This window comes from Tiliqua scincoides, chromosome 5, assembly GCF_035046505.1.
Source record: "Tiliqua scincoides isolate rTilSci1 chromosome 5, rTilSci1.hap2, whole genome shotgun sequence".
NCBI lineage: Eukaryota > Metazoa > Chordata > Lepidosauria > Squamata > Scincidae > Tiliqua > Tiliqua scincoides.
The window spans coordinates 107,463,813-107,606,863 of NC_089825.1; the positions used below are offsets into that span (position 1 = coordinate 107,463,813).

General features: G+C 44.8%; 10 protein-coding genes and 1 pseudogene across 10 annotated transcripts in view; 3 read left to right on the forward strand and 8 right to left on the reverse strand.

Moving 5' to 3' along the window:
• Window positions 1-6,224, forward strand: part of LOC136653011 (vomeronasal type-2 receptor 26-like) — a 10,347-nt gene extending 4,123 nt beyond the window's left edge. The window contains exons 3-6 of the mRNA XM_066629936.1: window positions 1-853; window positions 1,774-2,001; window positions 2,557-2,683; window positions 5,326-6,224. The exon at window positions 1-853 is cut by the window's left edge and continues 41 nt beyond it. Coding sequence (XP_066486033.1) covers window positions 1-853; window positions 1,774-2,001; window positions 2,557-2,683; window positions 5,326-6,224 — 2,107 coding nt within the window. The remainder of the gene's footprint in view (window positions 854-1,773; window positions 2,002-2,556; window positions 2,684-5,325) is intronic.
• A 7,003-nt stretch (window positions 6,225-13,227) lies between these two features.
• On the reverse strand, window positions 13,228-23,965 carry LOC136653012 (vomeronasal type-2 receptor 26-like). Its single transcript, XM_066629937.1, has 6 exons — window positions 23,592-23,965; window positions 21,930-22,221; window positions 19,235-20,116; window positions 15,396-15,623; window positions 14,248-14,374; window positions 13,228-14,126 (listed from the first exon to the last, which is right to left on the reverse strand). Exons 1-6 carry the CDS (start codon window positions 23,963-23,965, stop codon window positions 13,228-13,230), a joined length of 2,802 nt encoding a protein of 933 aa, XP_066486034.1.
• Window positions 23,966-29,595: 5,630 nt separating this feature from the next.
• On the forward strand, window positions 29,596-30,603 carry LOC136653013 (olfactory receptor 14A16-like). The gene has a single exon (XM_066629938.1). The coding sequence runs from the start codon at window positions 29,596-29,598 to the stop codon at window positions 30,601-30,603; it is 1,008 nt and encodes a 335-aa protein (XP_066486035.1).
• Window positions 30,604-37,098: 6,495 nt separating this feature from the next.
• Window positions 37,099-48,961, reverse strand: LOC136653014 (vomeronasal type-2 receptor 26-like; annotated as a pseudogene).
• Window positions 48,962-51,173: 2,212 nt separating this feature from the next.
• LOC136653015 (olfactory receptor 14A16-like) lies at window positions 51,174-52,115 on the reverse strand. Its single transcript, XM_066629940.1, has one exon. The coding sequence runs from the start codon at window positions 52,113-52,115 to the stop codon at window positions 51,174-51,176; it is 942 nt and encodes a 313-aa protein (XP_066486037.1).
• Window positions 52,116-62,388: 10,273 nt separating this feature from the next.
• On the reverse strand, window positions 62,389-63,324 carry LOC136653016 (olfactory receptor 14A16-like). The gene has a single exon (XM_066629941.1). It carries the CDS (start codon window positions 63,322-63,324, stop codon window positions 62,389-62,391), a length of 936 nt encoding a protein of 311 aa, XP_066486038.1.
• Window positions 63,325-69,152: 5,828 nt separating this feature from the next.
• Window positions 69,153-70,124, reverse strand: LOC136653017 (olfactory receptor 14I1-like). The gene has a single exon (XM_066629943.1). It carries the CDS (start codon window positions 70,122-70,124, stop codon window positions 69,153-69,155), a length of 972 nt encoding a protein of 323 aa, XP_066486040.1.
• A 5,776-nt stretch (window positions 70,125-75,900) lies between these two features.
• Window positions 75,901-87,322, forward strand: LOC136653018 (vomeronasal type-2 receptor 26-like). Its single transcript, XM_066629944.1, has 7 exons — window positions 75,901-75,906; window positions 76,003-76,166; window positions 76,622-76,913; window positions 80,655-81,488; window positions 82,112-82,300; window positions 84,187-84,313; window positions 86,418-87,322. Exons 1-7 carry the CDS (start codon window positions 75,901-75,903, stop codon window positions 87,320-87,322), a joined length of 2,517 nt encoding a protein of 838 aa, XP_066486041.1.
• A 29,693-nt stretch (window positions 87,323-117,015) lies between these two features.
• Window positions 117,016-117,987, reverse strand: LOC136653019 (olfactory receptor 14I1-like). Its single transcript, XM_066629945.1, has one exon. The coding sequence runs from the start codon at window positions 117,985-117,987 to the stop codon at window positions 117,016-117,018; it is 972 nt and encodes a 323-aa protein (XP_066486042.1).
• An 11,932-nt stretch (window positions 117,988-129,919) lies between these two features.
• On the reverse strand, window positions 129,920-130,894 carry LOC136653020 (olfactory receptor 14I1-like). Its single transcript, XM_066629946.1, has one exon. The coding sequence runs from the start codon at window positions 130,892-130,894 to the stop codon at window positions 129,920-129,922; it is 975 nt and encodes a 324-aa protein (XP_066486043.1).
• A 7,866-nt stretch (window positions 130,895-138,760) lies between these two features.
• Window positions 138,761-139,732, reverse strand: LOC136653022 (olfactory receptor 14I1-like). Its single transcript, XM_066629947.1, has one exon. It carries the CDS (start codon window positions 139,730-139,732, stop codon window positions 138,761-138,763), a length of 972 nt encoding a protein of 323 aa, XP_066486044.1.
• Window positions 139,733-143,051: the final 3,319 nt, after the last annotated feature.

Below are 143,051 nucleotides of genomic sequence, written 5' to 3' on the forward strand. Positions count from 1 at the left end.
GCAGTTCCCTTCCTTTTACCGGATGATCCTCAAAGAGGCACATCAGTACAGAGGGATTGTCCATCTTCTTCAACGTTTCCAGTGGACGTGGGTTGGAATCCTTGCAGGGGATGATGATAATGGGGAAACCTTTGTGAGAACCATGACAAAAATGCTTTCGGAGCATGGAATCTGTACCGCCTTTAGTAAAAAAATAAAAACACTCTCAATGGGTTCAGTGATTGCAGCAGTTGCACAATTGCTGGAGACTAATAGCATTGCAGACAGTTCAGAGGCCGGGATTGTGGCTCTATTCCGTTCCAAAGTCAGTGTGTATGTCGTGAATGCACAAGTACAGGCCATGACAATTTTGAAATGGATGCTATGTCTTTATTCAATCATGGATGATTTTACAAAAACAAATACAGGTAAAGTATGGATTATGACAGCTCAGTGGGATTTCTCTACAATGACAATTCACAGGAATTTAGACATACATGTTTTCCATGGTGCCTTGTCTTTTGCAATTCACTCCAATGAAGTGCCGGGGCTTTCAGAATTCCTGAAGTTCCTACATCCCGAGTCACAAAGCGAAGATGATTTTATCCGGATCTTTTGGGAACAGGCATTTGACTGTTTTTTCCCTGACTCTACTAACAGCAAGGAGAGCAGCGATATTTGCACAGGCCAAGAGAGACTGGAGAATCTCCCAGGGACTCTTTTTGAAATGAGCATGACTGGCCAAAGCTACAGCATCTACAATGCGGTCCATGCTGTAGCACGTGCATTGCAAAAGATGTCTTCATTCTGGCCCAAGCTCAGAGTGACGGGCAACATATTCACACAGCATCTTCCAAATATGCAAAGTAATAAGGTAACATTTCACTTGTAAATCAGGTTCCTTGTTCATGGTGACTCTAGGAAAAATAGAGAATCCAATGGCGTAGCTACAGGTACAAAGCACTAAGTTTTGCAGGCACCTGAAAGTGCTGTGCAAGCGGCCTCCCCCTCTTCGGAGGAACGCCTCTGTTTTGCTCCCATCGCCCAGAATAACTCAGAAGGGGGGAGGGGCTGCTTGCACGGTGCATTCAGGCGCCTCCAAAACTTAGTACTTTGCACTCCCTCTAGCTATGCCACTGAGAGAACACACGTTTTTCACAACTTGTGGGGATTCGAGTCACACATGCCAAAAACTCAGGCACTGACTCAGGAGTTTTACCCTGAAAGGAGGAAGATCCAAATAGACTTGAGTCAAGACTCGCTTTTGTGGCTCTGTTTTGCATGCGTGCTTGGTTGCTTTCACCGCTTCTGCAAGTCAACTTACTTCTCAAAAAGACTCAAATTCAAACATGAGTGACTTGAAAAATGGCTCTGGACAAGTCACGAAGGCCACCCATCATGACTAGTTTGCAACTTGAGTCAGGGGGGAAGAAAACTTGGGACTTGCCTTAAGTCTAGGAGGAGTGGCTCTGGCACATCCCCCCCACTGACTACAACTACAATTTTAGTCAAGGAGAAAAGCCCCTTCCATGTGCAAGTGACCAGGGGAAGCTGAGCTAGTTCACATCTCAAGATGCTAGCAGATTCCACAGCCCACCTCCAACATATGCAAACTGCATTGTATTTGTCTTGTTTCAGCAGTTACAAAAAGTCAGTCTGATTACCTACCAAAGCTCAAGCCACTGTGAGCAGGGCTGTATTTGAATCACTTCAGCTCCCAACCATTTAAACAGTCCCCAACACCTTTAGAAACAACCTAACCCAAAATGTCATTGTTTTTCTCTATCAATCCAGCTCCACCCTTTCCTGAGGAGCATCTCATTCAACAACAGTGCTGGAGACTTGGTGTCCTTTGATGAGGAGGGTGAATCAGTAGCTGGATTTGATCTCATCAACTGGGTGACTTTCCCAAACCAGTCCTTCTTGAGAGTGAAAGTGGGAATGATGGACCCACGGGCTTTATCTGGCAAAGAGCTCACCATTAATGAGGAGGACATCACATGGCATAACATGTTTAATCAGGTGGGCTCAGATGATAATTTGTAAAATGGAAAGCTAAATGGGAAATATTCCAGTATCTCATGATCTCATATGAATGAGACACCAGATAAAATGTACTCTCCCCTTTCCCCAGTCAACTCCTTGTATGTCAAAATGCATAATATACATAACCATCTAACAAAGCCCAGAGTCTGCGGTGTGTGTTACTGCATCTGAATATAATTAATTCTAGATAAATAAGCATTGTGTAGAAGAAGAATATTTTATATCTGGAATTCTGGACACATTTAGGTTTAAGAACAATGAAGAGAGTGACACTTACTCCCAGGGAATATGTAAAATAGCACTAGGTTACAATAGCCCACCTCTCAAACAATGAAGAAAAAGATTCCTTGTTTTATACAGAATGAATTAATTCAGAATGATGATTGTCCCTAAATCTTAACGTACAAGCCTGTGCTATAGGTAGATCAGTTCAATCTCTTCTAAAGGGTGTTCAGTCTTAAATGCATAACCTCCTAGTCATTTGTTTACTTGGTGGAGGAGCAAAACATGTTCCTCTTGTTTTATACACAGGTATTGCCCATTGCTGTGTGTAATGATCCCTGCTATCCAGGTTCCAGAAGAAAAAAGAAGGAAGGGAAGCCATTTTGTTGCTATGACTGTGATCCATGCCCAGAAGGGAAGATTTCATATCAGAAGGGTGAGAGGCACACAGCATAATCCTATACATCAGTAGTTCAGCATGGTAGGTTGTAAAACTGACAAAGCAGTTGTCAGTTGGTATGACATACGTACATGTTGGTTTGTAAAACATACCATCAGCATGGTAGGTTGTAAAACTAACAAAGCAGATTAGGCCATGTGCATCAAGGGTTAAACAACCTGCTACTTGGGGGAAACACTGCTGCCCAATCACCATTATAGCCAGAGAGGCTTGAATGGCAAGTAAAGTGAAACTTTTTTTTTAGGTGGGTCCCAATGCAAAAAAGTTTGGGAACCATTGCTATACCTGTTTAATTAACAGTGAGTTCAATGGAACTTACTGCCATGTAAGCATGCATAGGAATACAAACATAATATGTTATAGGTGCACTGGATAATACAGTAGCTTTTTCCCATATCTGTGGGAAATTTGTTCCTACTGCTACCCTGAATACTCAAAATCATGGACAGTAGTGAACCCAATATTTATTGTGGTGCCGCAAGGCATTCTAGGGCACTACTCAGTGATATGTATATTATTTCATGTCACTTCTGACTAACTTTCCAAGACGTAAGGTTAAAAACACCATGCCAATTTGCTCTCGTCGCTTTCAACAAGTCACCATTGCTTTAGATTAGGGGTGCCCAAACCCCGGACTTGGGGCCGGGGGCGGCCCTTGAGGCCTCTCAATGCGGCCCTCAGGAGCCCCCAGTCTCCAATGAGCCTCTGGCCCTCCAGAGATTTGTTGGAGCCCACACTGGTCCGACACAACTGCTCTCAGCATGAGGGCGACTTTTGACCTCTCGTGTGAACTGTGGGATGAGGGCTTTCTCCACTGCTTGCTGTTTCACCTCTGTGATGCTTTGTGCAAGACCTTTTATAGGCCTTGAGCTATTGCAAGATCTTCATTCATTCATATAAGTTCCATCTCCAATATATTCATTTATGTAAACGTATTCAAATTTTAAATGTAAATTAATTCTTTTTCCCCCCGGCCCCCGACACAGTGTCAGAGAGAAGATGTGGCCCTCCTGCCAAAAACTTTGGACACCCCTGCTTTAGATTTATCAGAGCTCATATCACCATAGGTTGCATGGTTATTTAACAGATCTCAAATATGTTACACACAGTCTGCATCACATACATTATCTACTTGTAAACTTCAGTATGCAGAAGTCTGTACTTGGCAATTGAGTAAATCCCCTTCCCCTCACATTTTCCTCCCCTTACAAGTAAACAAACAACATCAACAAGTAGGTAAAACAGTGCATGTCCAATCACAGTTAATCCAAACTGCTTTGGATTACCTCATCATGACCTCTTGCCACCAGAAGCGAGGCTGGTGACTATCCTTGGAAAGAAAACAACTTCCAAGGGAACAAAATACCACCAGAGGTGCCTTTTAGAAGCTAGGTAGAGGCTCTTCAAAACCTTCCCTTGCTACAGGCCTGTATTGTAGCTCTAAGAGTTGCCAGGGCAAGAGGAGTAGCAAGTCCAAAGTCTGAGCAGTGGTACTATACATACTAGCAAGAAGGAACAGCCCAACTGGGGGCCCAATCCTATCCAACTTTCCAGCACCAGTGTAGCCACAAAGCAGCCCCAAGGTAAAGGAACAAATGTTCCCATACCTTGAGGGAGCCTCTGTGACTGCTTCCCCACCACAGGATGCAATGCACACTCCATTGGCACAGCACTGGAATATTAGATAGGATTTGGCCCTGGGTCTTCTGCACAATTCATGCCAGATCCACTGCCCCTGTACTTTACAGGCACTAACACACACCTTCCCCCCTCAAGAATCCCAGGAAGCAGAACAGCCTCTAACCTCGTTACTTTGCTCCTTCCTTGAATGGTTCTTTTCCAAAACCAGGAAACAGGGAACTCCCTGTTCCATTTAAAAGAACCACGTGAGGAACAAGTCAGGAGATGGAAGATTTTTCCTTGCACGGACCCTTTAAATAAAGCAGGAAGGCCTGCACTTCCTTGTTTGGATCAAAGCATTCAAGGAAGGAGCAAGGTAAGGAAAAGTATCTGTGTGGCTCAATCTAGTGTGGCCTGGAGGAAAGCAGCAGCAGACTCAAGTGGGACAAGAAAGCTGATGGGTACCTCATATCTCAAGCAGAAGGTCACCCCAAGTCTGCTGCTCCTTGCACCACTGAATGCTTACATGTGCCACAACATGTGCTTTATGGATGGCCTGGTCTTGTTCACAAGGTCCAGGAGTGTATAAAACCCCAGCTGTGGCCAGTGATGAGGCAAATACAGCAGGATGAAAAGCTGAGGGCCTGAAAAGCTGGCTAGGGAGAAACCTGAGACCCAAAGAGGCTGCCCTGCAGAGGAAGAAAAGATAACATGTGCTCTTCAGATGTTCTCCTCTTCTTTTTCAACTGAGGCACCAATGGGTGGGTCCTGGGCTGGTGAATGCTGGAGAAGAGATTACCCACTGGGATGCCAACATACTTATACAGGCCAAGTGGAAAAGCCTTGTTCGTTCAGAGGGAGATGTCTTGGTGGACCAGGAATTAGTTGTCTTGGGACGAGTGACTGATGTTGGTATGAGTAGAGGGAATCTACACCTCCAAATATGACTTTCACCGAAATTGCTGATACATTGACATTGAATTTCTATTTTTTTTCAGATGTGGATGACTGTAACAAATGTCCAGAAGGTCAATTTCCAAACAAGAACCGAGATCAATGCCTCCCCAAGGGCCTCAATTTCCTCTCTTTCATGGAACCCATGGGAATTACATTAAGTGTCTTGGCTTTGTCTTTTTCTCTGATCACAGTTTTGGTCCTCAGGATTTTCATCAAGAACCAGGACACTCCCATCATCAAAGCCAACAACAGAGACCTCACCTACTCTCTGCTTGTCTCTTTATTGCTGTGCTTTCTCTGCTCCTTGATGTTCATTGGCCAACCTCAGGAAGTGACTTGTTATTTACAACAAACATCTTTTGGCCTTGTCTTCTCAGTGGCTGTTTCTTGTGTCTTGGCTAAAACCATCACTGTAGTTCTGGCTTTCATGGCCACCAAGCCAGGATCCAGGGTGAGGAAATGGGTAGGGAAAAGGTTGGCCTACTCCATTATCCTTGGTTGCTCCCTGATTCAAGCCATTATCTGTGCAGTGTGGCTGTGCTCCACTCCTCCATTCCTGGATTTGGACATGGACTCTCTGACTGAAGAAATTGTAGTGGAGTGCAATGAAGGATCAATCACTATGTTTTATTGTGTTCTGGGATACCTGGGATTTCTGGCTACGGTCAGCTTCACTATGGCTTTCCAAGCCAGGAAGTTGCCAGACAGTTTCAATGAAGCCAAGTTCATCACCTTCAGCATGTTGGTGTTTTGCAGTGTTTGGTTGTCCTTTATTCCACCTTATCTGAGCACCAAGGGAAAATACACGGTGGCTGTGGAGATCTTCTCTATCTTGGCCTCTAGTGCTGGGGTGCTGGGCTGTATCTTTTTCCCCAAATGCTATGTAATTCTCCTGAGGCCTGAGCTGAACAGTAAGCATCAGCTGATAAGGAGGAATTAATAAAAATCTGTTCCATATCTTTTATTAAACTTGGAAGTAAACATGATTATAATATCTCCCGTCACCCCTCTCTTTCCCAGTCCTGGTAATAAATAGGAAACAAATGCAAAAAATACAGAATTGGTGTTTTCAGGGCCCAACCCTATCCAACTTTCCAGCACTAATGCAGTCACAACGCAACCTTGAGGTAAAGGAACCACATTCTCTTACCTTGAGGAGACCTCCCTTTATTCCCCCACCACCACAACATGCAGCGCATACCTCACTGGCACAGCTGCATCAGTGCTGGAAAGTTGGATAGGATTGGGCCCTTTGTTTCTCATGTCAGTTTCCTATAAGAGTAATAGCCGCTATCACATATACTCATCTCAGGGCCCAATCCTATCTAATTTACCCCTTACCCTTCATTAAGCCTCTCACTCTGCAATGGGTCTCCCCAGATCTGTGCCAGTTCATTAGTCCAAGGAGAGGAAGGGAGTGGGGAGGTTACAAAAAAGGATAGGATCTGGCAAGTGCAATCACTGCCATATCCACCCCTTCCCACAGCCTCCTTGTCCCTCCCCCTTCCACACCCATTTTGGCCCTGCCCTGTTTCAGCCACTCACGGTCTCTTCTGCAGCCTTACCTATTCTAGCAGCTGCGAACAGGTCCAGCAATGGATGGGGAGCATTGCTGCCTCTTGCGGAAACACTCCCAAAATGACCACCGATGGAGTGCTCTGCGCATGGTTGGTGACCATTTTACAGCAGCAGAAGTGTCTTCCACAGTTGCAAAGGGCTACAGCTGGCAGTGCAATCCTGGATTGGTCTGTAAATTAAGGGTTTGTAATTTGACTCTGGCTTTGAGCCATGTACTTTTCCTTATCTTGTAACTTGTGCCTTCTTTATACATCTGTGTAATTTTTATGTTGTGCCTATACCGAAAAGATTAATAGTTATTGCCATGTGAACGAATTTAGAGTAATGTATTGTGGAATGTAAGTTATAAAAATGAATGTCAATATCTGTATATATTAGGAAATAGGTACTTAGGTGAACTGTGATATATCTGCTTGTGGTGATTGTACATTCTTCACTAATATTAAATGCAGATTTTATTATTGGAGACAGCATTGACTTTGTGTGAATGAAAAAGACTTTGTGTTATTTTCTTTGTTTTACTCTTCTTCGTTCTGATCCCTCAGGCTCTCCCAATAAACTTTCATTATCAGAGATGAATTTCAGAGATGAATCAAGACGTTGCACACTCATTTAAATAGGGACTTAAAATGGGAAATTCAAAACCTAATAACTTGTTCCAGCTCTGCTCTCATACACACATACACACGTGTTTACCACAACATATAATCTTGGCCCCAGATATGCCTGGCCCAGAATTAAATCAATTTTGGGGAATTTATACGCAAGAGGTCAAAATGTAGTTTATGACTGGGGAATGTTGATTGGATAGCAGAATGACCAACCTCAAAGTGTCTTTCATTAGCCTAACAGTAACCACGAGATTCCCAAAATAATATCAGTTTTATTAAGAGATATAGACAAACAAGAAAAAGGGAATGTTGGCTTGCAAAATGATCTAAGTAGTTATGAATGAAAGCATGTTTATAAAGATGTTGCGTATTTGCATATACAAATATGTATATTGCATATATCTGTATATGCATGTTTGCATATTTGTAAATAGCAAGAATATTTGCAAAGTTTCTTTGAATATAGTTTCTTTGAATATATATAGATTAAGTGAAAGAGAGAAGGCAAAAGAGTGATTGCAGGGCTGCCAACAGGGTTTAATTTTCTCGGCCAAAGACTATCCAATAGGAGAGAAGAACATTAGTGGGAGGTTTTTAAAAAAACACTGGGGGCATGAATTATTTTCCTATCAGGCCAGTGCCAGTCCTCCATCAGCGCTGAGTGTTACAAACATGCCATATGGCACACCTGTGACACTCACTGCCGGCTCAGTGCGGGCACCGGCTCAATGCCAACTCTGCTCTGCCTGATCCAGAACCCTGTGTCAGGCTCCTGGCCTGACATGGGACCACTTTACTCTGAGCAGGCTATTTAGCTCCATTTTGGCACTGCCCTTACCTGGGGGAAGGGGACAAATATCTCCTTCCCCTGAGGAGATGGCAACAGCTGCCCAGTGAGCTCAGGATGCAGCCATTACCTGCTGGGGGTAATGTCTAGGAAGACGTGCATGCCAAAGTGTTGTGGCCACCCCCTCTCTTTTTATCGCCCCCCCTTCATCCCCCATTTCCTCAGCTGCTGGGGAGAATGAACTTAAGAGCCCAATCCTGTGCAGGTATTCTTGGAAGTAGGCTCTGTTTTGGTCTATGAAGTTTGCTCCCAGTAAAGGGTGTGATATTGGCAGCCTCAGGGCTTCGAGAGCCTTTCTTAGTTGTCCAGACATTTCCGGTATCATCCCCTCCTCCCCCTACAGATTTGGCTCAGATGGGTTAATGAGTGCTTAGGAGTAATTTCCTCCCTCAGGAAATACTGGGAACTTTGGTTTCCCATAATTCCCCAATTTGTGGGTTGACAATGCTCCCGCATTGCCCCTCCCATGGGGTGACAGTTGTTATGTGGGAGGACAGTTGTTATGTGTGTTGTCCCTACTCCTCATAAGTGGGGTGATGCCTTTAGTAACCTGCTTAACAAACATGGTGGTGCAGCTGCACAATTATCAGGTGCAGTAGCCCTGTGCAGATAGGCACAGATGTAATGGCCTTTGCCAAGGTTTGTGCCTTTGCAATTATTAATGCACCTAATGGGTGCCCTGCCTCTATTCCTTGAGAGTGGGGGGTTATGTTCTGTTACCAACCTAACGGGTGTGCTGTCCCTGCTCCTCATAAGTGGAGTGATGCCTTTAGTAACCTGCTTAACAGTCATGGCAGTGCTGCTGCACATTTACCAGGTGCAGTAACCCTATGCAGATAGGCACAGATGTGATGGCCTTTTGCCAAGGCTAGTGTCTTTGCAATTATTAACCCACCTAATGGGTGCCCTGCCTCTATTCCTTGAGAGTGGGGGGGGGATTTTGCCCCTTTATTTGAGGGTGTCCAAGACTGACCAGACAGGGCATGGACAGTGAATTCAGCTTAAACAGGATCCTATGTGGTACCTTTGCCCTGTATCTGCCATGGAACAATATTCCTTGTTGGCTCCTTCAGGAGTGGGCCTGCTATTTCGACATTTGGATCGTTCCCCCCTCACGATTTATTTTGTTTTGGGCAGCCTGCTCTTTACCGTGATGATGGAGTGCATCTTTCCCCTATGGGTTATGGGCTTTTTTTAACAGACTTGCAAAAGGGCTTGAGAACCTTTTTTGGTGCAGGGAAGACCAAGCGCTAGGTTGACCTCCCCTTGTGGTGGTAGAAGTGCGGGGTGGGTAGGCAATAGACCTTCTCAGTGTCCAATCTAAGTCAGCAATGGGCATGGGGTGAACCAGAACCGCTCCCATGATGCCTGACCAGCTCGAGGAGGCAGGCTGGCTAGCCCCTTGTCTGAACTTGGGGGCCTTGCAGGGGTGACCTGAAGGTATAGCAGTTCTGCTGACTTATCCTCTTGGGGCAACATTGAGAGGCAGGCTTAATAACAATTAAGTTACCTCATAGTGGACTCCCTATGAGACTGGGGGACTATGAGACTGGGGGACGTAGAGGGCTAAGGCCGTTTCCCCCACCTAGAACCCTGCACTTGGGATGGGTTTGTTTAATCCCTTTTGTTGCCCTGTTGCAATGTTTGGTATTTTAATAAAAGTGGCCCATTTCAATTCCATACCTGTTGTCAGCTGTATTTATTTGGGGAGTGCATGGTAATCAGGTCCATAGAAAAATGGCAAGTGAACAGTAAACCCATGGAAAGGAAGCAGGGCTGATGTACTGAGAAGCTGCATTGTATTGCATTGTTTCATGATTTCCCCTGCTTCCTCCATATCCTGTGGCAAAAAGAAAAAAAAATGATTACTGAAAATTGTTCTCCAAGGGTCTGTTCTTGCTTTAATGTTCAGAAGATTCCATTAACATAGAACCACCCTGTCTCCATTCTAGTTTGGTTCAAGTAATTTATGGCACAATCCTGTTCCCCAGATCTGGCTGAGCAGAGACCATTGCATCAGCATACAGTGTTGCAATCAGGCCATACAGCATGTTACAACAGCATGGAAGATAGGGGTGCTGGCAGGAAGGCCTCTGCCATCCCATCCAAGCAGCACAGGAGCAGGGGAAGGGTGAGGAGGGGTGTAACATGATGGGGAAGGGTAGGGAGCGGGCAGGAGATGGGCAGATTGGGTCCCAGGGATCAGCAGTAGCCATGCAGACCATATCCATTCCTCCTTCCCATGTCTGAAATTCTGACATGGTTCAACTCAGGTGTGCACTGACAAATTAGCAGGCACAGGTCCAAGTAGACACACTGTGTAGGCTGGAGCCTTCCCTGTGGCAAAGAGACAAATGTCCCCTTACCTGTAGACGACCTACAGCCTGTAGGTAGCCTAAATGTAGACGACCTACAGCCTGTTCAGTTCTAGCACTGGATACAGCGTGTCCGTGCTGGCTCTGCTGCATTGGCATTGGTTAGGATTGGACAGCCCGTGAAGAATAGGTGGATATACTTGTATGTTTATTCTAGTATGTCTCTTTTGTTGGAAGTACTGTGTATGGGTGTGCTCCTGTCTCCACAGAAGTTCCATTCTGGAACTCCCCCACCATGGAAACCTGAATCGGTGGATACGAGGGAATGCCTACCCGCTCACCCTCTGAAGGTGATGGGAGCCTCTTCTCCAGAGGGTCTTCTGAACCCAGCAAAGGCCACAGACAACCGTCTGTGGCCTCTGCTGGGCTCAGATTGAGCCCTTGAGGAGAAAAACATCACTACCGACTTTTTTCTTATAATACATTAGGAGGCCTGGTGAAGCCTCCAGAATTTCAGGGGGATGCAGTTACGCCATGGACGTGTGCCCTGTATCTGATATTGTGTGTGTGTGTGTGGGGGGGGAGGGTGAGTGATTAGGAGGTCTCCTCAAGATAAAGGAACTTGTGTTCCCTTACCTTTGTGTAGGGCTCCTGATGTTCCATGGGTCTTCTTGGACCTAAGCCAGATCTCTAGCAGAGTCCCATAGTCTGACTTTGCAATAAAGCAGCTGCAAATGTTCAAACTGCTATGACCATAGGGGTCATCAGAACTAGGCCTAGGTGGAATGTGCTTCTGTATGGCACCAATTTTCCCTGGGGGCTGGGGATAAGAATAGGTCCTCAGTTTGGCTGTACTTGTTGTAAGAGGCAACTAAACAGCCACCAGGTAGATGGGACTTGTCAGCCTGGGAAGGCAGCTCATCTGAGAGAAGGAAAACTCTGATCCCAAACCTCCACTGCCTTGTGGCTACATCCAGTTATGGAAAAGGCTTCAGGAGTCAACCTCGAGGCAAAATCCAGAGCCGGAGTCCCTGAGGCAGTTCATGACTGAACACAGTCATGTTCTGGCAACTCCTGCGATGCTGCTGGAACCAACCGTATTGGCCTCTGCCTTTCCGTTGGACCATTTCAGCGACATGGAGAGGGGGGATTTGCTGCATGGGAAACAGTCTATCCTCCGTATCTACTTTACCCAGGCGTCGTGCACTGGAGAGGGAACTCTGTTCCAGAACAACCATTCAGAGCGCGATACCATAGTCTTCTGAGACTGAAGGATGCTAAAAAGAGAATAAATGGCACCAATATTTGATTTTCATAATTGTGCAGCTGTCATTATCTCAGTGGATGTTGCACAGCCTAGACTTTGACTCCCACATCTTGTAGCCAAGGATGAAAACAATAAAGCAAGGTGACAGGACACAACCTGCAAACCTCTGTCCTTAAAGCTGTGAGGCCTTAAAGCTGTGAATGGGGGGAAGGAAAAATGGGGTACATGAATTATGGTTCAATAACTGCAATCCTCTCTCTTTGATTTTGATCTTACTATTGGAATGAAACATGACCAGCCTAATCAACATGCATGGTCTCAAATTACTTATATATATTTTTTTATATTTAGGCAACATGCAGCTTGTAAACTTAAGTTCAGTCTCTCTCTCTCTCTCTCTCTCTCTCTCTCTCTCTCTCTCTCTCTCTCTCTCTCTCTTCTGCAAAATTAGACCTATTGAAAGTCCAGCTAGAGGATTTCTAATCAATTATTTCTGTAATTTTGACTTATTTCTGCTTCCATATAGCCAGAATTCTTACTTTCTCTGGGCAGGTCAATCCTAACTTGTGCAGGGACAGGTCACAGTGGTCTGCGCTGTATCCAGCGCAGGTTAGGAGGCAGCTAGAGGGCAACTCAGGGAAAGGGGTTAATTTTCAAGTACCAGCTGTCCCTATGGGGCTATGAATCTGCACTAGCTATTTAGCTGGCGCAAATCCAAGAATCCCGTGGAAGGCTGCCAGAACCGGGAGTGGGGGATGGGATTTGGAGTGCACTGCCATCATCAATCCCACCCTCCTCCTGTGCATGAATGTACCTCCCCCTGTACCGCCCTCCCCCTACCCAAAAAAACCCTGCACCAAATGGCTCAATACCTATTGCAAGAGACCTAAAGGGCCTTGCGCTGCTGGGACACTCATTCCAGCAACATAAGACCCAAATAGATTTCAATATGAGTCTTTTATGATGTTTGGTGCTGTGCCAGCACTATGCTTGTTTTTTTTTTTTTTTATCTTCTTTCTTTTCTAAATTGTTCTCACCTAGACCTGGTAACTAGTACCTCTGTAACCTCTCAACTGTACTGTTTTCACACATATTCTATTGAGGTCATCCTTTGCAAAGTGTCCAAATATTATGATGGGAATAAAATATAGCAAGCTGTAACCATAGAGAAGTCTGCTATATAAGGAGTAAAAAACATCCATTTTGTACCTCTTCCATTGATTTCCTACTTGTTACCAATATTGAGAAGAGAAGGGTGACCACAGATATTTTGATGGTGTTTATTACCACATATTATAAATAACCAGGAATGAAATAGACGCTTATTAATTTCTCCTTAGTAACTGATCCTTACTGTTCAGCTCAGGTCTCAGGAGAACTATGTAACATTTGGGGATAAAGATACAGCCCAGCAAGCCAGCACTAGAGGCCAAGATGGAGAAGATCTCCACAGCCACCATGTACTTTCCCTTCGTGCTCAGGTAAGGTGGGATAAAGGACAACCAAACACTACAAAAAACCAACATGCTGAAAGTGATGAACTTGGCTTCATTGAAACTGTCTGGCAACTTCCTAGCTAGGAAAGCCACAATGAAGCTGACCATAGACAGAAATCCCAGGTATCCTAGAGCACAATAAAACATAGTGATGGAGCCTTCACTGCACTCCACTACAATTTCTTCAGCCAGAGAGTCCATGTCCAAATGTGGGAATGGAGGGGCAGTGCAGAGCCATACAGCACAAATACTGGCTTGAATCAGGGAGCAACCCAGGATAATGGTGTTTGCCAGCCTTTTCCCCACCCATTTCCTCAGGCTGGATCCTGGCTTGGTGGCCATGAAAGCCAGAACCACAGTGATGGTTTTTGCCAAGACACAAGAAATAGCCACTGAAAAGACCATACCAAAAAATGATTGCCGTAAGTAGCAGGTTGCTGCCTGAGGCTTGCCAATGAATAGTAAAGAACAGAGGAAGCAGAGCAATAAGGAGATAAGCAGGGAGTAGGTGAGGTCTCTGTTGTTGGCTTTGACAATGGGAGTGTCCTGGTTCTTGATGAAAATCCTGAGGACCAAAGCTGTGATCAAGGAAAAAGACAAAGCCAAGGCACTTAATACCATTCCCAAAGGTTCCGTGAAAGAGAGGAAATTGAGGCCCTTGGGGAGGCATTGATCTCTGTTCTTGTTTGGAAATTGACCTTCTGGACATTTGGAACAGTCATCCATGTCTGAAAAACATTGAAATGCAATTTTAATGAATCGCACATAAAAGTAAAAGCATTAATGTTGGGGGGAGTAAAAATTATTATATGTTTTGTGATTCATTACACTTCATGTTATTTCTCCTACCTTTCTGGTCTGAAATTTTCCCTGCTGAACAAGGATCACAGTCATAGCAACAAAATGGTTCCCCCTCCTTCTTCCTTCTGCTGTAACCTGGATGGCATTGGTCATTACACAGAGCAATGGGCAGGACCTGTATATTCAGAAACAAGAACATGAATTGCTCCACTACAATAAGTTTCATTCCCATGAAATATTTTTTTTTTCTCTTTAACAGAAGGATGGTTGGATTACAGCAGTTACAGCTGGTTTCACTGTTCTACGGAATATGTGAATTTTGACTTCAAAGAGAGGCCAGGAAGTGTTCAGTGTGCCTTTTGGGAAATATTATTTACATGCCAATCCTATGGGTTGTCTGCTTTGTGCAAAGTAGCAGTGTGAACTTTGGGCACAGTGGCTCCATGAGGATCTACCAGTGCCAGTATATTGGCAGTTGGAGAGGGCTGTAGGTGTGAAGATGTATAATGGGGCATTTCACGGGAACAAAAAGGGGCTGTGTCAGGGGAGGAAGGGAGGGGTTGAATCTGGCCCTTCCTACAAAAGAAAGGAATGTTTGTTAAGGTGAACTTTCTGAAGAAGAAGGTTGCTTAACAAGGTTGACTCCTATTTCAACACCAGGTCCTCATTGTTCTATCATTGCCATAGCATTTTTAGTGTCACAGGCATGTCATCTAAATGGGGTTTGGAATATGGCATATGCCAACCCCCCCCCCTTCATGCTGCACATCTCCTGACCAAATCCCTTTCACCTCCCTCCCATGTAACACCTTGATCTCTTTCCTGTTGTGACCTGTTGGCTGCAGGCAGAGTTGCCCTGATGCCCAAGCTATGCCCAACCTAAACTGGATCATGTTGCATCAGCATATGTGGAGATAGAGTGGAGTGTCTAAGGATAGGTTTAGGCTGTTAATATTCAATATATGAGCCTTTGTGGCAAATTTTGCATATTTCCTTCAAAAAAAGTGTCACTTTGTTAAACATGCCTCAAATTTAAGTACATCAAACCAAAAACTGCCAAAGGTTAACCCCACATGTAACATAATGGAATTCCTTGGAAGAATTAGAGGCATTATCAATGGTCAGAATAATCAAAATTTAATACTGGAAGATTCCCCAATTAGTTTTCCACCACGTAAACTATTTTCATATCCTACCTGATTGAACATTCTGTGCCATGAGATGGCCTCCTCAGTAATGCTGAACTCTTTGCCAGGGGAAGCCCATGGATCCATCATTCCTGCTTTCACTCTCAAGAAGGACTGGTTTGGGAAAGTCACCCAATTGATGAGATCAAATCCACCTGCTAATTCACCGTCCTCATCAAAATATATTGTGTCTCCAGCACTGTTGTTAAATGAGATGCTCCTCAGGAAAGGGTGAAGCTGGATTGAAAGAAGTAATGATAAACATTGCAGAGAGAGACTTTTGTTTTATGGGTTCACTCCAACGTAAAAGCATCAGTTCCTTCAAGTATTTTCTTATTCTAGAAAAACAGAAAACATGGGTTCTGTTGTATCTAGAAATGTTGCAAACATGAGAACAGAGATGCTCAGCACAGTTCACCTCTGATAGGTCACAGCCGGCAGGTTCTGTGTGGATGTAGGTTTAAGAGTAGATATTGTTGTGTACCATGAGGTCAGCTGATTCATTAAAGGCCACCCAAGAACAATTTTAGAGGTCTTCACGTGTTGGTATGCTGGATGTGCTCCATTTGGGCAAGAATAATTTCCTTCGTAACTTTCTTGACACCCTACCCTTGTCCTGGGGAGTAAGAACATAAGAACATAAGGACAGCCTCACTGGATCAGGCCATAGGCCTAACTAGTCCAGCTTCCTGTATCTCACAGCAGCCCACCAAATGTCCCAGGGAGCACACCAGATAACAAGAGACCTGCATCCTGGTGCCCTCCCTTGCATTGGCATTCTGACATAACCCATTTCTAAAATCAGGAGGTTGCACATACACATCATGGCTTGTAACCCATAATGGATTTTTCCTCCAGAAACTTGTCCAATCCCCTTTTAAAGGCATCCAGCCAGATGCCAACACCACATCCTGTGGCAAGGAGTTCCACACACTGAGTAAAGAAATATTTTTTTTGTCTGTCCTAACCCTCCCCACACTCAATTTTAGTGAATGTCCCCTGGCTCTGATGTTATGTGAGAGTTTATAGAGCATCTCTCTATCCACTTTATCCTTCCCATGCATAATTTTGTATGTCTCAATCATGCGTCTCAGGCGTCTCAGGCGTCTCTTTGCTAGGCTGAAGAGGCCCAAACACTGTAGCCTTTCCTCATAAGGAAGGTGCCCCAACCCAGTAATCATCTTAGTCACTCTCGTTTGCACCTTTTCCATTTCCACTATGTCCTTTTTGAGATGTGGCAACCAGAACTGGACACAATACTCCAGGTGTGGCCTTAACATAGATTTGTACAACAGCTTTATAATATTAGCCGTTTTGTTCTCAATACCTTTTCTAATGATCCCAAGGATAGAATTGGCCTTCTTTACTGCCACCGCACATTGGGTCATACCTTTCATCGACCACCACCCCAAGATCTCTCTCCTGATCTGTCACAGACAGCTCAGAACCCATTAGCCTATATGTGAAGTTTTGATTTTTTTGCCCCAATGTGCATGACTTTACACTTACTGACATTGAAACGCATCTGCCATTTTGCTGCCCATTCTGCCAGTTTGAAGAGATCCTTCTGGAGCTCCTCACAATCATGTCTGGTCTTCACCACTCGGAAAAGTTTGGTGTCACTGCTCAACCCTGCCTCCAGGTCATTTATGAAGAGGTTGAAGAGCACCAGTCCCAGGACAGATCCTTGGGACACACCGCTTTTCACCTCTCTCCATCGTGAAAATTGCCCATTGACACCCACTCTCCTGGTCTTCAACCAGGTCTCAATCCAGGAGAGGACCTGTCCTCTAATTCCCTGACTGTGGAGATTTTTTAGTAGCCTTTGGTGAGGGACCGTGTCAAACGCCTTCTGAAAGTCCAGATATATAATGTCCATGGGTTCTCCCGCATCCACATGCCTGTTGACCTTTTCAAAGAATTCTATAAGGTTTGTGAGGCAAGACTTACCCTTACAGAAGCCATGCTGATTCTCCCTCAGCAAGGCCTGTTTGTCTAAGTGTTTTGAGATTCTATCTTTGATGAGGCATTCCACCATCTTACCCGGTATAGATGTTAGGCTAACCAGTCTATAGTTTCCTGGGTCTCCCCTCTTTCCCTTTTTAAAGATTGGTATAACATTTGCTATTCTCCAATCCTCTGGCACCGTGGCCGTTTTGAGGGATAAGTTGCATATTTTAGTCAAGAGATCAGCAACTTCATTCTTTAATTCCTTAATAACTCTTGGGTGGATGCCATCAGGGCCTGGTGACTTATTGATCTTTAATTTATCAGTGAGGTCTGAAACATCTTCTCTTTCAACCTCTGTCTGACTTAATTCCTCGGTCAGGAGGGGCCGTTCGGGCAGCGGTATCTGCCCGAGGTCTTCTGCCGTGAAGACAGATGCAAAGAACTCATTTAATTTTTCTGCCATCTCTAAGTCTCCTTTTATCTCCCCTTTCCCTCCCTCACCATCCAGAGGGCCAACCACTTCTCTGGTGGGTTTCCTGCTTCTAACATATTGGAAGAAGCTTTTATTATTCCCCTTAATGTTGCTGGCCATGCGTTCCTCATAGTCTCTCTTGGCCTCCCATATCACCTTCTTACATTTCTTTTGCCACAGTTTATGTTCCTTTTTATTCTCTTCATTAGGGCAAGACTTGCCCTAATGAGAGTAGATAGTGAGAAGCTGGTTATAGCCATTAGGTTATCCTAGGCATTGAGTCAGTATGGGAAATCCATAAAGGGGGGTATAGCTAGTGGCTGTTGTCTCCCTCAGTGTAGGAGCCAACATTTAACAGTGAGTGGAGTTATTAGGTTTTACGCTTATGCTCCAGATTTGATTAATAAACTGTCACCAGTTCTAACGCTTCTTTTGTATTTTATTGGGTTATGCGGGCAAATGATGGATATAAAATTTGTTTCACAACAGGCATTCATGACATGAAACTACCATCACAGTCTCTAATGGAAAAGGATGCTATTGGGGCACTGGGATTGCCCCCTCCCACTACTTTCCACACTCTCCAAACGTAAGAAGTCTGCTTTATGGGAAGAACTGGAGAATGCCCCATTTGATTGTTCACAAATCCCTCAATTTTGGCGAGCACTTTCAAACTATGCAGATACTTGAATCATCCACTTTCAAAGACTTGACCTCTGTTTCAAAGACATAACCCCTGCTAACTGGTTAAGGGGCACTTTTTCAAGTTGGTGCTCCTCTTTTATTTAGCAGGGGGAGAGTAACTGGCCCATCTCACCCCAGCAGTGTCTTTTCTAGTGGCTGCCTGCTGGTGTTGCATCTTTTTAGATTGTGAGCCGTTTTGGGACAGGGAGCCATTGATATTTGATTTTCTCTGTGAACTTTTTGTTGAAAAGCAGTATATAAATACTGTTGTTGTTGTTGTTGTTGTTTCCATTTTTTGATCTAACCTTCTAAGGCAGTGTTTCTCAAACTGTGGGCTGGACCCACTAGGTGGGTCGTGAGCCAATTTCGGTGGGTTCCCATTCATTTCAATATTTCATTTTTAATAGATTAGACTTGATGCTCCCATATGGCATGTGACTGCATTGGGGAGATGTTATAGACCTGAACTTTTGATAGGCTACTGTGTATAAGTTTTTAACGACAGTCAATGAGGTTTACGCCTGGGTAAGTTTGGATAGGATTGCAGCCTAGGATTGTTAAAACTCTTCCTGCTTGATGATGTCACTTCTGGCCATGACATCACTTACAGGCTAATGGCATCACTTCTGGTGAGTCCCAACAGATTGTCATTCTAAAAAGTGGGCCCGGTGCTAAAAAGTTTGAGAACCACTGTTCTAAGGTTACCATGAACAAGGGAGATTATTTCTGAGTAGAACGTTACCTGAGAGCTTGATAGCTTTGGAGGAGAGAATCTACATTCGTCCACCGTTGCTCTGAGCTTGGATCTGATTGAGCACATTCTTTGCAATGCATGTGCTAAAGTATGGACTGCATTGTAGATGCTGTAGCTTTGTCCAGTCATGCTCAGTTCAAAAAGAGTCCCTGGGAGATTCTCCAATCTCTCTTGACCAGTGCACATAATACTGCTCGATTTCCCCTCAGAATTAGAAAAAATGCAACCAAATGCCTGTTCCCAGAAGATCCTGATGAAATCATCTCCTTTTTGTGAATCAGGATGTAGGGACTGAAGGAAGTCTGAAAAGCCCAACACTTCATTGGAGTGGATTGCAAAAGACAAGGCACCATGGAAGATTTGAATATTAAAATCTTTGTTAACTAGTGGTGTTGAGAAATCATTCTGGGCTGTCATAATCCACACTTTCCCTGTAAAAATCTCTGTAATACCTTCCATCATCATATAAAAATATATTGCCAATTTCAAACCTGACATGGTCAGAGCTTCTGCATTTATGACATATACATTGACTTTGGCATTGATTCGTGACATGGTCATGGATATCATGGAGTCTGTTACATCGATGGACTTTAGCATCTCCGCTATCTCTGTAAACTGAGATAGAAGTGGTATTTTTTGACTGAAGGCTGTACAAATTCCATGTTCAGAAAACATTGTCCTCATGGTCTTCACAAAATGTTCCCCACTATCATCATCCAAAGCAATGATCCCAACCCATGTCCATTGGAAATGCTGAAGTAGATGGACAATCCCTCTGTACTGATGTGCCTCATCGGGGACCATCCGATAAAAGGAAGGGAGCTGCACTTTCACATTCATCAGTGGAGCTAATGTACAGTAGGCAATCTAAGTAAAAATATAATACAAATTTTCAGATGGTAGGGTATAATTGATGTAAAATGAATGAATGATCTGAGAGCGCAAGTCCAAATTGTGCGCTTGGCCAGCGCAAGTGCGTTGAACTGGCTCAGAGGTGTCGTAAACATACAGCAAAGCTCTGAGTAGGCTCTGCTGTATGCAGGTGGCAATTGTCTATACTTTGGGTTCTTTTGAGCTTTTGCCAGGGATATTTACCTTAGTTTTTTGTTTCATGCATTAAAGCATGATATTCTTGCTCCTAGCAGGTTTCAGAATTTCCAGTGGCTTAGCTTAGTTGTATCTTTCTTTATTCCCTTGATAATACTCTAGTCCAGTGGTGCCCAAACCCCAGCCCTGGGGCCACTTGCAGCCATTGAGGCCTCCCAATCCGGCCCTCAGGGGTCCTCCAGTCTCTAATGAGCCTCTGGCCCTCTGGAGACTTGCTGGAGCCTGCACTGGCCTGATAAAGCTGCTCTCAGCTCTCAGCCAACTGTTCAACCTTTTGCATGAGCTGTGGGACAAGGGCTCCCTCCATGGCTTGCTGTTTCACATCTGTGATTCAGCAGTGGCAGTGAAGGAAAGGCCACCCTTGCGTTGTGCAAGGTCTTTTATAGGCCTTGAGCTATTGCAAGACCTTCATTTAGTCATATAAGTTCTATCTCTAATATATTCATTTATGTAAATTTATTAAAATTTACATAAATGGACCTCAACAGGTGGGAAACCCTGGCCTCTGAGCGGCCCGCTTGGAGGCAGGCTGTGCAGCATGGCCTTTCCCAGTCTGAAGAGACACTTGGCCAACAGTCTGAGGCAAAGAAGCAAAGAAGGAAGGCCCATAGCCAGGGAGACAGACCAGGGACAGACTGCACTTGCTCCCGGTGTGGAAGGGACTGTCACTCCCGAATCGGCCTTTTCAGCCACACTAGACGCTGTTCCAGAACCACCTTTCAGAGCGCGATACCATAGTCTTTCGAGACTGAAGGTTGCCAACAACAAATTTAAATTTGAAATGTAAATGAATTATTTTTTATTCCCAGTCCTGACAGTGTCAGAGAGATGATGTGGCCCTCCTGTCAAAAAGTTTGGACACCCCTGCTCTTGTCCATTGGTTCTCAAACTTTTAGCACAGGGACCCTCTTTTTAGATTAAGAATGTGTCAGGACCCACCGGAAGTGATGTCATGACTAGAAATGACATCATCAAGCAGGAAAAGTTTAAACAATACTAGGCTGCAATCTTACCCACACTTACACTGGAGTAAGTCCCATTTACTATCATTGTTAACAGCTTATACATAGTAGTCTGTTAAGGGTAGAGATTGTCACATTTCCACAAATGCCGTGGTATTTCCACATTTCCACATACCGTGGTAGCATCAAGTCTGATATATTAAAAATAAAATACTGAAATGAATGGTGACCCACCTGAAATTGGCTCATGACCCACCTAGTGGGTCCTGACCCACAGTTTGAGAAACACTGCTCTAGTCTACAGAGTTTAGGGCAAAACCTCAGGTTACTATCTAGACTTGGTGAACGTGGCCTTGAAACCCGGAAAATGAATTTCTTATTAGGTGACAACTCTGGTCACAGAAGCCTTAGTTCGAACTTTCTAAAACACTTCTGGAAAAAGTTCATATTCTCAGCAGTCTTTTCAACATAAATAGCCACCGCAATGCTAAGGAAATGTTAAACTTGGTTCCATAGATTCAATCGTTTTGGGAAGAACAAACGGGAAATACGCAAAGGGATTAATGCCCTCAGTGATTAAAAAAGCTTCCTGACTCACATGCTATTTGTACCTGTGGAATCTTGTAGATGCCCAGTTGCGTAGCCATGTAGAAGGAGATTTCAGGATCAAGTCCCCCAATAGCAGCTATGAGGTTTTTTTGCTTGACACACTTGAAATTGGGAACAATCGTCTCGTCAAGGGAAAGAAGTTTCAGGATGTTCTGATGAGTCAGCCTTGCATTTAAGTAGCTGTCGTAAATGTGGAAGCCCAGGCTGACATTTGGTAGGATCTTCTGGTTCTCATTTATCTCCTTCACAGCAAATACCAAGGAAAGGACATGCTGGTAGTTCTTCGGAGTTGGGCTAAAGGAAGTGTTAGGTTTTGTGTGAAACAGATACCCTTTCTGAAGTATCTATCTGAAAGCATTCCATTATACTGTATACATGATCAGAGACTAAAATATTATTAGTATCATATATTATAAATGTTCAAGCTTGTATAAGACAGTCAAAATGATGGTGACTTGTGAGTTATGCAGTTAAACAACATTCACGGACATGATACAGACAAGGTCAAGCCCTAATCAGTTCTGTTGATTTCAATGGGAAAAATTAAGGACAAACTTATCTCTTGTGACTCACGCCCCCACAATTGAAATCAGTGTTACCAAAAGAGTATTTAACTTGATCTGAATCATGCCATTGGTATTCTGAAGAATTATGGGGTTTCTAGAATCAGTATGTTCAGTTTCCACTGAGCCAAAAAAAAAAAGATTTTAAAATCCTAAAATCCTGAATACAGGCTCACAGGTTGCTGAAGAGTGCATGAAACGAATTCCTTCAAATTACTCCTACAGTTCTGACTCTTTCTCTGACAGGCGGCCCAGTTCTAAAGATGGCAGTGGGTGCAGAGGGGCTGCCCCAGGTGCAGCAGTGCCAAAGCGGCTGCTGATGTATCCTGCGGCAGCTGCCGGAGGTCTCCTCGGGGAAAGACCCAGGCCCTGTAGTGAGACTTCTCAAGTCTATGCTGGGTATTTTACTGGTGCGAACTTGAGAGACTCCATGTTGGGCCTTCTGACCCAACACAGAGTTCAGGATCCTGCAGAGCTCTGTCCCATCCCCCTCCTGCCCTGGTTCCTCCAGGTGTGCCTTATGGCACATTTGTGATACCCAGCACTGGCCCAGCCCAGGTCTGGGCTCTAGGTCACTCAAGATTTGTGATTTAAGGATATAAAATATCAGTGCCAGAAATATCAGTGCCAGAGTGAAGGTACAGGAGGAGTTCTGATGCTCTGGAGTTATTAAATTTTGTTAAAATGCTCTGGAGTTATTAAACTTGGGGAGGGTCATTCACAATGGTCAAGCATTACACTGCGGTAAAGTTAGATGCAGAGAGTCACTTGTTCAATCCCTGGCAGCTCTAGGAAGGCAGATAAAGATTCTCTTCTGACACCACGGAGACCTGCTTGCCAGTCAGTGTCATAAATTTAATTAGGAATACAGAATGGAGAAGAGAATGAAAGCAAGATACTAGACTCATCATATGGAAGAAAATATATTCATAAAATTTGTTTAAAGGATCCTAATAATAAAGCAAAATGCATCTTCAAGAAAAATACACAATCATACTGACACACACACACTGCTGGCTGTGCCCTGAACTTTCTGATCTTTATAAAATGGATATGATCTGGATTACTGGCTATTATGAAGAGCTTTCATTATTTCCTTACACAAGTTCATCCATCAACTTGGTTTTGGGGTGTTCACTGAAGGAAATGTCATCAAAAAGGCATCCAAACTGTGAAACAATTGCACCAATGATGAGATCCCCTCTCTGATGATACTTGTACGGGAGCAGGGAGGGATCAGAGATGGTGCACATGGCGGTCTGGGCCTTGCATGCAGCTGGAGGAAACTGCAGGCCCAGAATGAGCAGCAGCAGCAGTAACATAAATATTCTTGCCATCATGGCCCGATCTTGATTCTCAGTGTCCAGGTTCTTCCTGTTACACACCAGCAGCCAGACCGCAACTCCCTCATTTAGAAGTTCCCAAACTAATTTTGCTGATTTAGTTTCCGAATACAATGATGGAGTTACTTTCATCGATCCTCAGTTCAGCTCTGAGCAGGAACAGGCTGATCTATTATATCCACAATCCGTTTTGGTTACTGTTTGTTTTTGCATCCTTAGAAAATTCATATGAGATTTTCTGAGATGGAGACGGCGTCGTAGTAATTGAAGTTAATTGCACATCTCAAAATTATCGCTCCAGAATATTCTGCTGCATGAGATCATCTTTTGCATCAATTGAGAAGAAAATATTTGTTGGACAGAGTTTTTGTGGAGCATTGGGGATACCGTAGAGCAGGGTTGTCCAAACTTTTTGGCAGGAGGGCCACATCATCTCTCTGACACTGTGTCAGGGGCCAGGAATAAAAAAAGAATTCATTTACAGTTCAAATTTGAATAAATTTACATATATTTACATAAATGAATATATTATAGGTGGAACTTATATGAATGAATGAAGGTCTTGCAATAGCTCAAGGCCTATAAAAGGCCTTACACAAAGAAAGACCAGCCTTTCCTTCGCTGCTGCTGTTGCATCATAGGCGTGAAACAGCAAGAAGTGGAGGGAGCCCTTGTCCCACAGCTCATGCGAGAGGTCAAACAGTCATCCTCCCACTGAGAGTAGTTGCATCAGGCCAGCAAGGGCTCCAGCATGTCTCTGGAGGGCCAGAGGCTCATTGAAGACTGGGAGCTACCTGCGGGCCAGATTGGGAGTCGTCAAGGGCCGCAAGTGGCTGCTGGGCTGCGGTTTGGACACCCCTGCTGTAGAGTAAGATCCAGAGAAAAATGGCAAGTGAACAGTGAGCCCCTGGAAAGGAAGCAGGGCTGATGTACTGGGGGGAAAAAGTTGCATTATATCTCTTTGCTTGCTGGTTTGCCCTCTCCCCTTCAGAGATCCCTATGCAGGGATCCTGCATAGGCCTTTAGTGTCGCAGTCCAGTGAGACAATCTTCCACCTCTAGTGCTGCTTTGACCTCAGTGGTACTGGACAAAACCACACAGTCACTTTTGGCTAAACTGGCACTGCCCCAGGGTAGTGAGACAACAAAATAATGACAAAACATATGTAGACTTGATATAGTGCCATGTGTTGTAGGCACACTGTAAACCACAATAAGAGGTGGAGCATATTGGGGTCTAGGAATTATGTCAACTGAACTACTGTCTCCTAGCAGTATAGTTTGTTTTGCCATGACCCAGACCCCCTGGGCCCCAGGAATTTGCCCCCCCCCCCTCTCCTCAGGCCTACTTTCTCACTTCTTCATTAACAACCCTCTTTGGGGGAAGTCCTCTTTCTTCAAGTTTGCAAATCAAGACTGTCTCCAAGCTAACTTTCATTCCTCCGCCAAGTAGTCAGGATTCTTACAGCTGGCCAATTCATGAGGCCAACTGAAAGCAGGAATTGGGTTGCGGCCACCCCTCTTTCCACCTGCTTGTCTCTACAGTTTTTCCTTCTCCTTTTACTTATTCCCTGCTTTGGAAAGGAAGAGGGGTGTCAGAGAGGAAAAGAACTGTAGAAAGGAGGAGAGTGCGGAGCTAGCGCATGGGGGGGGTCAGAGGAGTGGGGGAGTCAGAGGCTCACACACCATCAGGCAAGGGGGAAAACATTTGCCCTGCCACATCAGGAGTCACGTAGTTGTTGGTCAACCCTGCTGTAACACAAATGCTTTGCCTTAGAACAGTATTTCTCAAAGTTTGTCCCCCACCGTACCACTTTGCATGGTCCACCTATTCAAAGTACCACTGGAAGTAACTGATGCTGATGGTCATTGTCGGTATTTACAGATTGGGAGGCCAGATGCAACTTGACCAGCTTAAATAAGAGGCTCAGGGCAGAAGGAGGGGAGGCTTTTTGCAGCAAGTGAAAAGCACGTGCTGGAGCTCTGCCCACTGAGCCGAGCCTCCTGGTGCTTGTTATGTTGCATTACTGGTCTTGCTGCCAGGCAGTGGGATTCTGGGGGTACCATGCGTACCACCAAACACCACCTCAAGTACCACCAGTGGCATGAGTACCACTGGTTGAGAAACACTGCCTTAGAATAACACTATTTCTTCTGAGCCCTAGAAACAACTCTCTTTCCTTCACAACAAAATAAACTTCAAATTTCATTTTGATTTAAATATCCTGCTGATGTTTTATACCAGGGGTGCCCAAACCCCGGCCCGGGGGCCACTTGTGGCCCTCAGGAGCTCCCAATCAGGCCGGCGGGGAGCCCCCAGTCTCCAATGAGCCTCTGGTCCTCCAGAGACTTGCTGGAGCCCGTGCTGGCCCAACGCAGCTGCTTTCAGCATGAGGACGACTGTTCGACCTTCCACCTGAGCTGTGGGTTGAGGGCTCCCTCCGCTACTTGCTGTTTCACATCCGTGATGCAGCAGTGGCAGCAAAGGAAAGGCTGGCCTTGCTTTGTGCAAGGCCTTGAACTATTGCAAGACCTTCATTCATTCATATAGGTTCCATCTCTAATATATTCATTTAGGTAAATTTATTCAAATTTGAAATGTAAATTAATTCTTTTTTTCCCGGCCCCCAACACAGTGTCAGAGAGATGATGTGGCCCTCCTGCCAAAATGTTTGGACAACCCTGTTTTATACCAATACTCATGGCACCCCGTTGCACAGACATCAATGACCATGATTGTAAAGCTAGTTTCAAGGGTAGGGATCCAAATGAATCATATTTGTTCTGGAGTAATCTGGACTGAAAACAATTCCAGTTTTCTGCTCCTGGTGTTTCTTCCTGTTTTTGACATTCAAATGCTGTTGTAGCAAGTCATAGGATGGAGCTCTATATCTTTTATTAAACCCTGGAGAAGAGCCATTTGTCCAGGAGAAGAAAACTATGAGGCAGTGATTGAGGAGCATGTTGCTGTCATGAGTGCTCTATCATGTTCATGTTCTCACACAAAGACAGCCTCTCCATTAATATCAGCAGAACTATAAGCTAATATTGGAAATACAGAGCAAAGTGTTAACATTTCTCTATATGCCTCTACTGGAGAGTTGTGTAAAGCCCATGAGACCAAGTCTCCAGGCTCAGAAATCTAATGAAATCTCTAAATTGCTATTAGGTAGACCATTTTACATCTCAAAGTAAGAAAAGAAAAAGGGAGGATGACTTCTATAAAGTTTCATGGAGAGCTGGGCAAATATACAGTGCTTGAAAGTGCCTGATGGAAGTGCTGCTGGTGATTCCAACTTTGATAAAGAATGAAAAGTAAGTCATTGATTTGCAACTAGTAGGGCATTTGGGGGGGGGGGCACTTCATGTTTCATAAGATGCCATGGAGCTGATATGCATACATACATAACCTCAATCCAGCCAAAGATTAATCATTTTAAAGTCCAGTTTCTTCCAGTAATAGCTATTCAGGTGCATGTTGAGAACTTTCATAGTAATCAGTAAAGTTTAATGAACCTGAATGCAGACTGGAATGAAGTTTATATTACATATATTACTAGATGTATATACTGAGTATATACTGCCAGCTACAATGGAGCACCACGTAGACAGTACTGTGGGTTCTGTTAGAGAATACGCTGTCTATGTTTGGACTGCACAAGCTGAAGGCCTCCCATTAGACAAGTGCGTGATCTGCCAAGAGCTTTTCCCCTTCCCTTCTCTCCAGTCTTGACCAGAAGCGTACAAGAGGATTATCGAGCTGCTTAAGGGGAACTGTCCCTGGTTTGTGAGATCCCTTCAGCTTGGTGGCTCATCTATTGTGCTGCTCCAGCTTGTGTATCTTGGATTCCCACACTGTTTTTATGATGACCAAAGCAGATTGCACCTTAAAATGTAATCCTACTTCTTTTTTTCTTTAGAAATAACCTAGGTGGGAAAGGGGCTCAAGTCATGGTGCATGAGGAGGGAGAATTCTCACACTTTCCCCAGTTCCATTTCCCCTCCTTATAAAGCTCTATTTGATGTCTGTGTTCATGTCTGAACATTTTATTCAGTCTTTGTGTTTTCTGTCACATGGCATTTCTTAATGGATGTGGGTTGTCTCATCTGTTTATTGTTAGGCATTAATGCCTTTCTTTCTCTCATTGTAATGAGACTTTATTTTTTTAAAACAAAAGAATTGCTTAAAGCTTCCCATGATGTTCAAAGTCTTTCAAGAGACAGTGGCAGACTTTCCCTTAAACACAGGAGAGTCTTAGCTTGCAACATTTCTACAGCATATGCCCAGCCAAGATCCTGGGACTACAGCCCCAATATAAACGCTTTTTGTAACGTGCAGCATTACATATGGGCTTAGCAATGGTCAGCATTTGTGATTATTGGCTAGGTAGGGCTGGGAAAGACCCTTCTCTCTCTGAAACCCTGAAAAGTGACTGTGAGGCCACGTAGGCAATATAGAGCCAGACAGCTCAATGTCCTGCTGCACATGTTCAAACTGCTGTCACTCTCCAAATTGCAGGGGGCAGAGGAACCAGGTTTAGATGGACCTAAGGTGGATGTAGACACAACTCTTTTCTAATTATGCAGTATTTATTATCTCAATGGATAATAAAGGTTGTAAGCCTAGTTTTCAACTCCCACAACTTCATAGAATCCTAGAATTGGAAGGTACATAAAAGGTCAACTAGTCCAACCCCCTACCTGTAGCAGGAACTCCTCCTAGAGCATCTCCAGCGGATGCTTGTCAAGTTTGAAGATCTCCAGCGAGGGTGAATCCACCACCTCCCTCAGCAATCTGTTCCACTCTCAGGAATTTTTTCTGATGTCCACTTGGAATCTCTTCTCTTGCGGTTTGTACCCTTTGGATCTAGTTCTACTTTCAGAGGCAGTTGAGAACAAATTTGTCCCTTCTTTCATATGACAGCCCTTCAGGTATCTGAAGAGCGCTCTCATATCCCCTCTCAGCCTTCTCTTCTCCAGGCTGAACATACCAAGTTCCCTCAACCTTTCTTATCCTCCAGCCCTCTGATCATCCTTGTTGCTCTCCTCTGTACCTGCTCCAGTTTGGCTGCATCTTTATTAAAATGAGATGCCCAGAATTGGACACTGTACTCCAGGCGAGGTCTGACCAATGCAGAGTAAAACAGAACAACAACTTCTCATAAATTGGTAGCTACAGTTCTACTGATGCAGGCCAAAATTGTATTCGCCCTCTTTGCAGCTGCATCACACTGCTGACTTTGTTAATCTTGTGATGCACTGCAACTCCAAGATCCCTCTCACATTGTAGCCTGGGTGGCCTGGGAGGAAGCAAGGTGACAGAATGTAAGATGCAGTCCTCTGTCCCCTGTAAGGACTTAAAGCTGTGGACCTCTGCAGCCCCGCACCCGGGGCAAAGCTCCGTGCTGGCACCCCACCCTGCAGGCTATCGTTGCCGCCCCCATGCAGATATCTGCTCCCCCTACTCACCAGAGGCTCACAGAGCCTCTCACGACCTCCTCCTGCGCTGGGGAAACCTCTGTGAGGTTCCCCAGCACTATAAACTGTGCTTGCGGCAAACCAGAAGCACAGTTTCCACCCCCGTCAGGAGCCTCAGAGAGGCTTCCACGGGGTCCCAGCAGCTGGCACCTGGGGCATTTGCCCCATCAAACCCTATGTCAGGCACACAACTGAGAACTTAAACTGTGAAAAGGAAGAGAAGGAAAAATGGGATACATTAATTGTGGTTGCTTCATTCTTTAATGGATGTTAGTGAATTGGAACATGTCCATTTTTTTGTTTCCTTCAGGCAACGTACAACTTGTAATCACGAACAATACAGACAATACAACTTCTGTGACTGACTTTCTACTGCTGGAGTTTTCTGACGTCCGAGAGCTGCAGTACTTGCAGTTCTTTGTCTTCCTAGTGCTGTACTTGGCAACAGTGACAGGGAATCTTCTCATCATCATTGCAATAGTCCTTGATCACCACCTGCACGCTCCCATGTACTTCTTCCTGATGAACTTGGCCATGGTGGATCTCGGAACAATTTCTGTCACCATACCCAAATCCATGGTGAATTCCCTCTTGAATTCCAGGCTGATTTCATATCCTGGATGCGTTGCACAGGTCTTCTTCCTCCTGTTTCTTATTGCATCGGATCTGGCCCTCCTCACAGTGATGGCGCATGATCGGTATGTTGCCATTTGCAACCCACTGCAGTATGAGGTGATAATGAACCAAGCGGCCTGTATGCAAATGGTTGCCATTGCATGGGCTAGTGGCCTTCTCTATGGAGTCATCCACACCAGTAGCACTTTTGCAAACTCCTTCTGCTCCAATGTTGTTGATCAGTTCTTTTGTGAAATCCCGCAACTGCTCAAGCTGACCTGCTCTGATTTATATCTAGTCGAAGTTGGGGTTCTGGCAGTCAGTGTTATAATAGTGCTGGGCTGCTTCATTTTCATTATCGTAACTTATGTGCACATTTTCACTGCTGTGCTGACCATGCCTTCTGTGCAGGGAAGGCAAAAGGCCTTCTCGACTTGCCTTCCCCACCTTACTGTGGTCTCCATGTTGGTATTCACAGGAGTCTTTGTCTACCTCAGACCTGCCTCTAAGTCATCACCAGTCCTGGATTTGATGTTTGCTGTCATATATTCTGTGGTGCCACCCCTGATGAATCCATTGATTTATAGCATGAGAAACAAGGAGATAAAGGTTGCTCTGTGGAAAATGCTGAATCCAAAGCATTGTTGTAAAAACATATTAGCTGAATTTATTCCATAATTATAACTTTTGCATGAGGTCCCCCCAATGGGAACAATTTTAACTCCTACATTTGATTTTTTTTTTTAAATGAAGGGAATATATCCAGTTTTTCCTTCAACATACAGTGTCCTGCAAGTGCTAAATGTCAAGTGGACGCTGGTAATTTAAATCTTATTTCAAAAATAAAGCCCTTCGAAAGGCCAGTTGGTGAACATCTAAGCAGTTATTTGATGAGACGTTGATTCCGACTATTAGCTGACCACTTTCTCCCAATTTGATTCATTCCTTACTTTCTCCAAACACAACTCTTGTTTATTTCCACAACTCAAGATAATTTAAAGTACTATGGAGTGATTATTTTTGTTTGTTTAAACTTTGGTTGCCATAGTGATAGACACCATATTGCATCTTTCAATTGTATGGTATGCCAGTAGTTACCCTATAGTGACACCCTGATTACATAGGCTTGAAAAACAATGATTATAAATATGGTTTTAAGGGCAATTATACCCCACCCATCACCTGCCTTTCCCCCACCTCCAACTACGCGGTGTAGAACCTACATTCCTTGGCGTATGCTGCCAGGGTTCCTGACCTTCATGCCAACCCCAGGAACTGCTAGGCCATTACAAAGTGCTTTATGGTACTTTTGGGAAAATGGGAGAAACTATGGACAAAGCAAATAAAATTTACTTTGAATGTCAGTATTGAGGAAAATGTTTACGAGATGATTTATAGATATTATATGACACCAAGCAAATTAGCAAAATTGTATGAAAATATGTCAGATAACAACAACAACAACAACAACAACAACAACAACTCGGTACAGTGGTACCTTGAATAACGAATGCCCCACACAGCGAAAAACTCGCATAACGAAAGCGTTTTGCGAAGTTTGGTAACTCGCACAACAAATTTTTATGACCCGTGCTTCGCAAGACGAATTTTTTTTTGTTTTGCTTTGGTTTGTTTTAAGGGGAAGATCTTCATGTCAGTTTATGATCCCGTTCACCCTAGTAAGGGGAGGATCTTCATGTCAGTTCATGATCCCTTTCACCCTAGTAAGGGGAGGATCTTCATTTCAGTTTATGTAAGTAAGTCCCATTGTGCTTGCTCCCAGGAAAGTGTGCACAGGATTACAGCCTTCAAGCTCCCCACTCAGCATCCCCCCCCCGTTTTTGAAATCCTCAGTACAGTATGTATGCCTTTAAAGAGCACTTAATAAACACTTTGTAAACCAAATTTGACTTTGTTCTGACTTTTCTTGCCCATAGGAAAGCATTAATTAAATTTCAATGCATTCCTATGGGAAAACGCGCTTCGCAAAACGAAAAACTCGCATAACGAAAGGACTTGCAGAACGGATTAATTTCGTTATGCGAGGCACCACTGTATTTATATACTGCCTTTCTGGTCATCAGATTACTCCTCTGACTTTATTCAAGACAGTTTACATAGGCAGGCGTTTCTAAATCCCTCAAAGGGATTTTTACAATCATAGCGGTTCTCTCTTTCAAGGACCAACAACATTTCAGAATGGATCTTCCTGGTTTGGTCTCCCTTCTGCCCTCCAGTTCTTCCACGCAGGCTGATAAGCAGCTCCATCTCTCACATGGAGGGCAGCCAAGATGCTTCTTGCTCACAGCAAGAGCAGGTGGAATCACTCAGCTGGGCTTGTCAGCTGCTTCAAGGTCTCACCATTCTCAGCCGTTCAGGAAGCTGCTGGTGTCCTCAAACTGTCGACCTTCTGATGTTATCTTTGGGCTAACGGAGGCTCTACCCTTTAGACCAGACCTCCTGTCTCGGATAGATAGGTGTTGGAAATGTAAAAAACAGGAGGGAACTTTTTACTATATGTGGTGGACATGTTCTAAAGCAAAAAAATATTGGTCACATATATAAGCACAGAAACAGTAGATTTTAAAAACAAATGTACAATTGAAACCTGAAGTATTTTTGTTGGGCATGACAGATGAATATGAGGGGAAAAGATATGACAAGCGCAGCTAGAACACTTTATGCACAATATTGGAAAACCATGGATATACCGTTGACAGAAGAATGGTGGATAAAAGTGATGGACTTTGCAGAAATGGATAAACTTACGACATTACTTAAAGAAAAGTCCTGTTCGGTCATTTGGAACTCGGCACTCTACACAATCTTTTGGCGATAAATTGAGTACCCCCATTGCTGGGCTACTTCCTTTACCTGGGAGAATGGGACAAAAGTCCCCTTCACCAAGGTGCCGCCCGTGGTAGCCCGTGGCATGCAGGATGCAGCGGCAGCCGTTTTTGGTGTCGCCGAAGCTGCATGCCATGGGAGCTCAGGATTGAACTGACCAAGCCCAATCCTATCCAATTGTCCTGTGCCGGTGCAGTTGTGCCAGTGGGGAATGTGCTGCGTCCTGTGGTGGAGGGGCAGTCATTGGGCCTCCTCAACATATGGGAACATGCATTCCCTTACCACTGGGCTGCATTATGCCTACACCGGAGCTGGACAGTTGGATAGGATTAGGCCCTTAATGAGTTCTGGATTTGAAGATTAGTCATAAGAGGAACTGTTGGAGATATTGCTTTTGTTAGGATAGAAATTTAGATCATTAATATAATGCAGTAAGCAACTGGAAATTTTTGACTTCACTCTTGCTACACTCTTAGAGATATTCTATGTAGTTTTTTTCTCTTTTTATTTTTCTTTTCTATTTTTGTCTTTTATGTATTTTACTTTATGTTGTTGCTGTTCATTGTTTTTCTTTTACTATTACTATAAATAAAATAAATATAAATAAATAAATATTTATTAAAATAAAAACAAAAAGCTCTAGAGGAAAAATTCAGCACAGCCTTCACACTGTGCTTTATGGTACTTTTGTATGGACCAGCACAGCACTTGCCACAGCAGTGTGAAGTCTGTGCTGAATATTTCCCCTAGAGCTTGTTATTTTCTCCTCTGTCTGTGAATGCCTTGTGTTTATTTGTGAGCGAGTTTGGTCTCTGCCAGTTTGGCTAGGTCTTGGTTTTGAGTTCTTTTTGTTTGGACCACTACAATAAATGCTTTTGTTGCACTTTACACCCTCAATTCAATTGCCCTTTTGTCACCAAATTGAACAGCTGTGCAACTGGCCACTATATAGGTTTTCTGTATATGATTGTTTCCTACCCCTGTTTTACACATGTTTTACACATAATTTAAAAAGCACATACTCACTAGTGTTCAATCATCCTCATACACTTATATAAAACCTAGGTAATGTAAGTAGAAGTTTGGTCCAAACAGCAACTTCCTTGAGAGCCCAATCCTTCTAAGCCTTTGCCAGCAGTGCACTCACACTGCCAGCGCTGAGTGTGATAAAAGTGCCATAAGGCACTTTCTCACTGATGGGAGACACTCTGCTTGCGCCGGTGAAGAGGCCAGCACCAGTTGGTGCTGAGCCTCAGCACTGGTAAGACATGTCACTGGAGCAGCCAGTGGTATGTGCTTCCTTTGGTTAGTGCTTTTCAGGGCAGGGGAGGGCAGTGGAAGCGGGGGAGGGTGGAACTGGGCGAAGAGAGGGCATACCAAAGGGAGGATCAGACCTGGTAGGGGGCGGGGGTGGTGGCAGAGTCTGCTGCTGACTCCTGTGCCCCCTCCCACATCCAAAAGCCCAACATGGGCCTCCTGAGTTCTGTGGCCGCTAAATAGTGAGCACAGAACTGAGAAGACCCATTGCCATGCACAGGGCTCAGCTTGGGGTAAGGGAACATTTCTTCCTTTACCTCAAGGAGACTCTGGTGGCTGCCCCGGCCCCACAAGTTACAGCAGAGGCCTTTTCGGCACTGTTTCTCCACGTGACACTGGGGCAGCTGAGGATTCTGTGCCACTGTTCTAGGGGTGGTTGTTGAGACCAGGTCACCAGGAACATAAGTAGATCAATCAATCAATCAATCAATCAATCAATCAATCAATGGGCAGGAGGTTTGGTCTAGAGGGTAGAGCCTCCATTAGCCTGAAGATGACATAAGAAGGTCACCAGTTCGAGGACACCAGCAGCTACCTAAATGGCTGAGAATGGCGAGAATTTGAAGCAGCTGACAAGCCCAGCTGAGTGATTCATGCAGTCATATTTCATCTGTCACCCTGAGACAATGCGTGCATCCTATGAGTATCAGCCTTTGAGCTTGTGGGGTTGTTACTCTCTGTGATTGTGGGGGGTTTACTTTCAAACATTTTTGGCCAGATGGATTACATGTAGAAGTGTTGGAAAAGGCCTGGGCAGTCTAAGGCCCATTGGATAGGTGGTTGAGATTTTATCCAGCTTGGTATGTTCAGATGTAGTGACAGTAGTTACTCTTGATTAACTAGTCATCTGTAAAAGGAAGGAATGTGGCATATGATGAACAGACCAAGGAAGGTGGTTGCCTTACGGTCCAGTCCTATTCAGATGCTGCATCAATGGCACCCTGATGCCAATGCCACATACATCATACCTTAAGCTCATCCAGGCAATGTTATGACAGAATGGGATGGAGACCAGGGAAGGCTGTGCATTGAGGCTGGGAAGGGGGCAGTAGCAGTGGTAGCAACTTCACTGATATCCTATCCTCCTTTCCTTGCTGCAATCTACCTTCTGGGTTCCCTTGAACCTGTGACAGTAAAGTAGCTGACACAAATCCTAGTAGACCCATCAGGACAGCAGAGGCTTTTACAAGGGCAAAAGAACAAATGTTCCCTTTCCTCAATGAAACTTTGGGGACTAGAATCAGCCCTGTGGGTTGTGTCCTGTTGGCACAGCGGTATCAATGAGGGTAATTTAACTTGGATCAGACTGAATTTGAGATTTGAGCTTTTGTAGTCTAAGGGTCCAATCCTATTCAATGTTCCAGCACTGATGCAACCACACCAACAGGGCATGTGATGCATCTTGCAGTGTAGCGGGGCAGTCACTGAGGCCTCCTCAAGGCAAGGGAATGTTTGTTCCCTTACCTTGGGACTGCATTGCAGCCTCATTGGCACTGGAAAGTTGGATAGGAATGGCACTAATGCTATTTGACAATGTCCTTGGAATAACTACCATGGTGTTTAAGGTGACTTAAACCTAAAAGTGTCAAACAAAAAATGAGTTAACCCTAGTTGGGGCGGAATTCCTCAGAAGGGTGAGAAGGATTATCAAAGCTAAAACTTTTCCTACCTAGCTTTCCATCTTACAATCTATAGTTAGTTTCCACCTGATTAAACCTGCTGTGCCATGTGATGGCCTCCTCAATAGTAGTGATCTCTTTGCCAGGGAGAGCCTGTGGATCTATCGTTCCTGCTTTCACCCTTAAGAAGGACTGGTTTGGGAAAGTCACCCAGTTGATCAGGTCAAATCCACCTGCTAATTCACCCTCCTCATTTAAAGACACCATGTCTCCTGCACTGTTGTTGAATGAGATGCTCTTCAGCTACATTGGGAGAAGTAGGAAGAGTACATTGGAAGAAAACATTTTCTTTTATTGGTTCAGTACATTTTAAAAGCATCACTGCCTTGGAGTTTTGAGAAATGGTAAATATTAATGTCTTTTCTAGGCTGAAGAGGCCCAAACGCCGTAGCCTTTCCTCATAAGGATGGTCCCCCAGCCCAGCAATCATCTTAGTTACCCTCTTTTGCACCTTTTCCATTTCCACTATGTCTTTTTTGAGATGTGGTGACCAGAACTGGACACAATACTCCAGGTGTGGCCTTACCATCTATTTGTACAACGGCATTATAATATTAGCCGTTTTGTTCTCAATACCTTTTCTAATGATTCCAAGCATAGAATTGGCCTTCTTTACTGCTGCCACACACTGGGTCGACACTTTCATCGACCTGTCCACCACCACCCCAAGATCTCTCTCCTGATCTGTCACAGATCTACAGCCAAACAAGGTGACAGCAAAAAATTCCTACCCAGCCCTGCAACAGCAACCAGCTAGTCTCAGACTGTGCCAAGGGAGTGCGGGTGGGGTCGCTGCTGCTCCCAGACTGAGCTCAAGCAGCCAGGAATTGCCCACGCAAGCTTAGTTCCCTACCTGCCAAATTGCGTGGGCCAATGGGAGCCTGCCCCATCAGCCTGCCTGCACAAAGCGGGGCGGAGCACTGTGCTAACGGCCTATTTGACTTTTTCGTAGCTCAGAACTTCAGGAGAAAACAATTGCTATGAACCTTTTACTATATTTAGTGCTGTGCTAGTGACATTATTTTTCTTTTTTTCTTGTTTTGAGGGATCTGATCAAGACCGGATAACTAGGACTTTGGTAAAATCTTGGTTGGTCTATTTGAAACATGTCTGAACTCCTTTGAAAAAAATGCTTAGACACTTTTACTAATGTAAAATACAGAAGTTTGTATTCCTACAGAAGCCTACTGTAGGGAGTGAACAACGTCTATTTTGTACCTCTGGAACTAGTTACCCATTTGGTAGCAGGACTCAGAGTGGGGTGAACATACATATTTTGACCATGTTTACTTCCAGATAATACCAAATGGGGAAGAAATGAAACGCATTCTTAGTAATTTCTCCTTATAAGTTGATCCTTGCTGTTCAGTTCAGGTCTTAGGAGAATTATGTAGCATTTGGGGAAAAAGATACAGCCCAGCAAGCCAGCACTAGAGGCCAAGATGGAGAAGATCTCCACAGCCACCATGGATTTCCCCTTGGTGCTCAGATAGGGGGGAATGAAGGACACCCACACACTGCAAAATACCAGCATGCTGAAGGTGATGAACTTGGCTTCATTGAAACTATTTGGCAATTTCCTAGCTAGGAAAGCCACAGTGAAGCTGACCGTAGCCAGAAATCCCAGGTAGCCCAGAACACAATAGAACATGGTGATGGAGCCTTCATTGCACTCCACTACAATCTCTTCAGCCAAAGAGTTCATGTCCAAATGAGGGAATGGAGGAGCAGTGCAGAGCCACACAGCACAGATCAGGGAGCAACCAAGAAGAATGGAGTTGGCCAGTCTTTTCCCCACCCACTTCCTCAGGCTAGAACCTGGCTTGGTGGCCATGAAAGCCAGAACCACAGTGATAGTTTTGGCCAAGACACAAGAAACAGCCACTGAGAAGATGAGACCAAAAAAAGATTGTCACAAATAGCAGGTCAGTTCATGAGGCTTCCCAATGAATAGAAAACTACAGAGGAAGCAGAGCAATAAGGAGATAAGCAGGGAGTAGGTGAGGTCTCTGTTGTTGGCTTTGACAATGGGAGTGTCCTGGTTCTTGAGGAAAATCCTGAGGACCAAAGCTGTGATCAAGGAAAAAGACAAAGCCAAGGCACTTAATACCATTCCCAAAGGTTCCAAGAAAGAGAGAAAATGCAGATCCTTAGGAAGACAGTCATTCCGGTTCTTGTTTGGAAACTGACCTTCTGGGCATTTGGAACAGTCGTCCACATCTGAAAAAAAAATTAGAACTGCAGTTTTAGAGCCCAGTCCTCAGCTCTTCAGCACTGACAGTATACAAGTGTACCACAGGCACTGGGTGTCACAAACATGCTGCAAGGCATGCCCACAAACCCCATGTCAAGACAGCACTGGCCCAGTGCCAGTTGGTGCTGGGTTCAGTGCAGCCAAATGCAGCCTGGAGCCAGGTATGAGCTAGGTAAGTTCTGTTCTGCTGGATCCTGAACTCTTGTGCCCAACACAGAGACTCTCAAGTCTGCGCCAGAAACATAGCTGGCACAGACTTGAGAAGCCCCATTGCAGGGATTGGGACCTTCCCCTTCCAGCGGCTGCTGCTGGGCTGAAGAATCCAACAATCGTTGCTTTGGTGCCACCAAATTCGGCGGTGACACTGCCTTTAGGACTGGGCTGTGAATGAATTAGCCATGCCATCTTTTCCTTCTATTGCCCTATATCTACTTAAGTGGATAGATCCATCCTTAAATTTTGGTATTTGTAACTCAATCTACTTTTCTTTGAAATGTTGCTTATGTAAAGCAACACAAAACATGGTAACTGCACACCAAGCATGGGCCTCTCTGGTCTCCATATGCAGGTATGTGGGAATGGTGGTGTCTGACATACAAGGGTGAGAATCCTGCTGCTCTACTGAAGGCATTTCATCATACCTCTCCTGTGTACAATGGCTGTGGGAGAGTACGTGCTGATGAATAAAGAAGCAATGCTCCAACAATAGCAATTCTGTTGAGTTACGGATTATGTTTGACTGAATTAGTACAACAGAAAAAGGGATTGGAAAGTGCATCATAGGATATGTGAGAGGACAGTCTGAAGAATAAAATAATTCTTGTACAAGTTGGCCATCCCTTATCTGAATTCTTGGGACCAGAAATGTTTTAGATTTCAGGTTTTTTCCATATTTCAAAATACTTGCATATACATAATGAGAGATCTTGGGGATGGGGCCCAAGTCTAAACACAAAATTCATTTATGTTTCAAATACCCCTTATACACATAGCCTGAAGGTAATTTTATACAATATTTTGTAATAATTATGTGCAGGAAACAGAGTTTGTGTTTTTATTTCTTTAGGCAAAAAAGTAAAACAAAAAGTTATGTTGGCGCCCAAAAATGTTCTGTATTTTGGAATATTCCGTATTTTGAAATTCCACATAAGGGGTGCTCAACCGGTAATGGTGGAGATGAAGATGTAATAGAAGGAGATCCTTTTGTTGTGAGAAGTGCCCTGAGAAGCACATGACAAAGAACAACAAGACAAGAGAACACCCGAATATTCCCCTCCCCCATAGCAGTGTTCCAATAAGTTGCAATAAGTTGCCAGTCCCACTGCTATTTAATTTCCGGAGAAGAGGCACATCACTGCTAAGCACTTATTAAATTGAATGTTTAGTAAGTGCTTGATAGTTTCTGAACTGAGGTGCATGGAAGCAGAGAGACCAAAAAAGAAAAAAAACAGTGCAATATCTATATTGTGGGATTATATGACACATTATTTTCCCTACCCTTCTGGTCTGAAATCTTCCCTGCTGGACATGGGTCACAGTCATAGCAACAAAATGGCTTCCCTTCCTTCTTCTTTCTGCTGTCACCTGGATAGCAGTGGTCATTGCACAGAGCAATAGGCAGAACCTGGATATAAAGAAAGGAGGACATGTATTGCTGCTGCTACTTTCCTACAGAACATGGAACATTTGACTTGAACCTTAAGGGGGCTTTTGCAAAATGTATTCAGTTTGATGACCTGTTGTCAACTGCACAGCAGCTGTGCAGGCACAACTGGGTCACCTGTCCACAGCTGTGCAGGCAACCAAACCACACATGAACATTGACCAACAACCGATGGCTGTGACTGGCTGTGTATGTGGTCATGACCCATGGCTCACTCTTCACTGCCTCCCCTCTCACTGGCCAGGGCTTGGGATATGCCAGATGATGGGCTGGCATGCATGTGATGTTGCTGCAGTGTTCAGATAGGTTTGGGCCTTTGGTGTTGGAGATGTGGGCCGTTGTAGCCTTTTGTCTTTGGAATCAGTGCCTCTGTTCAGTGTGCCCTAAATCTACAGGTGCCTAAGAATTGCCTAGAATTAAGCCCATTTGTGACTGAATGGAATTCCTTAGAAGGGTGAGAGTGACTATCAAGGATCATGAAAAAGTACAGGAACATTCCCCATTTCTCTTTCTATCTTATGCCTACAGACAGATCTCACCTGATTAAACATGTAGTGCCATGTGATGACCTCCTCAGTAATGGTGAACTCTTTGTCAGGAAAAGCCCATGGATCCATCATTCCCGTTTTCACTCTCAAGAAGGACTGGTTGGGGAAAGTCACCCAATTGATCAGGTCAAATCCACCTACTAACTCACCCTCCTCATCAAAAGACACTGTGTCTCCAGCACTGTTGTTAAATGAAATGTTTCTCAGGAAAGGAAGAAACTAGGGTGAAAGAAGTAAAGACACTTTTCAAGAACTTTTGTTTCAATGGTCCCCTACCATTTATAAGCATCTGTACTTTGATGTAGATCCTTATTCTAGAGAAGTAGAAAATATTGGTGTGTTTAATCTAGAAAAATGGTTCCCAAACTATGGGTTGGGACCCCCCAGTGGGTCATGGTCTAATTTTAGTGGGACACAAAACTGAAAAGTTGATAGTTGATAAGGAAAAAAAGTCCTAAGGAAACCAAAACAGAGCAGCATATACATGTTTGCTCATGAGTAGGTGACCATGCCTTGGTCCACTTTGAAGGGCAGGTGGGGAAGGATGCAAGGCCATCAGAATGGTCCCTATTTGATAAACATGGAGCTCAGCAAACACTCCAGGTGCCCCTCTCCCAAATAGTTAAAAAGATAACAGCTTGACCAGCTGGTACTTTTTTTTAGCCTCATAAATCTGGTTGGGTTCCAATAGAGTGTCATTTTGAAAAGTAAGGTAGCCTATTTGTGAATGTAAGAAACTGGGGAGTGGCAACAGGATATAGGCATTGTGTTGTCTTGTACACTCCGTGAGGCATCTAGTGGGTCACCATGTAATACAGGAAGTTGACCTAAATGGGGTTCTCATTGAGCTGCCTGGACCTTGCCTAATTTGACTGCACACAAATGACTCATAGTTCTGACAATACTTCCAAACGTTTGCAGACTTTTGATTGATCCACTTTCAAAGACTACCATTCTGGACTGGTTTTAATTCTCTACTCTTCTAATATCATCATGAACATGAGAGCTGAGTTACAATTGAGATATTACCTGATTACATTGCAGATTCAGAGGAAACAATTTACATTTGTCCCAAGTTGCTCTGGGTTTGGTTTTCAATGAAGACATATTTTGCAATGCATGTGCTACAGCATAGACTGCACTGTAAATGCTATAGCTGTGGCCAGTCGTGCTAATTTCAAAAAGAGTACTTGGGAGACTCTCCAACCTCTCTTGGCCAGTACAAGCATCGCTGCTGTCTTCACCCTCTTCAGAATCAGAAAAAAAGCAGCCAAACGTCTGTTCCCAGAAGGTCCTAATAAAATCATCTCCGTTTTGTGTGTCAGGATGCAGGGACTGAAGGAATTCCGTAAAGCCCAACACTTCATTAGAGTGAACTGCAAAAGACAAGGCACCATGGAAGACTTGTATGTTGAAATCCCTGTTAATTTGTGGTGTCAAGAAACCAAACTGAGCTGTCATAATCCACACATTCCCTCTCAAAAACTCTGTAATACCTTCCATCATCATATAAAAATATATCACCCATTTCAAAGTTGACATCGTCTCAATCTCTGCATTTACTATATATACGTTGATTTCAGATTTGATTCGTGACATGAGTGTGGACACAGCTGAGTCTGTTTCATCAATGGCATGTAACATTTGTGCTGCTTCTGTCAGTTGAGATAGAACTCACATTTTTTCACTGAAGGCTGTACAGATTCCATGTTCAGAAAGCATTTACGTCATGATGCTCACAAAGTTTTCCCCATTGTCATCATCTGATGCAAGGATTGCAACCCACTTCCATTGGAAATGTTGAAGTAGACGAACAATCCCTCTGTACTGATGTGCTTCATTGGGGACCATCCGGTAAAAGGAAGGAAGCTGCAGTTTAACATTCACCACTGGAGCTAATGTACAGTATGCAATCTAAGGAATAAAAAAGTAAAGCATTTCAAAAGAGACTAATGAATCTGACCAAACAGCTACTGTGATGAAACCCAGTTCTGAAGCAGAAGAAAGCTTCCATGGAAGTAATACAAATTATTGGAAAATGTGTGAACATTTCAATGTTTTTTAAATGTCCCAACTTTCAAAGCTGAATGGAAAGCTCAGCACAGTTTAGAAATATGAATGATGGCCCAATCTTTCCCTTGCTGCCCAAATGCAGCGAGGCTCCTCTTGACGGTGACGACTGTTGTAAAGCAGCCAGTGCCTGTTCCAAAAGATGCTCCCATGGCACACAAGTTAGCATGCTGTGGGGAGCACCGGTGGGGAGGCCTTCCCACCCCCACTAGTGAGGGAATCGCTGCTCGCTGGAGGAGGCATGGTGATGGGGGAGGCAGGAGGGCGGAATGGAAGCAGGGAGGGGTGGAACCAGGGAGGGAGGGAGGCACAATGGGGGAGGGGAGGCCACGGAGAGGGAGGATCAGTCATGGGAGACCACGATGGATCTTATCCCTTCCGATAGCAGCTTCCCTGAGCTATTTCTCTCCTCGAACTTGAAGGTCTGAGGAGACCCATTGTGGATTGGGAGGCTTATACAGGGGGAAGGAAAGTTTACAATCCCCTTTCCCTGCTGAAGCCTCCTCTCCTCCCCCCCCCCCACCATGGATGCAGCATTCGCCAGTTTGGCAACACGGCGATGATGGGGGGAGGGAAGGATAAGATTGGGCTCTGAATCAGTCAGCCAAAATCATCATTGCAGTAAAATCAGCCAAAGCAACATTACAGAGAAACACCAAAGCTACAAAAGCAATGAACAGAGGCTGGTAAAATATTTCGGGTGAAACTAAAACAATGGAAGGCTTGCACTAGCAATCACAGCCCTTCACAAGGAGGGGGCTGTCCTGATCTCAGTGGGGATATGCCATTGCCACCAGACCCATTCCCTCCTGCCTCCTGTTCCTCTACACTTCCCACAAAGAAACAACTGCAATCCTTCCCCATCCTTCCATTGCTCTTTCCCACTGCCAACTCACCTCATGCCAGTGGACAGAGATTCACTGTTGCAAGAGGCAAGAGGCAGAGGTCTCGCCACTGGTCCACATGCACGGCTGCCGGGAACAATGCTGGGGGCTTTGTTGCGCTCTCTGGGGGTGCCAGAGTGCAAAGCACCATTGCACAACTTCTGTCAGGATCCAGGCAAGTCCACTTGGATCCTGCCAGCTTCAATGGTGGAACAAGTGTTCTGCTGGCAGTGCCCCACATATAGGATTTGGCTGTAAATTCATGAAATATCTCTTTTGCTGCATCTTTATGCACTTGAAAAATGTATGATGGTGACATTTTCTGTCCTTAATTCCTTTTTTCTGTACTTATCAGTGTGTTACACCTATAGCTTTTGAACTAACAACTTCTAAAACTTTTCCAGAGAGAGTCCAAATGATTCTGAGCTGTGTGGTAAACGGTAACAGCCATCAGAGTGCTAAGGAACTCAGTGGTGTCCAAACTGTGGTTCGCAACCTGATTTTTGGTGGGTCGCCAAAGGCTGATAGAAAGCTCAGATAACTGATTGCCTCAAGCCCTGAGGCTATTCAAAAATCAGATTGTGTAGCTACTAATTACCCTGCAAAGAGCTCTGCTCCTGCAGTTTGCAAGATAGCTGCTAATTGGGGCAAGGGGTTGAGCTCCTGAAGTTTGCAAGTATGTGTAAATATAGGAAGATGAATATTTGAGGGTCTTTTTTCTGAGGGTCTTTCTAGATGTCCTTTTTAAAAAGTCTGGAAAACCTAGGTAGGTCCCAATAGAGTGTTGTTTAAAAAAGTGGGTCCTGGTGCTAAAAAGTTTGGAAACCACTGGTCTAACCATTCATCTGGGGAAGAATAAATGAGAAATACCCCCTAAGAGCCAATGTTTTCATGAAGAATATTTCATTTTTGCCAAATCCACATCAGCCATATAAATTCATGAATATCACTGAGCAGAGGTGAAAGGATAAATGCGCTCAGTGATTCAAAGCCTTCCTGGCTCACATGCAGCTGTACCTGTGGAATCTAGTAGATGCCTAATTGGGTAGCCATGTGAAGGGAGATTTGAGAATCATGTCCCCCAATGACAGCGATCAGATGCTGGTGCTTGTCACATTTGAAGTTGGGGACAATCCTTTCTTGAGTGGAAAGAAGTTTTAGGGTGTTCTGGTGTGTCATCCTTGCATTCGCATAACTGTCATAAATGTGGAAGCCCAGGCTGACGTTGGGCAGGATCTTCGGGTTCTCATTGATCTCCTTCACAGCAAATACCAAGGACAGGACAAGTTGATAATTCTTTGGAACTGAACTAAAGGAGATTTTGCATGAAACAGATTATCCTTTCTAACTTCTAAGTATATCATAAAATTCTTCAGTGTTTTCCCAGGATTTTCTTTGTCCTACATGCTCTACACATAATACGGAAAAAGAAATATAAAATAAAATATAAAATAAAATATAAAATAAAATTACCCTCCATGGATATTCTTTAAAGTATAACAAGGAACATATATCACAAAATTGAAAATGTACTCGGCGTATTCTGATAGGACCTCATTTACAGCAAGACTCACAGATATACTATGATTTAAGAACACGCTCAGAAAATAGTGGGAAAAGGAGAGCATTCATGTGATTTGAAATCCAGCCCTATTACCCACAGAATATAAGTAGCTCACAATATTTGATATTTGATTAAAGGATAGACAATGACAGTGCCTGAGATCTGCAGAGGTACCGAGGAAGCCCTGAAATTACCTGGTGTTAATTATCAGAAGGGATTTCAGTGGTACAGCACATAAGTTACATGCACAAAGTACCTGGCTCAGCCCCTGGATGCTCCAGGTAGGGCAGAGAAAGAAAACATGGAGTTCTGCTAGCAGATGTGGTTGACAGAGTTGAAATATGTGGGCCAGTGGCTTGGCTTGTTAGAAGGCACTTAACTATGTGCCACAGAAGTCAGTTCTGCCTGAAGGACACATGAATCTATGTCATAAATACAACAACATAGAGCAGGGGTGCCCAAACCCCAGCCCTGGGGCCACATGCGGCCCTCGAGGCCTCTCAATGCGGCCCTCAGGAAGCCCCCAGTTTCCAATGACCCTCTGGCCCTCCAGAGTTTTGTTGGAGCCCACACTGGCCCGACGCAACTGCTCGCAGCATGTGGGCGACTGTTAGACCTCTCACATGAGCTGTGGGATGAGGGCTCCCTCCACTTCTTGCTGTTTCATGTCTGTGATGCTGTAGTGGCAGCAAAGGAAAGACCAGCCTTGCTTTGTACAAGGCCTTTTATAGGCCTTGAGCTATTGCAAGACCTTGATTCATTCATATAAGTTCGTCTTTAATATATTCATTTATGCTAACTTATGTAAATTTATTCAAATTTACACTTTATTACACAAAGTGGCACATGGCACACACACAAAAAATCCAATAGTGCCCCCATTAAGTGATCTCATACAGGGCTAAGCTTCCAGTCTCATTTCCCACATACTTATGACTGTGGCGACAAAGCATGAGATGTTGATAAGAGTTTCCCCCTCCTCTACCTACAAAAGTGCTTGTAGCACATCTGCCTCTGCCCATCCTTGGAAGCGTGCTAGGGTGGGCATAAGATGTTTCTGACACTGGGTCTTATGCAAGGGACAGAACAAAAGGATGTGTTCAACTGACTCCACATGGTTCAGATCACAAGGACAGAGCCTTGTGGAAAGAGGTATCCCTTTAAACTGGCCCCATAGAAGGGCTGAAGGAAGGGCATTACATCTTACCAACATGGAGGCTCTTCTTAACTGCGGATTATACAGCTGGGATAAATAAAATGGCATACTGCCTAACTGAACGGGTACATGAAAGTACTAATTAATGACCCTTCCCTCAAATTCCCGTGGCACACCTGTGGACCATTTGTGCCACACTGAATGAAAATCGCTGGAATAGTGCATAGAGGACACAAGCAAGATTCCAGGCACATCATCTAAAAGCAAATATATTCCTTTCTCCCCCCCCCCCCCCACAAGAATCATGCTAATAAAGCTCAAGGCATATTCCAAACAAAGCAAAACCCCACACAAAGACCATAAGCTGATTCTGAAGATCCTGAACATTCTGGAATGATGAAGATTTCCTTACACAAGTTCCTCCATCAGCTTGTTTTTGGGGTTTTCCTTGAAAGAAATGTCATCAAATAGGCAGGCTGACTGTGAAATAATTGCACCAATGATGACACCTCCTCTCTGATGATACTTATAAGGCAATTGGGAGGGATCGGTGATGGTGCACATGACAGGCTGTGCTTTGCAATCAGCTGAAGGAAACGGAAGGCCCAGAATTGGCAGCAGCAGAAACATCAATATTCCTGCCATGTTGGCCCAGTCTTGCTTCTGAATGTTTTTCGTGTCTCCCATGAGCAGTTGGGCTGCAATTCCCTCATTCAGTGGCTCCCAAGTCTTTTGTTAAATCAGTTAGCGATGACGATGAGACTGCCGCAGCCCTCCATAGTCGTAGTGCCTCAGTCCAGCTTTGAACAGACCCAGGTGGTATATTATATGTACATTCAGATTCTTTCATTGATTGTGTGGTTATGGACAATCCACATGAGATTTCCATGTGAGATTTGCCTAGATGGAGGACGATTCCTAGTAATTGAAGTAAATTATACATTTTCAAAATTAGTGCTCCAGATTATTTTGTTGCGTTGAGATTATTTTTTGAATCCATTGAGGGGAAAAATATTTGTTGGATCTGACAGTGATTTTGTGGAGTATGTGAGATACTGCAGACAAAAAGATCTACAGAACTATTGCAAGTGAACAGTAAGCCCCTTGGATGGAAGCAAGGCTGATGCACCAGGGACACAAGCCATGTTGTTTTTGCATTGCTTGTTCATTTTTCCTCTCCTCTGCCTACAACTTATGTCAAAAAAATTAAATGATTGTTTTAATCATTTAAAATATTGTTTTCCATGGGGCTGCTCTTGCTTCATGTATAAGATTAAAACAATTTTAAATGCGACCGTAGAAGATCCAGCTAGTATAGAACAATTTTCCTCTATTTTAGTTTGACTGAGGTTTGACTGAAGTACCTTAGGCTGCAATCCTGTCCACACTTACCTGGGAGCAAGCTTTACTAAAATAAATGTTTACTTATTTACACTGGTGGTGTGGTTGGTCTGTGGAACTCCTTGCCACAGGATGTGGTGACGGCATCTGGCCTGAATGCCTTTATAAGGTGAAAGTGATAGAGCCCGTGGGGGCTGGAAGTGGGGCGCCTTCCTAGTAGCCGCCGCCCAGCAAGCCCAGCCCTGAGGATTTCCATGTCAGGGAGAACACCGCCACCCCCAGGGCACCCACCTGGGTGCTGGTGCTGGTGAGTGCAGGGCCGGGCCAGGGTGGGCGCCCCTGCATGGCTCTCTGCACATGCGCAGAGGTGCGCCAGTCCCGGACCAGCAGCGCCAGCCCCGGATGGCAGCGGCACAGGTGGGTGCCCTGGGGGCAGCGGTGCTCTCCCGGACCTTCCCTCTGCACCCCACTGTGAGCAGGCGCCCTGCTGGGCAAGGGGGCGGGCCCCTCCCATAGGGGGCAGCCAGACACCTCTTCCCCACGGGCACGGCTCCTTCACCCTGCAGGGCGCCTGCTCGCAGTGGGGTGTGGAGGGCAGGTCCAGGAGTGTGCCACCGCCCCCAGGGCACCCACCTGCAGCACTGCCATCTGGGGCGGGCGCACCTCTGAGTGCGTGCAGAGAGCCGTGCAGGGGCACTCACCCCGGCCTGGCCCCCAACTCACCAGCACCCAGGTGGGTGCCCTGGTGGTGGTGGTGCTCTCCCGGACCTGCCCTCTGTGCTCCACTGCAAGCAGGCACCCTGCTGTGCAAGGGGCAGGGCCCCTCCCGTGGGGGGCAGCAGGGCACCTCTTCCCCACAGGCACGGCCCCTTCGCCCTGTAGCGGGCAGGGGGCTGAACTGTGTGACAGGGCCGGGGAGGGTGGGGGCCCGAGGGGCTTCCTGGTTCAGTGTCTGGCAGGGAGGCTCCCGCCACCCACAGCCCCTGCCACCTTCTGTTGCAGCCCTGGCCCGGACCCACTGCTGGTAGAGACGCCCAACGCCATGCTCCAGTACATGGCTGCCCCCCGCTGGTGGTGGGCATGGGGGCGCTTCGCAGGGACCCCTGTGGCCAGGCAGGGAGAGCTGGCGGCACTGCCTGGCGGGCTGCAGCCCTCTGGCTCTGGGCGAGATCTTTTCTCCAGAAAATGGGTCCAAATGACTCTTTGAGTGTTTAAGGTTGCCTATCCCTGTCCTAGGCTTTCTCCATATTTTGATAAAAATTGTTGAGCTTTCATCGTTGAATTTATATTAAATCTTTTCTCTTTATAAACAAACAGAAGGCCTTCCGGAATTTGCCAATGTTATTTCACACTATTTCTTCTTAGTATTGCAGCAAAATTTCTATAAGGTGTTCTTTTTTGGCAAACTTTCCAGGGAACTTCTCTCAAAACACTCACTTGCACTCCCCCCACTACTCTTTGTTTTTTCTCCAATCTTTTTAATATATTATCCCTTGAAGTTCTTTTCGTAAACTTTATCACTATTTCTCTTGGCTTGTTATTCAATCTTACATATCTAGAATTGACTCTGTATGCAGTATCTATTATCTCTTTAATCTGATCCTCCTCCAGTTCCAACTCCATCGTCAACCATTCTTCTATTCGACTTCTGGTGTCTTCTGAAGATTTTTCTTTAAGGTTCTGTATTCTGATAATAAATGCTGCTTTTTCCATCCCCTGTCTCATTACAGAAGTCTCTAGTTCTTTGTTTTCATCTTGCATTTGATCCATTCTCTTTTCTATCTCCTCCATACTTTTATTTGTTTTCTTATCTCTCTTTAAATTCTTGACATACTGTTTATTTTTTGTAATTTGATCCTGCATACTTATCAGAGAGGAGTTTATTTACTTCATTTGTTCAGAGAGTTTGCCTATCTCTTCTTTCATATCATTTCTAAAATCTTTCAACAGATCCAGTAATGAAGTCTGGCTTTCCCTCCTGTGCTCCATAGCTGCATATGTAGCAATTAGTGATCCAACTAATGGTGATGTCTTAGGTGTAGTTTTACTAACTTTCTTTTTTGATGTCATTCTTTCCTTTTTACTATTCTTCTCATTCTTAATAAAAAAGTGGTTCTTTTAATCCATCTAGTCCCTTAAAATGACCATCTCAGTATCTAGAAACATATCAATTCAGAAACCACAATAGTCACAATTCAATAAGCACAAACACTTATAGACACAAAAATTACATTAATCTAGCAATTAAAAAATCTATCAAGTCTGATTTTCTTACTTCACCTTTTTATAAGGCTAATTCCTAAGTTTTATAACCAAAAAGGATATCTTGCTCCATCTTCTTGTAAGGCTATTCCCCAAATTTTATATCCGAAGAGGGTATCTTGCTTCACCTTCTTGTAAGGCTAATCCCCACATTTAATATCCAAAAAATGTGGATCAATAATCCAATTCAAATCAATGCCAATATCAATTCAAATCAATGTGCCTTTAAAAGCTCTGTCTCAGGTCTCTAGCTATAATAACAAAAATGAATTGTTCCAGCAGTTAAAAAATCCACCAAGTCATATTTTCTTGCTTCACCTTCTTATAAGGCTAATCCCCAAGTTTTATAATCCAAGTCATCCAAGTCTTATATCCCAAAAGGGTGGATCAGTAGTCCAGTTCAAGTCAATCTTGTAGGCATCCTTCAGTCTTGGAAGACTATGGTATCGTGCTCTGAATAGTGTTCTGGAACAGAGTGCCCTCTCCAGTGCGCGAAGCCTGGGTAAAGTAGATATGGAAGATAGACTGTTTCCCATGCAGTAAATCCCCCCTCTCCACATCGCTGAAATGGTCCAATGGAAAGGCAGAGGCCAATATGGTTGGTTCCAGTGGCGTCGCAGGAGTTGCCAGAACGTGATTGTGTTCAGCCATTAACTGCCTTAGAGACTCCGGCTCCGGATTTGGCCTTGAGGTTGACTCCTGAAGCCTTTTCCATAACTGGATGTAGCCACAAGGCAGTGGAGGTTTGGGATCAGAGTTTTCCTTCTCTCAGATGAGTTGCCTTCCCAGGCTAACAAGTCCCATCTACCCGGTGGCTGTTTAGTCACCTCTTACAACAAGTACAGCCAAAACTGAGGGCCTATTCTTATCCCCAGCCCCCAGGGGAAATCAAGTCAATAACACTGTCAAATCAATATCTCTTTAAATACTCAGTCCTGAATCCAACTTCAAACCTCTTGCAACAACAGGTCTAAATCCAGTTCCAAGCCTTTTGCAATGAAAATGAAAGTAGAATTATTTCAACTGTTAAAAGTTAGTTGTTTATTCTTTTTCTATGCATACCATTACAACAGGTTGATCTTTTATCTTCCCTTATTTATTTAGTCTTATCTTTCGTCTTTTCTTCCAATCACCCTTATTACAAAAAGAAGAAAAAAAATGTTTCAGCAGGGGCTTCTTTACATCCGAGTTCACCGCTTTCCCCTCTGGGTGGCTGCCAGCCAACATAAATAATCTTAAATTCATCTTTCCCTCCTTCCAACCTCTTGATTGCAATTCTTTTATAGCCTTTTAATGAACTGATTACTCACAGTTTAGAACCTTTGTTCGCTCTCATGTTGTATCTAGTGGACCATGGGGGGGGGGGAGTCACCAACTATCCAAATCTCTCCAAGATGGTGACCGGGATGTGATGTGATCCAGCATAGAGCAAAATTGGGATATATCTGAAACTGCCGTCTCTAGAGATAGTCCCAATTCACGCTCTCAGCCTTCATTCCTTCTTGGCAATGAAGAGTTCCTCATTATTGAGGTCCTCTGGAAAACACATCTATTTAGCAGTTCTCTGCTACTGCACTGAGTGTTAACTCAGCCTCTAAAGTGACCCAATTTTAAACCCAAGCCTCCGTCTAGTGTCTTTATTGGGGGGGGGGGCGTGGGTAAACTACTTATGACATAGTAACTTCCTTAAGGCTGTCTGAATTTCTTTATTTCTCATGCTGTAGATGAATGGATTCAGCATAGGAGGGAATATGATATATGCGAAAGCAAAACCAACTTCTAGATCAGGTGAAGTATTCCTGGGAGGTTTTGTATAGGCAAAAACTCCAGTGAACGTAAGCACAGAGACAACGATGACATGGGGGAGGCAAGTGGAGAGGGCTTTCCGACGCCCCTGAACGGAAGGGATTCGGAGCACAGCACTGAAGATTGACACATAAGTTGTAATGATGAAGACAAAACATCCAGATGCTGCACTACAACTAAGCACAAGAAGCCCAACTTCAACTAGGTACAAATCAGTACAAGAGAGTCTTATTAACTTTGGGATTTCACAGAAGAACTGATCAACAATGTTGGAGCAAAAAGTAATTGTAAAGGTGCCGCTTGTGTGCATAACAGCATAGAGAACACTACAAATCCATGCACTCACTGCCATCCGAACGCAAGCTCCTTTGTTCATAATAGCTTCATACTGTAGTGGATTGCAGATGGCAACATAACGGTCATATGCCATGATGGTCAGGAGAGCAAAATCTGATCCTCCAAAGAGGAAAAAAAGGAACGTTTGAGCGACACACCCAGAATAAGAAATGGTTCTGCTGCTCATGAGTGAATTAGCCATAGATTTGGGTATAATTACTGAAACGGTACCCATGTCCATCAGGGCTAAGTTCATCAGGAAGAAGTACATGGGGGTGTGCAGGTGATGATCAAGGACTACTATGGTAATGATGAGAAGATTTCCAATCATGGTCGTCAAGTACAAAGTTAGAAACACAAAGAAATGCAATATCTGTAGTTCTCGGTTCTCTGACCATTCCAGAAGCAGAAAGTCAGTGGTGGATGTAAGGTTGGGTATTGTATCCCCAATCAGGAATTTCATGCTGCCTGTAGGAGGAATCATAAATTTTATTTAATGAAGGGCCCAATCCTAGCCAACTTTTCCAGCATTGATGCAGCCACAAAGCAGCCCCAAGATAAGGAAACAAGCATTCCCACTACGTTACTACACTACATTATTGATGGAAAGTTCTTTTTCCCTGTGGAAAATAGGGCAAGGTATTTCTCTCCTGTTGTGAAGCAAACTTCACAGCCTGCACATTCTTATTCAAAAGTAGCCACAACTAAGGTATACTTTCTTTCTCCCACATAAGCATGCATCTTACACTCTTTGAAGTGAAGAGTGGTGAGGCGTCGAAAAAAAGCTTTGAGGTCGAAAAAGGTTGGTAGTTAGGAAGCGTAATATATACCAAATATTTCTCCCTCCTGTTTGGCAGACCAGTATTATTTTTCTGACTGGGACAACAGGCCCATTTTGAAAGCCCTAAATAAGTGGTCTTTCATACCATGAGAGAAATAGATGAAAGAATGGGAATGAGAAGAAGGGGGAAATTGAAAAAATTATATACGTACTTTTGTCCTGAGGGTGTGTTTTCAAAGATAGATACAATTCCTCTTCCTGCAGTCAGCAGGACGTTCCCCTTCCCCTTGAAGCATTTTCATCTCTCCTTTGAAATGTGGCACTCCTTGTCTAGGGCTTCCCACAACATTGGCAATAAACAGGTTTTCTGCAGATGCAAAACATTTTATTCACCTGTCTCTTGCCCTCCTAGAGGTTTGCTCCCAGGAGTCTCAGTGGAGCTGATCAGGGGGAGAGAGAGAGAGAAAACCACTGTGATTGTTGAGATTATTTTGTCCCATAACAAACCAATCTGATTGTAACCTACACAAATTAAGTGATAGCCTATAAGACCTTTCTTTCAATATGATTGGTTAGTTGCTACTGTTTGGGGAATGACAGGGTTTTTCATTGCTTTATGTATAATACTGATGTCTTTAACAGCTCAAGTAACAAAGTGGTTAATAGCCCAATCCTATCCTCTGTTGCACTGTAGTATGCACCTGTGCCAATGAATGCTCACTGCATAGCATCCTAAGGTGGAGGGGGGGCAATTGGACATCCTGCATAAAGTCCTGGTAAGCTGCCCAAGCATCAATGGGAGCCATTTTTGCTTGTGCAAGTTTGAGGAGAGCTGAGTGGGGGAGGGGGGCAGGTCTGGAAAATGGCAGATAGGATCTGGCAAATCTCTCCCCCCTTGATACAGATCCAGTTCTCCTCCCCTCCCTGTTACACCCATTTTCCTCCTCCTCCCTGCCTACAAACCGCCTTCCCTGGCACCAGCTTACCTGCTCTGGAGCCATCCAGGGTCAGCAGCTATTGGGATCTGCTGCTTCAGCCTGTAGCTGATTGGTTCAGCAGCAGCACAACCTTCATGCCCTTGCAGGGCCTGTGCATCAGTCCAGCTGTCATAAAAGGCCAATAGGATTAGGCTGAAAGAGGCTGAGCTGTGAATCAGGACTTTTTTACTTTGACTTTCATCCCTACCATTTGCTCAGGCAATCCTCTTAGTTCCATTTGCAATCTGGGGATAATAATATTTCCCTTTGGACTGCACTGACGACTACCCCAGTATATGTGAAGTCTATGTTCAGAATGCACTATAGAAATGCTAAGTATTCTTACATTTAGATGCCACATTTCTCCCATCATGGAACTTGAGGCAGTGTCCATAGTCAGTGGCAACATTAGGGAGTGTAGGGGGTGCAGACAAAGGTGACACCTGTGTGTGTGTGTGGGCAGGAGGTCTGATCTAGAGGGTAGAGCCTCCATTTGCCTGAAGATAACATCCACAGGTCCCCAGTTCGAGGCCACCGGCACCTTGCGACCTTGAAGCAGCTGACAAGCTGAGCTGAGTTATTCCTTCTGCTCTGAGCGTGGGAGGATGGAGGCCAGAATGTGACACCAGATCAGAAAGAAACATCTGAATGTTGTGGTTCTTGGAAGATAGAACCTGTCAATTCTTTTGTATTGTAAAAATCAATTCAGTCTACCCCTCTGCTCCAGATAAAAGTGCATAAGAATTCAGCCTTATTCCAAACATGGCTAAATGTGTGCAATTGCTTTTGTATGCGTAGATCCTGAGCAGCAATGTTTCTATAATTCTTTCTGTGCTGCCAATTGAAAGTGACATTGAATGAAATGCGATCACTTCCTGAATCAGAACAATAAAAACAGAGATTTCCCATCTGCCTAAATTTGGCATGGGCAGGTGGAGATGATGGAATGTCCTAAAGATGGTATCTCCTACATTTGCACGAAACTGGGCTGGGGGCTCGGGGGGGGGGGGAAGAGAATTAACCTTTCATCTGGAGTTACTTAACACTAGTGAGATAAGCAATTATGTGCAACAATCCCCTTTTATATAAGTGTACCACGACTATTTGGTACTGGAGACTTGTGGAATCAGCTTTTGTGTCAAGCAGAATCAAAATAAGCTGGGACTGACTTTAATGGTTGAGAGTATGGAAGGATGCACAATACAGTATTAAGAGAAGAATATGGAAGGAGACAAGGAAGCATAGGCCAACAGACAGATGAGAATGTAGAAAATATTTACTTACATTTTTGCCACTGGTGTATCTTAACAGTATTTGAATCTCTGGTTCCAGAAGCCTTCAGGAGATTATCTATCAGCATCATATGCCAGGCTTTTCTGTTCTTTGAAAATTGGCACTATTTGTGTGGTTCTTTCTATCTCATTTTTTTTTTTCATTTACCTTTATTGGCATATGGGTTCTTTCTATCCTCATGGGAATTAAAAGGTTTTCTGCATGTGAAGGAGATTTTATTAATATCTCCTGGGGCACCTTCAGGCCCTTGTCCCAGGAGTCCAGCTACACAATTATGGGTGGTTGTTGAGAGTTTTTATCTTCTGAGTGTGATTTTTTTTTCTCTTTTCCTAAAGAAATCAGTGAGAAAAATAATAATCATGGGTGGTAAATCTGTCATGCTATAAGTTTCCCCCCCTTCTGAGTTGGATGCAGCCAGGGTGACCAGATGTCATAACTGCAGAAAAAGGACAAGACACCCCAAAATGTAGGACATTCAAGAAAAATGTAGCACAGGACTAAATAAAAGCTAAGAACACTTGTATATTGATTTTGGGGATAATCCTAACCCCTTATGTCAGTGCTTTCCAGCACTGGGACATGTGCTTTCCAATGGGACATGTGCTGCACCCTGCAGTTGGGTGTCACTCACGGAGGCCTCCTCAAAGTAAGGGAATGTTTGTTCCCTTACCACAGAACTGCATTGCCCTTATGTCAGTGCTGGAAAGCACTGACATAAGGGGTTAGGATTGCACCCTTCATGTACAGTGGTGCCTTGCATAACGAAATTAATCCGTTCCGTGAGTCCTTTCGTTATGCGAATTTTTCGTTCTGCGAATCGCGTTTTCCCATAGGAATGCATTGAAATTTAATTAATGCATTCCTATGGGCAAGAAAAGTCAGAACAAAGTCAAATTTGTTTTACAAAGTGTTTATTAAGTGCTCTTTAAAGGCATACATACTGTACAGAGGATTTCAAAAATTTCAAGCACAAAACTTCAACTTTTTAAACATGACAGAAAAACATTTAAAAATCAGCAAACATGAGGCAGGACCATCTGACTTGAGGCTCAACACTGAAACTGAACAGAAACAGTCACAAACAGTCCTTGGACTGTGCAAAACTCTTCAGAAAGTACATTTTTAAGGCATGTAAGCAGGGACATCATACAGAAACCAATACAGAAACTTTTTAAAATCGCCAAAGGACTCTCTAAGGCTCTAGGGGACCCTTGTACACAAACATTTTAAGGTGACCAAGTCAGGCTGAAGTGTCTCAACCTACAGGACCAGTCTTTTAAGTCCGGAAACTGGAGGCAGACAGAACTGTCTCCACATCACAGCAGCAGTCATTTACGTTCCCAGAGCTGCGGAGGGTCTCTCTGGGGATGGCATGAACGCTGGTCAACTGGGAAGGTGCAGTAGAGTAGGCAGGGACACTGGCAAACGTGGAGAAGGCGCAGTAGAGTAGGCAGGGACACTGGCAAACGTGGAGAAGATGCATGCAGGAACGGTCTCAGGCTGTCTAGCTAGGACAGAAGCAGTTTACAGTTAGCCAAAGACAACCTGGAGACAGACCCCTCTGTCCCCCAAGTCTCAGCATCACTGCTCTAACTTACCAGACAACTTGGACAATGCTGGCAAACTGGGAGAAGGCGCAGTAAAGTAGGCAGGGACACTGGCAAACTGGGAATGGTCTCAGGCTGGCTAGCTAGGACAGAAGCAGTTTGCAGTTAGCCAAAGACAACCTGGAGACAGACCCCTCTGTCCCCCAAGTCTCAGCATCACTGCTCTAACTTACCTTAACTTAACAACTTGGACAACTGGGAGAAGGCTTCAAGGCTTGACTTCAAGGCTTCTAGGAGGACGAGGAGGAGGAGGAGGAAGGCAACTGGGCACCACTGGTAGAAGCAGCAGGTTCCTCTTCCACTCTTTGCTTCTTCATGAAGAACCTGTCCATGGTCTGCTGCTTCAGCCGCCTTTTCAACACCCCTCTGAAAGAGAACATGATCCTTCTATCAAACATGTTCGCAAGGTCATGTGCCAGAGCCTTGTCTGGGTGGTGCCGCTGTGCCTAAGTCTGCACGTTTTGCCACTGTTGGCAGATGTCCTTCAGTTCCATGAAGGACAGCTGTTCCTCACTTGTCGCTTCTTCCTCTTTCAAAGAGGCCTGCTCCTGCGTAGCCTCTGCCTGCAGTTCGACCAGCTCCTGGGTGAACAGCTCCCGGTCGTGGTCCTCCACCAGCTCGCAGATGTCCTCCTCTGTGACCTCGAGGCCCATGGTCCTCCCCAAGGAAACAATGTCCTCCAGCACTGTTGACTCTGGTGCAGGTGCAGAAGCATCAGAGTCACTTGTTGCCACACACTCTGGCCACAGGTTGCGCCAAGCGGAATTCAGATTTCTCTGGCTGATCCTGTCCCAGGCCTTGGTGATCATCTTCAGCAGCTGACGATGTCAAAGTGGTCTCTCCAGAATTCACGCAGGGTGAGGTTGGTGCAATTGGTCACCTCGAAGCAGTGCCTGAAAAGCTCCTTGGTGTAGAGTTTTTTGAAATTGGCGATGACCTGCTGATCCATTGGCTGGAGTAGTGGGGTGGTGTTAGGCGGCAGGAACATGATGTTTATGAAGCAGAAGTCCTCTAACAAGTCTTCTTCAAGGCCTAGAGGATGAGCAGGAACATTGTCCATTGGAAGCACGGCCTTCAGCGGCAGGTCGTTGTCCAGCAGGTACTGCTTGACAGCAGGGCCAAAAGCCAGATTGACCCAGTCCACAAACAGGACGCGTGTGACCCAAGCCTTAGTGTTGGATCGCCACAACATGCTTAGCCGGTCTTTGTTGACTTTGTGCTTCCTGAAGGCCCGTGGGTTCTCGGAGTGGTACACCAGCAGGGGCTTTATCTTCAGGTCCCCACTGGTGTTGGCACAGAAGAGGAGGGTCAGACGGTCCTTCATGGGCTTGTGGCCAGGCAGCTTGGTCTCCTCTTGAGTGAGGAAGGTCCTTTTGGGCATCCTCTTCCAAAACAGCCCGGTCTCATCGCAGTTGAAGACCTGCTGTGGAAGGTAGCCCTGTGTAGTCACAACCTCCAGGAACTCTGAGGCAAAGTCCTCAGCCGCAGGAACATCGGAACTGGCAGCCTCTCCATGCCTGACCACGCTGTGGATTCCAGATCTGGTTTTGAATCTTTCAAACCAGCCTCTGCTTGCCTTGAAGACTTCTGGCTCGGCTGAGGTTCCTGGCTCTTGCTGTACGAGGTCAGTGTGCAAGGCCTTGGCCTTCTCACAAATGACAGCCTCAGTCACTGTGTCCCCTGCACGCTGCTTCTCTTCCATCCAGATGAGCAGCAACTTCTCCACCTCCTCCAGAACAGCTGGCCGGTTCCTCACAATCCTGGTGACACCCTTGGCTGCATCTGTCACAAGGATCTTCTCCCTCATCTTCAGGATGGTCCCGATGGTGGATGGATTCCTCCTGTACTCCCTGGCGAGGTCTGTCACTCTCATGCCTCCGTCGTGCTTCTGGATGATCTCCTTCTTCATTTCTAGTGTCATCTTTGTCCTCTTCCCGGCCTCTGCAGGAGCAGCCTTCTTGGGACCCATGTCAGCAGTTGCTACGTTCGCAAAAACAAAAGGCAGTGCTTCACATCCGCTTCATGCACACCTTCCCACCCCTGGCCAAACCTGCCTGGGACCAAAAAGTGGCATAACACCCACCCCCACCCCCAACACAGGAGAACAAATGCACATGTTGAAGCTACACTCCCTACCTGGCCAAACCTGCCTGGGACAAAAAAGTGGCATAACACTCACCCCCACCCCCCAACACAGGAGAACAAATGCACATGGTGAAGCTACGCTCCCTACCTGGCCAAACCTGCCTGGGACAAAAAAGTGGCATAACACTCACCCCCACCCCCCAACACAGGAGAACAAATGCACATGGTGAAGCTACGCTCCCTACCTGGCCAAACCTGCCTGGGACAAAAAAGTGGCATAACACCCACCCCCACCCCCCAACACAGGAGAACACATGCACATGGTGAAGCTACGCTCCCTATCTGGCCAAACCTGCCTGGGACAAAAAAGTGGCATAACACCCACCCACCCCAACACAGGAGAACAAATGCACATGGTGAAACTACGCTCCCTACCTTTCCACTGCTTGAGATGTCCCTGTGAAGAAGCTCCTTAAATCCTGGTCTGGAAAAACGGTTGCAAATGAGTTCCACAGATTCCCCAAACTGCTGGAAAAACTCCCCTAACCTCCCCAAAACAGCAGGCCAAAACTGGCCAACTGGCCAGCTGGCCCCCCAAAACGTACCTCAAATGCTGGCCACCACTTCCCAAAAGTTATGAAAAGTTCAAAGAAACTTACCTTAACTGCTGGTAGTAGGTTCCCCAAGGAGTTGGTGAACTGCTCAGAACTGCTCAGAACAGTTGACCAAATACAGGGTTCGCCCACAGCACAGGCTCCTGGAAGTCAACCCTGGAACTGCATGTGGAGAAGTGAGCCCAGGCTGCATTGGGGAGGCTTTTTAAACTTCCAGGCACAATGCATCCTGGGTATTAACGGGTGTGTGATTTAAAACAAACCAGGACAATAAAAAAAAATTCGTTATGCGAAGCATAAGTCACAAAAATTTGTTATGCGAGTTACCAAACTTCGCGAACCACTTTCGTTATGCGGGTTTTTTGGTGCGCAGGGCATTCGTTATGCAAGGCACCACTGTACTTAATTTACACTCTATACTACTTTTTATTAAATTTAAAACTATGTTATATATAATTTATTAATTGCAAGAAGGTTATGCAGGAGTTATGGAGTGCCTGCAGGGGCCCGCTCACAGGGAAAAGGAGGCCATTAAAGTTCTTTTCCAGGACACAAGGCAAAAAAGAGGACATGTCCTGGAAAAAGAGGATGTCTGGTCACCCTGGATGCAGCACTCTAGTAGAAGTCAGCCTGATGTGTCTGGGACCAGGGAAACAAGTTCCTCATGACATGAGGAAAAGGCACCAGTTGCAGACAATGACAGACATCTCCTAACCGTAAAATGTGGAGGTGGGTAACAGAAACAGTCTCTCGTAATGTGTCCACTATGCTAGCACAATACTTGGAAAACCATTTAGAGCACAATCCTGCTCTTCACTTGAACTGACGCAAGTCCCTTGTGCCGGCCCAAGAGGGTTGCAAATGTGCTATAAAGCACGTTTGCGTCTCCTCGGGAGTAAGCTGCGCTGGCTCATGAAGGCACGCCAGCACACATAGGCTGAATCCAGCCTCTGTGGTGGCTTCTGCGGCGAGTTACAATTTGGTTATGCTACATGGTTATAATTCAGACATGCTTTATTGCTGATGCAGTTAATATTTTGCTTTGAAATATGCTATTTTCTCTGATACATTAATATTTTCTTTCCTAGGAACCTCCTGTGACTGTAAAGAAGTTTTGCTTTAAGAAGTCAGGTTAAGGTTGCCCCCCAATACATGACCTAGAGGGGGAATGTGATGAATGCCTGAATCCCCTTCCATTACACTGAAGGTTGGTTCCGCCTTTTGAGAAGCTTCTTGACTGACGGCCCAATCCTTTGTGGGCCATACATTGCCAGAACTAGTGTTCCAGCAGCATAACATCCTTTATGAATGTCACAAAATGGGACATGCTGTTCCATGGAGTCAGGATGCCACTGCTCACTGTGATTGCCCATGGTGCCATGCCAATGGATTCTCCATGTCCCATAACACTGGTAAGTCAGCTTGGAGGATGGGAGGGAGGTGAGGAGGGGGCAGAAAAGGGTGAATCGCAACCAGGAAGGGGGCAATATCAACACCACCAATATGCTATTCCCCTTCCTGGCCCCAATCCACCTTCCCAAGTCCGCTTGAACTTGCAATAGACAGGGGAGTGAAAGGAGAGGATTAGGCTGTGGCCATGGAGATGGTGAGGCCAAGTGAGATTGGAGACTTCTTTTGTGTGTTGTTAACAAATTGTTTGTTCCAAATCAGTCAGCTTCTAGATGGTGGCTCTTCTTACCAGAGCTAAACATGTTATGCAAGAAAGCTGTGGTCACTCATGGAATTTCCCAAAGAGCAGACAAGGCTCCATCCAAGACACCATGAATGGTCACCACCAAATACCTGATACATTACCGAAAGCATTCTTTTTTTTGGAACTTGGGACTTTAGATATTATAGACAACATGTTTTTAAAATCTTGGTATGGTGATACATCATTTATCCTTTGATATGGAACTTGATATAGATTTTAAGGATTAACCTAACTTCTCTTCAAATAAGAAAAACATGTGAAATTAGGAGCCAAAATTGTGACTGGTTTTCTGTTAAAACCAGGATAGGAAAAGTCATTATGTCAAGATGACCTGCAGAGAGAGAGAAAAACATGTGCGTCATAGCTTTCCCAAATGGAACATTCCAGGGTCTTGTGAAATCAAAGTTGCAGGCCAGAACTTCTCCATACATGGCTAACAGACTTCCCAGTTAGGACTGGAACCATGCACCAGTATGCCAAATAAGGAGAGGGAAATGACATGTATATCACGTGGGTCAGTTGTTTGTGACAAAGTATAAGTAAAGGAGTTTTGGGTGTGGTTCGGAGAGAAATCAATGGTCCACCATGGTGTAACTTCGAACCTGTATCCATCCTAAATATATTAAATAGCATGTAAATAAACTTTCTATATGCTTTTAAATGAGTCTGTGTCTGCTTAGCATTTTACCCAGAGACCAAGTCCCAGAAATCTCTCTATCAAACTTCAGCATCGACATCATAAAACGCTCTGGAGTCATTTAGCTAGTTTGTGCCCTATACCAATAAAACTAAAAAGGAACAACCCAACCCATTAATAATATAAAGACAGAATCAAAATGCGTATCCAGCGCAAGTAAGGGCCCCAAAGTGACTCAACTGAAGGTAAGGGGAAACTCTTCCCCTTACCCCTGTGTAAGCCACTGCAGACCCAATGGGTCTCCTCATACTTGTGCCACCTCCAGAGGTGACATAAGTCCAAGACGAGTGGAGCGACTTGCAGCCTCTCCACACTGCTTGGGAATGGGGGTTGAGGTCTGGGCCCTAATTGCTGGGTCCCAGTCCTGCATCCCCCTCCCCACCTATCTGCCCCCAGGACCACCCTCTCCCTGCCCTCCCCCTGCCCCAGAACGCCTCCCTCCCACCTCTTCCCTGCCCTCCCCAGAGCCTTGCATCAACCGAGCTTGGCCAAAGCAAAGCTCCCCATCAAGGTTGGCGTGGAGGCTGGATTCAGCTTCTGTGGAGCAGCGTGCATCCCTGCACTGCTCCAGCTGACACTCGAGGAGGTGCAAACATGCCCTATGGCATGTTTGCAACCCTCCTGGGCCAGCGCAAGGGACTTGCATAGGCCCAAGGCACAATTTGGATTGCACCTTAAGTTACACAAACAAATGGTTTAATAAGAACAATATAGACATTTGTGGGTTAACATATGTGTGAACTGCACAAGGAATGTCCAACAAGAATGTATACTTCCTTGTCAGGAATCTGACTGTGCTCTGTAATTGCTGAAGAGTGAGAGGAAATTCAGGTGAAGAATGAGGACAACCTAAGTATATGTGGCAGACTAACATTTTCATATAATAAGGGCTAATAATTTCTTCCTCACTATTCCATTAAAGAAGGTTAAAGTCACAAAAATCTTGGGATCCTGTTAGGAAAACAACTCTAATGTAGTAACTTCCACAATGCAGTCCGGATCTCTTTATTTCTCATGCTATAAATGAATGGATTCAGCATATAAGGAAAAGTGGTATATATGACAGAAATACCAAGACCCAGATCAGATGAAATATTAGTGGGAGGCTTTGTGTAGACAAAGAGTCCAGCGAACACAAGCAAAGAGACAACAGTGAGGTGCGGGATGCAAGTGGAGAGGGCTTTCTGACGTCCCTGTGCTGAAGGGATTCTGAACACTGCAGTGAAGATTGACACATAAGTTGTAACAATGAAGACAAAACATCCAAACATTGCACTACAACTAAACACAATAAGCCCAACTTCAACTAGGTACAAATTATCACAAGAGAGTCTCATTAACTTTGGGACTTCACAGAAGAACTGATCAATGTCATGAGAGCAAAAGTTCATGCTAAAAGTGCCACTTATGTGTATAATACCATTGATAATGCCACAAATCCATGCACCTGTTGCCATCTGAATGCAAGCTCCTTTGTTCATAATAGCTTCATACTGCAGTGGATTGCAGATGGCGACATACCGGTCGTGTGCCATTACGGTCAGGAGGGCTAAATCTGATCCTCCAAAGAAGAAAAAAAAGAACACTTGAGCAATACATCCTGAATAGGAAATGGTTCTGCTATTTGTGAGTAAATTAGCCATAGATTTGGGAATGGGGACAGAAATGGTGCCCATGTCAATCAGGGCTAGGTTCATGAGGAAGAAATACATGGGGGTCTGCAGGTGATGATCCAGGACTACTATAGTAATGATGAGAAGATTCCCAATGATTGCTGTCAAGTACAAAACTAGGAAGAGAAAGAAGTATAATATCTGTAGTTCTCTGTCCTCAGAAAAGTCCAGGAGCAGAAAATCAGAGGTGGAGGTAAGATTGGGTCTTCTGTCTGCCACAAGAAATGTCATGCTACCTGCAGGAGTATAAACCAAATTCTATTAAAACCAATTTCTCCATGTATTGAAATAGAATTGCTTGAGTTTAGACCACTTTGGTCCATAGTCAATGGAATGACTAAGGACCCAATCCTATCCAATTTTCCAGTGCTGATGCAATTGTGCCAGTGAACTGCACACTGCATCCTGTGGTGGAGGGGCAGACACCGGGGCCTTCAAAAGGAATGGGAATATGTGTTCCCTTACTATGGGGCTACATTGTGGCTATACCGGAGCTAGAAAGTTGGATAGGATTGGGCCCTAAGGCTACAATCCTAACCAACTTTCCAGCACTGACATAAGAGCAATGCAACTTCGAGGGAACAAACATTGCCTTACCATGAGGAGGCCTCCATGACTGCCCCCCAACTGCAGGATGTAGCACATGCCCCACTGGCACAGCTATGCCAGTGCTGGAAAGTTGGTTAGGATTGTGCCCTGATAGAATGAAGTCTGCAAGGAAATATCTGGGAGAAGGTGTGAGATATCCCTAGTCATCATCAATCTAGTTTTCATGGTACAATGTGCTGGTCAGTAATACTCACTGAAATAAGTCCTTTCTATCAGGAGTATTCTGTTACAGAATTTGCAAAAGCCAATGGTTTGTCAAGAATAGGATGAAAGCAGCTTAAGAAAGGCTGTGTATGCATTTCTTCTCCCCAGTATCTTCCCGTACTACCATGCTACTGTTAGTGGTGGCATGTGAGCTGAGCCACCAGGTGTACATAGTGAGAAAACATGCAAATGCTAGCCTTCACCAATAGATGTTGCTTGTTTAAAAACCTGTGAGTTACTTCTCTCCCTACATCTGATGGGTCACTGGGGATTTCCTGTGTTTTCTGCCTGTGAGTAAGAATAGCTGCAGTTCATTCATATCATTCTGCCTATACTGACCATGGTTTGGTTTGGTCTTAAATTCCTGGGAACAGTGTGATCTGAATGACCCCATAACCATTTGTTTTCAGTGTAGCTCATACCAATTTAAAGAGTGAATCATTAGATACTCCTTTCCCCCCAAAGACATCCAAACAGCCACTCAGTCTAGTTGCAAAGCAGACCCATCTCTTACAACATTATAAGTCAGAACTTTGATGCAGAACACAGCTTTTCCATCCCTTATGCACTTATCTTACAATCTTCAGCTGACACATCCTTACGTGGAGCTCTTCAGTCACTTCTCGTGAAGTGTAGGGTGAATGGAATACAGGCTGAGTCTCGTTATTCATGAGGGTTCCGTTCCCAGAACTCATGTGGATGGCAAAAATCACATTAAAGCAAATCCATTTAAAAAACAATGTCGCTTTGTTAGGCGATTTAAAAACAGCCTTGCTGACTTTTGCGATGTAAGACAGAATCATTACAGTCTCTCTCCAGGCGCTTAGAAAGGCTTTACTTGAGTTCTGGGAATGGAACCCTTACGAGTAACAAGCCTCAACCTGTGCTGCTTTAGAAGCAGTTTAACCCCTCCAGACCTCATTCAGGGACAAGTTCAACTGGCCTGATAGTTGGGCCTTCCTGGGCTACATGTGAAGAATTGTTTCCTAGGTGCAGCCTAGAAATAGTTTATACTACTGTATTGTTGAGCTTTCAGTCTAAAGTGAAATATATAATGCAATCACTTTCCAAATCATAGAAAAAAGGATACTCATGTGACCAAATTGGGTGAGAGCAAAAGAGGGGGGGGGACTTCTACTCATGGTGGAGACTTCTACACTTGCAGAAGCAACAATGAGTGAAATTGCACTTCAACTGATGTGTAGTCACATAGCAACTGTGAGGTCTGGTGGACCCAACTCTTTCCCTTTGGTACAGGCAGCGGCGGACCTCCCCAGCCCCACACCTGGGGCAAAGGTCTGTAATGATGCCCCCATGGGCTGTCGCCAACCCCCTTACTCGAAAAGCCACCCCCCCACTCACCTGAGGCTCACGGAGCCTCGCACAACCTCCAGCTGTGTCAGAAAAACCTCTGTGAGGTTCCCTGATGCTATAAAACCAGAAACAGTTTCCACCCCCGTCAGGAACCTCAGAGAGGCTTCCGCAGGGTCCTAGAGGCTGGCTCCTGGGGCTTTTGCCCCATCTCATCTATGATAGGTCCGCAACTGGACACAGGTTCACAACTACAAAGTAGTGCTTTAGTCTTGTGGAATCAGTGTTGTACCGGCTGTCACAGAAATGTGACATTATATGAACTGAAGCTAAGCTCTGGAAGGTACAATGCAAAATGGTATGCGGGGGGGGGGGAGCTGTTTGGATGGAGGGGCAATAGATAGCTAAGAAAAAGAAAAGTGGGAGAAAAATGTACTTACTTTTCCCCATTGGCATCTTTCAAAAGCAGGTATAATCCCTTTTCGAAAGCTGTTTGGTCATTGTTCATCAGCATATATCAATTGCATAACAATATCTTTAATTTCTTCTGTTGATATCTTTCAATAGCATTATTGTTATTATTAACAGTATTTACAGGATAGTAGATATAATCCTTTTCTAAATGCATTTAGGCCATTTTGTGTCAGCAGTTCTCTATTCATTGAAATAGAGATCATTTTGTGTCCTTTGAAATTTGGCACTGTGTGTGTAGTTCTTTCTGTTATTGCAATAAAGGGCTTTCTGCATGGAAAACAAATGTTATTAATATCTCCTTTGACTGCTTTGAGACCTACTCCCAGGAGTCCAGCACATCTGATTAAAAATAAAAATAAAAATAATTGAGGAGACTTTTGTGTCCTGATTTATTTCTCTGTGTCTAACGAGCCTAAAGAATCCTTGTCATCATCAAGCTGCATCTGAGTAAAGAAAACTCTAAAGATAAGATCAGACTACCTATCTACCTTAAACAAGTTTAAACACAATCTTTATTTTTATAATTGTGATTTTTTTTTTTTACAATTGTAACGCTGAAGAAAAAGTCATACCTTGCAAGCAGCCTTTTTCCTATGTTTGAAAATCCATAACCTAGCCTCACATATGTTTGTAGATTGGGGAAATTCCTCCATTTCTGGAGTACTGATATTGGTAGGCTAGAGTTCTTCCCGGGATAAGGGAATATTTATTCTCTAATCCAATGTCAAGCCTCAGCCTGCCCAATGAGACTGCTTGAATTTGCAGCAGCAAAATCACTGGCAGGAGGTCTGACTCAGTTGATAGAGCTGCCACCTTGTATGCCTGAAGATCTGAGGCTGCCAGTTCGAGACAACCAGAAGTACTCAAGAACTGATGACATGCTGATATGAGCTGAATCTCGGTGGCAGAGAGGAGTTGCTGTCAAGTGGAGCGTGGGAGGCGAAGGGCCAGAGAGAGGCCAGACTGGGAAGGAATCCAGCTGGAACGAGGAGTTCTATGAAAGACTAGAACTATTCAATTGTAAAAATCCCTACAGGGTTTTAGAACAGCCTGCCTATGTAAACCGCCTTGGATTAAAGTCTGAGGAGAAATCTGATGACCAAAGAAAGGCGGTATATAAATACCTGCATAAATAAATAAATAAATCCAAGGAACACCATGTTGGGCTTTTAGGTCTGGGATGGGGATTAGGATACAATGGCCTCTTCCATTCTCCCTGACCCCCTCCCTGGCCTAATCCTCTTCCCTGCCCTAAAACACCCCTTCCTGCCTCAGTTCCACCCTTCTACCACCCTTTCCTACTGTCTGCCCCTCAGTGCAGCATTTACCTGCTCTGGCAGTCATCTTATCGGGCTGGATTCAGCACCACTGGGATGGCACAGGCCTTCCTGTCGGCACTGCCCACTCATAAATGCTTTGTGTTGTCAAAGTGCAAAACAAATTGTGTTGGTAACAAATTGCTTGCTTCAAGTCAGGAAGCTATTAGAAGGTGGCTCTTCTTACCAGGGCCAAACATGGTGTACAAGAAAAGTGGGGTTACTCACGGAATTTCCTAAAGAGCAGGCAAGGCTCCATCCAAGACACCCTGAATGATCACCACCAAATACTTGACAAATTCCTGAAAGTCTTCTTTTCTTTGGGACATAGGGCTTTAGATATTACAGAACAACATGTTTTAATATTATGGATATGGTGTTACACCGTTTATCCTTTGACACAGAACAAATGACATTATGAAAAGCTCTAACATCATTCAGCCAGCTGGCACCCTATACCAACAAATCGGAAAAAAACAACCCCAGACAATTAATAACATAAAGTTTGGAAATTATGACCGATTAATAGCCAAATCCCATCTTCCATTGGTACATAGGAGGCATGGCCATTGCCACCGTGTCTTCTGCATCCTCTTTACTTAACTGAGGAAGACAACAGTTGAGAGGGGTTGGAAGGGGACAAACTTCCAATTGTGTGATCCTCAATGTGACTCCTCAGAGCTGTGCCAGCTCTCTTACTGGCATAACTCCAAGGAGCTCCAAGGGGCATGTCAGGCTAAGGATGGGGGTTCAGGATGTGACTTTCGCCAGTTCTGCTTTATCCCACCTCAGGGTGAAGTTCTGCTGGTGGCATGTGACACGGCTCATACTGCATGGCTTTCTGGCAGATACATCATTTGAGAAGAACAGGCCTCATACCTTTCAAGCTATAGACAATATGTGAGTAATTCTCAGAGGTACCAAATCTCTCGTTATAATAGGGTATGACATATGCTCTATACCTGCAGTTCTCAAAATGTGGGTCCAGGACTCATCAGTGTGTCATGACTCAATTTTTGGTGGTTTGTGAAACTGACAGGGCAGATTAGGCTTTGTGCATCAAGGGTTAAACAAGCTGCTCTTTGGGGGGAGTACTACTGATGAATCATCATTATAGTCACACCCCTCAGCATTTATAAATCAGGAAGTAGCCTCTAGGTCAGGGGTGTCAAACCCGTTTCACACCAAGGGCCAAACAGCATTCATGGTGCATGCTAAGGGCCAGAAGGAACTCGTTAACTGCAAATGACAGAAGAGAAAATACAAAATCTTGAAGCCTTTTTATAATTGGATAGATAATTCTAGATAAAGAATATTGTTTAGTTAAATTATTAATTTAGTATGATATGATAACTTTTTTATTGATTAATAACTGTTTTTAGACATTATAATTTTTTTCTCTTTTGGGCTAATGTGTGTTGTAATTGATGGCCAATACCCTCATGTGCAACCTGTGTAGTCTCAGCCCTAAGTCTAACCTATTTACCTTACCCGTATCTGTAATAAATAAATGAACTCCGTTGGAGAGAGAGAGAGAGAGAGAGAGAGAGAGAGAATACAAAATCTTGATCATATTTCAAGATATGGGAGAGCCCAATTTTCATGTGGGCTGTCCTTATAGCAGTAACACCTCGGCACTGCTCTGCAGCTGAGAGCCTGAGGGTCAGATAAAAAGCTTCTGCAAGCTGTATCTGGCCCCCAGGTCTTATGCTTGACATCCCTGCTCTAGGTCTTCTAAGTCGTCTGAGAACCACTGCACTATAGATTCACAATACAGATTCACTATATTTCACAAGTGAATCTCCACTATATCAAAGAGCAAGTAATTCATTATTCTTGAGAATCTTCCTTCCCAACTAAATAATAGATTTCCCAAACATTGGAGGATATTGTTATGCTACTCAGTGAAAAACAAGTTCAAAGATTATATAAATAAATTGTGTAATAACAACAATAATGATGCACGTGTGGAGAGCATAAGGAAAGTCCAACAAGAATGTCTGCTTCTTTCTCAGGAATCCTGGCTGATCTCTGCAATAGAGTGAGGCAAATTCAGGTAAAGAGAGAGGACAACCTGCATATATTTGGCGACCATCATTTTCATATAACCTTTTCCCACTATTCCATTAAAGAAGAAGATTACACTCACAACAATCTTGAGATCCTGTTAGGAAAACTACTCTGATGTAGAAACTTCCACAATGCAGTCTGGATCTCTTTATTTCTCATGCTGTAAATGAATGGGTTCAGCATAGAAGGTAAAGTGGTATATATGACAGAAATAACAAGATTCAGGCCAGATGAATTATTACTGGAAGGCATTGCATAGACAAAGAGTCCAAGGAATACAAGCAAAGAGACAACAGTGAGGTGAGGAAGGCAAGTGGAAAGGGCTTTCTGACGTCCCTGTGCAGAAGGAATTCTCAGCACTGCAGTGAAGATCGACACATATGATGTCACTATGAAAAAAAAGCATCCCAACATTCCACTGCAACTAAGCACAAGAAGCCCAACTTCAACTAGGTACAAGTCAGTGCAAGAGAGTCTTATTAACTTTGGGACTTCACAGAAGAACTGATCAACAACGTTCGAGCAAAAAGTAATTGTAAAGGTGCCGCTTGTGTGCGTAACAGCATAGAGAACACCACAAATCCATGCACTCATTGCCATCTGAATGCAAGCTCCTTTGGTCATAATAGCTTCATATTGTAGTGGATTGCAGATGGCAACATAGCGGTCATGCGCCATGATGGTCAACAGTGCAAAGTCGGAGCCTCCAAAGAAGAAAAGAAAGAACGTTTGAGCGACACACCCAGAATAAGAAATGGTTCTGCTGTTCATGAGTGAATTAGTCATGGATTTGGGTACCATGACTGAAATGGTGCCCATGTCCATCAGGGCTAAGTTCATCAGGAAGAAGTACATGGGGGTGTGCAAGTGATGATCAAGGCGTACTAAAATAATGATGAGAAGATTTCCAATCATGGCTGTCAAGTACAAAGCTAGGAACACAAAGAAATGCAAGATCTGTAGTTCTCGGACCTCTGCAAATTCCAGGAGCAGAAAATCAGAGATGGAGGTAAGATTGGGTCTTCCATCTGTAACAGGAAACTCCATGCTGTCTGTGGGAGGATAAACCAAATTCTATTAAAGCCAAATTCCAGGAGCAGAAACTCAGAAATGGAGGTAAGATTGGGTCTTCAGTCTGCATCAGGAAATATCATGCTACCTGTGGGAGGATAAACTGAATTCCATTAAAGACACTTTCCTCATGAAATGAAGCAGAGTTGCTTGAACTTAGACAGTTTAAGGCCATGGATCATGCAATGAGTAGAATGATCCACTCTGCAAAGAAATGTCTGTTGCATATGGAGTAATGCTATGAAATAATCCTAGACCTCCTCATATGCATCTTCATGGTACAAAGTTTTGGTCTATTCTCAGAACTAAGTCCTTTCTATCAGGATCTTGGAATGGGTTCCCCCACAGATAACAAGAGTAATTGGATAAGTTAGGGGCTTATTGAGACTAGTATTAAAGTAGGTTACGAAAGGCTGTGGATGTATTTCTTCTCTCCAAAACTGCAATATTGCTCCCTTCCACACCTCTATATAGATGTGTTTGAAAATGGTGTTTTTAGTTTAGTTTTTGTTTTTACTACTTTGTTTTGTTTTTGTTTTTGCTCAACCATTATGCTCAGTTAGACTTTTGGACTTATCACAGAAACATATAATCATAGAATCATGAGTTGGAAGGCTCCTAATAGGTAATCTAGTCCAACCCCCTGCCTGTAGCAGGAAATCCTTCTACGGCATCTCCAACAGATGCTTGTCAAGCCTCTGCTTGAAAATCTGCAGTGAGGGAGTCCACCCCCTCCCTCAGCAATCTGTTCCACTACTGAACCACCCTTACCATCAGGAATCTTTTCTTAGGTTCAATCAGAATTTCTTCTCTTGCAGTTTGTACCCATGGAGTCTAGTTCTACTTTCAGCAGCAGTTGAGAACAAATTTGTGCCTTCTTCCTTATGACAGTCCTTCAGGTATTTGAAGAGCGCTATCCTATCCGCCTCAGCCTTCTCTTCTCTGGGCTGAACATGTCAAGTTCCCTCAACCTTTCCTCGCAGGGCTTGTTCTCCAGCCCTCTGATCATCCTCGTTGCTCTCTTCTGAATCCACTCCAGTTTGGCTGCATCTTTCTTAGGGCACAATATTAACCCCTTTTGTCAGTGCTTTCCAGCACTGGCATAGCAGTACCAATGGGATGTGTGCTGCATCCTGCAGTTGAGTGTCACTCACGGAGGTCTCCTCAAAGTAAGGGAATATTTTTTCCCTTACCTCGGAGCTGCATTGCTCTTAGGTTAGTGCTGGAAAGCACTGACATAAGGGGTTAGGATTGCACCCTTAAAGTAAGGCACCCAGATTTAGGCTACAATTCCATTGCACTCAGTGGAAACAACATGTCTGTCTATATAGATAGATGCACAGGCTGACACACAGTTGACGGTTAGAAGAGTGGCAGCATGTGAGATGAGCCACTAAGTGTATATCATCAGAAACCTTGTAATTATTGGCCATCATCAGTCAAGCTTGTTACTTTAAAACATTGTTGGTTCCTTCTCTCCCACAATCTGATGGACCACTCCTGGGTTTCTTTTTCTGCCTACATGTAACAACAGCTGCAGTGCTTTCATTTCAGTCTGCCCCAAGATGGATCATGGTCTGGTCTTAAATTCCTGCGAATAACATCATCTGAATGATCCGATAACATGGGTTTGCTGTAGCTCATATGAATTAAACAAAACAAAACAAAAAACCTGAATCATTAAATACATCATCCTGCCCCAGGACTTCCACACAGCAACTATGTCAAGCTGCAAAGCAGATCTGTCATTCAGTCAAAGCCCTCTTAGAACATTATAAGTCCAGCCTTTGGGGATGAAACACAACTTTCTTCTAATACCAAAATCAGATTTTTTTTTCAACCATTCACTTTTTAAAAACCTGGAACGTGATCTTTCCCAGGACAGATAAGGTGCAGAAGCAGAAGCAGCGGGGCCAAACACATGGCCAAAAGAAATCTAGTTTCCACTCATCCCCCAGGAAAGGTTTTGGTGGAAGCCTCAGCTCCTAAGATCAATCAGCAGGAATTCAGCGTTCTAAAAATACAATGAATGCCTCAGTCCTAGGCAACTTTCAGTGCCAATGCAGCCCTACCATTAGGGTGTGCACTGCACTCTGTTATGCAGAGGCCTCCTCTGAGTAAGGCAATGTTTGTTCACTTACCTCAGAGCTGCATTTCGGTTGCATCGGCATTGAAAAAGTGGTTAGGATTGGGCTCTTACACCATATTTCTATAGAAAATGATCTGCAAGTAAACCTCAACACAGTAGGACATACTTCTGTTTTGAGTCAACATGTCCTCTTAGCTGATTCATCATTGCATGGAGCCTGTTGCCCCTCAGTCACTTCTTGTAAAGCAGTGGCTGGACAGAATACTGTGTGTATGTATGGTGTGCCTTGTCAATTGTCAAAAACCTGATGGAGTGCCTTGACAATTTTAGTGCCTTGTCAGTGTGCCATGAGATGTAAAAGATTGAAAATTGCTGCAGTAGAGAGTCTGATGTGTTAGGAGAGAGCATAGCTTTTACATCAAAGGTGAAATCCTTTCTTCCCCCTCAATTCCTTAAAAACGGGAGGGGGGACGGACCCATAAAGCATCACCCTTCCCTGGATTGATGACTGAAGAAGCAGCAGCAATTTCATTCAAATAGTCCAAGAGAAGAAGAAATAAAATTCCTGATTTCCATCCACCAGTCATGAAGGGATGGAATGGGAGGCTGGCTCAGTCCACCCCTCTGCTCCGGATACAAGTCAATAAGAATTGTATCCTTTTTCCGAACATGGCTAAATGTGTGCAATTGCTTCTGTATGTGTAGATCCTCAGCGGCAATGTTTCTATAATTCTTTCTGTGCTACCAATTGAAAGTGACATTGAACGAAATGTGATCACTTCCTGAATCATAACAATAAAAACAGAGATTTTCCATCTGCCCAAAGTTGGCATGAGCAGATGGAGATGATGGAATGTCCTAAAGATGGTGTCTCCTACATTTGCAGGAAACTGGGCTGGGGGCTCGGGGGGGGGGAAGAGAATTAACCTTTCATCTGGAGTTAACACTAGTGAGATAAGCAATTATGAGCAACAATCCCCTTTTATATAAGTGTACCATGACTATGTGGTGCTTGAGACTTGTGGAATCAGCTTTTGTGTCAAGTAGAATCAAAATAAGCTTGGACTGACTTTAATGGTTGAGAGTATGGAAGGATACACAATACAGTATTAAGAGAAGCTTATGGAAGGAGGCAAGGAAGCATAGACCAACAGACAGATGAGAATGTGGAAAACGTAGAAAAGATTTACTTACATTTTTGCAACTGGTGTATCTTAACAGTATTTGAATCTCTGGTTCCAGAAGCCTTCAGGAGATTATCAATCAGCATCATATGCCAGGCTTTTCTGTTCTTTGAAAATTGGCACTATTTGTGTGGTTCTTTCTATCTCTTTTTTTTTTTTCATTTACCTTTATTGGCATATGGGTTCTTTCTATTCTCATGGGAATTAAAAGGTTTTCTGCATGTGAAGGAGATTTTATTAATATCTCCTGGGGCACCTTCAGGCCCTTGTCCCAGGAGTCCAGCTACACAATTATGGGTGGTTGTTGAGAGTTTTTATCTTCTGAGTGTGATTTTTTTTCTTTTCCTAAAGAAATCAGTGAGAAAAATAATAATCATGGGTGGTAAATCTGTCATGCTATAAGTCCCCCCCCCTTCTGAGTTGGATGCAGCCAGGGTGACCAGATGTCATAACTGCTGAAAAAGGACAAGGCACCCCAAAATGTAGGACATCCAAGAAAAATGTAGGATAGGACTAAATAAAAGCTAAAAACCCTTGTATATTGATTTCAGGCATAATCCTAACCCCTTATATCAGTGCTTACCAGCACTGGCATAGCCGTGCCAATTGGACATGTACTGCATCCTGCAGTTGGGTGTCACTCATAGAGGCCTCTTCAAAGTAAGGGAATGTTTGTTCCCTTACCACAGAACGGCATTGCCCTTATGTCAGTGCTAGAACACGGAGTAGAACACGGTGATAGAGCCTTCGTTACATTCCACAATGATCTGCCCAGTCTGGGAGTGCATGTCAACATTTGGAAATGGAGGCAAGGTTGCCAGCCAGAGCGGGATACTCCAACCACGCCACTGAGGCTACAACAATGTATTCTTCCAGTCAAGGGAATGCAAGGCCCTTTGCTTTCCACCACTGTGATCAAGGAACAATGATTCAGCCTACAATCCACATGAGCAAGAGCCATTTTTCAGGAGTATGGTGATCCAGCACCACACACGATAAATGTTCGTATCCTCACAGACATGCAATGTGAGTCAGCTTTTCTTATTCAAGCTTCGTGAATAAGGTTTTCACTGAAGAAAAAGATTTGGATTTTGAGAAATTTAAGAACCAACTCACACATTATGCTCAATGCAAACATAGAACAGTTGTGTGTGTGTGTGTGTGTGTGTGTGTGTGTTTTGTTGGGTTTGTTTAAATGGTGGGGGAAATCTGAAATGGAACAGAACTGTGGAAAATGGGCTAGGAGATTTGGAGAGAATAGTTCCCACCTTGGTTCTGCTTCCAATCATGCCCTCAATGCCAATGGAGCCAATTAAAGCTTTGACTATATTTAGAGCAGTGGTTCCCAAAGTGCACCTTAGTAGGAGTGAATCTCGTAAGTGGGTGGAAGAATTTCAGCAACGCAATCCCCAGGATAGCACTGCTGCTGGGAAAAGGGGGGTTCATGGTTTACCTGAAGCCAGCAGTATGGTCAGGGTGGTGCAGGGAGCCGCACAGACACCTCCACAGGGCTCTCCAAGACTGGAAAATTAAAAATCACCATGATTGGAAGTCACTTCCAGTTTCATGATCGGAAATTGGAAGTGGCTTCTGATAACGTTTTATAAAAGTTTTCCAGGCTTGGGGAGCCCTGTGGAGGTGTCACTGCGCCTCCCAGACCCCATTGCTGCCTTCAGGTAAGCCAGAAATGCCCCCTCTTTCCCCAGCAGCTGTGCTATCCTGGGGATCACATTGCTACAATCCCCCTGCCCCAGTCCCTTAAGGGGCCAGAACTAAGTGCTTCCCTGGTTGGTTTGGGAACCACTGATTTAGAGGGTGAGAACTTAAGCCAAACTATGGTGAAAACAAACTCCTAAGAAATACCCCTACAGCTCCCTGCTGCATACCTGCTTTGTTTTATGCCCCTGTCTGTTTTTCCACTGGGTCACATTCTGAATTTAGAGTAATGTGATTTGGCCTTTAGGGTGAAACTAGATGAGATGCTGTAGCACTTCTTTGATAGGTTTGTCTGAGCTATACAAACTGAGTTGGGGGGGGCAATACGGATTGAGATGATGACAAAGCACTCTGCCACCTGTCATGATCCCAATTCAGATCAACCCCCACTCTTTGTCTCATTCTGTCCTCAAAAACATGTATGTTTTTCATGTGGTATAGAGAATCTTGACCATCAGGGAGCTATTTACGTACTCCGTAATTATCCAAACCACTGTTATTTTTCTCCTTATACAGTCAGTGACAACAAACTAATCTGCATGAAAAATGTAGGTGGTTTTACTCTGAACTGCCACATAGTACTGAATTGCTGCTCCATGGAGATGCAGAGATTCATCAGGCATCTCCCCAGTTGTTCATCACATAGACCAGAGTCTTTGAGCTGAATCCCTCCGAACACAGCTCTGTTTCTGTGTTGCTCCTGAGTGACATTCTTGCAAGGATCCTACCAGAGAGGTAATTCAAGTAGGAAGCGGAGTTCAGGATGCAGGTGAGCAGCTGTGACTTGCTCATGAGTAGGTTTAGGCTTGCATTTGCAGTCCAGTGGTTGTTCCTGCTCCTGTGGTTTCTCCTTCTCCCTTCTCAGGCCTGCTGGGAAGTTATTACTGAATGTAGTTTTGAAAGACGCCATGAAAAGAATCTGTATAGGCCAGGAGATACTGTCATTGCTGGGGTCCTGTCTCTTATACGTCCTCTAAAGAATGCAGTCAACTTTCAGAAACTTCCAAATATGGAGGTACAAAGTTTTATGTAAGTTGTTTATTGTTTGGTACCCATTATGCTGGGGGATGAACACCTATGACACCTTTGTTGAAAGAATTGTCACACACAAATCTACCCTGGATCTACTGTTCAGATGGCAAAGGAATGTACCCAATTGCATGTGCGATAAGGCAATGTCATGTCTGTTATTGGTGGACTCACTATAGAATATGGTATCCAAATGTCCTCCACCTTGACACACCCCAGATGTGCAAGCAAAGGTGTAGTACTTCCAATCTCTCCCTTTTCTCCTTCTCAAATGAACATGTTCACTAAACATGCAGAGTAAAGATTCATTTGCCTCTACCTTGTCACTCTTTTTTCCTTTGCCTGCTTTTTCATTTTGTTGGGGGAGGTCTTCTGTGCACTAGTACATGTGGTAATAGTGACAACGTACTAGACATTCTCTGGATATCTAAGTCTCAGTTTTGATCTCGTTGCAGGCTAGAGCCTAAAGATTATCAGCATGTCCTGTCCTTCATGTTTGCCATTCAGGAGATCAATGGGAATCCCCATCTCCTGCCCAACGTCACCTTGGGGATGAACATCTATGACAACCTTTTTGATGGAATGATCACATATGAGTCAATCATGGATCTACTCTTCAAACTGCAAAGGAATGTACCCAACTACAAGTGTGATAATCAAGAGAATGTCTTGTCTGTCATTGGTGGACTCACTGTAGAATATATCATCCAAATGTACTCCATCTTGAGCCTCTACAAGATCCCCCAGGTATATTAACATGTATTTAGGCAGGGCTGAAGAACTGCTGCTGTTCATTTATCATTTTCATTCTCCTTATGTCTGGTCAGGGGAGCATGAGGGTTTTGCCAGGTTGGGCATTGACCAAGACCTCACGACGATCAGAAGGCCCATGTTGAAGGGCAGTTCCTGAAGCAATGGCAATGGTAATTTTCAAAATGCCAGTAGTGGGTTGGGGGATGCCAGTGTGAGGATTTTGCTCCACAAGCCCCAGCAACCAGGTACTGATACTGTGTCCCTTAGCTGAACTTGTTAAGGTACAGATGTGCCCCGGACTCAGCAGGGGATCTGTTCCAGAACCCCCCCCCCATGGATACCTGGGATTCACAGATATAGCAGAAAGCCCCCACCCCATGGAAGCTCCACTGCATGCCCTTTACACCTTTCAAACACTTACTAGGGAGAAAATCAAGTCGATTTTCAGTCCAGTAATTTTTTTAAATAATGTAATGGGCACACTGGAAGGCACATGGGGGGTGGGGACCATTAAATGTTCCCCCCGTGCACCATTAAACTATTTTAAAAACTGACTGAACGCATGTTCTTGCTTAAATGTCTCTTGAGACTTTTTGGCGAGGCCTGAAGACCCTTCTGTTTAAACAAGCCTTCTGAGTTCTCGGCCTTTTTAATATCTTTTCAACAACTTTTAATATTTTTTACAGACCTGATTCTTTTGTGATTTGCTGCTCTATGCTCTCTTTGCCTGACTATTTTTTATCTGACTGCTGTTTTTATGATATGTGTTAATATGCTTTTATCTATTTAAAATTATGTTTTTAATCTGTTTTAACCTGTTGTAAGCCGCCTTGAGTCCCTTCGGGGAGAAAGGTGGGGTAAAAATAAAGTTGTTGTTGTTGTTGTTATTGTTGTTGTTGTTGTTGTTGTTGTTGTTGTTGTTATTATTAAATGTGCTTGCTTTGCAGCCAGCAGGAAGGAAGGAACTGCAGTGAAGTCTATCGATTGACCTCACTGGTGTTCTCTTAGCGTATACAAAGCAGTTGAAATGGTTAAAGGGAACACCACTAAGGTCAGTAGAAAGACCTCACTGCAGTGCCTTCCTTCCTGCTGGCTGCCAATGCACCTGTTTAAGCAAGAATGTGCACCCGATAAGTTTTTGAAACTTTCTGCCCTCCCACCGCTTGTCCCCCACACCACAAGCAGGCACTGGGGCTTCCACAGAGGGCACTGTTTCCCAGCCACTGCCCCTCACTGTTTGCAGTGGTGACTAACCTGTTACACTGCACTCTTACACAGTTGCACTGCACTAACCTGCACTGTAACGGCACCACTGAGAGCTGTCATTGAGCCTAGAGCAAGACGCTTGATTGCCCCCTTCCTAAAATTTCCTACAAAGCAGATGTTACTACATTTTTAAAATAAGTTTTAAATTGAGAGTTTTAACTTATCATGAGCAAGATTTAATCTAAATGAAAACTTTTATCAGAATGTGATAATTTTTTTACTTTGAGTAGTGTTACTGCATGTCTTTTCTTCCACCTCAGCAAGGTCCTCATTTGCTTTTTCTTCTCACAATGCAAGGGCATTCAAGGACAGGCTTTCACTCTCTCCCTCAATGCTGTGAGGAACTTTTTTGGTTTCAGAACGCATTGGGGAAATAGAAGTGCATTGATAGTGCTTTAAAACTGTGGTGGAAATGCACCCCTGAATAAATGTGTTTTGTACTTTATGTCTAGTTATAGCCTAGTCCCTGGAAGCCCAGGCCTGACACTGGGATCCCCCCCCCCCCGGCCTCACACTGCGGTGCATCAAATTTTGCAATGGCCATAAGGTCCTGGGCCTTTTGTTTGGCCTGCAATGTGACAGGTCCATAGGATGGGCTATGAGTGGCTTTTCTGCCCAACCCTCCCACTTCCTTCATGCTGCCTTTCTTCACAGTTTACATCTTTCACAGCCCAATCCTGAGCTGCCCGGGGTGCCCAGGCTCGGCAGCACCGAGAAGGGCTGCCGCCAGATCCTGCGCCTCCCGAGCTACTGCGGGAAGCGCCTCGGGAGAAGGGGACTTTCATCCCCTTCCCCCAATTAAGGTAAGCAGACCCGCAATGGGACTACTCACTTTACTGCCAACAAAAAGGTCGGCGGTAAGATAAAGGCACTCGTGTAGGATTCCGCATCCTACACAAGCGCCTTGAATCCTGTGGAGCAGAGCTCCGTGGACCCGCCTTCCTCCCTCCCCCTTCACGACTCCTATCTGCCCCCCAGCACGTTTCACCCACCCTCTCTCAGCCCCCTGACGGCCTCCCCCTCCCCAGTATGCCTCCTCCCTGCCCCCGTCCCAGCTCCCACTTACCGTGCCATGGCTTGGCGGTCCCGAAGACAGCCAAGCCACGGAAACTGGGTGACTGCCCCGTGCTAGCCCAACACCGGCCTGGTGGCCTTACGAGCCGGGCCACCGAGCACAAGATTGGGCTCTCAGTCCGCTATGTATTCTAGATACTATGGATAAAAATGAGGAGTGGGGAACCTGAAAATTAAGAATTCTATATATTCTTTAAAAAGAAGCTGGAATGTTTTAAAAATTCATGACGTGAGTATTTTCTCAAAGCAAAGCTTTGGTCTGTAGCATCTACCATGAGTCACATGACATGATAACACCACTAACTAGTCATTGATTTAAATCATGCCTATTTTTTTTTGGATACAACTCATGGAGGGCAAGTGTTTTGTTTTTTAAAAATGGATATATGAACTACGGCAGTGAATAAAGCAACAGCTGAGTCAAGTACCATAGTTACTAACATTTTTAGGTGAGAATATCTTCAGTTAAACAGACACAGAGTTCATATTCAAATATAACCCAAAAACAAAAGTCTGCATCTTAACTTTGGAGGGAATCACATTGGTTTGGAGCAGGGGTGTCCTAAGTTTTTGGTAGGAGAGCCACATCATCTCTCTGACACTGTGTTGGGGCCAGGGGAAAAAAGCATTAATTTACATTTAAAATTTGAATATAAACATTTATATGTTAATATAAACATATATTAAAGATGAACTTATATGAATGAATGAAGGTCTTGCAATAGCTCAGGGCTTATAATAGGCCTTGCACAAAGCAAGGCTGGCCTTTCCTTTGCTGCCACAACTGCATCACAGATGTGAAACAGCAAGCAGTGGAAGGAGCCCTCATCCCACAGCTCATGTAAGGGGTCAAACAGTTGCCCTCATGCTGAGAGCAGTTGCCTTGGGCCAGTGTGGGCTCCAGCAAATCTCCGAAGGGCCAGAGGCTCATTGGATACTGGGGGTTCCCTGAGGGCCGCAAATGGCCCCAAGGCTGGGGTTTGGGCATCCCTGGTTTGGAGCAATGCAGTTAATTCTCAAAGCTCTAATGAGTAGAGGTGGGTGAAAACGGTTTTATTTTTTTGCAGATTTTAGTGTTTTCCAAAGTTAGAAATGCAGAAAGCGGTGTTATGTGTTTTTTATTCAAAATTTACATGATGAATTATAATCAACTTAAAAGTGTATTAGGAATGTGATATTGGTGGTATCGTGGCAGTAGATGCAGTCATTACCCATGCACCCCCCATTAAATAATAAATAAAAACCAAATAAGGAGGGTTTTTTTTTTTTTTTTTTGCAGATTTCTCTCTCTGTGTGTGTTGCAAAAATGAGGTGCAGAAAGCAATATTATGTATTTTTATTTTGCTCTCCCTCTTTTCACCCACCTCTACTAATGAGTCATATTTTCCCTATTAGCTCACCTATGGTGCATATGAAACTCCACCCACTGGACACCATTTCCCCTCTGTGTACTGGAATGCACCAAGGGAAGGGACTCTCCACACAGGGATAGTCCAGCTACTTCTGCATTTCAAATGGACCTGGATCGGCCTCATTGTGTCAGGTGATGAGAGCGGAGAAAGCTTTCTGAAGATCCTGACCCCTTTGTTTGCTCAGAATAGCATTTGTGTTGCCTTCCAGGAAAGGACTGGTGGACACAGGAATGCTAATATGGATCGTTACTTTGACAGTATCCGTAAAGTACACTCAACACTTCTATCGACTGAAGTCAGTGTGGTTATTGTCAGTGGGAATGCTCAGTCTCTGCATGTTTTGGCAATGGCTTTATATTATGCTGAATTAATACAGAGGCACCACATAGGGAAGGTTTGGATCACACCCCCTCAATGGGATTTTATCACCGAATTTGAAGCTAAGGGTTTCTGTACAGAAACTTTCCATGGCACATTGTCTTTCTCAGATTCCACAGAAGTCGTGCCAGGATTCAAGGACTTCCTCCAGAACTTAAAGCTTGATAAATCCCTGTCACGTTTCCTTTGTTTTTTCTTGCAATACGCTTTCAAATGTTGCCTTAATAAAAAAATAAAAGTTTGTGAACGCTGTACAGGAGAGGAGAAGCTGGAGAATTTGCCTGGGTCTCGGTTTGAGATGGAGATGAGTGGTCAGAGCTACCATATTTACAATGCTCTCTATGCTGTAGCACATGCTTTGCATGCCATAGGTGCATCCAGGAAAAGTGCAGTGCCCGACAGAAGCAAATACAAGCATTTGAATATTGAACCCTGGCAGGTACATTTCTAATATTATTGAATGACTTATAGGGCAATCTTGAGCATTTATCTGGGAGAAAGCTGCTACTGGGGTCAGTGAGATGCATTTCTGAAGAATGGTGCTTAGAAGTTCCTTGTTGTTGCGGATGAAATCATGTCCCCAGTCTCTAAAGCACATGAAACAGCTGCTATGTGGAAGTTAAGCACATTTGCAGTTGTGACGTTACCTCTTAGAAACTCCATCTATGCCACCTTGAGCTCCATAATAGGGAAGAAAAGGTAGGATATAAATGTCTGATGGCTGAAACCACATACAGAAACTTTCCATTGTACGTTGAAAACACGGTACATTGAAGCTGTGTGAAACCACATAGTGAAGCTGTTACCATGAATCTAGTGGAAAACCAGGAAAAGGTCAGGAACCTAAGAACAGAGAACCAAATAAAAAGAGTTGCACAGTTTTGGAAATATTAGGTGATGATAAAGTGAGAAGGAAGATGAGCAAAAATTGCCAAACTGATTTTCATAAACTTCATGTCTAAAGTATATTTTGGAGGAAAGAAGTGCACTCAGTGGCAATGGACACACTGAGAGAAAGGTCTATAGTATAAATTGTTATACATCTATTCCCTCCCAACCTAGCTGCACTCTCTCCTGAAAGACATCCACTTTAACAATGGTGCTGGGCATGAAGTTTGGTTTGCCAATGAGAAATTATCGTCTGGACTCAATATCATCAACTGGGTGACTTTCCCCAATCAGTCCTTTCTTAAGGTCCGAATTGGAATGATTTCTCCAAGTCAGGAGTTCAGCATCACTGATGATACCACTGTATGGAACAGCAAATTTAAGCAGGTGGAAATAAAACTAATTACTTAATGCACAGTGCTATCTGGGAGGCGGGGGGGGCATATCAGTGAATTCACTTATCTGAGGATTGAGTATCTATCTCCCCCACGCCCACATCCCCCAGGCCTCCCAATTCCTTATAAGGCATTAAAAATTATCTCTTCCAGTTTCACACAGAAACCAGAAGCCACATTTTTTTTAACTGTCGGGCTCGGTCTGACAGTTGTGGCTGTGGATGGACATCTGCGGACTCTGCTGGGCTCAGAGGACACTCCAGAGGCAAGGGGAGCTCCATGTCCCTCAGCTCCAGAAGGTGGGGGGCATTCCATGGTATCTGCAGTTTCGGTTAACCATAGGGGGTTCTGGAACGGAACCTTGCAGATACCAGTGCACATCTGTACATGTTTACTTGGGAATATATTCTCACTATGTTCAGTCGTGCTTAATTTCATGTAAAAATATCGAATTGCAACCTTAAACTTGCAAGGGCTACTGTCTAGGTGTTGTCGTATCACTGTTTGAGTGTCTTCTGTTCATTGTCTGACTACCCTTATCCCCTATAGCTGGCATTATATGGGGTAATTTGAGTCCTCTCACAGCACAGGACTAGGTAGTAACCTTGGTCAACAGACAGTTTTCATTGAAAGGGACATAGAATGGAATTGAAGGTAATGAACAGCCCAATCCTAACTAAATCCTCCCCTTGCCAATGCAGCCGTGCCAATGGAGCGCATGTGCTGTATGATGGGGGGGGGGAGTCCAGAGACCTCCACGAAGTAATGGAACTTTCATTCCTTTACCCCAGGGCAAACATCTGCTGTACCATTGGGTATCCTCAGACCTGCACCACCTATTTCGTTGGTGCAAGTCCAAGGAGAGTACAGGAGAGAAGGGGATACAGATTGGGGTTAGGATTCCAGTGCATCAGTGCTGTTGGGACCCACCCCTATTCCTGCACCTCCCTGCCCCCTCCCTGCCCAGAAACTTTCCCATTCCTCCCCCTCCTGTTCCATTCTGCCCACTGCCCACCCCACTGCCAGCTTCCCTTCACTGCCAGAGGTCAACAGTAATGCCCCCCAAAAGAAGTATAGACCTTACAATAAATAAATACAAATAAGAGTTCTAAGATAGCATCCAGACAATAAAAGCTTGAAGTTTCTCCAGAAAGAATAGATATATCATGAAATGGTAGCAACTGGATAAAGACTTAGATCAAAAGAATTATGTACAGAAGAATAAAATATTTTAACATGAGTGTAAAACAGGGATTCTCAATCGGTGGTACGCATCCCACCAGTGGTACACTGGGCTGTGTTGGGTGGTACGCGCAGCACCATAATGGGAACTTCAAATGGTGGTAGGCGGCTCAGCCTACTTCAGCTGGAGGTAGAGCTCCAGCACACTGTTTTCACGTGCTTGAAAAAGCCCTCCCATCCATCCTGATCCTCTTACTGCCATTGGAAGCTCTTGTTGCGGTCTCCAAACCCAGAAGTAACGGGCAATGTTGTCATCTGATGGTACTTCTGCAGAGAGCGTTGGAGCAAGTGTTACGTCTGGGGAGCAGCACTGAGTAACACTGGTCTAAAACATGGACAAGCACGGTCAGAAGATTTGTCATAGTGCAGGATCAAAATATATTGGGGTTGCATTGCATGATATGATGTCAGATCCAGAAAGATCTCCCATTTGCACAAGCTCATTGTCATTTCCTTTTGCAGCCAACTAAAGTTTATACTTTACATTGTGATCTTCCTTTTTCACAATGTTTGCTTGCTTACAGTCACACATTTCCTTAATATTAAATAGGATGACTGTAACAATCAGAATCAAAGGTTTGCTTCAACCTGTCTGCTCCTTTTTATTGTTAGATGCTGCCCCGTTCAACGTGTGTTGAGAGCTGCCATGTTGGACATAGCAGGACAGTTCAAGAGGGGAAACCTGTTTGTTGCTATGACTGTACTCCATGCCCAGAAGGCACAATTTCTAATCAAATCGGTGAGTAAGGCTGCACAGATGTGTCTGGAGATATTTTTAAATATTTATTTACTCTTCACTTGATATTACTTTTTTCTATACACAGAACACTTGAACCAATTATGGGAAATAATCTTTAAGAGAGTCAATACTTCAGAAGGATGTTTTTGAAATCAACATGCCATATTTCTATTTAGCTGACATATGGAATTATATATTTCATTGGGCAAATGGCCAAATGTTATCCTTGGCTGGCCTACAGGGTGCGTCCACTGCGCCATTGTCCTTAGCAGGCCTACTTTGATCTATGCCAGGCTATTTGGCTTCAAGTGGGCCCGAGGGAGCATGTCATGGCCAAAAGAGGGCATAAGATATATGTGGCACTGCTACTGTAGGTATCTGCCCTTAGCCCAGCCTCAGAATGTCCTGGCTCAGCTCTGATCCCCATCAATATCCTCCCCAGCATGCCCCAGAACCAACCCTGAGCAATGTACTGGCTTTGATGTGGGCAATCCATTGGTGCATGCCCAGGGCTGCCAGCCATTCACACTGGTGGCCCTGGCCCATGTGCTTATGAAGACTGAGCCATAAATCACAATTTCAAATGTCAGTTTCCTTTCGGGGATGCTAACCCAGTCCCATTGGGCCATTACACTGCCGGGATACGTGCTACGGTAGAGTGATGTACTTTCTGGTTATTGCAAACACCACACACTGGAGGGCAAGGCCTGGCTAGGTCCATGCAGCAACAGCCTAGGTGTGCCTACTGCCTGAGGTTAGGCTGCACAGGAGGTGAGAGGGAGGCAGGGAGGGGTTGGAATAGGGCAGGGGGAGGGAAGAATGGGAAGGTGACACGGAGGGGAGGAGGGCGGATTGCAGCTGGAAAAGGGGTTGATTCAGTGGCAGTCAAATCCAAAACCTCTTCCCAGGGGCAATCTGCCTGCACTGGTCCATGTGGACTTGCAACAGCACTTGGTAGAGCCAAATAGACCAGGCAACTAGGCACAAGCATACCCCAGGGCAAGGAAACAAATGCCCCCTTATCCCACGCCAAGTGTCCCCTCCCCACAGGAGGCTAAAACTCCCTCACGGGATGCAGCGGGCACAGCATTGACACTGCTGCTTCGCCATGCAGGGAGTTAAGATAGAATTGGGCTGTAAACTCACATGTGGGGTGCTGGCTTGAGGGGGACCCTCATATTAGCAAGAGGCAGCGGCAGGGCACTGCAGGTTCTGTCTCCCAGAGCAACGGCACAGCCACCAGGGCCTCAGCAAAGAGTGTGGGGGGAAGGGGGTTGCGCCAGCCAGGCCTGTCTCCCCCAGCTGCTAGGGCTTTTTAGCTCCTAGCCAGCCTTTGGTTCATGGGCAGGCTGGGTTCTGCTCCCTCCAGCTGCCTGCCCCAGAATGACTTAATCCTTGTCCCAGCTGAGCTTTAGGCTCATGACCAGCCCCTCCAGGCCCCGCCCCTTCCTCCATGGGAGGGTTAAAAGACTGACTGGCCTCTCCTAGCCCCTCTCCTCACTGCTTGTGAGAGCCAAAAGGCTGGAGCCTGGTGTTTCTCCTCCCTCCTCCCTCTCCTGGCTCTCCAGACCGGTACTCCACCTGCTGCTGGCTTTGGAGCCTGTCTCCTCCTTGCCTTGCAAGCCTGTTCCCTCCAGGTTTCCTCCAGGTAAGATAGGGGGACCCTGACATCATATAATCCTTAATGATGGAATACGTCCTTAAATAAATAAAAGAAGCATGTATAAATCAGTCAATTCAGCAGTGATGAATTCTGTGTAGGTTTGTGACCATTGCCAGTACTATATACATTTGAACTCCTCTTCCCCAGAGTTAGATACTATGCTATTTAATAAATTTTATTATCAGTCACCAAGCACCACATGAATGGAGCTCTAGCGTAGTATATTGCAGGTATTCATGCCCTGCCCTTCCTCTCCCCATCAGAAGGTAGTCAAGGTGGCTAACAGTGTTTCTTTCCCCCTGTTTAGTAGTAGAATCCAAACATTAAGGTGGGGATTATGCCTCTCTGGCAGCTTCACCTCTTCACAGGAGAGTTGGTGTTTCACTACAAGAGGAAAGGGCACTGTTCAGTTTCAAATGATATTCTGCTTGTCCCTTACAGATGCAATTCATTGCATCAGATGCCCAGAAGAGGACTATCCAAACAAGAAGCAAGACCAGTGCATTCCCAAAGACATCACCTTCCTTTCCTACCAAGAGCCATTAGGGATGATTTTGGTTTCCCTGGTTATTTTCTTTGCTGTGGTCACAAGCCTGGTGATACTAACCTTTAGGAAGAACTGGAACACTCCCATTGTCAAAGCCAACAACAGGCAGCTCACCTGTGTTCTTCTTGGCTCCATCCTGTTTTGCTACCTTTCTTCCCTGCTCTTCATTGGCAAGCCTGGGAAGGTTTCCTGCCTTCTCCGGCAATCAGCTTTTGGCATTATTTTCTCTGTGGCTGTTTCTTGTGTGTTGGCAAAAACCATCACAGTGGTCCTGGCCTTCATGGCCACTCAGCCAGATAACAGGATGAGGAAATGGCTAGGGAAAAAAGTGGCTCACTCCATTGTTCTTTCCTGCTGCCTTATTCAAATGGGTATTTGCATTGCATGGCTGTCAACCTCACCTCCATTTCCAGATGTTGACATGCACTCCCAGATTGGGCAGATCATTGTGCAATGTAATGAAGTTTCGATCACCATGTTTTACTCCGTACTGGGCTACATTGGCATCCTGGCTACTGTCAGTTTTATTGTTGCTTTCTTAGCCAGAAAACTGCCTGACACTTTCAATGAAGCCAAACTGATCACCTTCAGCATGTTGGTCTTTTGCAGTGTCTGGATCTCTTTTATTCCTGCCTACCTGAGCACCAAGGGGAAATATGTAGTGGCCGTGGAGGTCTTTGCCATCTTGGCCTCCAACACTGCATTGCTTGCCTGTATCTTTCTCCCCAAATGTTACATTATTGCCCTTGGAACCAAATACAACTCCAAGAAGCTGTTAACAGAAGGAAGAAAGCATTAAATTGAATTGGGAGTTTGTAGGTGTTGTATGATTTTTCTATATGTCAGTTGTGCACCAAACAGCGCACAACCATTTTAAAAAAAACATAACCTTAAAGGTATGCTTTGCAAGTTGCATGGTGGAACTATTTCAGAAGCAACAGTTGTATCTCATGTACTCCTATCCAGAGATAGTTTTGATAATAGATTATAGCAGTGGGTCAGTGGTCCCAAACTGGTGCGTTGCAACCTGATTTTTGGCCTGTGATGATCAGATAACTAATTGCCTCAAACCCTGAGTCTGTTCAAAAATCAGACTCTAACTGTAGCTGCTAATTACCCTGTAAAGCGCTCAGCTCTTGTAGTTTGTAAGCATGTTTAAATATAAGGAGATAAGTGTCTGAGGATCTTTTTTCCTAATTATTATTAATAATTAAAATATTATTTCTTACTAAATCTCCTTTTTCAAAGTCTGGTAAACCTAAGTGGGTCCCCAGAGAGGGTTATATTAAAAAGTGAGTCCCAGTGCTAAAAGGTTTGTGGAACCACTAGATTATAGAATTGGAACATAGAAGTCCAAATGTTGTAACCACAGGAATCACATTTGAAATTCCGTCACATAATACGAACCAGCAAAATGTTTCCAGAGCTGCATCAACTAACTTCATGGATGGCCCACTCCAGGTCATGGTATTGAATAGCATTGTCTCTTACGTCTCAATTCCCATCATGGGAGTTTGGGTGGCTCCTTTTCTTTGTTTCTGTTTTTTCTCTGAGAATGCCCTAACCTTGTCTTTAAACATTTGGATCCATGGTGATGAGAAGGGATGGGAAAACCCAGTGGGACTTGACTCAAGTTGAGTTGCCGAGTGACCCCCCCACAACTCGACTCAAAATTGAGTCATAATGGGGGCACTGTCCGAGTTTCTGAATAACCCTTTAGTGACCCTGAGGGACAAGTCAAGTCACCCCCCCCCTTTAAAAAAAAACCTAAAGCAGAAAAACAGGGCTGCTGCAAGGGAGTGAGAGTGTGTGTGTGTTGGAGCTCTCTTTGAACATTCCCCTGTCATCCACGCCCATCTGTAAACAGGACAAAAGGAATGGTAGGAAGTGAATGAGAGCTGGGACAGAAGCAGCGAGACGGAGGAGGTTCACAAGCAGCAGCTGGGAGGCTTACCTGGATGACCTAATCCTTGGCAGCCCTACTGACAATTAGTCCCATTTGCGCCAGCCATTCAATGAGGATTGCTCCTCCTCTGCTCCTCCTCCAGCATTCCCTCAGACAATGGAAATATAAGAATGCCCAGCTTCGTCCAATGATCATCCATTCCTTCCTTCCTATCAGAGATGGGAAAATAGAGTCCCTCCTCCCCCTCCTGCTTGCATTAACCCTTTCCTGGCTCCCAGCTGGAACTCTCTGCTGCACGCCCATTGGAATGCTTGCCCTACAAGGTTTTCCACGCAGCAAAAACAGTAGGAAAGCACCCCCAGACACAGACCGACTCGAGTCAGCAAGTGTGGGGACAAGTGTCGAGTCAGGGGGCCTCAGACCCAAGTTTTTTCAGTCTTCCATACACATGACTCACAAGTTGTGGAGTCAGCAAAAATCACGCATTTTTGCTACTCAGGTCGAGTCACTGACTCAAGTTCCCAACACTGGTGATGAGGAAGAGAACTTTCTTCAGTCACATAAATCGACAAAGGAAGCAGCATAACTATTAAAGGATAAATCTTCGGAGATCCTTGGAAGATGAAGCCAAGGGGGGATTTGGTCATCCATAAACCAGTTCATATGTTGGACTAGTGCAGAATTACTGGGGCCAATTCTAGTATTAAGGTCCCCTATTATTATCAGCAAAGCAGAAGGAAAAGCTTTTAAATTTTCTTCTATACGTTTTTCAAGAGATTCCCATAGATTGGAAGGAGTAATAGCAGCAGGGGGGATATACACATTAAACAGCAAAATCTTAAAAAAAATTATCTGTAAAAGAAAAATTTGACAATACAAAGATTGAATTGGTATATGAGAAAAGGAAAAAGGTGATGATAACTTTACAAGACAACAAAGTCCAACACGTGGACGTCCCAAAATATTATTTTTGAAAGCGGGTAAATGGTAGGGAGTATAACCAGGAATGGACGGGGAAGACAAAGACCATGTCTCCTGAAATAAAATTACATCAAAAGTTTTCAGAAAATTGATGAAGTCTTTATCTGAAGCTTTTCTGGACTACCCCGAAATGTTCCATGAAATTATAGTAATAGTCATAACGTTATGCAAGGAAGGAGAACAACAATCAGTTAGTCAACGGGGAGAGGGGAAAGCAGAATGACTTTTAGGGGAAGCTTGAGGATCGTGTGAAACCTCTAGCTGAGTTATAATTGAGTTAGGAGGGGTGATCTGAGTATCTAAAGGAGGGCCAGATGTAAATTTATTAATCTCATTGTTTTTTAACGTACTGGAACCAATAAAATCAAAATTTAAAGGCGGGGGATATTGAGAGGAAGCATCAATTAAACGAAAAGAGTCAGATAAAGAACTTTTCTTGATATTACAAGTAGGAAAAAGGGATGTATGTGAAAGGGGCATCGGATTCAGGTTAGAAGAAGAGATAAAACATCATTTGGAATCAAAGCATCAGTAGAGATTTCTAAATTCGACATAATAGGCATTGGAGAAGGCTGGCTAAAACAAGGATCATCCGGTCCTACAGAAGAATTAAGCAACAGGTTTGTTTTGGAAAATGCAATTTCTGGTTTATCAGCCTCCAAAGGGCAAGAAAGGGGAAATAATTTGGAAGCAGACAAAGAGCAATCCAAAAGGGGTATAGTAGAGGAACCATTCTTTGCCGAACAGGGAGACTGTGCTGACGCAGGAACGTCCATATTTCCTCCTTGGAGAGAAATTTTAGATGGGACCAGTTTGGTTATGGAGGTATCACGAAAATAACGGTGGACAGATATACCTACTTCCTGGAGAAATCTGGAGGTGGCAAATAAGAGTCTCGGAATATATGAGGAACGAAATTCCAGGAGGAGACGAAGAGGGCGACGAACAGAAGGTAGATGGACTGAATTCCGTAAATCCACCTTAGAAACAGGAACATTCAGCAAGGAGGCTAAATGTCTTCTGGCCAAATGGATTGTAGACCAGGCTGGGTGTCTCCTGGGTGCACAGCTGCAGAAGCTTGATAAACCAGTTGGCTTGAACGTTCCAGCGAAGTTGCAGAGACAAACTTAGAGTGAGATGTTGAGGCTAAAGTAGAATGTCTCATCTCCAATGCAGATTGAGAAAAATTTTTGAAAAAAAGTTTGATAGCTTAGAAATCATTTGGTGTTGCTCCTTTAAAAGGCTCAATATATGGGAGATCTGAGAAAATATAGAAGATACCATCTGGGCCGTCAATTGAAAATATTTCTTAAGCTTCGTAGATAATTCACAAGGATCTCCATTAATCATTTGCGCACTCCCCTCCAACTGAGAAGACTGCTGAGTTTCCAGCAGAGGTTGTTCTTTCGAAAGGGGAGACACAGGCTGGAAAAACTCTTCCAAAGACGGCTGACTCTCTTTGGAATTAGAGTTGTAGGAGGGCATAAGCTTCTCTAATTTAGTTTGTTTCAGAGAAGGTAATGATGGCTCAAAGTCAGGACCAGACGGAGACAAAGCTCTTTTACGCCTCATTTGGAAAGACTGATTAGCCGTAGTTTTACAAACAATTGAACTCTGCACAAGGAAATGGCGGCCAAATAACGACAGGCTGACGATAAACTCAAGGGCAAGGCTTATCAAACTCAAGCACTTGAAGTCTGTAAAAGCAAAAACATGCTGGGAAGAAGTTCCTTAGTTCACGAGCAAGCAAAAATAAGACAAAAACTCTCCAAATTGGCAGGGAAAATTAAAACAAAGTACAGTTACCGGAGCTCCGAATTCCAACGTCCTGTGGCTTGGACTCTCCCACATGACCCCCGTTAGGTCAATCTTTCTTCAGTCCTTACATTTTCGAGACTGATTTCACCTTGATCACAAAGTTAAATTCCAAAGGAAGAAATGCTTGGAAGGCAGTTTTCCAGGGTTTGAAGTATTTGAAAAGTTTGGAAGAAGTATAAAGGAGAATACCATGAAGTTCAAACCTGAACTGAATTAGGTTGCAGTGTCATGTAGGCCAGGTGTCTCCAAACTATGGTCTTAGGACCACTTCAAGATTTTATCTGACCTGCAGCAACTTAAAACATTTTCCCCCAACCATGCAATTGGTCAGTTAACATGTGCAGTTCTGTCCACCGCTCTCCATTCCATATAGCCAAAGTGGTGTGACCCTGGCTGAACTCATTTACAGTCACCTGGGATGTATGCTTGAAGACCCTCAAACCATAATTATTCATTAACTGCACCCCTGCCAAGAAAACAAATCAGATTTCCAAATACTGACTTTCAATAGTGCAGTAAAGCAACTGAAGGAAGGAAATAGCATCATTTCTGCACATGCCTAAACAAATCATCACAAAATGGGTTTCTGCAATAGATCAGGCAGAGATGATGTGCTGTACCCTTTCTGTTTTCCTCAGTAATATTTATTTTGTTTTGAATCCTATCCTGCTGGTTACAGAACAGATTCAAATAAAACATATTCATTCATTTAAATTTCATTCATTCATTTATAAAATTGATTTTTTTTGTGGCCCGCAAAAATGTGTGAAACACTATATAAAATGTGGCCTTCCTACAGATAAGTTTGGAGACTGAGGTTGGCAGCAGGCAGCATCTCCACCTTCCTGGCAACGCCACCTTGAGCAACACCTGCCCCACAAGTGACTCCAACAAGCCCAAAATCTTTGTTTTCTGGCTGAGAAGAAAACTTCCATCTTGCTCTCTGTCCACTTGCATACCCAAGTAATAAGTGACATCTCCTAGCTCCTTAATTTCCACCTCTTTCTTGAGGTGATTTACTATGTCTCTGCAGTCTTTTTCCCTCTCCTAAAAACATAGCAAGTCATCTACATAAAACAAGAGATATGTCCATTTTCCATCCTTTTGTTTTGTGTACAGACACTGGTCTGCTGCACCTTGTGTGAAGTATTGTTGTGTTAACATCTGGTCCAGTTTTTCATTCCAGGCTTTGGCTTATTGCCTTAAGCCATACAGCCCCTTCTGAAGCTTGCATACAGGGTGAGCTTCCTTGCTGTCTGTAAAACCTAGTGGTTGTTTCATATAAAGCAACTCTTTAATTTCTCCGTGGAGAAGCAGTTTTAACATCCAAATGGCATACACGCATTTTCTTCTTTGCACACTGGTGATGAGCTTAGCTTTTGTTAGTGGATGTACGTTTGCTTTTGAATGAAGAAACATACCTGTGGGATCTTGTAGGTGTATAGAATGTTGGGCATATGGATTGTGTTTTGGGGGATGAGCCCTCCAATGATGGCCATGAGCTTTTTCTTCTGGCCACAGTGATAATTAAAGTGACACCTTCTGAAAAGGAGATACATAGTACCATATGATATTCATGCTGTATTGAACCTGTCTCCTTGGATCTCGAATTCTAGTGTCTTGTTGGGTAAAAGGTTTACTTTCTTGTTGATCTCATTCACGGCAAACTCACAAGCAAGGACCTGGTGATAGTTTCTTGTCAAAAAGCTGCAATGATAATGTCACTTGATTATGATTTAAGTGTTGCTTCTTTTGCCATTACAAGTTGAGACATTCATGTGTAAAAGCTCTAACCTTCATTATATAATTTTGTTCTCTAAAAGATGATGACAGCTAGCATTGTTCTGTTTTGCAAATGTATTAAGATGTTTAATGGCATCCTGATTTCTTTGCAAACTGGGATTAACTTGTCCAACGTGTCTGAAATTTTTGAAAACCTTTTTGCGTCCTCGGCGGGAGCAGCTAGGAGAGCTCGCATCCCCTCCCCTCTTCCTCCACAATTAGTGCTGGTGGCTGTGAAGGTGAGGAGGATCATCGGGGCGGCAGCGTGGGAGTCTCTGCCCCCCCCCCCGGTGACCAGAAAAGTGGGCTGTGGGGAGCCCGGGCAGCGAGGCGGTGGCGCGTGGAGGAAGGCAGCCCTGAGGACTGTAGAGCTAGCATGTGGAGCGCTCAGGCGTTGAAGGGACGATTCAGCGGGGTGGTGGCTCCGTACCCCACTGGGGTTTGGGCACTGCTGTGCCTGGCTTCTCATCTTTGGGAGTGAAGGAGTGCACCTTCTCCCATTACTGTGTTGGTGTAGCACTGGTATCCTTCTGTGAATTTAGTACACGGGGGAGGTGGTTTGTTCACAGGGTTCTTGCAATGGGTAAGCAGAATCAAAAGAGAGGGGGAAAAGCCCCTAGGTGTCCTGCAACCCCTCCTTCTCCTTCTCCCCCTCCTTCTCCCCCTCCAGTTTCTTCCTCTGATGGGGAGGAAGATTTCAATGAGCTACGGGCTATGCTGGCTCGTTTTGATGCAAGGGAAAAGGAAAAAGCCCTGAGAAGAGCAGGGAGGGGTGATGGTGGTGGGGTATCAGGTACAGTCACCCCATTGCGCAGATCGACTAGGAAGGGGCATGGGGCCAAGCTTAGCGAGATCTTGTCTTCTAGGAAGTGTGCGAGGGGCTCAGGAGAGGTGAGCGATGTATCCACCTTCCACCTTCCACCTTCCACCCAGTGGAAGCACCTTCCACCCAGGTGGTTCATTCGCCAGAGGTGGAGATTGCAGGCGCCTCGCAGATTATTCAGAGAGGAGGGCAGTCGGCAGTCAGAGCTTCAGGTGAGCAGGCATAGGAGTTGGGTTATGGTGTAAGTGCTGTATGGGATGAGAGGGAGGGCTTTGCTGTACCTTCAGCGGCCCTCAATCCCCAATGGTTTCCTTGGTCTCATTGGGGGTCAGCTCCTCCTTATTATCAATGGGGCCCTTATCAGCAGGTAGGTGGTAGGTGGTGGGGCGCAGGCTCCAGTGGCTCCAGCCAGGCCTGGCACCCTCCCACCTCCAGTTTGGGTGCCTGGCACACCTGGTGTGCCTGCCTTTCCCCCTCAGGGGCAGTTGATGTGTCCCTTGGCCACTCCTGGGACTCAGCTAGGGGGCGACTTTGAGTCTGGGGACTGCCCCCGGGTATCTTATGGAGACATCGCTCTCCCTCTCAGCGGGCATCTGGCTTTATCAGTGAAAAAGAAAATCTGGAGAGGCCAATATGTGGATATGTTTAGCCTTCTGCAGATTGAGCAGGAGCCCATGCCGAAAGTGGGGGAGCCTGTCAGGGATCGGAGTTGGTCAGGAGGCAGAAAATCGATAAGAATTGGGCTAATTGGCTGAATGGCTACGTCATTTATGCCTCTGTTTTGCTCCAAATGTATCCCAACCGCACCCAGGCTTTGTTCAAGTATCTGGACATTGTGCACAGGGTGTTTAGGGATTACACAGGTACAGCTTGGGTGGCTTATGACCACCATTTTAGGCTACACGCAGCTCATGATCCTGTTCTGGATTGGCGCTTTCCGCAATGGGAATTGTGGAGCTAGTCCTTCTGTCCAGGCCGGCGTGGGGTGACCATTCGGATAGCGGTCATCTTATTGCTAGAAACAAAGCAGAACCCAGCAAGGCACCTGGCAGTGCTCAATGGGTTCAAAAACCCCGGACTTGCTTTGAGTATAATGCATCAGGAAAGTGCAGAAGAAATAACTGCACTTTCTTGCACGCCTGTGGCTTGTGTGGGGCGAAGCACCTGGTTTCCCGTGTCCAAAATTGGGCGGACCAAGGCAAGCCTCTGGGTAACAGGCAGGCCGCGGTCACAGGGGCGGCACTCCCCCCTTCCCCGCGGTCGCAGGGAAGGCACTCCTTCCCTCCCCCCAATGCAAAGGGGGCCAACACCGATTAGGTGGCCGCAGTTGTGTTCCTGGTTACAAGTTTATCCTGACAGGGTTGCTGCAGGTCATTTGGTGGAGGGGTTCTTAAAAGGTTTTAGAATTCTGGCGGCATGGCCCATTGAACCTGTGCTGTCTGAGAATTTGCGTTCTGTTAGGGGGTTAGAGCATGTGGTTAGGAAGAAGATCGGCAAGGAGATAGACGCGGGCAGGGTGGCAGGACCGTTTTCGGCCCCACCTATTCCCAACTTAAGGATCTCTCCTCTGGGATTAGTCCCCAAGAAGGCGCCTGGGGAATTTCGGTTAATTCACCACCTGTCTTTCCCAGAGGGTAAGTCCGTGAACGATGGTATTCCTAGTGAGCTGTGCTCGGTCAGGTACACTTCATTGGACCAGGCTGTGGGGAGGCTGAGGTCATGCGATGTGGGCGCTTTGATGGCAAAGGCGGACATTGAGTCAGCATTTCGCCTGTTGCCTGTCCACCCTGATGATTTCTGCCACCTAGGCTTTTGCTTCGAGGATGCCTACTACATTGATAGGGCATTGCCGATGGGATGTGCGATATCTTGTGCCCATTTTGAATGTTTCAATACCTTCCTGGAGTGGGCGGTCCAATTTCGGACTGGTCACGTGACCACCGCTCATTATCTTGATGATTTTTTATTTATGGGATCAGGAGGTACTGGGACATGTGAAATGCTGCTTGCGTCATTCATGGCACTGTGTGAGCAGTTGGGACAAGACAAGTCCCTGGCACATGACAAGACCGAGGGCCCAAGTACTCAGTTGACTTACCTCGGCATAGAGTTGGACACCATTAATCAATGTAGTAGGCTCCCGGAAGCTAAGCTTCTCAAGCTGTCTGGCTTGCTTTGGCAGGCATTTAAAGCCAAAAAACTGACCCTCAGGGAGTTGCAGGTGCTCATAGGGCACCTCAACTTCACCTGTCGGGTGGTGGCCCCGGGTAGGGTCTTTTTGAGGTGAATGTGTGAGGCGATGGCAGGGTTGCGTAGGCCATCCCACTGCCTGAGGGTCACGTCAGTCCTTCAGGAGGACATGACTGTGTGGCTCAGGTTCCTTGACCAGTTTAACGGGGTGTTGTTTTGGAGGACAGGGTGTCAGGTAGAGGCTGAGTTGCAGGTGCAATTCAATGCGGCAGGGGGCCACTGGTTCAAAATTTATTTTAGAGGCAGGTGGTGTGCCGCTCGCTGGCCCAGCAAATGGGTCCTGGAGGGCATCACTTGAGTCCTAACATTCCTCAAGTTCTTTCCCATCTTAGTGGCAGTGCATGTATGGGCTGGGGAGTTCGCTAATTCTTCTGTCCGCTTCTGGTGTGACAACCAGGCTTTGGTCAGGATTATTAATAGTCAAACTTCCAAGTCTCCCAGGGTCATGCGCTTGGTGAGAGCGTTTGTTCTCCAGTGCTTGTCCATTAATGCTCTTTTTTCAGCAAGGCATGTGCCCGGAGTGCAAAACAGCATTGCTGACGCTCTCGCTCGTTTTCAGGCAGAGCGTTTACGGCAGCTGGCACCAGAGGTGCAGCTGGACCTGGAACCCATGCCCCTATGGCTGTGGAACCTTGGCTCAGCGCCACCCAGGACATGATCTGGGCTTCTCTAGCAGCCGCCACCAGGGTCAGTTATGCGAGGAAGATTCATGACTTTTTGGCTTTTCGTAGGCAGCAGCGTCTTGAGGACGCGTGGCCTCTGCCAGTGCAACACCTGATAAGGTTTATCATTGTTCTTCGGGATAGAGACTTGTCCGTGTGTTCGATCGCTATTTATTTAGCTGCCCTTTCATTTCAGTCCATGGCACTGGGTTGGGCTGATAGTACTTCTGATTTCCGAGTCAGGAGGATGCTGGAGGGGCTGAGACGGAGCTGCCCCAGACCCCCTGATGCCCATAAGCCAGTCACTCCTACTATGTTGCAGGATCTTTGCGCTGATTTTGAGCTACTCTGCATGTCCCGTTATGAGTCGCTGTTGTTCAGGGCCTGTTGCCTGATTTTTTGGGGGGGGCTTTCCACCCTAGCTAGGTGTTGTCCGTTTCCAAGTTTAACCCCGGGGACAGAGACTTGCGGTGGGGAGACTGTCAGTTGGAAGTTAATCATGTTTCCTTATTTTTAAGGCATTCTAAGACCGATCAATGAGGTAAGGGCCAGTGGGTCCATCTGAAGAGGGTGGCCACTGTTGAGATCTGCCCTCTGCGGGCAGTTGTGGCCTACTGCCAGGCGCCGCTGTAGGGAGCAGTTCGCCTTTTTCATCATCAGGTTGCATCCCCCCTGACTGTTTATCAGTTCAGGGCTGTGTTTCATGCCGCCTTGAAGAGGCATGGCATGTCACCCGGCCTGTTCAGCCTGCACTTCTTTCGGATTGGTGCCTCATCCATGGTGGCCAGGCTTGGTTTCCAGGTGGGAGCCATTCGAAAGATCGGTCGCTGGTGCTCTGGTGCCTTTAAGTATTATGTTCGTTAGCATGGCATTCTCCATGTCCCATAACCCATGCCCCCGACTCTCCGGGGGTCGGACCTGCGGGCTCTGCACGCCGTGCTCCCAGCACTGCATCAGGGAGCTGCGGGCTCCAAGCGCCTTATGGGTGGCAGCAGTGGGGGTCCCCATGGGTCTGCGCCTGGTGGCTGGCGCCCGTGGTGGGTGACCGACCTGTGGAGTTGGCCAGGAGACCGCGGTGGCTGCTTTTGGCCATGCTTGATGGGGAGCCCGGTGGGGTGATCGACCTGTGGGCGGTGGCCATTTTGGGGTGGCCTCGTGATGCAGAGGGCTAGTAGAGCCCGGTGCCATTTTGTCCACATCCACCCCCACAGCGCTAGAGCAGCACCCTCCTTTTATGGTCAAGGTCTGCTGAGGGGGGGTTACTGGGGGGAAGTACAAAGTTTTCCTCCCCATTGCCCACTGGGCTCAATTGCCTGCCTCCAGCTTGTTTTCTTCAGGGCTTTAGTACCTACTGGCAGCCCGCCCCCTTTTTCCCCTCTGACGCTGGGAAGAATTTTCGGGGGCATCTTTGGCAGAGGCAGGGCTATCTTGCATTGGTGACGGAATTCTACAGCGAGGTGATCGTGCCCTTCTGAAGGGCCACTGTATCCTACTGTGAAAGCAAGAACACGGGGAGTGGTGGGCCCCTTGTTTCACATATTACTTGGGGGCTGTAGACATGGGGAATAAGTGCAAAAGTCAGGCGGTAAGGCCTCCAAAAGACCAGTTCTGGTGCGGCCCCCCTTCCCCCTCTCTTCATCGGACAAGGAGGATCAGATGGTGGAGTTGCGTGCCTTTATGGCCTGTTACAATACCAGACAAAAAGAAAAAGTTCTCAGGAAGGCTGGTCAGGGTGATGGGGGCTCTAGTTCGGGTCTGGTCCCTGTTCCTCGCAGGTCCACCAGGAAAAAATAAAGGTGCATTGATGGGTGCTTCTCTCCATCCTAAGCAGGTCGCCGCCTCAGCTGGTGTGCAGGTCACTGCCGAGGAGGGTGTCCCACAGGACAACAGCTCCCCTGAGGTTGAGGCAGTCCGTCCAATTAAGAAGCCTTGGCCACAGCCTATAGAGGCAGCGGTGGGCAAGGTGAGCCAGTGTGTTACTTTGCTCAGAACCTGGAAATGGTGTGGGATGAGCAGGAGGGCCACCTTTGGTCTCCTGGCCAGGCTGTCCCAGAGCAGCCTTGATCCCTATGGGGGCTGCCTAGCTTCTGGCAGTGTCCTAGCTACCCACAGTACCCTTGGGCACTTGGTTGGGCATATCTATACCCCAAATCTAGACCCAAGACCTGTAGAGCCCCTCCACCTTGCCCACTGCGCCCGAACCTGATTCGGAATGGCAGGATTTGGACTGAGGGGTTGATTCCCTGGGTTTAGTAGAGGAGAAGGAGAAGCCTAAGGTTTCATATGGAATTATAGCCATCCCTCTGGGTTCTCACCTCGCCTTGTCAGTCAAAGAGAAGATATGGTGAGGTGACTTAATAGACAGTCTTTTACACTTCGAGCCCGAGCCTACCCCCAAAGTGGGTGACCCTTTGCAAGATGTTGAAACTGTTAGGCAAAGAAAAATTGACAAAATTTGTACCAATTGGCTTAACGGTTTCATTGTCTGTTCTGGGGTCACTGTCCAGTTGCACCCAAAAAAGGCGGGGAAGCTTTTTAAATACCTGGACATCATTCATAGCACTTTTCGCGACCATGGGGGGGGGCAGCTTGGATGGCTTATGACCATCATTTCCACATCAGAGCTTCGCAGGACCCAGCTCTGGACTGAAATGTACCCCAGTGGGAACTCTGGGTGCAGTTGGTTTTGCCTGCCAGGGTGACATTGGGTGATAGGGCGGACAGTGGGCATTTGATTGCACGTTCCAAAGCCGAACAGCCTAAAGCACCAGGTAGTGCGCAGTAGGTTCAAAATCATTGTGCTTGCTTCTAGTTTAATGCCACAGGGAAATGTAATAGGCAAGGATGCTTCTATTCCCATGGCTGCGGCATGTGCGGTGCTAAACACCCAGTCACAAAATGCCCTAAGATCAGTGGTCCCCGGTCAGGTTTGCGATCCTTCCAGAGTAAAAAGTCTGGCAGGTCTTAATAAGGGGCCCAACACCGATTAATATTTCCTCCTTGGTTTACTGGCTGCAATTTTATAACGATCATTCTGCAGCTAAATTGTTGTTGGAAGGTTGTAGGCACTGAGTTGGACTCTGTGACACAGACCAGTTGCCTGCCAAGGGATAAATTGGACAAATTGACTGGGATGTTAACTAATCCCCTGGGGTCCCGTAAGTTAAAGTTAAGAGAATTACAAAGGCTGGTGGGCACCTTAATTTTGCCTGTAAGGTCATTGCCCCGGCAGGGCCTTTGTGCATCATTTATGCGACGCTATGGCTGGGCTTAGGTGCCCGTCCCACAGACTTCAGGTGTCATTGGGTATGAGGGAGGATTTGGAACTGTGGCTGGAGTTTTTGAAAGATTTCAATGGGATCTCATTTTGGAGATCCTTGCAATTGATTGAAGCTGAACTCCAAGTTCACTCCAATGCTACGGGAGGTTTGGGATTTAGAGTGTTCTTCAGAGGACGTTGGTGTGCAGCTCCCTGGCCACAGGTTTGGGTTCAGGATGGGATCACCAGGGACTTAACATTTTTAGAGCTATTTCCAATTGTTGTGGCAGTTCATTTATGGGCGGGGGAGTTCGCCAACTCTTCAGTTTGCTTTTGGTGCGATAATCAGGCCGTGGTCCACATAATAAACATGCAGACCCCCAAATCCCCCTGGGTTATGAATTTGGTTAGAGTCTTTGTCAAGCAGTGCCTGGCTATCAACACTGTTTTCTTAGGCAGGCATGTACCTGGGATTGAAAATAGCATAGCCTATGCTCTCTCTCGATTTCAGGAGGAGCGTTTTCAGCAGCTAGCCCCAGAGGCCAGGCAGGGGGCCGACCCCATACCCCAATGGCTGTGGGAACTTGGTACGATGAGGCCAAGGAAGCCATCTGGGCATCGTTGGCTTCATCTACCCCAGCCAGCTACCTGAATAAGATCTGTGGGTTTTGTGATTTCTGTAAGTTGGCTTCGGCGCCAGAACAGGGACCATTCACGCCCCATACTCTTATGCAGTTCCTTTTGGGACTGCGCAATAGGGGAATGCCCAGTAAGTCTATGTCCATTAATCTGGCAGCCATTTCTTTGCAGTCAAGGGCCTGGGGAATTCAGGATTTCACCAAAGAGTTCAGGGTGCAGAAAATGGTTGCAGGGCTTAGAAGGAAATTCCCAGCAGGCCCAGATAAGCGTCGACCTATTACACCTACCATTTTGCATGGGCTGAGCATGCAGTTTCGTGCCATGTGTTCCTCAGCCTTTGTGTCTCTGTTGTTTAGAGCAGTGACTCTGGTAATGTTCTATGGGGCTTTTCGCCTGGGCGAGGTGTTGGTTAAGTCAGAGCTTGCCTCCCCTGACACAGTACTTCAGTGGAGTGACTGTGTTTTAAAGCCCGGGAGTTTGTCCCTCCACTTGCGGGTGTCCAAGACGGACCAGTTGGGGCGTGGGCAGTGGATTCAGCTAAAACAGGCTCCAATGTGGCACCTTTGCCCAGTATCTGTCATGGAACAGTACTTCCTGTTGGCTCCTGCAGGAGCGGGCCCGCTTTTTCGCCATTTGGATCATTCCCCCCTCACAATTTACCAGTTTTGGGTCATTTTTTAAAGGGCATTAGCTCACCTGGGTTTGAGGCCAGAACTTTTCGGGATTCATTCATTTAGATTGGGGCGGCATCCATGGCAGCTCACATTGGTTTCTCCCCCAGGACATCAGGCGCATCGGTAGATGGTGCTCTGGTGCTTTTAAATACTACATTCGTTAATTCTAGTGCCAGTTGCTCTCCTCCCAAGGTGCTGCACCATGTTGGCGCGATGTGCAGGTGCCGTGTTTTTGGTCTATAAGGACCACGATTCAGCAGGCTCCGGCCTGTAGGGTGTTTGCCATAGTCCTGTTTCGGAAGGAGCGATGTGTTGGGATGACCAGGTCACTGGCCGTTCAGTGTTTGCTCTGACCCATTGTGTGTGGGCGATGTGTATTCCTCACAAGGTTGGAGGAATTTGTTATACCTCTTTAATCTTGATTTATTCTTAGTTGGTCAAGTGAGTTTCCATCATGATGTGCTTTTCTTCCAACAGGTCCGCGAGGGAGGTGCCCAGCCAGGGTCCTGATCTGCAGAAACTCCATAGTTCTTTGGGCCCGGAAGCACGCCATGTCATCCAGTTTCAGCTCGCAGCTGGAGCAATGTGGCCAGTTGTTCACATTGACTGGCTGGCCAAGAGGGGTATGGTTTGGGGTCCTTTTTTCCCAGCCTTTTTGGATTTTATTGCTCTCAATCCCCTGCCCCAGGTAATTATAGTCACTTTAGGTGAGAATGACTTGGGTCAGAGGATGTCTATGTCCTTGAGGCTCCAGGCCCTCAGGGACTTTACAATGCTAGTTAGTCAGTTCCCCGGGATCACTATCCTGTGGTCTGATATGCTGCCTAGGAATGTTTGGAGGTGAGTGCGCAGTATGAGAAGAATAGACATTACCCGCAAAAGGGTTAATGCTTACCTGGGCGGGTCATCAAGGAGCTCGGGAGAGCAGCTATCCATCATCCTGGAATTTGTTTTGGGCAGTCTGCTCTTTACCGTGGCGATGGAGTGCATCTTTCCCCTATGGGTTATAGCCTCTTTTTAACGGATTTGCAACAGGGCTTGAGAATCTTTTTGGTTGCAGGGAAGGCCAAGCGCTAGGCTGACCTCCCCTTGTGGCGGTAGAAGTGTGGGGAGGGTAGGCAGAAGACCTTCTCCGGTGTCAATTCTAAGTCAGCAAGGACAGGGGGTGAACCAGAACAGCTCCCATGATGCCTGACCGGCTCGAGGAAGCAGGCTGGCTAGCCCCTTGTCCAAACTTGGGGGCCTTGCAGGGGTGACCTGAAAGCATAGCAGTTCAGCTGACTTACCCTCTTTGGGTGACGTTGAAAGGCAGGCTTAATAACAATTGAGCTACGCCTGGAGTCGGGTGGACGCCCTATGAGGTTGGGGGACATAGACGGCTAGGGCCATTTCCCCCAGGTAGAACCCCGCACTTGAAATGGGTATTGTTTACCCTGTTGTTGCTTTGTTGTAATCTTGTATTCAATAAAGTGGCCCATTTTAATTCCAAACCTGTTGTCGGCTGTATTTATTTGGGGAATGCACGGTAAGTAAGTCCCTTTTATTTAAGTAAGGCTTGCTCCCAGGTAAGTGTGAACAGGATTGCAGCCTAAGGTACTTCAGTCAAACCTTCAGTCAAACTAAAATAGAGGAAAATTGTTCTATACTAGCTGGATTTTCTATAGTCGCATTTAAAATTGTTTCAATCTTGTACATTAAGCAAGAGCAGCCCCATTGAAAACAATATTTTAAATGATTAAAACAATCATTTAATTTTTTTGACAAAAGTTGTAGGCAGAGGAGAGGAAAATGAACAAGCAATGCAAAAACAACACAACTTGGGTCCCTGGTGCATCAGCCTTGCTTCCATCCCAGGGGCTTACTGTTCACTTGCAATATTTCTGTAGATCTTTTTGTCTGCAGTATCTCACATACTCCACAAAATCACTGTCAGATCCAACAAATATTTTTTTCCCCTCAATGGTTGCGAAAAATCATCTCAACGCAACAAAATAATCTGGAGCACTAATTTTGAAAATGTATAATTTACTTCAATTACTAGGAATCGTCCTCCATCTAGGCAAATCTCACATGGAAATCTCATGTGGATTGTCCATAACCACACAATCAATAACAGAATCTGAATGTACATATAATATACCACCTGGGTCTGTTCAAAGCTGGACTGAGGCACTGTGACTATGGAGGGCTGCGGCAGTCTCATCGCCATTGCTAACTGATTTAGCAAAAGACTTGGGAGCCACTGAACGAGGGAATTGCAGCCCAACTGCTAATGGGTGGCAGGAAAAAACATTCAGAGGCAAGACTGGGCCAACATGGCAGGAATATTGATGTTTCTGCTGCTGCCAATTCTGGGTCTTCCGTTTCCTTCAGCTGATTGCAAAGCACAGCCTGTCATGTGCACCATCACCGATCCATCCCAATTGCCTTATAAGTATCATCAGAGAGGAGGTGTCATCATTGGTGCAATTATTTCACAGTCAGCCTGCCTATTTGATAACATTTCTTTCAAGGAAAACCCCAAAACCAAGCTGATAGAGGAACTTATGTAAGGAAATCTTCATCATTCAAGAATGTTCAGGATCTGCAGAATCAGCTTATGGTCTTTGTGTGGGGTTTTGCTTTGTTTGGAATATGCCTTGAGCTTTATTAGCATGATTCTTGTGGGGGGGGGGGAGAAACTTAGGAATATATTTGCTTTTAGATGACGTGCCTGGAATCTTGCTTGTGTCCTCTATGCACTATTCCAGCGATTTTCAATCAGTGTGCCACAAATGGTCCACAGGTGTGCCACGGGAATTTGGGGGAAGGGTCATTAATTAGTATTTTCATGTACCCGTTCAGTTAGGCAGGATGCCATTTTATTTATCCCAGCAGTATAATCCGCAGTTAAGAAGAGCCTTCATGTTGGCATATCTTCCTTCAGCCTTTCTATGGGGCCAGTTTAAAGGGATACCTCTTTCCACAAGGCTCTGTCCTTGTGATCTGAACCATGTGGAGTCAGTTGAACACATCCTTTTGTTCTGCCCCTTGCATAAGACCCAGCGTCAGAAACATCTTATGCCCACCCTAGCTTACTTCCAGGGATGGGCAGAGGCAGATGAGCTACAAGCACTTTTGTCAGTAGAGGAGGGAGAAACTCTTATCAACATCTCAAGCTTTGTCGCCACAGTCATAAGTACGTGGGAAATGAGACTGGAAGCTTAGCCCTGTAGGAGATCAGCTAATGGGGGCACTATTGGATTTTTCCTGTGTGTGTCATGTATTTATAGATTATGGAGCCATCTCCTGATCTTATATAAATTTTGAATTTTATTAGCATATTGTTTCGATGTATATGTATATGCCAATAAAGGTTACATCATCATCATCAGTAGAGCCTTTGGGGATAAGAGCCCCCCACCAGCAGCATAGTGTGCCTTGTAAAAAAAACTGATGATATGCCTTGACAATGTCAGTACCTTTTCAGTGTGCCATGAGTTGAAAAAGGCTGAAAATCACTACACTGTTCCTCTATGTTGTTGTATTTATGACATAGATTCATGTGCCCTTCAGGCACAACTGACTTCTGTGGCACATAATTAAGTGATTTTTAACAAGCCAAGCCACTGGCCCACATATTTCAACACTGTCAACCACAACTGCTAGCAGACCTCCATGTTTTCTTTCTCTGCCCTACCTGGAGCATCCAGGGGCTGAGCCAGGTACTTTGTGTATGTAACTTATGTGCTCTATCACTGAAATCCCTTCCTGATAATTAACACCAGGTAATTTCAGGGCTTCCTCTGTACCTTCACAGATCTCAGGCACTGACATTGTCTATCCTTTAATCAAATATAGTGAGCTACTTATATTTTGTGGGTAATAGGGCTGGATTTCAAATCACATGAATGCTCTCCTTTTCCCACTATTTTCTGAGCATGTTCTTTTGTTTCCGCACTGTCCAATGAACACTCGAGACAACAGATATGGGAGAAAGGGCCACTTTATTTCACATTAACAAGAGAAGAGGAGGCTGAGACCTGCAGCATCCGAGGCAGCGAAAGCCCCTGTGGTGTGGGGAGGGACCTCTGGGCGGTGCCAGAAACCTCTGCCCCCAGGCAGGCATGCACCCGACTCCAAGTTGCGCCCGGCTCCTGGGCAGCGCGTCTCATCCATGTCTGTCCCTTAAGGGGAAGGCAGCCGGACTGCAGACTGTGCCACCTTGAGCCGCTGAGCCTGTGAGGTGTGCCCCGCGGTCCCGGCCAGGGCCCCATCTACGTCCTCGTGCCGCCGAACCCCTGAGGACTGATATAGGGTTCTGCCCTGCCTATGCCGCCTGAAGGTGCATGCCCAGAGTCCCATTCACACCTCCTAACCCGCACCACCTTCCCTCTTAAAGTGACCGATGGCAGCTGAAAACAGGGGGGGTGCAGCCTCCTGGCCCATGACAGTCTGGGGTAGGCAAAAAAACTTTGGCCAATCTTGGCAGGCAGCAAAAAATTCCTACCTGGCCTCAAACAGCGACCAGTTAGACTCAGACTGCCTCTAGGGTGGGCAGGCGAGTATTCCCACGGTGCTCACATGTAAAGGAGGAAGAGGGGCTGGGTCCCGTGCCCTTTAAAGGCCTGCCGTAGCTGCCCGACCCAGCCCCCTTCCACTCCCCCTTGGGGAGGGACTCTCGTATTCCAGGCCAGGCCAAACAAACTCCGATCACCCTTTTAATTAGGCGATCGGGAAAATCATAGTATATCTGTGAGTCTTGCTGTAAATGAGGACCAATCAGAATATGCTGGGTACATTTTCAGTTTTGTGATATATGTTCCTTGTTATACTTTAAAGAATATCCATGGAGGGTAATTTGATTTGATATTTTATTTGATATTTGATTTTAGAATTCTTTTTCCGTATTATGTGTAGAGCATGTAGGACAAAGAAAATCCTGGGAAAACACTGAAGAATTTTATGATATACTTAGAAGTTAGAAAGGATAATCTGTTTCATGCAAAATCTCCTTTAGTTCAGTTCCAAAGAACTACCAACACGTCCTGTCCTTGGTATTTGCTGTGAAGGAGATCAATGAGAACCCGAAGATCCTGCCAAACGTCAGCCTGGGCTTCCACATTTATGACAGTTATATGAATGCAAGGATGACACATCAGAACACCCTGAAACTTCTTTCCACTCAAGAAAGGATTGTCCCCAACTTCAAATGTGACAAGCACCAACATCTGATAGCTGTCATTGGGGGACATGATTCTCAAATCTCCCTTCACATGGCTACCCAATTAGGCATCTACAAGATTCCACAGGTACAGCTGCATGTGAGCCAGGAAGACTTTGAATCATTGAGCGCATTTATCCTTTCACCTCTGCTCAGTGATATGCATGAATTTATATGGCTGATGTTGATTTGGCAAGAATGAAACCATTGGCGGTTAGGGGATATTTCTCATTTATTCTTCCCCATATGAATGGTTAGACCAGTGGTTTCCAAACACTTTAGCACCAGAACCCACTTTTTTAAACAACACTCTATCAGGACCCACCTAGGTTTTCCAGACTTTTTAAAAAGGACATCTAGAAAAACCCTGAAAAAATAAACTCAATTATTTATCTCCCTATATTTACACATACTTGCAGACTTCAGGAGCTCAGCTCCTTGTAGCCAATTAGCAGCTATCTTGCAAACTTCAGGAACTCAGCTTCTTTCAGCCAATTAGCTGCTATCTTGCAAACTGCAGGAGCGGAGCTCTTTGCAGGGTAATGAGCAGCTACATGATCTGATTTTTGAATAGCCTCAGGGCTTAAGGCAATCAGTTACCTGATCTTTCCATCAGCCTTTGGCAACCCACTAAAAATCAGGTTGTGACCCACAGTTTGGATACCACTAAGTTCCTTAGCAGTCTGATGGCTGTTACTATTTACCACACAGCTCAGAATCATTTGGACTCTCTCTGGAAAAGTTTTAGAAGTTGTTAGTTCAAAAGCTACAGGTGTAATACACTGATGCCACAGGAGCATCTTTTGGAACAGGCACTGACTGCTTTACAACAGTCGTCACTGTCAAGAAGAGCCTCGCTGCATTTGGGCAGCAAGGGAAAGATTGGGCCATCATTCATATTTCTAAACTGTGTTGAACTTTCCATTGAACTTTGAAAGTTGGGACATTTAAAAAACATTGAAATGTTCAGACATTTTCCAATAATTTGTATTACTTCCATGTTAGCTTTCTTCTGCTTCAGAACTGGGTTTCATCACAGTAGCTATTTGGTCAGATTCATTAGTCTCTTTTGAAATGCTTTACTTTTTTATTCCTTAGATTGCATACTGTACATTAGCTCCAGTGGTGAATGCTAAACTGCAGCTCCCTTCCTTTTACCGGATGGTCCCCAATGAAGCACATCAGTACAGAGGGATTGTTTGTCTACTTCAACATTTCCAGTGGCATTGGGTTGCGATCCTTGCATCAGATGATGACAATGGGGAAAACTTTGTGAGCATCATGACGAAAATGCTTTCTGAACATGGAATCTGTACAGCCTTCAGTGCAAAACTGCGAATTCTATCTCAATTGACAGAAGCAGCACAAGTGTTACAGGCCATTGATGAAACAGACTCAGCTGTGTCCACACTTATGTCACGAATCAAATCTGAAATCAACGTATATATAGTAAATGCAGAGATTGAGACAATGTCAAGTTTGAAATTGGCAATATATTTTTATATGATGATGGAAGATTTTACAGAGATTTTGACAGGGAAAGTGTGGATTATGACAGCTCAATTTGGTTTCTCGACACCACAAAGTAACAGGAATGTCATGATGGTCTTCCATGATGCCTTGTCTTTTGCATTTCACTCCAATGAAGTGTTGGGCTTTGCGGAATTCCTTCAGTCCCTGCATCCTGACACACAAAACGGAGATGATTTTATTAGGACCTTCTGGGAACAGGCATTTGGCTGCTTTTTTTCTGATTCTGAAGAGGGTGAAGACAGCAGCGATGCTTGTACTGGCCAAGAGAGGGTGGAGAGTCTCCCAAGGACTCTTTTTGAAATTAGCATGACTGGCCACAGCTATAGCATTTACAATGCAGTCTATGCTGTAGCACATGCATTGCAAAAGATGTCTTCATTGAAAACCAAGCCCAGAGCAACTGTGGACAAATGTAAATTGTTTCCTCTGAATCTGCAATGTAATCAGGTAATATCCCAATTGTAAGCCAGCTCTCGTGTTCATGATGATATTAGAAGAGCAGAGAATTAAAACCAGTCCAGAATGGTAGTCTTTGAAAGTGGATCCTTCAAAGTCTACAAACGTTTGGAAGCATTGTCAAAACTATGAGTCATTTGTGTGCAGTCAAATTAGGCAAGGTCCAGGCAGCTCAATGAGAACCCCATTTAGATCAGCTTCCTGTATCACATGGTGGCCCACCAGATGCCTCACAGAGTGTACAAGACAACACAATGCCTATATCCTGTTGCCACTCCCCAGTATCTGACATTCACAAATGGGCTACCTTACTTTTCAAAACGACACTCTGTTGGGACCCTACCAGCTTTATGATGCTAAAAAAAAGTACCAGCTGGTCAAGCTGTTATCTTTTTAACTATTTGGGAGAGGGGCACCTGGAGTGTTTGCTGAGCTCCATGTTCATCAGATAGGGACCATTCTGATGGCCTTGCATCCTTCCCCACCTGCCCTTCCAAGTGAACCAAGGTATGGTCACCTACTCATGAGCAAACATGTATATGCTGCTCTGTTTTGGTTTCCTTAGGACTTTTTTTTCCTTATCAACTATCAACTTTTCAGTTTTGTGACTCACTAAAAGTAGACCATGACCCACTGGGGGGTCCCAACCCATAATTTGGGAACCATTTTTCTAGATTAAACACACCAATGTTTTCTATTTCTCCAGAATAAGGATCTACATCAAAGTACAGATGCTTATAAATGGTAGGGGACCAATGAAACCAAACAAGACTCACTTCTTGAAAAGTGTCTTTACTTCTTTCACTCTAGCTTCTCCCTTTCCTGAGAAGCATTTCATTTAACAACAGTGCTGGAGACACAGTGTCTTTTGATGAGGAGGGTGAGTTAGTAGGTGGATTTGACCTGATCAATTGGGTGACTTTCCCCAACCAGTCCTTCTTGAGAGTGAAAACGGGAATGATGGATCCATGGGCTTTTCCTGACAAAGAGTTCACCATTACTGAGGAGGTCATCACATGGCACTACATGTTTAATCAGGTGAGATCTGTCTGTAGGCATAAGATAGAAAGAGAAATGGGGAATGTTCCTGTACTTTTTCATGATCCTTGATAGTCACTCTCACCCTTCTAAGGAATTCCATTCAGTCACAAATGGGCTTAATTCTAGGCAATTCTTAGGCACCTGTAGATTTAGGGCACACTGAACAGAGGCACTGATTCCAAAGACAAAAGGCTACAACGGCCCACATCTCCAACACCAAAGGCCCAAACCTATCTGAACACTGCAGCAACATCACATGGATGCCAGCCCATCATCTGGCATATCCCAAGCCCTGGCCAGTGAGAGGGGAGGCAGTGAAGAGTGAGCCATGGGTCATGACCACATACACAGCCAGTCACAGCCATCGGTTGTTGGTCAATGTTCATGCGTGGCTTGGTTGCCTGCACAGCTGTGGGCAGGTGACCCAGTTGTGCCTGCACAGCTGCTGTGCAGTTGACAACAGGTCATCAAACTGAATACATTTTGCAAAAGCCCCCTTAAGTTTCAAGTCAAATGTTCCATGTTCTGTAGGAAAGTAGCAGCAGCAATACATGTCCTCCTTTCTTTATATCCAGGTTCTGCCTATTGCTCTGTGCAATGACCACTGCTATCCGGGTGACAGCAGAAAGAAGAAGGAAGGGAAGCCGTTTTGTTGCTATGACTGTGACCCATGTCCAGCAGGGAAGATTTCAGACCAGAAGGGTAGGGAAAATAGTGTGTCATATAATCCCACAATATAGATATTGCACTGTTTTTTTTCTTTTTTGGTCTCTCTGGTTCCATGCACCTCAGTTCAGAAAGTAACAAGCACTCTCTAAACATTCAATTTAATAAGTGCTTAGCAGTGATGCGCTTCTTCTCTGGAAATTAAATAGCAGTGGGACGGGCAACTTATTGCAACTTATTGGAACCCTGGTATGGGGGAGGGGAATATTCGGGTGTCCTCTTGTCTTGTTGTTCTTTGTCATGTGCTTCTCAGGGCACTTCTCACAACAAAAGGATCTCCTTCTATTACATCTTCATCTCCACCATTACCGGTTGAGCACCCCTTATGTGGAATTTCAAAATACGGAATATTCCAAAATACAGAACATTTTTGGGCGCCAACATAACTTTTTGCTTTACTTTTTTGCCTAAAGAAATAAAATCACAAACTGTGTTTCCTGCACATAATTGTTACAAAATATTGTATAAAATTACCTTTAGGCTATGTGTATAAGGGGTAGTTGAAACATAAATGAATGTTGTGTTTAGTCTTGGGCCCCATCCCCAAGATCTCTCATTATGTATATTCAAGTGTTCTGAAATATGGAAAAACCTGAACTCTAAAACATTTCTGGTCCCAAGCATTCAGATAAGGGATGGCCAACTTGTATAAGAATTATTTAATTCTTCAGACTGTCCTCTCACATATCCTATGATGCACTTTCAAATCCCTTTTTCTGTTGTACTAATTCAGTCAAACATAATCCGTAACTCAACAGAATTGCTATTGTTGGAGCATTGCTTCTTTATTCATCAGCACATACTCTCCCACAGCCATTGTACACAGGAGAGGTATGATGAAATGTCTTCAGTTGAGCAGCAAGATTCTCACCCTTGTATGTCAGGCACCACCCTTCCCACATACCTGCATATGGAGACCAGTGAGGCCCATGCTTGGTGTGCAGTTACCATGTTTTGTGTTGCTTTACATAAGCAATATTTCAAAGAAAAGTAGATTGAGTTACAAAATACCAAAATTTAAGGATGGATCTATCCACTTGTAGATATAGGGCAATATAAAGAAAAGATGGCATGGCTAATTCATTCGCAGCCAGTCCTAAAGGCAGTGTCACCGACGAGTTTGGTGGCACCAAATCAGCTATTGCTGGATTCTGCAGATAGCAGCAGTCGCCGGAAGGGGAAGATCCCAATCCCTGCAATGGGGCTTCTCAAGTCTGTGGCAGCTATTTTCCCGGCGCAGACTTGAGAGTCTCTGTGTTGGGCACAAGAGTTCAGGATCCAGCAGAACAGAACTTACCTAGCTCTTACCTGGCTCCAGGCTGCATCTGGCTGGCACTGAACCCAGCACCGACTGGCACTGGGCCAGTGCTGTCTTGACATGGGGTTTGTGGGCATGCCTTGCAGCATGTTTGTGACACCCACTGCCTGTGGTACACTTGTATACTGTCAGTGCTGAAGAGCTGAGGACTGGGCTCTAAAACTGCAGTTCTAATTTTTTTTCAGATGTGGACGACTGTTCCAAATGCCCAGAAGGTCAGTTTCCAAACAAGAACCGGAATGACTGTCTTCCTAAGGATCTGCATTTTCTCTCTTTCTTGGAACCTTTGGGAATGACATTAAGTGCCTTGGCTTTGTCTTTTTCCTTGATCACAGCTTTGGTCCTCAGGATTTTCATCAAGAACCAGGACACTCCCATCGTCAAAGCCAACAACAGAGACCTCACCTACTCCCTGCTTATCTCCTTATTGCTCTGCTTCCTCTGTTGTTTCCTATTCATTGGGAAGCCTCATGAACTGACCTGCTGTTTGCGACAATCTTTTTTTGGTCTCATCTTCTCAGTGGCTGTTTCTTGTGTCTTGGCCAAAACCATCACTGTGGTTCTGGCTTTCATGGCCACCAAACCAGGATCCAGAATGAGGAAGTGGGTGGGGAAAAGAGTGGCCAACTCCATTCTTCTTGGTTGCTTCCTGATTCAAGCCAGTATCTGTGCTGTGTGGCTCTGCACTGCTCCTCCATTCCCTCATTTGGACATGTACTCTTTGGCTGAAGTGATTGTAGTGGAGTGCAATGAAGGCTCCATCACCATGTTCTATTGTGTTCTGGGCTACCTGGGATTTCTAGCTACGGTCAGCTTCACTGTGGCTTTCCTAGCTAGGAAATTGCCAGACAGTTTCAATGAAGCCAAGTTCATCACCTTCAGCATGCTGGTATTTTGCAGTGTGTGGGTGTCCTTCATTCCCCCCTATCTGAGCACCAAGGGAAAGTACATGGTGGCTGTGGAGATCTTCTCCATCTTGGCCTCCAGTGCTGGGTTGCTGGGCTGTATCTTTTTCCCGAAATGCTACATAATTATCCTAAGACCTGAACTGAACAGCAAGGATCAACTTATAAGGAGAAATTACTAACAGTGTGTTTCATTTCTTCCCCATTTTGTATTATCTGGAAGTAAACATGGTCAAAATATGTATGTTCACCCCTCTCTGAGTCCTGCTACCAAATGGGTAACTAGTTCCAGAGGTACAAAATAGACGTTGTTCACTCCCTACAGTAGGCTTCTGTAGGAACACAGACTTCTGTATTTTACATTAGTAAAAGTGTCTAAGCATTTTTCAAAGGAGTTCACACATGTTTCAAATAGACCAACCAAGAGTTTACCAAAGTCCTAGTTATCCAGTTTTGATCAGATCCCTCAAAACAAGAAAAAAAGAAAAATAATGTCACTAGCACATCACTAAATATAGTAAAAGGCTCATAACAATTGTTTTCTCCTGAAGTTCTGAGCTATGCAAAAGTCAAATAGGCCGTTAGCACAGTGTGTGCTGGCGGTCATTGCTCCGCCCCGCTTCATGCAGGCAGGCTGATGGGGCAGGCTCCCATTGGCCCACGCAATTTGGCAGGTAGGGAACTAAGCTTGCGTGTGCGATTCCTGGCCACTCGAGCTCAGTCCGGGAGTAGCAGTGACCCCACTCGCACTTCCTTGGTACAATCTGAGACTAGCTGGTCGCTGTTGCAGGGCCGGGTAGGGATTTTTTGCTGTCACTTTGATTGGCTGTAGGTGGCAGTTTTTTCACCTACCCCAGACTGCTGTTTTTGTGGAGGTGTGGTTCTTGGCTTGGTTGTCATTTATATGGTCATTTGGCGTGATGTGTGTGGGGCAGGGTAGGTAGGGGTACTCGGTGTCCATCCAGGGCAGCAAGGTCAAGGGCGATGAGCCAGAAGTGCCCAAATGATTCCTAGCCAGATTGAAGAGGTAGGCCAGCAAACCCCCTTGACTGGCATCAGACTGCATGCTACATCCTGCAGGAGGGACTGCTTTCAGTCTCATCATCCTCGGGAATTTATTCAGCAAATGAATTTGGAGTGATTGAATGTGGGAGTTGTTGCCAGGATCCTGGTGGATGACAGACAGAAACTGGACATTCAGTACCAAGACTGGGTCAAGATGGCAGGAATATGGAAATTATTGCTGCTGCTCATTCTGGGCCTTTGGATTCCTCAAGCTGAATGCAAGGCACAGACTGCCCAGTGCACCATCCTGATCCCTCCCAATTCCCATACAAGTATCATCAGAGAGGAGATCTAATTCTTGGTGCAATTATTTCACAGTCTGGCTGCCTCTTTGAAGACATTTCTTTCAACGAACACCCCAAAACCAAACTGATGGAGGAACTTATGTAAGGGAAGTATTTAATCATTCCATAATATTCAGTAATTCAGATCATCTCCATTATAGCTGTTTCCTAAAAAGAACAGCATATTCAGAATGTAGCTCGAGGAGCAAACCCTATCTCCACAGCCTCCACACTGCTGTGGAGAAGCTCATTATGGGTTCCAAGTCATAGCAGGTATGTGGAAGCTCTTGGTTTTAGAGGCAAGCTGCCTCTGATTACCAGATGCAGGGGAGGGCACCAGGGCACAGGTTGTGCTTGTTGTCTTGTGTGCTCCCTGCGGCATTTGGTGGGCCACTGTGAGATACAGGAAGCTGGACTTGATGGGCCTTTGGCCTGATCCAGTGGGGCTGTTCTTATGTTCTTATGCTGTGTCCCCCTGCACCCATTGCCCTTCATTTATCTTGCTTACACTCGCACAAAGCAATTGGTAACTTGCTTTTCTGTTATCACAATAAAGGACTTTCTGCACGGAAAACAAATGTTATTAATATCTCCTTTGACCGCTTTGTAACCTACTCCCAGGAGTCCAGCACATCTCATTAAAAGTAAAAAATAATAATAATAATTGTGGAGACTTTTGTGTTCTGATTTATTTCTCTCTGTGTCTAACGAGCCTAAAGAATCATTGTCATCATCAAGCTGCATCTGAGTAAAGAAAAATCTAAAGATAAGATCAGACTACCTTAAATAAGTTTAAACACAATCTTTATTTTTATAATTGTGATTTTTTTACAATTGTAACTCTGAAGAAAAAGCCATACCTTGCAAGCAGCCTTTTCCCTATATTTGAAAATCCATAACCTAGCCTTAAACATGTTTGTAGATTGGAGAAATTCCTCCATTTCTGGAGTACTGATATTGGTAGGCTGGAGTTCTTCCCGGGATAAGGGAATATTTATTCTCTTATCCAATGTCGAGCCTCAGCCTGCCCAATGAGGCCGCTTGAATTTGCACCAGCAAAATCACTGGTGCAAATTCAAGGAGCACCATGTTGGGCTTTTAGGTCTGGGATGGGGATTAGGATACAATGGCCTCTTCCATTCTCCCTGACCCCCTCCCTGGCCTAATCCTCTTCCCTGTCCTAAGACACCCCTTCCTGCCTCAGTTCCACCCTTCTACCACCCTTTCCTACTGTCTGCCCCTCAGTGCAGCATTTTCCTGCTCTGGCAATCATCTTATCAGGCTGGATTCAGCACCACTGGGATGGCACAGGCCTTCCTGCTGGCACTGCCCACTCATAAATGCTTTGTGTTGTCAAAGCGCAAAACAAATTGTGTTGGTAACAAATTGTTTGCTCCAAGTCAGGAAGCTATTAGAAGGTGGCTCTTCTTACCAGGGCCAAACATGGTGTACAAGAAAAGTGGGGTTACTCACGGAATTTCCTAAAGAGCAGGCAAGGCTCCATCCAAGACACCCTGAATGATCACCACCAAATACTTGACAAATTCCTGAAAGTATTCTTTTCTTTCGGACATAGGGCTTTAGATATTACAGAACAACATGTTTTAATAATATGGGTATGGTGTTACACCGTTTATCCTTTGACACAGAACAAATGACATTATGAAAAGCTCTAACATCATTCAGCCAGCTGGCACCTTATACCAACAAATCGGAAAAAAACAACCCCAGACAATTATTAACATAAAGTTTGGAAATTATGACCGATCAATAGCCAAATCCCATCTTCCATTGGTACACAGGAGGCATGGCCATTGCCACCGTGTCTTCTGCATCCTCTATGCTTAACTGAGGAAGACAACAGTTGAGAGGGGTTGGAAGGGGACAAACTTCCAATTGTGTGATCCTCAATCTGACTCCTCAGAGCTGTGCCAGCTCTCTTACTGGCATAACTCCAAGGAGCTCCAAGGGGCATGTCAGGCTAAGGATGGGGGTTCAGGATGTGACCTTCGCCAGTTCTGCTTTATCCCAACCCAGGGTGAAGTTCTGCTGGTGGCCAGTCTGTATGACATGGCTCATAGCGCATGGCTTTCTGGCAGTTACATCATGTGAGAAGGCCTCATACCTTTCAAGCTATAGACAATATGTGAATAATTCCAAATCTCTGGTTATAATAGGGTATGACACATGCTCTATACCTGCAGTTCTCAAAATGTGGGTCCAGGACTCACCAGTGTGTCATGACTCAATTTTTGGTGGTTTGTGAAACGGACAGGGCAGATTAGGCTTTATGCATCAAGGGTTCAACAAGCTGCTATTTAGGGGGAGCACTGCTGATGAATCATCATTATAGTCACACCCCTCAGCATTTATAAATCAGGAAGTAGTCTCTAGGTCAGGGATGTCAAACCCGTTTCACACCGAGGGCCAAACAGCATTCATGGTGCATGCTAAGGGCCAGAAGTGATGTCATTAGGCAGAAAATGATGTCATTAAACAGGTCATAACCAAAAATAAGCACTTTTTCTCACTTAGGAACTCAAATGACAGAAGAGAAAATACAAAATCTTGATCATATTTCTTGATCATATTTCAAGATATGGGAGAGCCCAATTTTCATGTGGGCTGTCCTTTTAGCAGTAACACCTCGGCACTGCTCTGCAGCTGAGAGCCTGAGGGCTGGATAAAAAGCTTCTGCAGGCCGCATCCGGCCCCCAGGCCTTATGTCTGACACCCCCGCTCTAGATCTTCTAAGACATCTGAGAACCACTGCGCTATAGACTCACAATATAAATCCACTATATTTCACAAGTGAATCTCCACTATATCAAAGAGCAAGTAATTCATTATTCTTGAGAATCTTCCTTCCGACCTAAATAATAGATTTCCTAAACATTGGAGGATGTTGTTATGTTACTCAGTGAAGAACAATGTGAAGTGCAAAGATTATATAAATAAATTGTGTAATAACAACAATAATGATGCACATGTGGAGAGCACAAGGAAAGTCCAACAAGAATGTTTACTTCTTTGTCAGGAATCCTGTCTGATTTCTGCAATAGAGTGAGGCAAATTCAGGTAAAGAGAGAGGACAACTTGCATATATTTGGTGACTACCATTTTCATATAACCTTTTCCCACTATTCCATTAAAGAAGAAGGTTACACTCACAACAATCTTGGGATCCTGTTAGGAAAAGGCTTGTGGTTTAATAACTTCCACAATGCAGTCTGGATCTCTTTATTTCTCATGCTGTAAATGAATGGGTTCAGCATAGAAGGTAAAGTGGTATATATGACAGAAATAACAAGATTCAGGCCAGATGAATTATTACTGGAAGGCATTGCATAGACAAAGAGTCCAAGGAATACAAGCAAAGAGACAACAGTGAGGTGAGGAAGGCAAGTGGAAAGGGCTTTCTGACGTCCCTGTGCAGAAGGAATTCTCAGCACTGCAGTGAAGATCGACACATATGATGTCACTATGAAAAAAAAGCATCCCAACATTCCACTGCAACTAAGCACAAGAAGCCCAACTTCAACTAGGTACAAGTCAGTGCAAGAGAGTCTTATTAACTTTGGGACTTCACAGAAGAACTGATCAACAACGTTCGAGCAAAAAGTAATTGTAAAGGTGCCGCTTGTGTGCGTAACAGCATAGAGAACACCACAAATCCATGCACTCATTGCCATCTGAATGCAAGCTCCTTTGGTCATAATAGCTTCATATTGTAGTGGATTGCAGATGGCAACATAGCGGTCATGCGCCATGATGGTCAACAGTGCAAAGTCGGAGCCTCCAAAGAAGAAAAGAAAGAACGTTTGAGCGACACACCCAGAATAAGAAATGGTTCTGCTGTTCATGAGTGAATTAGTCATGGATTTGGGTACCATGACTGAAATGGTGCCCATGTCCATCAGGGCTAAGTTCATCAGGAAGAAGTACATGGGGGTGTGCAAGTGATGATCAAGGCGTACTAAAATAATGATGAGAAGATTTCCAATCATGGCTGTCAAGTACAAAGCTAGGAACACAAAGAAATGCAAGATCTGTAGTTCTCGGACCTCTGCAAATTCCAGGAGCAGAAAATCAGAGATGGAGGTAAGATTGGGTCTTCCATCTGTAACAGGAAACTCCATGCTGTCTGTGGGAGGATAAACCAAATTCTATTAAAGCCAAATTCCAGGAGCAGAAACTCAGAAATGGAGGTAAGATTGGGTCTTCAGTCTGCATCAGGAAATATCATGCTACCTGTGGGAGGATAAACTGAATTCCATTAAAGACACTTTCCTCATGAAATGAAGCAGAGTTGCTTGAACTTAGACAGTTTAAGGCCATGGATCATGCAATGAGTAGAATGATCCACTCTGCAAAGAAATGTCTGTTGCATATGGAGTAATGCTATGAAATAATCCTAGACCTCCTCATATGCATCTTCATGGTACAAAGTTTTGGTCTATTCTCAGAACTAAGTCCTTTCTATCAGGATCTTGGAATGGGTTCCCCCACAGATAACAAGAGTAATTGGATAAGTTAGGGGCTTATTGAGACTAGTATTAAAGTAGGTTACGAAAGGCTGTGGATGTATTTCTTCTCTCCAAAACTGCAATATTGCTCCCTTCCACACCTCTATATAGATGTGTTTGAAAATGGTGTTTTTAGTTTAGTTTTTGTTTTTACTACTTTGTTTTGTTTTTGTTTTTGCTCAACCATTATGCTCAGTTAGACTTTTGGACTTATCACAGAAACATATAATCATAGAATCATGAGTTGGAAGGCTCCTAATAGGTAATCTAGTCCAACCCCCTGCCTGTAGCAGGAAATCCTTCTACGGCATCTCCAACAGATGCTTGTCAAGCCTCTGCTTGAAAATCTGCAGTGAGGGAGTCCACCCCCTCCCTCAGCAATCTGTTCCACTACTGAACCACCCTTACCATCAGGAATCTTTTCTTAGGTTCAATCAGAATTTCTTCTCTTGCAGTTTGTACCCATGGAGTCTAGTTCTACTTTCAGCAGCAGTTGAGAACAAATTTGTGCCTTCTTCCTTATGACAGTCCTTCAGGTATTTGAAGAGCGCTATCCTATCCGCCTCAGCCTTCTCTTCTCTGGGCTGAACATGTCAAGTTCCCTCAACCTTTCCTCGCAGGGCTTGTTCTCCAGCCCTCTGATCATCCTCGTTGCTCTCTTCTGAATCCACTCCAGTTTGGCTGCATCTTTCTTAGGGCACAATATTAACCCCTTTTGTCAGTGCTTTCCAGCACTGGCATAGCAGTACCAATGGGATGTGTGCTGCATCCTGCAGTTGAGTGTCACTCACGGAGGTCTCCTCAAAGTAAGGGAATATTTTTTCCCTTACCTCGGAGCTGCATTGCTCTTAGGTTAGTGCTGGAAAGCACTGACATAAGGGGTTAGGATTGCACCCTTAAAGTAAGGCACCCAGATTTAGGCTACAATTCCATTGCACTCAGTGGAAACAACATGTCTGTCTATATAGATAGATGCACAGGCTGACACACAGTTGACGGTTAGAAGAGTGGCAGCATGTGAGATGAGCCACTAAGTGTATATCATCAGAAACCTTGTAATTATTGGCCATCATCAGTCAAGCTTGTTACTTTAAAACATTGTTGGTTCCTTCTCTCCCACAATCTGATGGACCACTCCTGGGTTTCTTTTTCTGCCTACATGTAACAACAGCTGCAGTGCTTTCATTTCAGTCTGCCCCAAGATGGATCATGGTCTGGTCTTAAATTCCTGCGAATAACATCATCTGAATGATCCGATAACATGGGTTTGCTGTAGCTCATATGAATTAAACAAAACAAAACAAAAAACCTGAATCATTAAATACATCATCCTGCCCCAGGACTTCCACACAGCAACTATGTCAAGCTGCAAAGCAGATCTGTCATTCAGTCAAAGCCCTCTTAGAACATTATAAGTCCAGCCTTTGGGGATGAAACACAACTTTCTTCTAATACCAAAATCAGATTTTTTTTTCAACCATTCACTTTTTAAAAACCTGGAACGTGATCTTTCCCAGGACAGATAAGGTGCAGAAGCAGAAGCAGCGGGGCCAAACACATGGCCAAAAGAAATCTAGTTTCCACTCATCCCCCAGGAAAGGTTTTGGTGGAAGCCTCAGCTCCTAAGATCAATCAGCAGGAATTCAGCGTTCTAAAAATACAATGAATGCCTCAGTCCTAGGCAACTTTCAGTGCCAATGCAGCCCTACCATTAGGGTGTGCACTGCACTCTGTTATGCAGAGGCCTCCTCTGAGTAAGGCAATGTTTGTTCACTTACCTCAGAGCTGCATTTCGGTTGCATCGGCATTGAAAAAGTGGTTAGGATTGGGCTCTTACACCATATTTCTATAGAAAATGATCTGCAAGTAAACCTCAACACAGTAGGACATACTTCTGTTTTGAGTCAACATGTCCTCTTAGCTGATTCATCATTGCATGGAGCCTGTTGCCCCTCAGTCACTTCTTGTAAAGCAGTGGCTGGACAGAATACTGTGTGTATGTATGGTGTGCCTTGTCAATTGTCAAAAACCTGATGGAGTGCCTTGACAATTTTAGTGCCTTGTCAGTGTGCCATGAGATGTAAAAGATTGAAAATTGCTGCAGTAGAGAGTCTGATGTGTTAGGAGAGAGCATAGCTTTTACATCAAAGGTGAAATCCTTTCTTCCCCCTCAATTCCTTAAAAACGGGAGGGGGGACGGACCCATAAAGCATCACCCTTCCCTGGATTGATGACTGAAGAAGCAGCAGCAATTTCATTCAAATAGTCCAAGAGAAGAAGAAATAAAATTCCTGATTTCCATCCACCAGTCATGAAGGGATGGAATGGGAGGCTGGCTCAGTCCACCCCTCTGCTCCGGATACAAGTCAGTAAGAATTGTATCCTTTTTCCGAACATGGCTAAATGTGTGCAATTGCTTCTGTATGTGTAGATCCTCAGCGGCAATGTTTCTATAATTCTTTCTGTGCTACCAATTGAAAGTGACATTGAACGAAATGTGATCACTTCCTGAATCATAACAATAAAAACAGAGATTTTCCATCTGCCCAAAGTTGGCATGAGCAGATGGAGATGATGGAATGTCCTAAAGATGGTGTCTCCTACATTTGCAGGAAACTGGGCTGGGGGCTCGGGGGGGGGGGGAAGAGAATTAACCTTTCATCTGGAGTTAACACTAGTGAGATAAGCAATTATGAGCAACAATCCCCTTTTATATAAGTGTACCATGACTATGTGGTGCTTGAGACTTGTGGAATCAGCTTTTGTGTCAAGTAGAATCAAAATAAGCTTGGACTGACTTTAATGGTTGAGAGTATGGAAGGATACACAATACAGTATTAAGAGAAGCTTATGGAAGGAGGCAAGGAAGCATAGACCAACAGACAGATGAGAATGTGGAAAACGTAGAAAAGATTTACTTACATTTTTGCAACTGGTGTATCTTAACAGTATTTGAATCTCTGGTTCCAGAAGCCTTCAGGAGATTATCAATCAGCATCATATGCCAGGCTTTTCTGTTCTTTGAAAATTGGCACTATTTGTGTGGTTCTTTCTATCTCTTTTTTTTTTTTTCATTTACCTTTATTGGCATATGGGTTCTTTCTATTCTCATGGGAATTAAAAGGTTTTCTGCATGTGAAGGAGATTTTATTAATATCTCCTGGGGCACCTTCAGGCCCTTGTCCCAGGAGTCCAGCTACACAATTATGGGTGGTTGTTGAGAGTTTTTATCTTCTGAGTGTGATTTTTTTTCTTTTCCTAAAGAAATCAGTGAGAAAAATAATAATCATGGGTGGTAAATCTGTCATGCTATAAGTCCCCCCCCCTTCTGAGTTGGATGCAGCCAGGGTGACCAGATGTCATAACTGCTGAAAAAGGACAAGGCACCCCAAAATGTAGGACATCCAAGAAAAATGTAGGATAGGACTAAATAAAAGCTAAAAACCCTTGTATATTGATTTCAGGCATAATCCTAACCCCTTATATCAGTGCTTACCAGCACTGGCATAGCCGTGCCAATTGGACATGTACTGCATCCTGCAGTTGGGTGTCACTCATAGAGGCCTCTTCAAAGTAAGGGAATGTTTGTTCCCTTACCACAGAACGGCATTGCCCTTATGTCAGTGCTAGAACACGGAGTAGAACACGGTGATAGAGCCTTCGTTACATTCCACAATGATCTGCCCAGTCTGGGAGTGCATGTCAACATTTGGAAATGGAGGCAAGGTTGCCAGCCAGAGCGGGATACTCCAACCACGCCACTGAGGCTACAACAATGTATTCTTCCAGTCAAGGGAATGCAAGGCCCTTTGCTTTCCACCACTGTGATCAAGGAACAATGATTCAGCCTACAATCCACATGAGCAAGAGCCATTTTTCAGGAGTATGGTGATCCAGCACCACACACGATAAATGTTCGTATCCTCACAGACATGCAATGTGAGTCAGCTTTTCTTATTCAAGCTTCGTGAATAAGGTTTTCACTGAAGAAAAAGATTTGGATTTTGAGAAATTTAAGAACCAACTCACACATTATGCTCAATGCAAACATAGAACAGTTGTGTGTGTGTGTGTGTGTGTGTGTGTGTGTGTGTGTTTTGTTGGGTTTGTTTAAATGGTGGGGGAAATCTGAAATGGAACAGAACTGTGGAAAATGGGCTAGGAGATTTGGAGAGAATAGTTCCCACCTTGGTTCTGCTTCCAATCATGCCCTCAATGCCAATGGAGCCAATTAAAGCTTTGACTATATTTAGAGCAGTGGTTCCCAAAGTGCACCTTAGTAGGAGTGAATCTCGTAAGTGGTGGAAGAATTTCAGCAACGCAATCCCCAGGATAGCACTGCTGCTGGGAAAAGGGGGGTTCATGGTTTACCTGAAGCCAGCAGTATGGTCAGGGTGGTGCAGGGAGCCGCACAGACACCTCCACAGGGCTCTCCAAGACTGGAAAATTAAAAATCACCATGATTGGAAGTCACTTCCAGTTTCATGATCGGAAATTGGAAGTGGCTTCTGATAACGTTTTATAAAAGTTTTCCAGGCTTGGGGAGCCCTGTGGAGGTGTCACTGCGCCTCCCAGACCCCATTGCTGCCTTCAGGTAAGCCAGAAATGCCCCCTCTTTCCCCAGCAGCTGTGCTATCCTGGGGATCACATTGCTACAATCCCCCTGCCCCAGTCCCTTAAGGGGCCAGAACTAAGTGCTTCCCTGGTTGGTTTGGGAACCACTGATTTAGAGGGTGAGAACTTAAGCCAAACTATGGTGAAAACAAACTCCTAAGAAATACCCCTACAGCTCCCTGCTGCATACCTGCTTTGTTTTATGCCCCTGTCTGTTTTTCCACTGGGTCACATTCTGAATTTAGAGTAATGTGATTTGGCCTTTAGGGTGAAACTAGATGAGATGCTGTAGCACTTCTTTGATAGGTTTGTCTGAGCTATACAAACTGAGTTGGGGGGGGGCAATACGGATTGAGATGATGTCAAAGCACTCTGCCACCTGTCATGATCCCAATTCAGATCAACCCCCACTCTTTGTCTCATTCTGTCCTCAAAAACATGTATGTTTTTCATGTGGTATAGAGAATCTTGACCATCAGGGAGCTATTTACGTACTCCGTAATTATCCAAACCACTGTTATTTTTCTCCTTATACAGTCAGTGACAACAAACTAATCTGCATGAAAAATGTAGGTGGTTTTACTCTGAACTGCCACATAGTACTGAATTGCTGCTCCATGGAGATGCAGAGATTCATCAGGCATCTCCCCAGTTGTTCATCACATAGACCAGAGTCTTTGAGCTGAATCCCTCCGAACACAGCTCTGTTTCTGTGTTGCTCCTGAGTGACATTCTTGCAAGGATCCTACCAGAGAGGTAATTCAAGTAGGAAGCGGAGTTCAGGATGCAGGTGAGCAGCTGTGACTTGCTCATGAGTAGGTTTAGGCTTGCATTTGCAGTCCAGTGGTTGTTCCTGCTCCTGTGGTTTCTCCTTCTCCCTTCTCAGGCCTGCTGGGAAGTTATTACTGAATGTAGTTTTGAAAGACGCCATGAAAAGAATCTGTATAGGCCAGGAGATACTGTCATTGCTGGGGTCCTGTCTCTTATACGTCCTCTAAAGAATGCAGTCAACTTTCAGAAACTTCCAAATATGGAGGTACAAAGTTTTATGTAAGTTGTTTATTGTTTGGTACCCATTATGCTGGGGGATGAACACCTATGACACCTTTGTTGAAAGAATTGTCACACACAAATCTACCCTGGATCTACTGTTCAGATGGCAAAGGAATGTACCCAATTGCATGTGCGATAAGGCAATGTCATGTCTGTTATTGGTGGACTCACTATAGAATATGGTATCCAAATGTCCTCCACCTTGACACACCCCAGATGTGCAAGCAAAGGTGTAGTACTTCCAATCTCTCCCTTTTCTCCTTCTCAAATGAACATGTTCACTAAACATGCAGAGTAAAGATTCATTTGCCTCTACCTTGTCACTCTTTTTTCCTTTGCCTGCTTTTTCATTTTGTTGGGGGAGGTCTTCTGTGCACTAGTACATGTGGTAATAGTGACAACGTACTATGATGGTCAACAGTGCAAAGTCGGAGCCTTTCAAGTTCCCTGAAGTTCCCTCAACCTTTCCTCGCAGGGCTTGTTCTCCAGCCCTCTGATCATTCTCGTTGCTCTCTTCTGAATCCACTTCAGTTTGGCTGCATCTTTCTTAGGGCACAATATTAACCCCTTTTGTCAGTGCTTTCCAGCACTGGCATAGCAGTACCAATGGGACGTGTGCTGCATCTTGCAGTTGAGTGTCACTCACGGAGGCCTCCTCAAAGTAAGGAGGCCTCCTCAAAGTTTGTTCCCTTACCTCGGAGCTGCATTGCTCTTAAGTCAGTGCTGGAAAGAACTAACATAAGGGGTTAGGATTGCACCCTTAAAGTATGGTACCCAAATTTAGGCTGCAATCCCATTGCACTCAGTGGAAACAACATGTCTATCTATATAGACAGATGCAAGGGTTGACACACAGTTGACTGCTAGAAGAGTGGCAGCATGTGAGATGAGCTACGAAGTGTATATCGTCAGAAACCTTGTAATTGTTGGCCATCATCAGTCAAGCTTGCTACTTTAAAACATTGTTGGTTCCTTCTCTCCTACTATCTGATGGACCACTCCTTGGGCTTCTTTTTCTGCCTACATGTAACAACAGCTGCAGTGCTTTCATTCAGTCTGCCCCAAGATGGATCATGGTCTGGTCTTAAATTCCTGGGAATAACATCATCTGAATGTTAGTTAGTAACATGGGTTTGCTGTAGCTCATATGAATTAAAACAAAACAAAACAAAAACCCTGAATCATTAAATACATCATCCTGCCCCAGGACTTCCACACAGCCACTCTGTCAAGCTGCAAAGCAGATCTGACATTCAGTCAAAGCCCTCTTACAACATTATAAGTCCAGTCTTTGGGGATGAAACACAACTTTCCTTCTAACACTAAAATCAGTTTTTTCCAACCATTCACTTTTTAAAAACCTGGAACATGATCTTTCCCAGGACAGATAAGGTGCAGAAGCAGAAGCAGCAGGGCCAGACACATAGCCAAAAGAAATCTCGTTTCCACTCATCCCCCAGGAAAGGTTTTGGTGGAAGCCTCAGCTCCTAAGATCAATCAGCAGGAATTCAGCATTCTAAAAATACAACTTTCAGTGCCGATGCAGCCCTACCATCAGGGTGTACACTGCACTCTGTGATGCAGAGTCCTCCTCAGAGTAAGGCAATGTTTGTTCACTTACCTCAGAGCTGCATTGCGGTTGCATCGGCATTGAAAAAGTGGTTAGGATTGGGCTCTTACACCATATTTCTATAGAAAACGACCTGCATGTAAACCTCAACACATTAAGACATACTTCTGTTTTGAGTCAACATATCAAGTATTATTTTCCTCTCTGCCTGAACCCTCCGTCCAGTTACGTCATCAACGCCACCAGCTCACATACCAGCCCTCAGGTGCTTAACCTCTTAGCTGATTCATCATTGCATGGAGCCTGTTGCACCTCAGTCACTTCTTGTAAAGCGGTGACTGGATGGAATACTGTGTGTGGAGTCTTTCACTACAAGACCTTCAAAAAAAAATGACTGCTTCAGGCTCCACATGAGGATGGATCCAGAAATGTTGGTGAGGGGGGGTACGAGGATGTAGCTCCTTTTGTGAAGACTGTAGCTGCACTGCTGGTTCCTGTAACTTGGAGAGAAGTGGAGAGAATCTACTCTTTCTCCTCCTACTGCACTAGATGAAGTTTATCTCCTTCCATAGCTCACTGCCTGGGGCAACAAGTTCAACTGGCCTGATACTTGGGCCTGCCTTGGCTAAATGTGAAAAATTGCATCAGCGTGGGCACAATCTGGGTAGGAACATGTCTATGACAGTGGTTCTCAAACTTTTGAGGAGATTTACTCCCAAAGTAAGTCTTTGCGGGGAAGGGGAGAAGGCAGCGATGTGATCTGGCCTGGATGCCTTGATGCCTTTAAAAGGGGATTGGACAAGTTTCTGGAGGAAAAATTCATTACGGGTTACAAGCAATTATGTGTATGTGCAACCTCGTGATTTTAGAAATGGGCTATGTCAGATGCAAGGGAGGGTACCAGGATGCAGGTTATCAGGTGTGCTCCCTGGGGCATTTGGTGGAGCCGCTGTGAGATACAGGAAGCTGGACTAGATGGGCCTACGGCCTGATCCAGTGGGGCTGTTCTTATGTTCTTACATTCTTATGATCCCTAGAATCACGTTACTAAGCGGGCAAAGGGAGCTGAAGCAGTCTCCAGGATGTGTGGGGAGCCCTGTGCAGCCCTCCACAGGGTTCCACGAGGCTTGGAACGTTGAGCAAAAAGCAATCACAAACCACCTCCTGGTTGCGTTTGTAAACCAGAAGTGGTTTGGCCTCGCTTTTTTCTCAACATTCCACGCCTCGGGGAGCCCTGCAGAGGGCTGAGCGGGGCTCCCCACACCTCTTAGAGCCTGCCACAGCCCTGAGTATGGCACCCCCCTCACCCTCCCTTAAAGAGACAGGGGAATGGGGGAAAGGGGAACTTTTACACAAACTGGTGGCTCGTGACCCACCAGTTTGAGTATCACTGGTCTGTGATTATTGCTGTGCTTTCTTTCTAAGTATAATAGTATGTAATGCAATCATAGGAGGGGGGGAAAAGGCTGCCCATATGTCTAAACTTGGTGAGAGTAAAAGGGAGAAGACTCCTTCTGTAAATCTACTATAACTCTTTCAAATAAATAAATATATAAATAAAAATAAATGAATAAATAAAAAGCATGTTTGAAAAGGCCAGTAGACACTTGAGAAAAAGAAGAAAATGGATAAAAATGTACTTACTTTGTCTATTGGTATCAATAGAGATAATCCCTTTACAAAAGCTGTTAGGTCATTCTATGTCAGCATGTCTTGATTGCATAAAAACTTAATCCTTTCCGTTGGCATCTGTCAATGGTATGTATAGCCCTTTTCCAGAGGGTTTTAGGTCATTTTGTGTTGGTCTATTAGTATTCATTGAAGTAGTTCCTCTCCTTTGAAATTTAGCCCTGTGTGTGTAGATCAGTCTACCATCATTGGCCATAAAATCTTTTCTGCATGGGAAGGAAATATTATTCATGTCTCCTCTGACTGCTTCGAGACCTGCTCCCAGGTGTCCAGCACAGCTCATTAAAAAAATAATAATAATTAATCAAAACTTTTAAAGACTTTTTTCTTGGTCTGACTGGTTTTGCTATCTGCTTCACAAGCCTAAAATTATCATTGGCATCAGCAGGCTGCATCTGAATAAAGAAATATCTAAAGCAGGGACGGTCAAACTTTAGGGCTCCTGGACCTTTAACATTTGTATACAGGAAAAAATTTCTGCAGGTGCAGTTTGTTATCTTCTATGCAATTGTTAAAGCTCCAGGAGTCCTAAAGTTGAAAGTTTGGCCACCCTTGATCTAAAGATAAGAAATTTCCACCCATAAACCTTAGAACTCGATTTTTCTATATCTAATTGTGACAAATAGTGATTTGTTTCCTCCCAGACTTTTTTTTGTGTGCTTTTTGACACTTTCAGCTTTTGAATCATACTTTGCAATGTATGACCTGTGAAGTGCAATGCAAGGGCTGTGGTGTGGGCTGTGGTCCCAGTGCGACCTCCAGAAAGCTCCGCCCTTGCCCTGGATTTGTCAGAACATCATGATGTGAGCCTGTAATCTCTGAATAAGAGAACTGTGTCTAATGTCTTTTGATCCTGTTTGAATGATGGTTACCTATGGAACCCCCTGCTACATGATTACTGTGCTGACAGGCTTCTTCTATTATACTTTCTGTTGTGATGGCTTCCCAGCTGAAGAGCTCTGAATTCTGCCAATTGATACAGTAAAATGTTGGTTTCCAGGAACATTGTGTGACTGTAATGTATATCCTGCTTTCAGAAGCCAACTTAAAGCTGCTCTCCAATACATTACAGTGGGCCCTTGGTATCTGTAGACTCAGCATCCACAGATTCCACCGAGGCCATGTCTCAACCCTGCTCAACACAGAGTTCAGTACCTGCGAAGCCTGGTATCCATGGGGTGGGGTCTTGGAAAAGATTTCCTGCAGATGCAGTGGGCCCAGTCAATGTATCAGGTGGGGAAATGTGAGGAACCCCTGAGTCCCCCATTCTTCTATGACACCTCTCTTTTCAACAATTTCTCAAAGCCAAGGTTGCCATTTTGAAAGCCTGAAATGATAGCACTTACAGGCTGAAATTCGATTGCAAACATGAAATGTAAATAAAGTTCAGTTTTTTCTTGCTTTGTGGGCAGAGAGTGGAATATATTTTTTGCATTCTATCACATGAATGATTCAATACATGAATTGAGCCTGATACCAGTCATCAAGAAAATGGTCACAAATAGTACTTTTATCAGAAAGATTAATATACATAGATGAGAGAATGGGAATAATGGTGATCTTTTGTGGGGTCAGCTAATCAAGGTACCTTCTTTTTGATGGTCCTTGATATTTTTATTGCTAGTCCTAAGCAGGTGCTTTCATTATTTTTGCACCTGATGCTAAGCATGTGGTTGGTAGCTCTGAAGGTTCATTCCTCTCTTTGCATGGCTCGTCGACTGACTGCCTAGTCCACTGGTGAACTAATGCTTCCAGAACTAGTTGTCTGGCAGTATGATGTCTGTTTATGGCTACTGCAAAACGTGACATGCGCTTCCATGGAGCCAGGCCACCACTGCACATGGAGAGGACCTGCAGTAGCATGCCAACAGATCTTCCATGTGGTGCTGGTAGGTCAGCATGGCTGGTGGGAGGGAACAGGGGCAAATTTCAGCCTAAAACAGGGCAGTGTCAGTGGTGGCAGCACCGTTAATATCCCAACCCTCTTCCTGACCCTAAACTTCATTCCTGTGTTTCCTTGATCCACCTGGTCCACAAAATCACTGGCAAAGGTTCAAGTAGACCAGTTCCAGCACCAGAAACTTATCTCTTACTTGGAGGAGAGCTCCCGAATTCCACCACCACCACAGGATGCTGGGTGCCCTCTTGTCGTATGTCTGTATAGACAGGGGAGGGAATGGATAGGACTGTGCTTTGAATTTGACCATGGAGTTGGTAAGAAAAGATTAGATTGGGGACTCTTCTTCTCCGTTGCTAACAAATTGTTTGCTCCAAGTCAGGAAGCTTGAGCAAGTAGCTTTGTTACCAAGGCCAAATGTGCTGTGCAAGAAAGGTTTGGAATTTTCCAAAGAGCAGACAAGCCTCCATCCAAGACAGCATGAACAATCACCACCAACTACTAGGCAAATTCCTGAAAGTACTCTTTTATTTCAGACATGTGAAGTGTATATTAGGTAGCTGAGCTGGCAAGGCAGGAAGGAAAGCAGCTAGCTGGCTGTGAAAGCCACACCAACTGTTATGTTTTGGTCTTCAGTTTGTATACTATCAGATATGGATTGGTAGCTGAAAACCAGTACAGTAAAATGATTCTTAGAACTTTTCCCACTATTCAGTTAACACTCACAACAACCATCTTGGGATCTTGTTAGGAAAATGCCTCTGACGTAATAATGTCCACAATGCAGTCCGGATCTCTTTATTTCTCATGCTGTAAATGAATGGGTTCAGCATAGAAGGAAATACAGTATATATGACAGCAAGAACTAAATCCAGATCAGATGAAATATTAATAGCAGGTTTTGTATAGGCAAAGAGTCCGGCGAACACAAGCAAAGAGACAACAGTGAGGTGTGGGACGCAAGTGGAGAGGGCTTTCTGACGTCCCCGTGTGGAAAGGATTCTGAGAACTGCAGTGAAGATTGACACGTAAGATGTAATGATGAAGGCAAAACATCCAAACACTGCACTAAAACTAAGCACCAGAAGCCCAACTTCAACAATGTAGAAGTCGGTGCAAGAGAGTCTGATTAACTTTGGAACATCACAGAAGAACTGATCAACAACGTTCGAGCAAAAAGTAATTGTAAAGGTGCCGCTTGTGTGCATAACAGCATGGAGAACACCACAAATCCATGCACTCATTGCCATCTGAACGCAAGCTCCTTTGGTCATAATAGCTTCATATTGTAGTGGATTGCAGATGGCAACATAGCGGTCATGCGCCATGATGGTCAAGAGTGCAAAATCCGATCCTCCAAAGAAGAAAAGAAAGAACGTTTGAGTGACACACCCAGAATAAGAAATGGTTCTGCTGTTCATGAGTGAATTAGTCATGGATGTGGGTATCGTGACCGAAATGGTGCCCATGTCCATCAGGGCTAAGTTCAACAGGAAGAAGTACATGGGGCTGTGCAGGTGATGATCAAGGACTACTAAAACAACGATGAGAAGATTTCCAATCATGGTTGTCAAGTACAAAGCTAGGAACACAAAGAAATGCAAGATCTGTAGTTCTCGGACCGCTGAAAATTCCAGGAGCAGAAAATCAGAGATGGAGGTAAGATTGGGTCTTCCATCTGCAACACGAAACTCCATGTTGTCTGTGGGAGGATAAAGCAAATTCTATTAAAGCAAATTGTGTCATGTAATGAAGAAGAATTGCTTGAGTTTGGACAATTTAAGACAAAGCACCATGCAGTGAGTAGTATGATCCACTCTGCAAAGAAATGCCTGTTGTATCAGGAGTGATGCTGTGAAATAATCCTTGACCTCCTCAAATTCTTTTTCATGGTACAAAGGTACAAAGCCTTGCTCAGTGATATTCACAGAAATCAGTCCTTTCCATCAGGATCCTGGAACAGATCCCCTGCGGATAACAAGGGTAATTGGATAAGGCAGGGGCTTGTTGAGACTAATATTAAAATAGTACGAAAGGCTGTGGATGTGATTCTTCACTGCAAAACTCCAATATTCCATCCCTTCCATTCCTATATCTAGATCTGTTTGAAAATGGTGGTTTTCTTTTTACTCTGAAATAAACCCATTCTACTGAATAAGACTTTTCGACCAGCTGTAATTCCATCCAACTTGAAACAAATATGTCTACCTCTACAGACACTGACAGCCCAATCCCATGCATGCCTACTCAGAAGTAAGTCTCTTTAGAGTAAATGGGTCTTACTCCCAGGAAAGAGTGAATAGGTTTGGGCTGTTATTTGACTATGTTGGAAGCGTGATAGCATGTGAGATGTAGTCAGAAACCTTTTAAAATGTTGTTCTTTACCAGTAAAACTTGCAAGTTCAAAACATTTTGCTTCCTTTTCTCCCTGCACCTGATGGACCACTTGTTGGACTTCTTTTCCTGTCTTGTTACCTACCTGAAACAACAGCTGCAGTGCTTTCATTTCAGTCTGCCCACACTGATCATGGTTTGGTCTTAAATTTCTGGGAACAGCACATGTGAATGACCCAATGACATGTGTTTGCTGTAGCTCATATGAATTTAAAAAACTGAATCACTAAATACATTATCCTGCCCCAGGTCTTCCTCACAGCCACTCTGTGAAGTTGCAAAGCCGATGTGTCATGCAGTCAAAGCCCCATTACAACATTGTAAGTCAGATCTTTTGGGATGAAACACAACAACAACTTTTTGGGATGAAACACAGCTTCAGCCTGGATACAGTCTGGGAAGGATTTTGTCCATGATGATTGCTGTGTTTTCAATCTCAGTGTAATAGTATGTAATTCAATCACTTCCCTAATAATAGAAAAAAAAGGTTGCCCATGTACAAAAGAACAAATTAGAGAAGACTCCTAACAATCTACTGTAATCCTTTCAAATAAATAAATAAATAAATAAAAACAACTCATGGTGGAGTCTCCTACACTTGCAGATGAAATAATGGGTAAAACTGGCATCTGATGTGGAATCACATTGCAGTCATTTGAGGAGCAACCATGAGATCTGGTTTCCCTTTGCATAGGTTCAGAACTACAGAGTAGTACTTTAGTCATGAAGCATCAGCGTTTTATTGGATACTACAGCAAAGAGGCAATGTTTGAGCTGGAGCTGAGTTCCAGATGGCAGGAGGCAAAATGTTATTTGCAATGAAAGCAGCATGTTTGAAATGGTCAATAGACAGTTGAGAGAATGAAGAAAATGGATTAAAATGTACTTACTTTTGCTGTTGGTGTCTGTCAAAAGCAGAGGTGATCCCTTTACAAAAGCTGTTAGGTCATTCTATGTCAACAAGTCTTGATTGCATAAAAACTTAATCCCGTTGGCATCTGCCAATAGTATGTATAGTCCTTTTCTAGATGCTTTTAGGTCATTTTGTGTTGGTCTATTTCTATTCATTTGAAGTAGTTCCTCTCCTTTGAAATGTAGCCCTGTGTGTGTAGATCATTCTATCATCAGTGGCCATAAAAAGTTTTCTGCATGGGAAGGTAATGTTATTAGTGTCTCCTTTGGCTGCTTTGAGATCTCCTCCCATGTGTTCAGCTCAGCTCATTAAAAATAAATAAACGAGATGTGAAATTAAGAGGAGAGTAACTGGCCCACCTCACCCCAGCAGTGTCTGTTCTAGTGGCTGCCTGCAGATGTTCTTTTCCATCTTTTTAGATTGTGAGCCCTATTGGGACAGGGAGCCATTAGTTATTTGATTTTTCTCTGTAAGCCGCTTTGTGAACTTTTGTTGAAAAGCGGTATATAAATTTTTTTTGTTGGCAACCTTCAGTCTCGAAAGACTATGGTATCGCACTCTGAATGGTGGTTCTGGCACAGCGTCTAGTGTGGCTAAAGAGGCCAATTCGGGAGTGACAATCCCTTCCACACTGGGAGCAAGTGTAGTGTGTCCTTGGTCTGTCTCCCTGACTATGGGCCTTCCTTCTTGGGCTCTTTGCCTCAGTCTGTTGGCAAAGTGTCTCTTCAAACTGGGAAAGGCCATGCTGCACAGCCTGCCTCCAAGCAAAACGTTCAGAGGCCAAGGTTTCCCATCTGTTGAGGTTCATTCCTAAGGCTTTCAGATTCCTCTTGCAGAAATCCTTGTAGCACAGCTGTGGTCTACCGGTAGGGTGCTTTCCCTGCACAAGTTCTCCATAGAGGAGATCCTTTGGGATCCGACCATCGCCCATTCTCACGACATGAAAAACCCAATGCAGGCATCTCTGTTTCAGCAGTGTATACACGCTGGGGATTCCAGCTTGTTCTAGGACTGTGTTGTATATATAAATATTGTTATAATATTTAATATAAATATTGTTAATTATAATATAAACCTCCACTGCCTTGTGGCTACATCCAGTTAAGGAAAAGGCTTCAGGAGTCAACCTCGAGGCAAAATCCGGAACCAGAGTCCCTGAGGCAGTTCATGGCTGAACACAGTCACGTGCTGGCAACTCCTGCAACGTCGCTGGAAACAACCGTATTGGCTTCTGCTTTTCCATTGGACCATTTCAGCAATGTGGAGAGGGGGGATTTGCTGCATGGGTAACAGTCTATCTGCCATATCTACTTTACCCAGGCTTTGTGCACTGGAGAGGACACTCTGTTCCAGAACCACCATTCAACCACATGATACCATAGTCTTCCGAGACTGAAGGATGCCAACAACAACAACAATAATAAGCTACTGCCAGGCAAATTATGGGCCACTGAAGGCCTACTTCATCCACAAAGGTAGCCCCAAATAGAGTGCTGAGTGTTGTCTGGCGACTGCCAGGCAACCATGGGCTGTTGAAGGTTGGACCAATATGAGCATAAGCAACTTAGGGCACACTTTCCAGCACTGGTAAAGCTATGGCCGAGGGGCATGTGCTGCATCCTGCAGTTGGGGGACAGTCACAGAGGCCTCCTCAAGGTAAGGCAATGTTTGTTCCCTTACCAAAAATCTGCATTGCCCTTATGTCAGTGCTGGAAAGTTGCGTTAGGATTGCTGCCTTACAGATTTAGTGCTATAGTGTGCTGGATGCTTGCTGGTCACTGCCAGGCAACCATGGGCCCATGAAGGCCTAACTACTTATTGCCACAGCCCATAAGAAGGGGATGCATTGTACTGCACACCAAGTTGCAATATGGAGCAAGCATAGCCTCAATCTGTGCTGCTTGAATGCAGCTTGAACATGACCTAATCTCTTGGGCAAATAGCGAAGGAAGGGGGTCATTCTGATGCACGGTACAGAGAATGTTCTCAGTGCTCAAAGAAGGAGTCTATGAGACCTGAGCCTCCATGTAAGTCTGCGTAATGCTGTGCAAGCATGATGTGCAGTAAGTAAGCTTTTATTATTAAGTTAAAATCACTATAAATTAGCATGATCCCAGTCATGTGTGTATAAATCTTCATTGATGGTTAAGGAATAACCTGCAGCACTACCGATAAGGGTTCTATCTATGAGTGCTTTGACTGAATTAAAATGACATTTCACAGTGCTGCATAATGACATATGCAGCCTGTGATAGCACTGACACTATTCTGCACCAAAGGAGTGACAGACAAGACCATCTGCAATCGATCAGTGCCACCTCAAGGGACCGCTTAGGGCAAAACCCTATCCCCCCCCTCCAGCACCACTGCAGCAGCAATGCAGCCCGGAAGAAAGGGCAAATGCTCCCCCATCTATAGGAGGCCTCTGCAACTGCTCCTCCAATGCAGGATGGATTTGAGTGTCTTGTTGGCGTGGCTGCAAGCGCTGGAAAACCAGACAGGACCCAGCCGTTATTTAATCACCAAATGCTATACTCCTTTACCTGAAGGAGCCGAGGGTAATGTGCATGGTTCTAGCTCTCCCCTGTCCTTTACAGCAACACTGTGAGTTAAAGGTAAGCCTGAAAGGTAAGGACTGGCCAAAGTCACAACAGGTGTCATGGCCAAGCAGGCGGGCTGACCCTGGATTTCAAGATCCATCCACTCCCATAGCCGCCAAGCTTCAGGCTCTCAGGGTCCAATAGTCAGAATGGATCCAAATTTTCCTGCTGAGGCAGGGCTCTCCCATAAATAAGAAGCAAGAAATAGTATACAAAGGGGGGTTGATAGGGTTGTGCAACCCTCATAATCAGCTGTCCCTAGTTTGTCTTGCAAGCGTCAAGAGCTGGCCTCCCTCCCATGAGCAGCTACAACCAGGCCTGTTTATCCTCTTGGAGAGACAGGCAGTCTCCTTAACATGTCCCCCTGTTTCTCTGAATTCATTATAAACCTGGAAACCTTTTAGTGATCTCTTCCTAGCCACTGCAATCAACCCAGTTGGGTGGGGATATGAAGCAACAAAGCCATCATCCCCCCAACCTGCAGCCGAGGCTCTTTCCCTTTCCAGGGCTTCTGCCCATGGGATAAGCATATGCATATCCCTGCCACCCAGTTCACACTTGGATGATGACAGACACTTCCTTTGGTGGCGGAGGGCACCTAGGGGCTTTACTCTTTTGTGCCTTTTACTCATTCTGGTCAAATCAGACAGGGTACTCTAAATGGGTGTCTTGTTGTCAAGCACAAGAATTGGCAGGATAACACCCCCCCCACCCCCGAGTGTAAGTGTCTTAGGGCACAATCCTAACCAGGTCCACCTGGAAGCAAGTCCCATTTTGTTCAATGGGGCCTACCCTCAGAAAAGTGCGGACAGGATTGCAGCCCTGTTTTAAGCACAAGGATACAGGGCAACACTTCAGGCCCAACACAGCTGGTGTCCCACGAAGATCATCACAGGCACACTGGTGCATACATGGCAGCAGGCGTGCAAACAGCTATCCCGTGCTGCTCCGTGCCTCCTGCCACCTCTCCACCCCTGCTGCAGGGGAGAAGCCTCCCAGGAAAGTAGGAGCAAACAGCGCGCTGCTGCATCCGCAGCGCGCACTCCCTCTCCGCCGCCTCCCATTGCCTGCTGGCACAGATGGTGGGCGAGCTCTTCCCCCAACCCACAGCAAGGAAAGAAGCCTCCCAGCCAACGGGAGGCAAATGGGGCAGGCACTGCAGCTGCAGCCCCAGCGTGTGCTCTCTGCTCCACCGCCTCCGGTTGCCCTGCTGGCTTGATCAGGGAAGCGTGCTCTGCACACCGCAGCCAAGCCCACAGCAGCAGCGTCGGAGAAGAGCTCCTTCTCCGGACGCTGCTGGGACCGCTTTGGGTTGGCTGGGCAAAGCACAGGCCAGCCTGTCCTCAAGTCCCATCCCCAAGCCCAGGAGAGCCAATGAGGAGCAGGCCAGCCTGTGCCCGTCTCCCTGGCGGGAACGGAGCACAACGGCCAGCGTGCAACTGCGTGCCAGCATGCTTCTATTATTTATTATTATTTTATTAATTTATACCCCGCCTTTTTGCCCAAAGGGCACATAAGGCAGCTTACAAACAATTTAAAATACAACATTAACAACAATCATTAAAACAATTTACAATAATTAAAAAATCTAAAAACAAACAAACCCCGTGGATTCTCATATAAAAAAGCAAGAACGCCAGCCAACCTGTCAACAATTAAAAGCTTTTTGAAATAAAAAGGTCTTCAGTTCACGCCGAAATGTTAGCAACGAGGGAGCAGTTCTCAGTTCTAAGGGGAGGGTATTCCACAGTTCGGGGGCCACCACCGAGAAGGCCCTCTTCCTGGCCGCCGCTCCTCTCACATCTCTTAGTGGCGGCACAGTCAAAAGGCCCCCCAGATGATCTAAGAGCACAGGCAGGATTGTAGGGAAGGAGGCAGTCCCTCAAATACCCCGAACCCAAGCCGTAAAGGGCTTTAAAAGTCAAAACTAGCACCTTGAATTGGGCCCGGAACAGAACTGGCAGCCAGTGTAGTCACCGAAGCAACGGCTCAACAGAGTCAAACTGATGTGACCCAGCAACCACACGAGCAGCCGCGTTCTGTACTAATTGTAATTTCCGGACTGTCTTCAAAGGCAGCCCCACATAGAGCGCATTACAATAATCTAATTTAGATGTCACTAGGGCATGGGTCACTGTGGCCAGGTCCGCGCAGCTCAGGTACGGTCGCAGCTGGCGAATCAGCCGAAGCTGAGCAAAGGCTCCCCTGGCCACCGCCGCCACCTGGGACTCCAGGAGCAGCTGTGGATCCAGGAGAACCCCCAAGCTGTGGACCTGCTCCTTCAGAGGGAGTGCAACCCCATTCAGAGCAGGACGATAGTCCAGTACCCACGCTGTGGATTTCCGAACCAAGAGCACCTCTGTCTTATCCAGATTTAATTTCAGCTTGTTCGTCCACATCCAGCCCCTAACTGCCTCCAGACAGCGATCCAGGACCCCAATCACCTCCTCAGAATCAGGGGGAAAGGAGAGATAAAGCTGGGCGTCATCAGCATACTGATGGCAACCCACTCCAAACCCCCGGATGACCTCTCCCAGCGGCTTTATGTAGATGTTAAAAAGCATGGGGAATAAGATGGAACCCTGCGGCACCCCAAACCTAAGAGGTCGGGGTGCCGAACATGCGTCGCCGAGCACCACCTTCTGGGATCTGTCAGCCAGGAAGGAGCGGAACCACTTCAAAACAGTGCCTCCAAGCCCCAACCTGGCCAGCCAACCCAGAAGGACACCATGGTCGATGGTGTCGAAAGCCACCGAGAGGTCCAGCAGGACTAACAGGGTTGCACTCCCCCTGTCCATCCCCTGGCGAAGGTCATCCACCAAGGTGACCAAGGCAGTCTCCGTCCCAAACCCCGGCCTGAAGCCAGATTGGAATGGGTCCAGATAATCCGTTTCCTCCAGTACCCTCTGAAGCTGGGACGCCACCACCCACTCAATCACCTTGCCCAGGAATGGGATATTTGAGACCGGCCAAAAGTTGTTTAAATTAGTGGGATCCAGGGAGGGCTTCTTCAGGAGGGGGTGAACCATCACCTGCTTCAAGGCAGGCGGGAGCACCCCCTCCCTCAGAGATGAATTCACCACCCTCCCCGTCCACTTGGCCAGCCCTTCCCGGGCAGCCCTAAATAACCATGCTGGGCACAGGTCGAGTGGGCAAGCAGCAGGTCTCACACTCCAGAGAATCCAGTCCACATCCTCAGGCTCTACAAGCTGAAAAGAATCCCAAATAGCAGGAAAGACAGGTGCCCCGGGGACATCACTAGACATGCCCACAGCGGCGTCCAAGTCATGCCGAATCTGATCGACCTTCTCTGCAAAATATTTTGCAAGTATTTTCTAGAGAATCTTCCTTCCCTTCCCACCTAAATAATAGATTTCCTAAACATTAGAGGATATTGTGACATTACTCAGTGAAGAACCATGTGAAGTGCAAAGATTACATAAATAAATTGTGTAATAACAACAATAATGATGTATGTGTGTACAGCACAAAGAAAGTCCAACAAGAATGTCTGCTTCTTTGTCAGGAATCCTGGCTGATCTCTGCAATAGAGTGAGGCAAATTCAGGTAAAGAGAGAGGACAACCTGCGTATATTTGGCAACTATCATTTTCATATAACCTTTTCCCACTATTCCATTAAAGAAGAAGGTTACACTCACAACAATCTTGGAATCCTGTTAGGAAAACTACTCTGATGTAGAAACTTCCACAATGCAGCTCGAATCTCTTTATTTCTCATGCTGTAAATGAATGGGTTCAGCATAGAAGGTAAAGTGGTATATATGACAGAAATAACAAGATTCAGGCCAGATGAATTATTACTGGAAGGCATTGCATAGACAAAGAGTCCAAGGAATACAAGCAAAGAGACAAAAGTGAGGTGAGGAATGCAAGTGGAAAGGGCTTTCTGATGTCCCTGTGCAGAAGCAATTCTGAGCACTGCAGTGAAGATTGACACGTAAGTTGTAATGATGAAGGCAAAACATCCAAACACCACACTACAACTAAGCACAAGAACCCCAACTTCAACAAAGTAGAAGCTGGTGCAAGAGAGTCTGATTAACTTTGGGATTTCACAGAAGAACTGATCAACAACGTTCGAGCAAAAAGTAATTATGAAGGTGCCATACGTGTGCATAACAGCATAAAGGACACCACAAATCCATGCACTCACTGCCATCTGAGTGCAAGCTCCTTTGTTCATAATAGCTTCATATTGTAGTGGATTGCAGATGGCAACATACCGATCGTGTGCCATGATGGTCAGGAGGGCAAAATCCGATCCTCTAAAGAAGACAAAAAAGAATGTTTGAGCAACACACCCAGAATAAGAAATGGTTCTGCTGTTCATGAGTGAATTAGTCATGGATTTAGGTACAGTGATCGAAATGGTGCCCATGTCCATCAGGGCTAAGTTCATCAGGAAGAAGTACATAGGGGTGTGCAGGTGATGATCAAGGACTACTAAAACAACGATGAGAAGATTTCCAATCATGGTTATCAAGTACAAAGCTAGGAACACAAAGAAATGCAAAATCTGTATTACTCGGACCGCTGAAAATTCCAGGAGCAGAAAATCAGAGATGGAGGTAAGATTGGGTCTTCCATCTGCAACAGGAAACTCCATGCTGTCTGTGGGAGGATAAAGCAAATTCTATTAAAGCCAATTGTGTCATGTAATGGAGAATTTCTTGAGTTTGGACAATTTAAGACAAAGGACCATGCAATGAGTAGTATGATCCACTCTGCGAAGAAACGCCTGTTGTATCAGGAGTGATGCTGTGAAACAATCCTCAACCTCCTCAAATTCTTTTTCATGGTACAAAGCCTTGCTCAGTGATATTCACAGAAATCAGTCCTTTCCATCAGGATCCTGGAACAGATCCCCTGCTGATAACAAGGGTAACTGGATAAGGCAGGGGCTTGTGGAGACTAATATTAGTACAAAAGGCTGTGGATACGATTCTTCACTCCCGAACTCCAATATTCCATCCCTTCCATCCCTCTCTATAGATCTGTTCGAAAATGGTGGTTTTCTTTTTACTCTGAAATAAACCCATTCTATTGAATAAGACTTTTCAACCAGCTGTAATGCCATCCCACTTGAAACAAATATGTCTACCTCTACAGACACTGACAGCCCAATCCTATGCATGCCTACTCAGAAGTAAGTCTCATTAGAGTCAATGGGTCTTACTCCCAGGAAAGTGTGGATAGGATTGGGCTGTTATCTGACTGTGTTTGAAGAGTGGTGGCATGTTGGATATAGTCGGAAACCTTGTGAAATGTTGGTCTTTACCAGTAAAACTTGCAAGTTTAAAACATTTTGTTTCCTTTTCTCCCTGCATCTGATGGACCACTCTTTGGGCTTCTTTTCCTGTCTTGTTACCTACGTGTAACAACAGCTGCAGTGCTTTCATTTCAGTCTGCCCACACTGATCATGGTTTGGTCTTAAATTTCTGGGAATGGCATCATCTGAATGATCCAATGATATGTGTTTGCTGTAGCTCATATGTATTTAAAAAGCTGAATCACTAAATGCATCATCCTGCCCCAGGTCTTCCACACAGCCACTCTGTCAAGTTGCAAAGCAGATCTGTCATGCAGTCAAAGCCCCGATACAACACTATAAGTCAGATCTTTTGGGATGAAACACAACTTTTCCTCAAGTACTAAAATCAGTTGGTTTTTTTTAATCATTCACTTCTTAAAAAACCTGGAATGTGATCTTTCCCAGGATAGATGAGTGCAGAAGGAGAAGCAGTGGTGCACACACAGCTCAACATAAATACACAAAATTCTGGCTTCCACTGCTCCCCCATGAAAGGCTTTGCTGGAAGACTCATTCCATCCCTTTACTCCAAATATCAAGCAGCAGGAATTCAGCGTTCTAAAAATACAACTAACTAAGTGAATTCAATCATTTTCCTCCTTCTGCATGAGAAGAAGTTTACCCCCTTCTCTAGCTCATTGCCTGGGCATCAAGTTCAACTGTCCTGAGACTTGGGCCTGCCTTGGCTAAATGTGAGAGATTGCTTCAGCCTTGGTACAGTCTGGGAAGGAGTTTGTCCATGATGATTGCTGTGCTTTCTATCTCAGTGTAATAGTATGTAATGCAATCACTTCTCTAATAATAGAAAAAAGGCTGTCCATGTACAAAAGAACAAAATAGAGAAGACTCCTTCTATCAATCTACTGTAAACCTTTCAAATAAGTAAATAAATAAAACTGATGGTGGGGTCTCCTACACTTGCAGATGAAATAATGGGTAAAACTGGCATCTGATGTGGAATCACGTGGCAGTCATTTGAGGAGCAACCATGAGGTCTGGTTTCCCTTTGCATAGGTTCAGAATTACAGAGTAGCACGTTAGTCATGTAGCATCAGTGTTTTATTGGATACTACAGCAAAGAGCCAATGTTTGAGCTGGAGCTGAGTTCCAGATGGCAGCAGGCAAAATGTTATTTGCTATGAAAGCAGCATGTTTGAAAAGGTGAATAGGCAGTCGAGAGAATGAAGAAAATGGATTAAAATGTACTTACTTTTCCTGTTGGTGTCTGTCAACAGCAGAGGTGATCCATTTACAAAAGCTGTTAGATCATTCTATGCCAGCAAGATTTGATTGCATAAAAACTTAAACCTTCCTGTTGGCATCTGCCAATAGTATGTATAGTCTTTTTCTAGATGCTTTTAGGCCATTTTGTGTCAGTCTATTTTTATCTTTGGCAGTATTTTCTCTCCTTTGAAATGTAACCCTGTGTGTGTAGATCATTCTATCATCAGTGGCCATAAAATGTTTTCTGCATGGGAAGGAAATGTTATTAGTGTCTCCTTTGACTGCTTTGAGACCTACTCCCAGGTGTCCAGCACAGCTCATTAAAAAAAAAAAAGTTAAAAATTGCTAAGACATTTTTCTTGGCCTGACTTGTTTTTCTCTCTGCTTAGCAAGCCTAAAATTATCATTGGCATCACCAGGCTGCATAGGTTGCATAGGTTGTTGCAAAATCTATGCAATTGTATGGTCCAGGAGACCTCAAGGTGAAGGTTTGGCCAGTGGCATAGCTAAGACATTTGCTATTGTTGCTACCCAGTGCAAAGATGATTTTATAGTGTGTGTGTCCCCCGCGACATTAAATTTATAAGTGCAATCCTATTTTGCACTAGAGGAAGATACGCCTTCACGGAACATTATGCGGTCATAGGATCGGGTGACAATTCAGTGTTCTGCACTTACATCATGTGGGGAGAACAGGCCTCATACATTTTAAGCTATAAGTGAGTAATTCTCAGGAATACCAAATCTCTGGTTGTAATAAGTTATGACATGCTGTATACCAGTGGTTCCCAACCTTGGGTGTGTGTACACCCAGGGGTGCTTGCCATGACTTTTAGGGGTAATTGAAAAAGAATTGAATAATTGCAGGAAAAAAAGGTCTGCATTAGAATGCATTGTGGGACTGGCAAGGCAGGAAGGAAGGCAGCTAGGTAGCTGTGAAAGCCCTGCCAACTGCTACATTTTGGTCATCGGTTTGTGTGATAAGTTGAAAACCGGCACAGTAAAAGAGCTGAAACATAATGTGGAAAGTGATAAATCACTAAGAATAACTCAGGACACATCTAAAGCTTTGATGCAAAACAGTAAGAAGGCATAGTCTTTCAAAAAGGTAGAAAGAGAAAATATATGAAGTATGGTTTTCTTATATAAGCCTAAACCCCAGTGTGTGTAGCATGGGAGTAGCATGCAATCTTCTTTACTCTTGTGTCGTATACAAACAAGAATATGGAGCTGAATATTTCTTTACTCAGCGTGTGGTTGGTCTGTGGAACTCATTGCCACAGGATGTGCTGATGGCATTCGGTCTAGATGCCTTTAAAAGGGAATTGGACAAATTTCTGGAGGAAAAATCCATTACGGGTTACAAGCCATGATGTGTATGTGCAACCT

Bases quoted from the DNA above. Each gene is read 5' to 3' on its own strand.
- LOC136653012 (XM_066629937.1), bottom strand. From the start codon at position 23,965: ATGAAAGTAACTCCATCATTGTATTCGGAAACTAAATCAGCAAAATTA. The intron at 22,222-23,591 runs GTAAGGAAATAA...CACTTCCTTTAG, and splicing joins AAGTTGATGGATGAACTTGT to CCCAACTCCGAAGAACTACC. The intron at 14,375-15,395 runs GTAGGATATGAA...CTGAATATACAG, and splicing joins GGCACAGAATGTTCAATCAG to GTCCTGCCCATTGCTCTGTG.
- LOC136653013 (XM_066629938.1), top strand. From the start codon at position 29,596: ATGTCCATTTTTTTGTTTCCTTCAGGCAACGTACAACTTGTAATCACG.
- LOC136653015 (XM_066629940.1), bottom strand. From the start codon at position 52,115: ATGAAATTCCTGATTGGGGATACAATACCCAACCTTACATCCACCACT.
- LOC136653016 (XM_066629941.1), bottom strand. From the start codon at position 63,324: ATGACATTTCTTGTGGCAGACAGAAGACCCAATCTTACCTCCACCTCT.
- LOC136653017 (XM_066629943.1), bottom strand. From the start codon at position 70,124: ATGGAGTTTCCTGTTACAGATGGAAGACCCAATCTTACCTCCATCTCT.
- LOC136653018 (XM_066629944.1), top strand. The intron at 76,167-76,621 runs GTAAGTTGTTTA...ATCTCGTTGCAG, and splicing joins ATGGAGGTACAAAGTTTTAT to GCTAGAGCCTAAAGATTATC. The intron at 82,301-84,186 runs GTATGGAACAGC...TTTTATTGTTAG, and splicing joins GCATCACTGATGATACCACT to ATGCTGCCCCGTTCAACGTG.
- LOC136653019 (XM_066629945.1), bottom strand. From the start codon at position 117,987: ATGGAGTTTCCTGTTACAGATGGAAGACCCAATCTTACCTCCATCTCT.
- LOC136653020 (XM_066629946.1), bottom strand. From the start codon at position 130,894: ATGGAGTTTCGTGTTGCAGATGGAAGACCCAATCTTACCTCCATCTCT.
- LOC136653022 (XM_066629947.1), bottom strand. From the start codon at position 139,732: ATGGAGTTTCCTGTTGCAGATGGAAGACCCAATCTTACCTCCATCTCT.